This window comes from Balaenoptera acutorostrata, chromosome 7, assembly GCF_949987535.1.
Source record: "Balaenoptera acutorostrata chromosome 7, mBalAcu1.1, whole genome shotgun sequence".
Taxonomy (NCBI): Eukaryota; Metazoa; Chordata; class Mammalia; order Artiodactyla; family Balaenopteridae; genus Balaenoptera; species Balaenoptera acutorostrata.
Genome location: NC_080070.1, coordinates 62,025,946 through 62,170,124, shown reverse-complemented (window position 1 = coordinate 62,170,124; position 144,179 = coordinate 62,025,946). Strand labels below are relative to the sequence as shown.

At 38.0% G+C, this 144,179-nt stretch overlaps 1 protein-coding gene across 1 annotated transcript; it reads right to left on the bottom strand.

Moving 5' to 3' along the window:
* Nucleotides 1-37,365: 37,365 nt before the first annotated feature.
* Nucleotides 37,366-120,469, bottom strand: SDHAF3 (succinate dehydrogenase complex assembly factor 3). The gene is made up of 2 exons (XM_007164800.2): nucleotides 120,196-120,469; nucleotides 37,366-37,740 (listed from the first exon to the last, which is right to left on the bottom strand). Exons 1-2 carry the CDS (start codon nucleotides 120,367-120,369, stop codon nucleotides 37,537-37,539), a joined length of 378 nt encoding a protein of 125 aa, XP_007164862.1. The 5' UTR covers nucleotides 120,370-120,469; the 3' UTR covers nucleotides 37,366-37,536.
* Between the last annotated feature and the right edge of the window lie 23,710 nt (nucleotides 120,470-144,179).

The window sequence follows — 144,179 nt, the reverse complement described above, 5'->3', positions numbered from 1 at the left end:
ACTCTCAAAATATATACATTAAATTCTCTAACTATTGTTGTGCCTCAATCACCTTATCCTTGCAGATCTAATAGTGGTTGCTTTATACACTTAGCTGCTGCTTTATTTGGTGTGTAGATTCATCACTGTTAAATCATTTTCATAAACTACTTGTTATGATGCCATGGTGTCTGTGATTAATATAACTGCTCTTGTGTGGGGAGGCCATTGTTAAGTTTGAGGTCCCCAAATGCTATAATGAACATGGCTCTCCTATGGCATATCAACACAAACTATAAAACTTTTCATCTTCCCAGATGATGCATTCAATTTCTTCAGAGTAAACCTGTCACTTTTTTTGGCCTGGGGCTATACTTCTCCCTCACCTACCCTTCAGGAGCTTGGAGATAGGGCTGTACAGGAAGATACATTTATTGGTATATTGTTTTCTCATTAACATCACTTTTCACTCCCAACCTCTGTTACACCTGCTGAACCTAAACCAGAATCAGTCTGAGGTTCTGAAGGGCAGAGAGGAAGGGGGAGACAGAGGAGGAAAATCAGTCTAGAAAGTTCAATGTCTATTGTATTTTGGTATTCCTGGGGGCACAAGATTGGCAGAAGACAAATGGTGGGAAATGGAAAGTTTGACTGAAGAGCCAGGAAAATATACTTTCTCTCCACTGGTCCCTCCTAAGGCTTCCATGGAGGTTACTAATTGTCCCAACTCTTTCTATTTCCTGACAACATAGCTGTTCCTAGTGTGATATTAAGGCAGTCAACACTGAGATCTAAAGGCATCAAGTTGTAACAGTGGAAAGATGGATTCTTCTTATGGTTCCTTTATTGGCTATGGGTTCCTAATCAGAAATAGGACCTAGTGATTAAAGGCATGGGTTTCAATGTAGACTTCCTTGATTCAAATCCTGTTTCTATCATTTAGCAATTGTGTAATCTGGGCAAGTTACTTAATCTCTATAAATCTCCAGTCCTCAATTTACGGAGAAAGGCTATAATCGTTTCTATCTCAGGGTTAACATGAGGAGTAAATGATATAACGTGCTGCGTTTCATATAGCACCTGCCACCCAGGAACCTCTTAATAAGTAGTAGCTGCTGTTGCTGCTGTTATTAATACGGCTACCTAACATCATCATGCTCCTGTTTTCTCATTTTCAAATGCAGCGGGTGGGAGTTAAATTAATTGCTGTCTCCTTAGAAATGCGTGCATGTAGATTTTTCTCTGTCAGCCTTCCTGGCTTAGGTTTATTTAAATCTACTTTCATTGTTGAGGACGTAGAGTTCTTGTCGTCTGACCTGGTACCAGTTTCATCCCATTACCAGCTCCCTGCAGTGCCCGATGCTCAGCGCGTACAATTACCCACCTAACACTGAGAGCGCCATTCCCGGAGCTCTGCTCTCCCAGCAGCATTGACCTTGGCGGCATCACGTGGTCTGCTACACCTTTGAGTGAAGGGCTTAGATTGCACTTCTGGCCTCTGAGGCAGGGTGAGGTGCTGAAGGGGCCAAACTTTCCTTTTCTCTGAAACAAAATGAGAATTAAAAATGAACTCTGAACTTATACAAATCCCAAACAAGCACATTGGAAAGTTGATGGTCTTTTCAAAGGAGGTGGAAAATCGGATTTAATTATTGACAAGGGATGAACATGGGACATTTTAAATACTAACAGCAAGTTCTTCACTAAAGTTTGTGAAGGGAGAAAGGAATGAGATTCAAATAAGCTTAAGAAAAACTATAGCAAAACTTACAAGAGTAGGAAATTTGCAATATACTAATGCTATTTGTATTAACATGTCAGTTACTTTTTTTCTTTTAAAAAATGCTCATATGCATGTGGATAATACACATTTGCAGACTGATCCCCAAAATGTGCATGTCTAATCAAAGTTTATTGGAGAGGGAAATAGTCATCGGTCTTGTCTATGCTTTGCAGAGTCCAGGGTAAATGCCTCTATCACAGGGTAAAACCAGAGCCTCGTAGGAGTCCATGTGATGAAATACAGGAGATAGGCTTTGGTGTCAGGCTGGTTCTAAAATAGGACTCTATCACTTATTATCTTGGTGACTTTGGGCATGTTTATACTTCTTCTCTATAAAATATTACCAGTTACTTCATCTATAAAATATCATAATAGCTACTTTAAAATATTGCTGTAACAATTAGAAATCATTCTTGTAAATAGCCTGGAATATATAAGATGCTTAAACGTAGCTACTACAAAGAATGGCTTCATGTCAGTACTGATATGAGGTATATTTGAACTTTTATTTAGGTGTGTGTGTTGTAAAGAATTTAACCTTGCTCAAAGAGGTCTGGAGAGTATCCTACCTAATAAAAATGTCTTTGTTTACGTGGGGGTTTCGAGCCACAAAGAGAGTCTCACAATGGGATTTAGTGTAGGGGCTTTAGGTCATATGATATTAGCTCAGCCTCCGCAGGAGCCAGAGATTGAGGTCAGCCAATCATAGCCAACCAGGTCCATGTGACCAATAAAATCTCTGGACATCAAGGCTCTGGTGGGCTTCCTTGGTTGGCAATACTTCCTGTGTTTCATACATTGTTGCCAGGAATGGTAAAGCTATTCAAGACTCCACAAGACGGCAGTAGGAAGCTCTGAAAGTTCATGCTTTGAACTTTCCTGGACTCTGCCCCGGGCATCTCTTCCTTTGGCTGATTGTAATCTGTATCCTTTTACTGTAATAAACTGTAGCTGAGAGTAATTTCAGTGAGTTCTGTGACTCCTTCTAGTGAATATCAAAACTGAGGGTAGTCTTGGGGACCTCTGAGCTTGCAAATGGTATAAGAAGTGAGGGTGATTTTGTGGAATGTTCCCTAACTTTGCAAATCGCTTTGCAACTTCTCCATAAATCTAAAATCATTCCAAATAAAAACATTTATTTGAAAACAAAATGAAACAAACCAAAAAAAAAAAAAAAAACAGAATATACCAGAATATGCTTGGGAAGATAAAGCAGATATAGGATATTAAGTGAAGAATTCTTAAGGTTAAGGAGCAAAGCCTCAAATCACACCATCAAATTTCACAAACGCCAGGAACTTGACTGCAACCACTGGTAGCTCTTTCACCAGGGCTGCTTCTGCCTCAGAAACTCAAACTTGCAAACACTAGAAAAGCACAACTACTGCTGCTCCTGTCACCTGTACCAGCAAACATGGAAGCCCCATTTACAGTATCCTAATCAAATATACCTTAACTGCAAAGGAAGCTTGGAACTTGAATTCTGACATCTCCCTTGGGAAGGGATGAATTATTTTGTGGGAAAAATAAAAAAGAATAACTAAATGGATGACAGAAGAAATATACCAAAGAGAAAAAAAGAGATTGCAAGTCTAATTCACTCATGATTAGAAAGATATTCTTAACTCCATGGAGAGGCAGAATTGGCAAATATGATAGCAATAAAAGGTATCATTAGTTTAGCATCTATTATGTGCCAAGCACTATATATACACCATCTCTAAACTCTGTAAAAACCCTGTGTGGCAGGTATTACTATCCTCATGTTATAAGAAACAAAACTGGAGTCCGAGAAGTTAAACATGGCCAATGTCACACAGTGGCAGATCTGACTGACTCCTTACCCTCTCCATGCTGCTGCTTTCAGAATGTCACCAAACAAAGCACCTGAAATTAGGTTCACATTTCTATGTGAATAATTAGTAAATATATTAGAAGTTTGCTTACGTTCAGTTTTCTCAGAAGAATGGTTTTCGTTCTGAAATCCCAGTCAGTGCCATGTGCCCAGGTAACTGCTAGTGACCAAGAGCTCAGGAAAGGTGTCCACTCAGAGGTGGTCATAGAGTGGGCAATGTTGGACAGGTGACAATAGACATAGAGGATCAAGAGGCGCTCTCTGGCTTCAGGAACACTGTGGAGTTCACCTTCCTGGGGATGGGAAGGCTGGATCAGGCCATCACCCCACTGTTTAGCTCCTCACCTGGTGGAGCCTGCCAGAGGCCCTAATGATGACACACAGGAAAAAGAGCACTGCCTATTTTTTTAAACTTCCAACACGTGTATCATTAGAACATTGTATACGTTTTACCTTGTGCACTGCCATTCGGTTTTCTGCCAAAGACTTAAAAGACATTCTTCTTTGTCTTAGCTGAAATATTATTTGGGAAGGTTATGAATTCCCAATAGAAAATTCACACATGGGAGAATATGAAGGTGGCAGGTTAATACCTTTGTCTGACTTGCCACATTTAAATTTCTCTATCTAGTCATCCTTGGAGATTTCAATAATGTGGACTTGTTTTTGCATAATGTGTATGGTATAAATGGTTCAGTACCCATGAACAATGCTTTCTTTAGTATCAACATGAAAGCATACCAGAGTGATATATTTAACATGCAAATTGAATCGTGTGACTCTCTCCTTCAATGGCTTTCCTTTGCTTTTAGAATAAAATCCAAACTCTTTACCACAATAGAGAAGAAGAAAAAAAAAAAAGGATTTGCTTGCCTGTGTTATTTCTTTTGACCTTGGCTTTATAAGCCTGAATGGATCTATCTATCCAACTCAGCAGCAATGTAGCTTGTTACAAAGATCCAGGAAATATAGTTCAATTTAGTTAAATAATATTAAGTACCTATCATATGTCAAGTTCATGGTAGATGATGGGGGTATAAATGTATATAAAACATGGAGGAGGAGACATATATAAATCAATAGTTACAGAACTATTGCTTGTAACATGTAACAATGAGATACATGCAAAAAAAAAAAGTGCATTCAACATGGAGTGGTGGGGCAAAGCAGGGAATGGCTGTTGGGAAGTAGACAGCCAGAGAAGACTGCACAAAAGATAAGATGACTAAATTGGGGGTTGGAGGATGAAGTCAATAAAGCAGGGGAAAAAAAACAGTCCAGGGAGAGGAACCAGCGTGTTTAAAAAGCCCAAGAGTATGAAACAACACTGTAAGGGTTTTGTCATGTTAGGCCATAAAGCACGTGAGGGACAGGTCATAGGGGGGATGACAAGGCTGGGGATAGATCATGAGGGACTTGACTTGTTGATTGCTAGTCTTCAAGCCAATGGTTTCCAATAATTTGTGAGTCTATGGTAGAGATGTGAATGGGAAACAACATGGTGACACATCGTGTTTAAAAAATCTATGAAGATATACAGTATTGTGCGTGTGAATATATAAAGAAAACAAATGTTTATATTCTCGTAATAAGTACCGTAATTATTCAAAATCGTAATTGTAAATTAGCTTACATTTTAAAGTGAGGTTTGTCTCTAACTGAGGGCTTTTTCTGGTGGCAAAAACGCGTTCTTCAGCCTGCCAAAGGAAACTAAAAGTACCAGCCCAAAGAGCGCAGGAGTGCCCCGAGGCACCTCTCAAAGAGTGAAGGAAGGGTGTTAGTGAGGAAATACTGCTGCTTCCTTCAACCCTTAGAGAGATGGTTCTCAGGTTTCCCTCTGCTCTTTCTTGCAGAGGCCCCAGCCGACAGCCCAGGTGCCCACCGCAGTCACCGCGCATGAATGCACCCGAGTGGCTCTTTCCTTCCCCATCCCACTGCCCCCCCCCCCGCCTGCCATGCCTCCTCCCGCAACCTCCCCAATAAATCCTTGCCTCAGGGTCTACGATTTTCATGTATTCTGTGTATTTTAGAAATGTTAGGAGGAAAAGACTGTAAGCCTCATTTCATGTTCAGGAGAACTGTTTTTCCTTTTTCTCATCCATTACAAGAGTACAGGAGATTGTAAGAGTAAACTATCCCAATTTGCAGAGATTAGAACTACCAGACCATAACTCTGGTCATCCCTCAGCAATGTGCTGCCCTTTGGGTAGAACTGTTTATTGCTCCAACTCCTGAGCTTTCTTCCACACTCCCAAGACAAGGGAACTGCAGTTTCAGGAAACCCATGACCCTTCGTTTGTCCTGGCTTGATGTCAGCGTCACAGCAAGCTCTGCCCCAGTTACACTGAATTACGTGACACTCTCAGCTCCACATTCTCTCTGGTAGACCTCACCACGTGCCCTCAGCTGGAGCAAAAACTGATTTTACACATTGATCAAATCTTCACACTTTGAGCTATGAAGGACTGATGGTCCCAAGTGTACAATCACATCCTTGAATGGTTTTAAGCAAGGGAATGATATCTGAATTTTATTTTACAAAGAGCACTCTGGAAGCCAAAATGGAACATGGAATGAGTTAGGGTAAGAATCAAGATAATAAATGAGGAGACCATGTGTAATAAACCAGGTTACAAATTATTAAGGCCTAAACTCAGGGAATGAAGTTGAAGACCAGGCAATAGATTAAAGCAAAATCATAGTAGTAGAGTATTCTCAGAGCAGTGGCCACAAATGCAAATGCCTCTAGGCACCATAGACATTTGGTTACATCAGGATTTTGTTTTGCATTTGAGACTGAGTTCTACCAAAAAAAATAATAATAATAATAATACAGTATACAACATACAGGAGTCAACAGTTACCTCAGATGGTCTCTAGAGCTGGGACTTACCTTCTCAGGGAGTGCTGTGAACGAGTTTTACAGAATCCGGAAACTCCTGAAAATGTATATGTAATTGTGTGTACTTTTGTGGAGAGAGAGTTCATAGCTTCATAAATATTCAAATAGGTTCAAGACCCAAAAGAGAAAGCTTTAGCCTAAGAAAGGCAAAGAGAAATGCCATTCACTCGGGGGCTGGGGGGGGCGGGGGGGGGGCACGTAAGTCAACCCTGAGTGAATGGTAGGAAGCGCTTGTTGAGGATGAAGAATGAACCCTGAACACGTGAGGTACCGTGAAGAGTCTGGCCAGTGTAGAAAATGAGACCCGGATGTTAAGGCAGGAAAGTTTTCAGCAGTAACTGCTGGGGAAGCTTGACACAGAGCCGCAGCACAAAGCTTTTTCAAGTCTGTGTCCATACTTTTATCAGAGCTGACTGGGAAAATCAGCAAAGTCCCCAGGCTTTACAGAATGGATGGGGGTCAAAGGGGAGGTGTTTCCAAATAGGGGAAGTAATGGAGGAAGAAGCATTAGTGGTTCATGTGTCAAAAATGACCAGAGAAGATGCTAGTGGCTATGCTAAGTCCGCACAGGGCTTTATGAATTTTAGAAAGTGTCCCCCCTTCCTCCAAGGGGATGCCGTCTTGGTGGATGGTAAACCCCACACATGCCCTCAGCCAGCTGCCCTTGTGCATGGCCTCACCTGCACAACAGCCCTGCCCCTGGCATACATGGACACTAGGGACAGCACATCAACAGCCCTCCTGCCGCCTTCTTCCAACCTTCCCTAGTCGTCCCCTTCTCCACACACCAGTTGCCCCAGACCCCCAGTTCCTCTCCTGCCATTGTACCTTTCAGAGTCGCACTACATACTCTCCACACACTTCCCATCTTCTAGACAAAACGTTTGTTCACCCATCTTTCCCCTCGCTCTAACATGCTCCTTAGACAGAAAGCCTGGCGACATCTTCCCAGCCTTGCTGCCTGTTACATGTGCATTCTGTGTTCAGGGCATCCCTGATGGCTCATTAGGCCTTGCTGCTCTCCCTCGGGACACTTCTCTTCCCTTTTCTCATTCTATCTTCTTCTTCCCTTCACATCACCTTTCTCTCTTGCCCTATGCTCTTCATTTTTTTTTTTTTTTTTTGCTCCCTCAGGCCCTCTGGTTGATCTTTATTACTTGCTTTCTTTGTAAAATCAGGAACTTAAAGCCAGACAAGTCTGGAGGTAAAATAATGTCGCTGTGAATGTCACCACTCCACAGTCGTCTGGCTCTTCTCACAGTGTTTTGCAGAAACCTTAGAACTCAACGCTTTGTCTAATTTCTCTCAAATGGTCCTTAGACCTGAAGAGGGCATCTGATGCATATCATGTCAAGACCTCTGTGCTACCTATTGGCACTTGCCATTCACTTCCTCAGCTGTCCCAACTCAGCATGGTGGTGGTTTCTACCACTGCTGGGACCCCAGTGCCAGGGTCTGCAAGATGTCCCCACCGTTGCTCCTACCCAGGGTAAGGCTGCCAATTACTGAAGGTTAAAGGTGCTGAGGTCTGCCCAGGGTGCCACCTGCCATTGATTCCAACACCCACACTGCTAACATCTTAGACTTTTAACATCACAATGTCCTTTTCAGTATTCCCATGCTGTCCTCAAGAATTAATTCACCTGCTTTTCTCTTGTTATTTACTAAAGTTATTCAAATGTAAGCTGCCAACACTTTGATAAATCATCAAATATATTTTGGTTAGCATAAAATAACAGTGAATATTTATGATTCTAATATCTGGATCAGACTTGTGTAAAGAGCAATGGTATTTCATCCCTTTGACCATTATAAATTAATTTTCATTCATTTAACAAACTTTCTCTAACATTCAATTTCCACATGCTATTTATTAAAGCTGCCTGTGATCTTAATTCTAAATCAGAATTCACCTGTAAAAAGATGGTGTGGAAGGCACACACCATGCCTTCCATGGAATTTTCCATAAGATCCTTACTATCTGTTATGGGTTGAATTGTGTCCCCCCTCCAAAAGATACGTTGAAGTCCTATCCCTCTGGTACTTCACAATGTGACCTTATTTGGGAATGGGGTCGTTGCAGATGTAAGTAGTTAGGATGAGGGCGTGCTGGAGTACGGTGGGCTTTTAATCCAACATGACTTGTGTCCTTATAAGGACACAGAGGGAAGACAGCCATGTGAAGGCTCAAGCAAGTTGGAGTTTTGCTGTCACAAGCCAAGGAATATCTGGGGCTATCAGAAGCTGCAACAGGCAAGAATAGATACTCCCCTAGAGGTTTTGGAGCAAGTATGGCTCTAATGACATCTTGATTTCAGACTTAGCCTCCAGAACTGAGGCTAGAGTTTTTGTTGTTTTAAGCCACTCAATTTGTGTCACTTTAGTACAGTAGCCCTAACAAACTAGTACACCATCCAAGAAATAGCTCTGCTACTAATTCACTTAGTCAGCAAGTAGTTAGATGTCCACTACTGTCTCTCTATGCTGAGTGCTGGGAATTCAGAGATGAATTTCCAGGGCAGCAGGGTCGGGGGACACAGACACACCAACAACCAACACTGACCAGAGGGATACCTGGAATAAGACAGAGATAAGTACCAGAGACAATGAGAGCAAACACATGAGCTGCGCCCAAGGTAATTGAGGAAGGCTTCACAGAGAAGGGGCCTTTAGGCTAGATCGAAGGAACAAGCAGGAATTCTAAGGAAATGGAAGGAACAAGAACTTTTGAAACAGAAGGAATAGCATTAGGAAAGGACCCCACTGTGATATTTTACTGTTAGAGTTGAATCATTGTCCGTGTTCAAATCCACAGCAATGACCTCCTAGCCATTCAAACAAACCGTACACCCTCTGACCTCTGATATTATAGGGAGTTACCCTAAGGTATCCATTTGTTTGGCACTCAGAATAGATTACTCTATTGTCAAATAGAGTCATCTTTGAAAACACTGTTTTAAAATGTAGGTTTTATTATTCATGTGTGGTGAGGCCAGCAGATCAGGAGATGGTTGCCACTGAATACAAAGTTTGTTACGGTTCCCAGGAGGAGGGGCACACGACACCATGGGGGCCGCATGGGGAAGCACCGGGGTTGGTCAGGAGGATGAGGTAGGCGGAGAGGAACTTGGTTTCTTGGGGAAGGAACAGGAGAGGCAAGGTAAGCAGGCTCAAGGTTGGCTGGTTTGGATAATCTCAGGGGGCTCTGGGGTGTGAGGGCTGTCTCTAGTTGTCTGGTACCTGGCCCTGGGGTGATTAGGGTGGGTGGATAGTGGTCCAGAGTGTGAGAGCCAGATAGAGGAGATGTGGATGTGCGTGTTCTGGATTGGTTAGTTTGCATATGAAAGGCATGCTCCTGGGTTTACTGAGTTTACTGTGTCTAGGACTTGGCTAGCCCAGGGAGGGAGGGATAGACTCTCCAGGGTCAGCAAGGCATCAAGATGTCAAAGCATCTGAAAAGTAGAAGATAAAAAGACATGATTAATACAAACACCTTTCTTAATTATTGAGTCCAGATTAGATAAGGTGCAATTCTACTTCCTAAGTCGCCCACCTTAAAGAAATTATTTTAGCACTAAACACCTTTTTTGAAATGATAGGTTCCAAAACAAACACCAGTGCCAGGTTCCAGGTTCCAGCGCTGAGTCCCAATGTGTCTCACGGGACTATGTCTTCTAGGACTAGAAGAGGACCCCTTGTATTTCTTTCTGTATGAAAGGAAAGTCAGATGGAGTAGCTAGCAAGGAGTCATTTGGACTAAATGAGAGGTAAATGAGTTCATTTACATGGTGTCAATCTGTAGCAAATTGATTCGTTTGGTTTTTATGCCAAGCTCCAAAAGAACCAGGCCAATCATTTCCACAGATAGAAATGAATGATCCAGTTATCTGAGGATTGACTTTAGCATACTGATTCCTTTAAGAAATAAGACCTTTCTTCCTTTTTTCTTTTATTCACTTTCTTTCATCCTTCCTCAGGAAAAAAAGTGTCTTGGAAGTTAAAAGGGCAAAACTCTAACATAAGATGTTCAAATTCTTCCAAGGCATTTGCTACCATTGACATTATTAGCAATATCAATCCTTAACCTTCATTGACTATGTCTTTTGGTTGGTTGGTTTTTGGGGTTTTGTTTGTTTCTTTTTTGGTTTTTAAAAGTTTTTTTTTGCTAAGCACCATGCTAAGAGCTTTACAGGCATGACCTCATTTTATCCTCCTAATAACCCATTGAGATAGGTATTCTCACTCCCCTTGTGTTGGAAATTTAAAAACTGAGGCTTACAGACATTTAGGTAACCACAGGGTCCCCGTTAGAAGAAAGAGTGTGATAAATAGGGCTCAGAACCAAGGTCATCTGATACCGTAACCCATGTTTATGACCTCTATGCTAGTGCTTCTTATTGTGCCTAGAAATCACTCTAGGGTCTTGTTAATATGCAGATTTTGACTCCTCCCACTTCAGTAGGGGCCTGGGAGTCCTCATTTCTAATGAGCTCCAGGAGATGCTTCTCACCGGACCCCCTAGCAAGGCAAGGCTGTTTACTGGCATTCAGATCTATTCTTTTCAGGAAAGCAAGAATCCCATGTTTCCAAGTGCTAAAGGCCAAAATAAATGGTGAAATTACCTGTTCCATTTTAAATCTCCAGATAGTTTCTATTTTCACCTAAAGCTAATTTTTTTTTAATTCAGTGAATTTCAAAGTTTTTCTAGCTGCAAAACTCTTTAAAATTCATACACTTTACATTTTAGAACAGTTTCTGTTTACAGAAAAATTTCACATAGTACAGAGTCCCACATACACCCTCTCCCCACACAGGTAGCATTACCTATTATTAATATCTTGCACTTAGTATGGGACATTTGTTACAATTGATGAGCTAGGATTGATACATTATTATTAACTGAAGTCTGTAGGGTTCACTCTTTGTGTTGTACGTTCTATGGCTTTGGATTCTGCCCTCTTCAGACAAGACCCATATACATGCTGGAGATCCCGTGGATATGATTCTCACCATATCCTCCTGTCTCCCCAACATCTGCCGTTTATCGTGTGCTCTACTGTTTTTCTCATGAAAGAAAAACATTTTTGTTATGGACTCATGTCTATACCAAAAATGAGAAAATGAAAGACCAGAAAAAGCTTCACGTTTCCAGAAAGTAGATGAGAAGCATCACTTAGCTTCACACACATTTGTTGACTGCACAGTCCCAACTATTTTCTGAGTTTGAGATACTTGATAGACAGCTCCTTTCTCCTGCAGCTTTGTCCTTTACGCCTCCAGCCAGGTAGGATACCCACGATAGAGGAGGACGGGACACTTCAGGATTGCAGGAGACCTAGCATTTTCCCAGGGCACCCAAGTCTGGCCCCTCCTCTTGCCCCATTTCAGCTGCCATGGGGGCCGCATGGGGAAGCACCGGGGTTGGTCAGGAGGGTGAGGTAGGCGCTCCCTGCCGAAAATGGTACCACAGTGTCGGTTTCCGCCCTCTCAGTGCAGTCTCACGTCCACGCTCTCCTAGGGACTGTCTGGGGTTACTCTGGAATGAAAGGATGCCCAGTTAAATTTGAATTGAGTATATTCATTGGACTAATCATTTAGTGTGTCCATTGGGACTGACGAAAAATACTACACATACACAGAATTTTTTTTTCTTTGAAATTCATATTTAACTCTGTCCTGTTTTTGTTTCATTTTGTATGTGTTTCGTTTCGTATGTGTTGTCATGTATATGTGTTTGTTTCATTTTGCTATTGAATCCGGCAATGCTACCTCTAAGCTATCTTCCCACCCGCTCAAGTCTCCTCCCAGAGACCGTGTTTCATCTTTCGCTGGGACCTGCTTAGTGTTCCCTCCCAAATGAACCCACTCTCTTGAGTTACTGTCCCTATTTTCACTGTAACTTCAGAGCTGAAAAACGAAATGTCCTGTCACATCTTTCTGACATAATGGTAAGAGTAGACCTCTCTAATAATTTTCAGTCCTCTCTGTCTTTCCCCTGTTACCAAAGCAAACATTAGGACAATCCAGAAACAGAAATAAATTGGTAAAGGAAGGTTCTTCCTATGAATCCTTCCTTGGCAACACCATCTTCCCAGCAACGACCTCATATTTTCAGGCTGCACTTTAAAGTCTTTTCCCAGCTTTATTTATCTGGCATGTTTATGTGCTGCTGCTCACCCCCCCTTCTTTTCACTTGATCCAATTTTGAAATGCCCCCTTTCAGTTCTTTAATTCAGGAGGGACAAGATACTATGTGATTACAAACTTGCCATCTTTTATGTATTAGGATTATTTTTTTATTATTATAACTTATTTATTTACTTATTTATTTATGGCTGTATTGGGTCTTCGTTTCTGTGCGAGGGCTTTCTCTAGTTGCGGCAAGTGGGGGCCACTCTTCACCACGGTGCGCGGGCCTCTCACTATCGCGGCCTCTCTTGTGGCGGAGCACAGGCTCCAGACGCGCAGGCTCAGTAATTGTGGCTCACGGGCCTAGTTGCTCCGCGGCACGTGGGATCTTCCCAGACCAGGGCTCGAACCCGTGTCCCCTGCATTGGCAGGCAGATTCTCAACCACTGCACCACCAGGGAAGCCCTATTAGGATTATTTTGTGATAACAACATTTTTAGAGACAAAGATATAAAATATGAAATATTTGCTCAACTCTAGATTTAATGAAGCCATCACAGTTGGATCTCTTAGCACTTTCTGAGTGTAAAAGGGATAGATGTGTGGACCTCAGGAAGGTCTGGTGATTTGTTTTTATGTCACAGAGGTAGACAAATGAAGGGACTTGTTTTGTAGTTATTTCCCTCAGAGGTTGCTAAGCTTTCCAGTTGCTCTCCTGGGCTGCCCACACTCTCTCCATTCCCCAGTCACTAAAGGCTTTCAGACCTTTTCAGGTAAAAGCACATTCTGGTCTCTTCCATCATAGCCTTGCTCTAAAACTAAGAGGAAAAAATCAAAAGAGCTGGAGGTCATTTTGAGAGCTAAATAATTCAAAACCTATAACCTAGTCTATTAGTTTAAAAACTGAGAGGGTTGGGAATTAGGGCGGCACATGAAGAACTGTGAAAGCAAATGTCAGAACACAAAATCCTCCATGTATGAGCTTTATCAGCCGTGTGTCCAACTCCTCAACAGAACTGGTTTTCACCTGCACAGGAAATCAGCCTATCTATCATAACATTTTGTGTGATAAGCCTTGTGTACTGTCAGATGAATCCACTGTATTTACCGCACTTGACTATTTCCCAAAATCAATCGCACCCACAAAGGCAGAAGATAAACTGCCCCTGAGAAATACTCAAAAGAATTTGACGAGATACGTTAATGTTTTTAATCTCTTCTTAGTATCTCTATCATCTGGACTAAATGACTTGACACAATTAGGTTTCAGTCCATTAAACTTGTAAAACTAACCAACTTGAAGAGGGGGGTGGTTCAGTGACCATCGCAGTGAGGTGAATATCACTTTCAGTGAGAGGATTTTTCATTTCTAAATTAATTTATTCATAGCATCTCTCTCAGTTCTGCTTCTGTAATCATTATGCCCTTTCAATGTCTTTCTGAAGTTTATATCACTCTAAAAAGATAATGAAATAAATAGAGCTTGACCATCCCTATGGCAAGGACTTAAGAAGCAAATTTGTGAGGAAAGCTAAGCCAGAGAGAAAGATCCCAAGGTAGTAAATAAATGGTTACGTGTAGACATCATCAGTATTCAACCATTGATTGTTTTGTTTTGTGTTTGTATACAGAAGTGCCTGTAGGGATTTCAATTTAGAAGGTAACGATCTGACACTTCTCTTTACTATGAATTTAGGTTCCACTGAGGTAGTTTTGCTTTTGCCGCAAGAGCTGATGCCACCTGACACAATTTTTTTATGTAGTGCTATTTTGTTTATTAAAAAAAGATTACTTTTCCAAGAGCTAGAAAATGCCCACCCACCATAGAGCCTGTAAGTAACCCTTGCTCCAAACCTACCTGGCAAGTACAGCCATTGACCCACCCCAGCCCCTGCATGGTGGTGGTCCTGCACAGAAAAGAAGCCAGTTCAACAAAAAAAATGTCATTTTGACAGAGATGGAAACTGGATTACCCACCTGGACTCTCCCGGGGCCACACAGCCATTCAATCTGTGATGTAGTCAACAAATGTGCGTTAAAGTTACAGTGTGTTTCCCTATGTGCTGGGGACCCAGTAGGGAACAAAAGACTCTCCTGGGTCTCCAGGAGCCCACTAATCTAGAGCCGAGACAGACGAGTCACGGGCAAGTTCAACGCGGTGTGATCAGCCCCACGGGGGGGCGGGGTAAGGAGCAGCCTCCTGCGGCACCTGGAAGGTGCATCTAACTGGGTCTTGAGGGGTCAGGGAAGACTGTGCAGGGAAACTATCCCTCTCTGAGCCCACAGTGCTTCCCGTATCAATGGGGAAGTACGTGTAAAAGCGACCTTCCCCAGCAGTCAGCAGGAAGATGCTTCAGTTCTGTCATCCTCCAAGAATAGCAACAAAAATGCCTGAAGAGCATGCTGCAAGTTAAAAAAAAAAAAAGAAAGAAAATTATATATATATATTATTATATATATATACATATTATTATGTATTATATATATATAGTACTTTTCCAGAAATTAAATGTCCAAAATAATTTAAAATATACTTCGAGATTTTAAGCTTGTAAAATGGAATATTATGGATATGAATTAAAGCCAACTGATTTTTATACAAGTCCCACTACACAAGAGCAAGAAAATTATTTCACAAATCTGGAAATAGCAGGACAATACATGGAGCTAAGGTTCTGATATGGGATGGATTTTTGATTTAAAGGCATCAGTTACACACAGCCTGCCTATTTATGTGTCCTCTGTGGGGCTGAAGCTCAGTGAATTTGGAATAGAGTTGCCCCAAATTATGGAATTATACAATGTTACAGCTAGCCTAATCGCTAAAGCATACAGTCCAAATCTCTCTTGTGGCAAATGCGGAAGTTGACAACCAGAGTATGTGATTTGTCCAAAGTTACAACTTAGGGTAAATGGTTTCAGAGGCCTGTTGCCAGACTCCTGGACTAGGGATTTTTAGCCTTTAGCCAGTTAGACGGTGTGGTACTTCTGTGTTCTGGTCCACACACCATCTGTTCCAACTTCCTTCTTGTTTGGCTTCCTGGACCATAGATGCTGGAAAAGCTGCAAACTGCATTACCCAGACTTTCAGCCAGGATCATACAAGTGACCTGCTAAAAAGAAAGAATTAATAGCTGGACTGTAAATCTTACTGATGCTTGAGCACAGTTTAATCTTTGGTCAAACTTCTTGAAGTATCCACTGTGGTTAATTGAGGAATCCAAAGATGTTGCTAAGTACGCTGTACCTAGTTATCAGGATTGTTTATTGTATAACCTGTCATTTATGGACTGCGGCTGCAATAAAGAGTGGGAGCTCGTCACAGTGACTTTGGGAAGCTAACATGATTAGGAAAGTGTTGTGTTTTTTTTGTTTGTTTTTTTATTTTTATTTTTAAATTAATTAATTATTTATTTATTTTTGGCTGTGTTGGATCTTCGTTTCTGTGCGAGGGCTTTCTCTAGTTGCAGCAAGCGGGGGCCACTCTTCATCGTGATGCGCGGGCCTCTCACTATCGCGGCCTCTCTTGTTGCGGAGCACAGGCTCCAGACGCGCAGGCTCAGTAATTGTGGCTCACAGGCCTAGTTGCTCCACGGCATGTGGGATCTTCCCAGACCAGGGCTCGAACCCGTGTCCCCTGCATTAGCAGGCAGATTCTCAACCACTGTGCCACCAGGGAAGCCCCTAGGAAAGTGTTTAAGCTCAGGGATCCTAAACTCTGCGGTATCCCTTTGCTGATATGATCCACACTCACTTCAGTTTCTGTTCATTTCCTGTGACCAAAACATACCCAGTGCATGTGACTGGGGACATCAAAAGCTGCATCCAGGGCCTCTGGGACACTGTTGCTCTGGATGCTTTCTCTCCTGGATCCTTTCTTAAAGCTAAGTAACCACTGTGCTGGGCAAGGCTATTGTGCCTTGACGGTCTGAATAACCATCCAAACGGGAAACTCACTCTGGTGACCTGGCATTGAGGTTCTGTCAAGCGGATCCACCTGAGTGTGACTTGGAGGCCGAAGGGAGCACCAGGTGATGTGGCAAAGCCATCAAAGCTTTGAGCAGGTGCAAGGACAGAAGTATCTGTTTTTTTCTGGGGCATGCCAGTGTCTTTCCACTGTCCAGACTCTAGCATCATAGGTGCGAGTAGAAGGGATTTTTCCCTTATAACTAATTCAGTTTTGGTGGGATGCATCTCCTGACTCTTTGCTCCTGGCTGTGTAGATGCCATGGGCCAAACAAACCCTTTCAATATGCATCTTTCCACCAGGTGGAGGGGATTCTTTTTTTGCCACTAAGAACCCTCATCAGTGGAGTTAGGGTTTTCTTTTCTCCTTTGCATTGAAAGGATTGTTCTGAGCATTTTTACTCTAGTTTGGCTATAACTTCTGTTTAAAACCCTGATCTGAGTTAAGCCATCCCACCTACAGACCCTAAGGGGCAAGATCAGTTTCTGCTGGATTCTGCCTAAAGTTCAGGAGTGCCACACAGCTGCCTATGACTTGTTGTTGAATCACTGACCCACCACTTAGCTTTTCTGGTCAGTCAGTCAGACAGACAGACAACCACTTGAAGAGGAAGGGGAACTGGACTCGTGGTTAACTCTGCTTGGGTCTCCACGGCCAGGAGAGTTTGGGATAACTTGGGAGGCCTCTCTGGCCTCATGAACATTAAGACAAACAGCCAAGGAAAAGGAAGTTTGGGAACAAGATGCTTCACCAAGAGCCTGCTTTGCTCACACAACAGAAAAGGCAGGAAAACCAGTGCAATGGGGTGGTCCCCACCCACCTTGCCAAGGCAGCAATACTTCACTCCGACTCTTGTCAACCACCCATCACAGCAGCAAGGCCCGGGCTTCGATTGCCAATGGAACAATTAGCCAAAATATATGCATGGGGACTTCCTGGTGCTCCAGTGGCTAAGACTCCATGCTCCCAATGCAGGGGGCCCAGGTTCCCCGGTCAGGGAACTATATCCCACATGCTGCAACCAAGAGTCCGCATGCCACAACTAAATATCCCACATGCTACAACTAAGACCTGGCACAGCCAAATAAATAAATAAATATTTTTTAAAAAAATAGGTATTGAGACATTGTGAAAGCTGCAAAGAGAAAAAAAAATGAGAAAAACACAATTCTCTCTCACAGGGAGCTTATGTATTAGAAGAAAAATCCGTCTCTTTTGATGCATTTAAACCATGTTGGAGGAATTCTGGGGAAGGAGAGAGAGACCGGTGTGGAACCAGAGAGAAGGGAATAGGTTGGTCCAGGAAAGTTAGGGACCCTGAAGCTGGAGGTCTCTAAAAATGAAGAGGGGCAGCATTTGAGGGGAGAGGTAGAAGAGAGAAGACTTTCTAAGCAGGAAAGAAATGCATAGAACAAAGAAGAGAGGAAATAGGGACAAAGAACTGCCAGTGAGTGGACTTACTTGCTTAAAGGGAGATGATTACATGGACAAAGGAAAAAGAGTATGTTCCTTTAGGACAGAAAGAAAAGGGGCTTGAACAGTCTTGAATCTGAAGTTCCGCTATTGCCCCGCCTGTCCTCAAAAAGGAGAAAGGCAGTAAATCAGCAAGCTTAGGCTTCAGTTTGTTGTGCAGCTGCCTCCTGAATGTCTCAGAACTAGGACACACATTGTATGGCTACAGAAATATAAGCAGAAAGAAAACATGCCACGTTAATGGAACTGCATGAGGTTCATGAACTTCACCAGAAGGCTCAAGTTTGAAAGAGGAAAGGGTAAGACGAGGCTTTTACTCTTACCCATTTATCTAGTAACTCATATGACTGCCTCTTTTGAGTGGGGTCCAAAGCAATAGAAGGCTCTACAGCAAGTCAAGAATACAGGACACCTGCTCTTCCACTTGGGCCTTATGACAGGGGTTCCAATGAGACCCAAAATGTCTGTAACAAATGGGGCTGATGTATGAGCCTCTGGTGAGCGACATAAGGAGAATCACAGCCTAGAGCTAAAGGGTTTCAAAGCAAACTCACACCCTCTTCTGCAGAAAACTGTCCTTTTGAGAAACAGCTTTTGGCTTGCTATGAGGTACTGATAAAGATTAAATGCCTAACCATGAGATATCAAGTGACTATGTGACCTGAGCTGCCTATAACAAACTGGGTGCTGACTCACTAAACCGTAAATTGTGTTTACAGCAGCAATCCATCAGCAAGTTCTATGATGAGATGGCTCAGACTTCTTTGACACCTACTTTGCTTGCATTACCTCTTTTCCCTCAGTCCACATTGACGGCCCCTGTGAGTTCCTTTGACCAATTGATTGAGAAGGAAAAAACTCAGTCCTGGTTTACAGATGTTTCTGCACAACGTGCTAGCACCAACCAGAATGGCTGCAGCATTGCAATCCTGCACTGAAATTCAAGCAGTTTATTTGACTGTTCACTTTGCACCAGAAGATGGACAAAAGTATGTACCTACATTGATTTAGGGGCAATTGTTAACAGTTGAGCCAGATGATCAGGGACTTGGAAAAAACAATATTGGGAGACACCAGACAGGGAGGTCTGGGAAAGAAGTATGAAGATGAATCTCTCAGAAAGGGCACAGAGTGTGAAGATATTTGTATCCCATGTGACTGGTCATCAAAAAACATCCATTGCAGTGGAGGTTCTCAGTAATCAGGAGAACAAATTAACATGGCGTGTGGATGTCACTCGATCTGTCCCCAACCACCCCAGTGCTTACTCAATGGGCCCATGTACAACGTGGCCATGGTGGCCGGAATGGAGACTTCTCCTCACCAAAGCTGACCTGGCTTCCACTCTTGTTGAGTGCCTGATCTGCCAACATCAGAGATTAATGCTGAGCCCCCTGATGTGCAAGTATTCCCCAGAGGGACCAGACAGTTACCTGGTACAGATTGATTACATTGGTCTCTTCCCTACATGGAGGAGGCATGGGCTTATTCTCATTGAAATAAACTGTATCTGGACATGAATTGGTCTTTCCTATTTATAGTTCCCTGCCAGCACCCCAGTTTGTGAACCTCTGGAATGCTTTATTCATCATCATGGTATTATATAAATATTTCTCCTCATCAGGGACCTCATCTCAGAGCAAAAGTGCACAATGGCTCATTCCAGTGGAGTTCATTAGTCTTCCACTACCCATCACCCAGAAGCAGCTGACCTAGTAGAGTGGTGGAACAGCCTACTGAAGACGAGTTATGATGCCAGTCGGGAGATAATATCCTGAATGGATGGGGTTCTATTTTACAGGATGCAGTTGACATTTTTTAATCAGTGACCAATATATGGTACTGTTTCTCCCATAGTCGGAATACATGGGTCTGTTATTGAATGGGGGCCCCACTGCTCACCACTTACAAAATCAATTACGTACTCACAGATGTTGGTAGAATTGATCAGAATGTCAGCAACCTGGGGAGATGGTGGACTCAACATCCCCCAAAAATCACCTCCCCAGTTTCTGCTCGGCCATAAAACTTTTAAAGGGAAGGAGGGAAGTCATCTCAGTCAATCATTGAGATGGGGGTCGGAGTTGTCACCATCCCCCCACTGCGTGAAGGCTCATCAACTTCTTGTGATCTTCGTCTAGATGTTATCTTCATACAGTTTGGTCACAGTTTGTTTGGGAGGTTGCTGAATGGGAAGCTAAGGAAGAGATCTAGTCATCTGTTAATTACTTCTTCATTTCTACTTCTTTGATCTACGGAAAGAACTGACAAGTTAAGCAAGGTATTGTGTGATTAAAAGATTTGAAAGGTATGCTTGGGCTGGAGATGAATAGAACATGGGGGTGTCTGGTTTAAAAGTTAGTTTCAATAAAACTTTGCTAAAGTGACAAGAAAAGGGGCTTCTTGCTGAGGGCGATTTCTTGCAAAGAGCTGCTTACAGGTCCAGGAACCGACATATGGAATTCCATGTGGTTCCCCTCACTATTAATAATCCAAGTGCAGAATTTTTGATTCCTGTTCCCACAACCTTGGACTTTGCCAGTTTAGAAAGGAGAAATGTTTCCATCACTGCACACAATGATGGTTCTACTGAATTAGAAATTAAGACTGACACCTAGCTCCTCATGCTACTGATCTTATAGGTAAAGATGGGCTTAATCTACTGCTGATGACTGATCCTGATTACTAAAAGGAAATTGGATTGCTGCTCTACATTAGAGCAGGGAGGATTATTTGGAATCCAGGAATTTCTCCGCCCCCACCCCCCAAAAAAAGCAGGTCCACTGAAGATTCTGACCCTTCAGGAATGAAGGTTTAGAACATCCCACCAGGCACAAAACCTTGACCTTCTGAAGTTATGGCTGAGAGGCAAGGAAACGTGAGATGGGTAGTGGAAGAAGGAAGTTATAAACATATCCCTGTGACTAGTTGTAGAAACAATGACTAAATGACTATATATTATTTCTTCTTTGCATTTTGTATGAATGGGTGTATTTGTGTGTATTTGTAAATACAAATTTATTTTTCTTTCACATCCTTCCACGTACTATTTTATATATGTTTACCATTTAGTCTCTAGGTGACCAAATATTCAGATAGAACTGTGACTGAATTGGGGGAATTATTATGGCCCAGAGGTACATAGTGTGACTGCTAATGAAGGTGGATTCATTTACGGTTGAGACTGTGGGCCCCTCATTTTGAGAAAAGGGTGAGAATATCTTTATTTGAACAAAGGATAGTTGCATTTCTGCATAAAAACATAGAGTTGTTTTTGTCATTGTTTGGAAGACAAATAGGCATAGAAGTGATGTGTATGTGTGCTGAGCAGCCAAAGGGAGGAGTTTGTCAGTGATTAGGTTATGATCTCGCAGCTTCAAACCCACCGTCTGCTTTGTGAGGTTGGGGCTGCCACTCTGCAAATCACATTTCTGCTCCGCCGCAAGGCTTTGTTAAGCTCTGCCAATAGGGGGCGCTAGAGAAAAACTACTGGACAGGCGGGGGAGGAAGAGGCTTGCTCCCTCCTGTTACTTACTGTGTGCTGCTTATTTGCTCTTCATTTCTATCAGGGTCTGACCAGCCTCACTTCCCTTTAGAAGTGGCAGCTCATTCTCTGCCATTTGCAAACTGGCCTCAGAGACGTCTCAGAGACGCGACCACTAGCTGTCCCCTGCGCCCTCCTCAGAGGTCTGAGCTTCAGCTGCTCAAATCACCATCTCGAAGCTTCTGAAGCTTAATCATTTCAACCTCTCCCTTTATTCTCCCAGCCCTAAAATTGATAGCTGCTTTCTGGAATCTCTCTCTCTTTGATATCTTAGTGTCCTCTTTTTGCTTTATCAGTTCTTCAATAACTAGTTAACAATTCTTTATATTAAATTATCTCAGTGGAAGTGCCTGGTATGGTTTCTATCTCCTGAGTGGTACCCGATTCAAAAGACACGCAGACTGAATCATAAAGCATCATACAATACCTGGTAAGAATTTTGGACTTACCCTCAACAAGATGGTTGAAGGGTTTTTAAAGCAGGAAAGTGACATAGTTTTTCTCAAATTCAAATTGGATTATCCTGGCTGAATTCAGAAGAATAGGTTGGAGGGGCCAATACTAGAGGTGGTTTAGAAGGTGTGGCAGAAATCCAGACGAGATGCTGGCTTGAACCGAAGAAGCGAAAGTGTTGATAGAAAAAACTGAGTAAATGTAAGAGCTATTAAATATCGAATACTATTACAATCAACAGGAATTGGTGATGAATTGGTTAAAGGTAGGAAGGAGGGAAAGGAATTTATTTCACATGGAGGTGAGACAGGAAGCCATCAAGGATGATACGCAGCCTCATGTAATGACAGCTGGTGATTCAATTCAGAAAAAGAAGCCCAAACACTGAAGGGTAATCAGGGTTAGGGCAGTCACATCAATTCAGTTGTGAACTGTGGTCTTTGGGTCGTAGGACATCTAGGGGTGGTTGGATTCAGAGATATGGAACTCACAAGAAGTAGATTTGACCTGGAGATAGAGATTTGGGAGTCATGAAAATGCCTGGTAAGAGAGCAAAAGAAGTTGATGGAGTGTCCAGGGGGAGAAGGGAGTGAGAAGAGGTCTAAGGTCAAAACCCTAAAACACAATGTGAGGATGTTTGGTGTGGTTTTGGAGTAAACAGTTGTAGTTCCCTCCATTTCTGAATTTGAAAGGTACTATCAGCTCTGTTCAGATTTAGGGCCCATTTGTGGGACTTAAGGACTTCAGAAAGGAGCTTCACAATCTCCTCCTTTTGGGATAGTTGCTATGCTGTCGTCTAGCAGTCACTGCCATGCTAGTGTCTCCCTGCATAGGGGATTCTAGCGGAGACCGCCTTGTTCATTGGCATGACTCCTAGGTGGCCAGTGTGGGGCGCTCATCTCTGAGGAACTGATGCAGAGGTGCCAAAGGAATGCTGAGACCCTATGGGCAACACGAGACCTCTGAGTGAGTTAGACTACTGCAAAGCCGCGTCTAAAGGGCCGCTTGATAGGACATGACATATAGGTGCTGACCCAACAGGGGACCAATCTATTACCTTGACCAATTCAATTATATTTTCCTTTGAGGAGTATAATGGTGTAATGGTTAAAGGCACAGGTGATAGGCAAAGTAAAAGAGCTGATCCCAGCACCTTGCACTGAGCAGCTGTTTGACCTCCAGCAAGTGACCTCACTCCTCTAAGCTTCAGATTATTCATCGATGAAATTGTGAAAGTAATAGCAACCCCAATCACAGGGAAGTTGACGTTTAAATGAGAAAATCCTTATACATCCCAATGCCTGGTATATAATAAGCCTTCTCTGTGAGCTATCTGTGCTGGATATCAGTTTATTTAGGCTCCTCTCCAAAGTCAGCCTGCATTACCGGCTCTATGATACTGGAGATTTCAATATTTCTCCTTTGCAGTGAGCACAGCGTTAAGCTTTATCAATGGAGGGTTTTTGCAGGAGATGGGATTTCTCTCCCAGAGTATGGTACGCTGCCATTTTTGCTTCTTGCTCCTGCTGTGTGGCTGTCAGTGGCATGTGTGTTGGGATAGCCAGTGGCACTCTGCCCCCGCTGTGTGTAGCCTGGCCTGAACTGGTGATCACTTCACATGGCCCTCCCAACATGGATACTGAGCCTCCCAGGCCTTGTGGCACTCTGCCCGCAGACAGGCTTCTGATGCCCCAGCTCGCTCTGTGTGCCTGCCGTCAGCCTCAGCCTGCTGGCACTCCCTGAGTTGTTGCCCAAGGCCCTCCAGACATGCACACTGCACCCCCCAGGCTGCGCACTGCCCTGACAGTGAGCAGGATCCCAATACCCCAGCTTCCTCTGCAAGCCTGCCTGCCAGCCAGCCTGCGTCAGCGTACCTGCCGGAGGGTAATTTCCTGCTTGCCTGGAAAATAAAGACTAGCTCTAGCCTGGGCAACGCAGCAAACATCTCTGCTATTGTGTGGGCTGCAACCACACCTTCTCCAGTGAGCTCAGAATCCCAGCCTTGGGGAGGGTGCTTCATTCCAACTTTGTCCTTCCTTGGGTACCCTCCCTCAGCCCTAGGCTATTCTCTAGAGTTCCCTTTACATCTTTAGAGTTACTTCCCTATTATACTTAATACTTTTTTAATTTTTAACTTTTCATATTCAAATTAATGGCAGTTTCTGTCTCCAGAATGGACCCTCGTACACTATTTTTTTTTTAATTATTTATTTTTATTTATTTATGGCTGTGCTGGGTCTTCGTTTCTGCGCGAGGGCTCTCTCCAGTTGCGGCAAGTGGGGGCCACTCTTCATCGCGGTGCGCGGGCCTCTCACTATCACGGCTTCTCCTGTTGCGGAGCACAGGCTCCAGACGCGCAGGCTCAGTAATTGTGGCTCACGGGCCTAGTTGCTCTGCGGCACGTGGGATCTTCCCAGACCAGGGCTCGAACCTGCGTCCCCTGCATTGGCAGGCAGATTCTCAACCACTGCGCCACCAGGGAAGCCCCTCGTACGCTATTTTTAGATATTTTATGCAACAAATACTTACTGAATTCTTGCAATGTGGGCAGCACTGTTCTAAGTAGTAACAAAGCATCAGTGAACATGACAAAATTCCTGCCCTAAGAAAGTTGTATTCTCTATAGGAAGATTGGGGCATCGGAGTTAAATGATGTGAGATGTCTCTTAGGCTCTAGAATGCAAAAGGTGCCCCTCACATGTTTCATAAACCTAAGCTTTGAGATAAAACTCACATCTGCTCCCTACTTTAGAAAAGTTGGTTTAAAATACTGACTAATTCAAATCCAGTTCCTTCAAATGTTTCTACCACAATCTTTTTGTTTAATCATATTTTAAAGTCAAATTGCTTTTGAGTGATCTTGTCTTGTAAGTTCATTATGATATATATTTTAAATTTAAAATTTTACTATTCTTTACTATCCTGGTGCTTGGTACCGTTTCAGTCATCTAGGGTGAGTGGCAGTATTCATTAGATATGTCGTTACTATGCAGATATTCTTTCGAAGTTGCTTAGCAACAATTATTCGATATTCAGCTCTTAACCAGCTTTTGCACAAAGATGTTTTGAAACCCTGAAGAGGGTGTACTATTTCAGGTATCTAGCTTTGAACTCTTATTTCTTTGCTAAAATAGCACCAGTTAATCTTACAATTTGTACAAAAATGATACATTTATTAAAGCCCATAATAATTGCCAATTGAACCCAGCATTTCTACATGTTTCTGTCAAACTTAAGAGATATCCAAAACACAAAACTAGTTGGAATAAGTGAATTAGTGTTTCAAATTCACTAATCTTGAGTGTCAAAATGAATTTCTTAATCAAATAAATTCTGAAAATGAAAAGATGAAAAATGAGATTAGGCTAGATAAACTTACCATCTTCAAATTCAGTAATTTTATATGAATCTAATTGACATTACAAAGATCCTCTAGTCCCTTCTCTATCAGGTCTCTTACCAAAAGAGCAAAATTAGAAACCAAGAGAAAATGCAAACAACCCTCAAGTATTGTTCACTGCAAAGCCAAGTTTATTTGAAACACATCAACTAACTTGGTGCCAAGGGCTAGAAAGCAAAGACCTTCATAAAAGATGAATTAAAGCAACAAGGGCAGACACAAAAGTAACATTATCTTTATTTTCCCTTGCAAACAGGTATGTTCTTACATTACCATACTGACCAAGTTCATAAAATGTTATGAATACATCAAAATTGTGGAGAGTTTGTTTAGGCTAAAAGAAAGTGGGGAGCTAATTAAAAGAAAGAAAACTTGTTGTTGATCCTTAATTGAAACAAAATAATTATTTTCCTGTTTTATCTAATCACGGTGGTTGTTGTTTGAGTTCTACTGCTTTACTAAAAACAATCTCAGAAATTCGTCAAAATTTCCTACAGAGCTTTTAAAAACTGTCTAACCCTCTTAAGTGCCTAGGCCCTATCCCATATAGAATCTTCAGAGTGGGCACCCAGTAATTTGTATTTTTAAAAATCCAACATCATACACAATGGTAAAATGCTCTTTAAATAAGTCCCAATATGCCGTGTGTGGGGGCAGGGCAAGAGGTTGTTGATATCTTTTTCTTCCTATGATCTTAAGCAAGTGTCTCCAAAAGCCTTTCAGTCTATTTAGAGATTTTTATTTTATTATTTCTCTTTCCTTTGCTGTTAGTTTAAACAACAGCTATCTTTCCCACTCTCAAGGTTTTTACTAGTTTAAAAAATGAAACTCAATGAGGTATACCACATATACAGAAGAATGTATAAAACATACATGTATAATTGAAGAATAATGATAAACATTCACATAAACATCACCCAGTCAAAATATAAAACATAGCCACGCAGGACCGCAGAAAACCCTCATATGTCCATTACCAGTCACAACCTTGTTCACTCCCATGGAAATAACCATCCTTCCAATTTTTATGACTGTTATTTCCTTACGATTTTACCACTAATATCTGCATCTCTTACAATTTTGTTTCATTTTGACTGCTTTTGAACTTTGTACAAATGGATTCATACCATATGTATTTATTCGTATTTGACTTCTTTCAGTGAGTATTATGAGAAGCTATAGTCCATTGTTTCATTGCTATATGACTATGCATAACTTTTTATCCATTCTGTTGAAGGACATTAGGTTTGTTTCCAGTTGGCAGCTGCTAAAATAATTCTTACATGAACATTCTTGTATAGTATCCTAATCCTCCACAAGTGTACATATGTAGGAATGATTTTGTCAGTGGTAAAGTAATCTTAATAACGACAATACTAGCAAATAACAATGATAGCAAACACTTTATAGTGTTTATTTTCCAGGAATTGTTCTGAGCAGTTCATTTTCCAGGAACTGTTCTGAGCAGTTCAGCAAACACTTTATAGTGTTTAGTTTCCAGGAACTGTTCTGAGCATTAACTCATTTAATCCTCACAAGAGCAAAAATTGATTCTTGGAGGCAGGGTAGGAGGACAAAATCTTACTCTTTTCATGTATAAAGTCATATGCTTGAGATCACAGAACTAGAAAGATGGGCTTCAAATCCATATAGTTGGCAGCAGAGTCTGTACTCAACTACCGCATCATAATGTAATAGTATGTATAGGCTATAAACATCTTCAAATTTGTAAGAGAATGTTAAAATGTTTTCCAAAGAGGTTATACTAATTTATACTCCCACAAGTAGGATAAGAGAGTTTCCATTATTTCCTTTTACAACACTTGTTATTTGTCAAATTCCTTATTTTAATCTGGAGGTTGTGTAATACAATATCATTGTGATTTGCATTTGCATTCCTCTATTACAGATGAGGCAAAGGGTATTTTTTATGTTTACTGATCATGTGGGTTTCCTATTTGTGAATTTCTTGTTTAAGTTTTTTGCCTATTTTCTATTGGATTTTACATCTTTCTCATTGATATGTAGGAATTCTTTAGATGTTCTGAATACTATTTCTTTGGCCACTATACGTGGTGCAACCATTTCTTCACACTCTGAGGCTTGCATTTGCACACTTTACTCCTTTTAATGAAAAAAAGTAACATGTTAATATATTCAGATTTATTTACTTTTTTCCTTTACAGTTAGAACTGGTTGTGTCTTATTTTAAAAATCCTCTACCACCCCAACATTTTGAAGATATGCTCTGTATTATATTCTTACAGTGTTGTAATTTTGCCTTTAACATTTCAATTTTAAGAAACCTACAGCCAATTCTAGGCACCAAAAAAAGTTGTTTGTTTTTTTTTTTCCGCAAAAATACCCAATTGTCCAATAACCATTTATTGAAAGGGAGTCCTTTCTCCACCACCATTATGGCAATGGAAGTACCACCATTGCCATAAACCAAACTTCCATATAGTTAAATGCTACACTGTCTTAATAACTATAGTTACGTTACCGACTGGAGTTCTTCGAATCTTTAATCAATAGAAATTAGTAAGAGGCCAGACAAGAAATTCAGGCAAGGCTTTACTGGGACTCGTGCTGCAGCACAAGGGAGCGAAAGCAAGCAACAGTTTCCCTTGCTAGCTCTCTGGGGTGTGGGCGAGCTGGTCCCTTAAATGGGGTGAGGGTAGGGGCAGGTCCAGGGGTCGGACAGGAGGGGTGGCTTGGGTGGTCTGCCCACCCCTTTGGTGGTGCTGGGATCATGCGCAGTAGCCTGTTTTTGCTCCCAACACCTCAGAAGTGGCGGCTGGGTTTTGGTCTTTTTGTTTCTTGTTTTTCATAATTTGCCCCAAATGTACATGCACACAGTTACTTTTCAGTCCCTTGTAGTTTCTTTGTATTCTGCTGCTTGAGGAGACGTTTGTCCAGGTGCAAGCACTGCAGCAAAGGGTCCCAGGTCCCAGCCTGTCTCAGTTATGTTTGGATATCTCCCAGGCAGGGTAAATCCTATTACATTGTTCTTCTTAGAGTGTGCCTTGGCTATTCTTGGTCTTTGCATAACCATATGGATTCTAAAATGTGCTTGTCAATTAGAAAAAGATCATCTGGAATTTTGATGAAAATCGCAATGGAGCTGCAAACCATTTGGGGATACTTAAGATATTTACAATATTCAATCTTTAAATCTTTGAGCATGGAGTTCAACTTCATTTGTCTTCTTTTAGTGTCTTTAAGTAAAATTTCACAATTTTCTCCAGAGAGTTTTGAATATCTTTTGTGAAACTGCTTTCTAAGTATTTAATACTTGATATTATTTTAAGGATACTTTCATAAATTTTCATGTTGTTTGCTGCTATATAGGAATGCAATTGACTGTCATATAGAAATTTTTGCATCTAACAAACTTGCTAAATTCTCTTATTCATTCTAATGATTTATAGATTCCTTTAGATTTTCTACATATATGATAATGAGACTAACAGTTTTGACTTGAAGAGCAGTGATGACATTCTTGTCTTTTCCCCAGCCTCAAGGAGAAAGCTTTCAAGGATTCTTCATCATGTTTGCTGCCAATGTTTGGTAGAAACCATGTAATCAGATTGATGAAGTAACCTTTATACCTACTTTGTTAAGATAATTTCTATCATGAATTGATGTTGAATGTTAAGCAAATGCTTTTTCTACATCTAACAAGATGATCATGAGTAAATCTCCTTTAATTTGATTATGTGGCAGATCACAGTAATTGATTTTCTAACAACTTTGGATTTCTGGCATAAACCTGACCAGGTCATGATGAATACTTAGTTTAGGATTTTGCAACTATGTTCCTAAGTGAAATTGGCATGTAATTTTCCATTTTATCATTTGCTATCAGGAATTTGCCAGTCTGATATAAAGTTAGTTAGGGAGCAACCCTCTTTCTCTATTCTCTGTAAGGGCTTAAGTTCGGAATTATTTATTTATTGAATACTTGGCAGTACTCATGAAAGAAGTTATTTAGGCCTAGAATTTTCTTTCTAGGAATATTTATTAATTTAATAACTGTAAAACCATTCTTCTATTTTGGTAAGCTATATATTTCTAAAAATGTGTCCATTTCTTCTACATGATACAAATTTATTGGTTTTTAGTTGCTCATATCATATTTAAAAATCACAGAAATAGTTATGTCCTCTTATTCACTCCTGATATTATTTGTGCCCGCTCTTTTTTAACTTCACCAGACTTGTCACTGTTGTCTTTTTTCAAAGAATGAACTTTTGAAATTTAAAAATTTTCTGCCCCATCTTGATTTTCTTTTCTTTGAGATTATTTTATGCTGTTTTTCTAATTTATTGTTAGATGCTTCTGTCATTAATATTCAGCCTTTCTTTCTTTCTTTCTGCTAGACACATTTAAGGCTATTAATTTCCTTCAACTACTGCTTTGGCTACAACCCACATATTTTACTAAGTATTCCACTAGTGCTTAGTTTCACTTATATTCTAGGATCCATTAGGATTTCTTGATTAATTCATGGGTTATTTGGAACTGTTAGCTTCCTAGAATATGGGGCTGTTTAATCACTTACTTCCCAGGTAAATACCAATTTAAAATGATCCTCCTAGTAAATTGAACCTTTCATTTTATGAAGTTACTTCCTTTAGCAATCTCTCTGCCTTAAACAATTTTTTTCAAATATGTATGTATCTACATCAGCTTATTTCCGATTGGTATAACTTTTACCATCATTTTACTTTCAAACGTTCTGTATTTTATGCTTTATGGTCTCTTACCATAGCATATAATTGGTTTCTTTTAACCAGTTGAACAATCTGCCCTTAACTGGATAATATCATCCATTTACATTTAAGATAATTACTGACATTTGGAGTTATATCTCTCAGTTTTTATCTCTCTAGTTATCTCCTCTTCTATGTTTTTTCTCTTTCCTTATTTTATAATGATTATTTTTTCCTATTTCATTTTTCCCTTCTACTAGCTTGGAAGTTATATACTCATTTCTATGTAACAACCACTAACATGTTATATAGAAATGAGTTACACACTAGAAATCACATTTCCACTTAGTTAATCAGTACTTTTATTCTCTTCTCAGTCCATCCAAACTTAGAGCACTTATCCCAATCACTACCCTACCAACTTACATATTATTGTTTTTTAAATCCCTAATTTCTTAACCCCAGGAAACATCATTATTGTTCCATATGGTCAATGTTCCTTTAATCTATATTTACAACAATCTTGGTCCTTTATTCCTTCTTTCATCACTTTTCTACTATACAAAGCACATCCTTTAGAATTTCCTTTAGTAAGAACCTGCAGGTGGCAACTGTGCTCATGCTTTGTTGTCTGAAACTGTCTTTATTCCACTGTCATTCTTGAAATATATTTGCTAAGTACAGAGTTTTAAGTTGAAAGTTATTTTTTGCTCACGCATTACAGTTATCCAACTGGGTTCTGGCTTCCAAATCAGCTAAAGAAAAGTCTAGCTGACGTTGCTCTGAAGGTTATCCACGACTTCTGTTTTAGCTGCTTTTACAAGTTTTTGTCTTCAGCATTCCACTGTTTCACTGCAGTTTATCTAAGTGAGGATTTCATATTTATCCCACTTGGGATAAATCTGTGGACCGGTATTTTTCATTGATTTAAAAATTCTCAGCAATGATTTCTTCAAATATTGCTTGTGCCCCATCATCTATTTGAGACTATTATTAGCTATACATTAGACCCTTTGGATTTCTCCACTCATATTTCAAAGTTTCTCTTCTATGTTACATTCTGGATCATTTCTTCTATTTTGTACTCATTGATTCTCTTTTCAGGCCCATCTAATCTTGTGTTAAACCTCCACATTGGCTTATTTTTAATTTTAATTCTTCTATTTTCCATTTCCAGAATTTCTATTTGGTTCTTTTTTAAATATGCTAGGTCTGTTTTTATAATGCCTTGTTTCCTGTAGGTATTTTAAAACTTTTTATTTTTTAAACATATAAACATAGATGTTTTATATTATACATGTGCTAATTCCAAAGTTATTTTCTTGTATCTTTTCTGCCTTTCATTCATGATGCTAGTCTTCCTTATGGACTTTATTTAAACTTAAGGCATTCATTTCCTAGGAAAACTGTCTAGCATCCTCCAAAGATTTGTTTACATCATCTGCCAGGCATTCATTCTGGGGCCACTAAATTCATAGCTCAAGTTTTGTCTGTTTTAGCACCCAGATAACTTGAATTTGGGGTGACTTCACTTTGCACAAACACTGGAGCAGGTTTGCTTCTGGCTCACTCTTACCCTGATGGTGCAGTCCTTAGCGGCTGGCTTTCTCCACCTCTGGAGGGCTGTATGCTTTGTCCTCTGCCTACTGTTCCAAAGGACTATCAAAACCAAAGCTGAAATTCACCCTCGGAGCCAAAGAGGCTTCAGCAGTTTCACTTAGATATTGGCCTTGTAGTTACTTAATCTCTTAGAATACTGCCAACTCTAAATGCTTCTCAAAAATACTTTTATATTCTACCTAAAAGTTTTCATTTTCATGAGGAGAAATGCTCAGATTAACAAAGTCTGCCACATTACTGAAAAGGAAATCTAACGTCTTTGTGAAATGTTGTCTATTTCGTAGCATCCTTTTCGTGCTTATCAATGTCAAGTAATTTCCCATGTCGTTAAAAACCCTTTGTAAATCTAAATTTAAATTGTTTGACTATACATGTTATCACAACTCACTTAAACTTTCTGATGTTTGGGGAATTTTTGTTCTCAAATTTTGACTCTTTTAAACACCAATTCTAATAATATGTTTATATCAACAACTTTGTCCACATTTCTAATTTTTCCCCCCCCTTAGGGCAGAATTCTAGAAATAGAGTTAATGGGTCCAAGAGGTATGATAATTTTTAAAGTTCTCAATACACATTGCCAATTTCTATAAACTGTACTAGATTCCCCTCAACCACCACCACCAATGGTAAGTTGATAACTGAACCATCTCTATATCAAATTTGCATGTCAAGAAGGCGATGTTTACAGCCAAATGGAGAATAGTATATTAAGGAGTATGCCAAAGACAAGGAAGCCATATACAACTTACTAAAGAAAAAGAGAAAAATTCTAAGTCTGAAATATCAGACTAGGTAGAGAAAAAGTAATGATTCTGAAATAGTAAAGCAGTAGAGTGTATCAGTTTTAACTATATAACAAACCACCACAAAACATATAGTGACTTAAAAGGACTACCATTTATTTAACTTATAATTGGCAATTTGGGCTGGGATCAGCTGGGCAGTCCTTCTGGGCTTGGCTGGGCTTATTCATGTAACTGCAGTTGGCTGAGAGCTGGCTGGTCTAGGATGGCTTCATCTCTGCTCCACATTCTCCACAAGACCAAGTTTGTTCACATCGTAGCTGGGTAGGTTTCCAGTAGTGCAGGTGGAAGTGTACAAGGCTCTGAGGCCTACAGCCTGAGTTGGCATAATGTCATTACCCACATTCTTTTTAGCAAATCAAGAAACAAGGCCAGTTCCAGGTTTGGGGAATTCTAAAACGGATGGAATTCCTGACGGGAGGAACTGCAAAGTCACACTGCAATGGGCATGGGTACTAGGAGAGATAGAGAACTATGGCTGTTTTGCAGTCCACCACATGGAGTTGTCAGAATTGAATAATGAGAGGGAGGCCTCCAGGAAAATTGTGAAAATCTAGGCTAAATTACAGAATTCTGGACTGAGTATATGTTAATATCATTCATTCCCTGAGGAGGGAAGAAAAGTAATTTTAAATATGAGTTGGAAAATGCCAAACAGAATTTTAAACACAGATCTGAAGGTAAGAAATGAGATTTAGGTTGGTGTTACAGATTTAAGACTATAGCTAATATCTGAAGCAATGGATGTGTAAAGTAGGAGTCCTAAAGACGAAATCCCAGAGAACATCACTTTTTTAAAAACGAGAAAAATTATAACCTAAAGGAGAGTTAGGCAGTATACAAACCAAGCAGGAGTGAGTTAAAAGTAGGAGAGAGTAAATAATACTATCAAGCCTCACAGGATAACATATCAATCTTTTTTTTTTTTTTTTAATTTTTAATTTATTTTTGGCTGTGTTGGGTCTTCGTTGCTGTGTGCAGGCTTTCTCTAGTTGGGGTGAGCAGGAGCTACTCTTCGTTGCGGTGTGCAGGCTTCTCACTGCGGTGGCTTCTCTTGTTGCGGAGCATGGGCTCTAGGCGCACAGGCTTCAGTAGTTGTGGCGCACGGGCTCAGTAGTTGTGGCTTGTGGGCTCTGGAGCGCAGGCTCAGTATTTGTGACACACGGGCTTAGCTGCTCTGCAGCATGTGGGATCTTCCTGGACCAGGGCTCGAGTTCCCTGCATTGGCAGGTGGATTCTTAACCACTGTGCCACCAGGGAAGTCCTTAACATATCAATCTTATACTGATTAATACCCTATTAATTTTGGCAAGTGAGTGGTTACCTTGGTGACAGCAGCAGATGAGGTAAAAGGAAAAGGAGACAGTGACATTGAGGGTGGTATTGCTAAATGGCTGGATGAAGTGAAAGATCACAGAAACTAGGGCAGATTGGGATGGAAATGAAGGCAGTAAAGGAATGATACTGAACAAACTGAGTGGTCAAAAGACTAATGAGTTCACAGTTACAGACCACTCTCTGACATGCTGCTGCTTTCATCAGTTCCCACACTCTTAGTGTCTCAGTATTTACACAGCACACCTACAGCAAACAAAACAAAACCCCACAACAGTTTCACTACATAGTTCAAACAACTCAGTAGGTATTTAAGTACTAACAAACAAGTTAGCACCTACTGGACACTACACAGCTTCTCAAACACTGTAATCATACTGGACATTTTCTGTCACTAATTTTTGTGTGGTATTTGCTTTTCTCACAGCAATTGCTAAAGCCCAGGTTTACAAAGATATGTCATCCAAAAGAATGTTGCAATACAACAGTAAAACTGAAATACCTCAAGCTAGTAACTGTGTGGTGTCCAATAAATATGGCTGTGATTTCCTGAAAAATTTGAAATATCCTGCAGCACCGCTGTGGTTCTCTGTGGTGCCCTGGGGCATCTCAGTTCATATTTTGGGACCCACAGCTCTATCCCCTATCCTTGCTTTATTTCTTCATAGTTCTAACCACCCTACCTACTTTATGTATTTTGTTTCCCTCCTTTAGAATGTAAATTCCATAGGGATAGACATTTTGTCTTTGATAACTGCTGTATCCCAGTCTCTAAAATGATGCCTGGCATATGAAGGTTCTTTGGTATTTGTTGAAAGGATGACCAGGTGCAGAAGGAGTAAAAAACTAATCACATTAAGATGCAATGACAAAAGCATGGAATGTAGTAATTCATAATTTCAGAATTGGAGCTTATTCAGTTTTGAATAAAGTAGGTTTAAGTGCAGCCAAGAAAATGGGTGGTTGGATTAGTGAAAGTGAATAATGAACCATCAAAGAACCATCTGGCTACTAGGTAAGTCAACCACATAGATTAGTACTAATGTCACCAAAATGATGGCAAGACATGAGATGAAGAGGTATGAGCCAGGTACCAAAGAACAAGAAAATGTATAACCAAAAAGAAAGTACTACAAATGAAAGAATTCTTAAGTAAGGGTGACATAGTGATGGGTTGAAAGGGACAACAGGAGGGGGTTCTATGTTACAGTGAGTTCTAAAGGATCCCCAACTCCCACATCACAGAACACAGAGAAGCAGTGTCCTCGCAGGTGTTAGGTTTCTATTAACCAAGAAGATGAAAAAGATAGATAGTACTGTTAAGAGTTTAAGGACGTAACCTATTCGTTCATGATGAAACGGGGTTCCTGAATGCACAGTTAAGACTAACTTCAGGGCAAGGGCTTTATCTTATTCATTGTTTTATTCCTGGAGCCTGTTATAATGTAAAGACTAATTACTGATTGACTTACAAGAAAAGACTCACTGATCAGTCTATAGACTGATCAGAGAGGAATAGGAGAAAGGACTGAGGGACCCAGCAGCCATACACATAGAGAAAGCACAAGACAGAAAAAACAGAGCAAATATGAATTAATTTTTTAAAAAGCTGACATAAACACAATTGCATCTGAAAAATGATCACTTAAGAATCTCAGAGTACACGTACATAATTATATATGCAAGTTGTTTTAGTGTACAATATTTTTTTTAATTCATAATCCCAGTCACATTCTAAAATGCTTATTTTTTTTTCAGTGTATAAATCGACTTAAGTGTAAGAAAAAAATAATGAAAGTGTTTTTATCTCCCCATGAATTAGGCCATAAATGAGATTCTCAAGGTAACTACAAATTAATTTAAGGGGTCATCTGTTATTAACAAAAACACCAGAGAAATGTATTAAACATTGTAAAATCTAGTAGACAAATGGTAATATGTATAATACTGAATCCTAAAGCTTCTTTTTAACCTTTCATTGTAAATAATGACTCAGGGAGAAGGGACATTTAAAAGAATAATCATATGTATTATTAAAGCAGAAGTGATAAAATTTTCAGGGTAACGATGTATTTAAATAATAACCTTGCTGGACTTGAGCTCACCTCCTCTTGCAAAAACTCCAAAATCACAATCAGCTGATTTTTCAGCAGAAACTCTGCAGGCCAGAGGGAGTGGCACGATATAATTAAAGTGATGAAAGGAAAAAACCTACAATCAAGAATACTCTACCCAGCAAGGATCTCATTCAGATGTGATGGAGAAATCAAAAGCTTTACAGACAAGCAAAAGCTAAGAGAATTCAGCACCACCAAACTAGCTTCACAACAAATGCTAAAGGAACTTCTCTAGATGGAAAAGAAAAGGCCACAACTAGAAACAAGAAAATTATGAATGGGAAAGCTCACCAGTAAAGGCAAACGTACAGTAAAGGCAGGAAATCATCCACACACAAATATATCAAAACCAGCAATCATGAGGAGAGTTACTAATGCAGGATATTGGAAATGTATTTGAAATTGAGACCAGCAACTTAAAACAATCTTGTATACATATAGACTACTAAATCAAAACCTCATGGTAACTGCAAACCAAAACTACGATGCACACACAAAAAAGAAAAAGCAATCCAAACACAACACTAAAGATAATCATCAAATCACAAGAGAAGAGCACAACAGAGGAAGGGGGAGAAAAAAAAAAAAAAAAAGGCCTTCCTGGGTGGCAAAGTGGTTAAGAATCTGCCTGCCTAAGCAGGCAACACAGGTTCGATCCCTAGTCTGGGACATGCCGCAGAGCAACTGAGCCCATGTGCCACAACTACTAAGCCTGTGCTCTAGAGCCTGCATGACAAAACTACTGAGCCCACATGCCACAACTACTGAAGCCCACAAGCCTAGAGCCCGTGCTCTGCAACAAGAGAACTCACTGCAATGAGAAGCCCACACACTGCAACGAAGGGTAGCCCCCAGTCCCTGCAACTAGAGAAAGCCCACACACGGCAACAAAGACCCAACACAGCCAATAAATAAATAAATAAAATAAAAAGAAAATTTAAAAAAAGAGGAAAGGCAGACCTACAAAAACAAATCCAAAACAATTAACAAAATGGCAGTAAGAACATGCATATCGATAATTTCCTTAAATGTAAATGGATTAAATGCTCCAACCAAAAGATACAGACTGGCTGAATGGATATGAAAACAAGACTCCTATATATGCTGTCTACAAGAGACCCACTTCAGATCCAGGGACACATACAGACTGAAAGTGAGGGGATGGAAAAAGATATTCCATGCAAGTGGAAATTAAATAATAACCTCAGAATTCTACATCTATCAATCATTATCATAATATACTTATAAAGCTAAAGCCATGAAGCTAATGCTTGAACAAGAATAGCATTAAAACGAGTTTATACATAAAAAAATTTTTGGCAAAATTTCACAAGCTTGTCCATTTTAGAGCCATTCTTTAAGAATTCTTTATTCTTAAGAAATAAATTTTAAAAACCAATGATAGTTAAAATAAGGGGCTCTGAATTTGAAATGCTTTGTTAAACTTTATTGTATAGACTAAAATTTTGGTTTCCTGGACTCAGTAATACTAAACTGCCTATTGGGTTTAGTAGCTTCTTGCATCAGCTCCTGCAACTGTCCAATTTGTTCATCACGAAAGTCATTAAGTCTTTCTTCTGGTAGGAAGATTCCAAAACATGCTTTTTCAGTTGAATTGTGTCTGTTTTCATTAGCTTGTTGCTGTAGCACTGCTGCATATGCCTAGTAAAAAGAAAAAAATTGAAGGTTATAGATATTAAAATGAGATCTGTATTCATTTAATGTTGAAGAACTTAAAGAATTCTATCACTGAGTCTTGTGCATTTGGCAAATAAGACACGAACAATATAGAGCTGTGTCTTTACTATTCAGTGATAATTTCAAATACATATATCTATCTTATTTTTAGCATTTTAAGAGTTTTATTACCAAAGTCCTGAATCTGGAAATCTAGAAGGTTCAAGGCAGGTAGGAGTGGTCCATGAATGGCTTTGAGAGCATGCATGAACCACCCAAAAATCATACACAAAATTGTATGTACACAAACATGCACATAGTTCTGGGGCCATAACTTTCATCAGATTTTCAAAGGGGGGAGCCATGGGTCTTATAGGCTTAAAAGTGGGTCTCAAAATTCTTTAGGTTCATTCCCCTGTCTTCAATTTAAAAACGAATTTAAATCACACTTAGAAAAAATTTTCAAACCTTTAAGCTTTCAATATTTAACAACCATCTTTGCCAGAAAAAAATTCTACATTTTTCACACTGTAATTTTTCTCTCATTCAGTCTTCACTTTCAACTTAATATTCCAACTACCATTATCTAGCACAGATTAATTAAAAGCAGATTCTCACTCTAAAATCAATATTTTAATCAGGCAGGAAGTACCACTGTATTTCAGTTCATGAAGTTAAATTATGTGCACCCTCTGGGTAAGTAAACAAATTAGTTAACTCTGGATAATGCTGCTATTCTATCTGGTTTAAGATAATTAAATTGCTTATAACTAACTGTTAAATACCAGCATCACCAAAGAAACTTTAATTTCAGATATTCCAAACCTTTATTTGAATTGGAAATAATATCTTTGTCACATTTTACAGAAACCCATTTCATATAATACCAAAAAATTGCACACACCCTAGGGCTTTATAAATTCCACTTCTAAGTAATTGTATAATTTGGATAATACTTTGTAATAGGGTGGGTGGGAATCTGTTTCTGCATTGTAGGATGTTTAATAGTGTCCCTGGTCTCTACCCACTAGATGCCTGCAGCACCCCTCCTCTTAGTCTTGATAATCAAAAATGTCTCCAAAGACTGCCAAATGTTTCCTTGCAAGGAAAACTGCCCAGGTTGAGAACTACTGTCCTAAAGACACTTTCCAGCATGTGGACAAGAGGCATTCAAAGAATGTTCATTGTGGCATTCCTTATAAAAGCAAAACATTGTTTATTAATAAACAAAGTGTTTATTTAGACACTTCTTTATAATCCATTAAGTGAATTAAATGTCTGTATTAACATGAATAAATCTCTAAAATAATCAGAATCCAAAAAGCAAGTTAAAAAAATTTATTGATTTGTAGAAATAGAAAAACCAATACTCAAATTCGTATGAAAATGTGAGAGGCCTTGAAGAGCCAAAACAATCTTGAAAAAGAAAGTTGGAGCATACACAGTTCCCAATTTCAAAACGTAATTACTGGCTTTAGGGTAGATATATATAGACCAATGGAACAGAACTGAGCATCCAGAAATAAACCCTTACATATATGGCCAACTGACTTTTGACAATGGTGTCAAGTCCATCAATGGGGGAAAGAATATCTCTTCAACAGGTACTGCTGGGAAAATTGGATTTCCACATGCAAAAGAGTAAAGCTGCATCCCTACCTCCCACCATATACAGAAATTAACACAAAATGGATGAAAAACAAACATAAGAGCTAAAACCATAAAACTCCTGGAAGAAAACAGGGGTAAATTTTCATGACCTTGGATTTGGCAACGAGTCTAAGATATGACACCAAAAGCATAAGCAACAAAAGAAAAACTAGATAAATTGGATTGCATCAAAATTAAAAAATTAAAAACTTCTGTACATCAGAAGACAGAGTGAAACGAAACTGCAGAATGGGAAAAAATATTTGCAAACTATATGTCTGATAAGCATTTAATAACCAGAATATATCAAGAATTCCTACAACTCAACAATAAAAAGACAACTCAAAAAATGGGCAAAAGACTTGAATAGACATTTCTCCAAAGATATATAAACCATCAACAAGGACATGAAAAGATACTCAACATAATTAGTCATTAGAGAAATGAAAATCCAAATCACAATGAGATACCACTTAATACCCACTAGGATGACTATAATAATAGATAATAAATAAAAGGAAAATAACACATATGGGCAAGAATTTGAAGAAACTGGAAACTTGTACATTGCTAGTGGGAATATAAAATGGTATAGCCACTGTGGAAAACAGTTTGGCAGTTCCTCAAGATGTTAAAGAATTACCATATGATCCAGCAATTCCACTTACAGGTATATACCCTAAATAAATGAAAGCAGGAACTCAGATACTTGTACATCCATGTTCATAACAGCATTCATTATTCACAACAGCAAATATGTGGAAACATATCCATCAACAGATGGATAAATAAAATGTGGTATGGACATATAATGGAATATTATTCACACTTAAAAAGAATTCTGATACATTCTACAACACAGATGAAACTTGAAAACATTATGCTAAAACTGAAATAAGCCAGACACAAAAAAACAAATATTGCAGGATTCCACTCATGTGAAATATGTAGAATAGGCAAATTTATAGAGACAAAAGTGTAATAGAGGACACCAGGGGCTGGGGGAGAGGGAGTGGGGATGTACTGCTTTTGGGGCACAGAGTTTGTTTGGGTAAGAAAAAGTTTTGGGTATAGACAGTGGTAACCGATGAACAAGACTGTAAATGCAATTAATGCCTCTGAGTGGTACACTTAAAAATGGCTAAAGTGGTAAATTTTATGTTATATGTATTTTTACCACATTAAAAAAAAAGCTATGCAAGGAGTTCTACTCCCATTAATAGTGGAGTACCTTCTATCAGACCAACCCTCCTGCAGATAACAAAGTCTACACAAAATATAATCAAACAACAATCCAAGACACTGGAGAGCAACCAAATCAGAAAGTAGAAAGGAGATGACAGAATGGAGAATGGCAGGGAACACAGGGTTACACTGCCACTTTTATGGCATTTTTCCTGAAGGAAGATGCCAGTTGGTGCTGCAAGGTTACTGAGGACTCAGAGCACAGTGTGGGAGAACAGCAGCAGTTGGAAAGTAAGAAAGGGAAATCTCAGAAAAAGAACTACAAAAGGGGAACCCCAAATTCTGCAAATAAGCTCTGCCAAAATCTCTGGCTAACCCCTTAACTAAGCATGCTCATGACAGACTACAAGCCCAGCTAAGGCAAAAAGAACTAAATAGACACTTCTTGTCAAGGGGGACACAGAGTTTGGAATCTGAGTTCTGCCAAGTTAACTGCTTGATAAAACAAAAATCAATACACTTTGGAAGAACATAGTGGAATAATGTCTCTACAATGTATCTATCATTCACAATGTCCAGAAAAAAATCCAAAATTACAAGAAACATCAAGAAACAGAAAATGTGACCCATAATCAAGAGAAAAGGCAATGCCTGAAATGGTTCAGACATTGCCTGCAGCAAAAGATTTTGAAGCAGCTATTATTTATGTTCAAATACATAAAAGAAAATGTCATAATAAATTCATAGATGAGAAATCTCAGCAGAAAATGAGAAACTGTAAGAACCAAATGAGAACTCTAGAACTCTAAAATGCAGTTATCTGAAATTTAAAAATCCTCACTGAATGGGCTTAACAGCATACTAGAGATGAGAAAAGAAAGAGTCAATGAACTTGAAAGTATGTCAGTAGAAATTATCCAACCTGAAAGTGAAAAACTATTAAAAAATGAACTTAATCTATATTTCTGTTTTTGTGCCAGTACCATACTGTCTTGCTTTGTAGTATAGTCTGAAGTCAGGGAGCCTGATTCCTCCAGCTCCGTTTTTCTTGCTCAAGATTGCTTTGGCTATTCAGGGTCTTTTGTGTTTACATACAAATTGTGTGTTCTAGTTCTGTGAAAAATGCCAGTGGTAGTTTGATAGGGATTGCACTGAATCTGTAGATTGCTTTGGGTAGTAGAGTCATTTTCACAATGTTGATTCTTCCAATCCAAGAACATGGTATCTCTCTCCATCTATTTCTATCATCTTTAATTTCTTTCATCAGTGTCTTAAAATTTTCTGCATACAGGTCTTTTGTCTCCTTAGGTAGGTTTATTCCTAGATATTTTATTCTTTTTGTTGCAATGGTAAATGGGAATGTTTTCTTAATTTCACTTTCAGATTGTTCATCATTAGTGTATAGGAATGCAAGAGATTTCTGTGCATTAATTTTGTATCCTGCTACTTTACCAAATTCATTGATTAGCTCTAGGAGTTTTCTGGTAGCATCTTTAGGATTCTCTATGTAGAGTATCATGTCATCTGCAAACAGTGACAGTTTTACTTCTTCTTTTCTGATTTGGATTTCTTTTATTTCTTTTTCTTCTCTGATTGCTGTGGCTAAAACTTCCAAAACTATGTTGAATAATAGTGGTGAGAGTGGGCAACCTTGTCTTGTTCTTGATCTTAGTGGAAATGGTTTCAATTTTTCACCATTGAGGACAATGTTGGCTGTGTGTTTGTCATATATGGCCTTCATTATGTTGAGGAAAGTTCCCTCTATGCCTACTTTCTGGAGGGTTTTTATCATAAATGGGTGTTGAATTTTGTCGAAAGCTTTCTCTGCATCTATTGAGGTGATCATATGGTTTTTCTCCTTCAATTTGTTAAAATGGTGTATCACATTGATTGATCTGCATATATGGAAGAATCCTTGCATTCCTGGGATAAACCTGACTTGATCATGGTGTATGATCCTTTTAATGTGCTGTTGGATTCTGTTTGCTAGTATTTTGTTGAGGATTTTTGCATCTATGTTCATCAGTGATATAGTAATCAAGACAGTACTGTACTGGCACAAAAACAGAAATATAGATCAATGGAACAGGATAGAAAGCCCAGAGATAAACCCACACACATATCGTCACCTTATCTTTGATAAAGGAGGCAAGAATATACAGTGGAGAAAAGACAGCCTCTTCAATAAGTGGTGCTGGGAAAACTGGACAGCTACATATAAAAGAAGGAAATTAGAACACTCCCTAAAACCATACACAAAAATAAACTCAAAATGAATTAAAGACCAAAATGTAAGGCCAGACACCATAAAACTCTTAGAGGAAAACATAGGCAGAACACTCAATGACATAAATCACAGCAAGATCCTTTTTCACCCATCTCCTAGAGAAATGGAAATAAAAACAAAAATAAACAAATGGGACCTAATGAAACTTAAAAGCTTTTGCACAGCAAAGGAAACCATAAACAAGTCGAAAAGACAACCCTCAGAATGGGAGAAAATATTCGCAAATGAAGCAACTGACAAAGGATTAATCTCCAAAACATACAAGCAACTCATGCAGCTCAATATCAAAAAAACAAACAACTCAATCGAAAAATGGGCAGAAGACCTAAATAGACATTTCTCCAAAGAAGATATACAGATTGTCAACAAACACATGAAAGAATGCTCAACATCATTAATCATTAGAGAAATGCAAATCAAAACTACAATGAGATATCATCTCACACTGGTCAGAATGGCCATCATCAAAAAATCTACAAACTAAATGCTGGAGAGGGTGTGGAGAAAAGGGAACCCTCTTGCACTGTTGGTGGGAATGTAAATTGATACAGCCACTATGGAGAACAGTATGGAGGTTCCTTAAAAAACTAAAAATAGAACTACCATATGACCCAGCAATCCCACTACTGGGCATAGACCCTGAGAAAACCATAATTCAAAAAGAGTCATGTACCAAAATGTTCACTGCAGCTCTATTTACAATAGCCAGGACATGGAAGCAACCTAAGTGTCCATTGACAGATGAATGGATAAAGAAGATGTGGCACATATATACAATGGAATATTACTCAGCCATAAAAAGAAACGAAACTGAGTTATTTGTAGTGAGGTGGATGGACCTAGAGACTGTCATACAGAGTGAAGTAAGTCAGAAAGAGAAAAAGAAATACCATATGCTAACACATATATATGGAATCTAAAAAAAGAAAAAAAAATTGGTCAGAAGAACCTAGGGGCAGACAGGAATAAAGATGCAGACCTACTTGAGAATGGACTTGAGGATATGGGGAGGGGGAGGGGGAAGGGTAAGCTGGGATGAAGTGAGAGAGTGTCATGGACATATATACACTACCAAATGTAAAATAGATAGCTAGTGGAAAGCAGCCGCATAGCACAGGGAGATCAGCTTGGTGCTTTGTGACCACCTAGAGGGGTGGGACAGGGAGGGTGGGAGGGAGGGAGATGCAAGAGGGAAGAGATATGTGGACATACGCAGATGTATAACTGATTCACTTTTTTATAAAGCAGAAACTAACACACCATTGTAAAGCAATTATACTCCAATAAAGATGTTAAAAAAAAATGAACTTAAGATCAATTATCTGTGGGACAATGTCAAAACTGTGTTTAAATGGAATCCCAGAATAAAATGAGGCAAAAATTGTTTTTGAAAAATAAATGTACAGGTTCAAAAAGCTTAGCAAGCCCCAAGCAAGATAAAAACAAAATGAAGCCACACCTGGGCATACAGTAGTCAGATTGTTGAAAAGGACCCATAAGGTAAAAATCTTAAAAGAAACTTATATGGTATGACCATATGTATAGAAAATATATATTCTTTAGAGTTATATACATATGTTCAAACTGTATGAAAACAAGCATGGAAACAACAGACACCAATGTCAGGATACTGATTTCCCCTTTCCTTGTTTTTTGAGGCAAAGACTGGGGTAAAGTTTTAGCTGTACTTTTAGTATTCTATTTGCTTTTTAAAAGACTGACTTAAGCAAATACTGTAAAATGTCAGTATTTGTTAAATCTGGGTGGTGGATACATGAATGTATTTTATACAATTTTCTTCTTCCTATATTTTGGAAATTTTCATAATTTTACACTTATAAATTTAAGTATACAAAATTCTAGAACATTTCACTGGGGTATAATTTATAATAATTAAGGTAACAATCTAATGCTTATCTTAAATTCTTATGTTTCTTGAGAAAACTAGAAATGCATTTCACACAGAAGTGTGAGGAGGAGGTCCCAATTCAAGATGACAACAAAGAAGGCTCCTGAACTCTTCTCTTCCCACAAACACCAAATCTACAGCTATACATAGAACAATTTCCTCTGAAAAAAAATCCAGAAACTAGCTGCATGACTCTTACATATTGGGTAAATAAGAAAAAATCCACACTGAAAAAGGTAACAGAGGCTGAGACACAATCTCCCTATAAACCCCAACCCAGCACTGAGGATCTGCAAATAGGTGGGCACCATCCTGGCATGCTCCCATTGCCCTGCCACAGGTTGTCAGTATCTCTATGAAAGAAGCTTACGTAAGGCTGGTCTAATAGTGATGAACTCTTTCAGCTTTTGCTTCTCTGTCAATAGTAAGTCCATATCTATCAATAATTATTTTAAATGTCATGAACTAAATTATTCAATCAAAAGACACAGAGTAGCTGAATGGATTAAAAAAACAGACATAACTATATGCTGCCTACAGGAGACTCAATTCAGCTTTAAGGACACAAACAGACACATGGAAAAAGATATTCCATGCAAGTGGAAACCAAAGGAAAGCTGGGGTAGCTATACTTAACATCAGATAAAACAGACTAAGGATAAAACAGACTAAGACAAAGACTAAAAGAGAGACAAGGAAGGTCACTGTATAATGAAAAGGGGGTCCATCCAAAAAAGAATGACATTTTTAATATGCATGCAGCAAATATTAACAGATCTAACGAGAGAGACAGGAAATACAATAATAGTAGGGGGCTTTAGTACCATACTTTCATCAATGTACAAATAATCCAGACAGAAAATCAGTAAGAAAACATTCAAGTCCATCTGGTGTAACAAGCACTTTAACAAACATTTACAGAACATTTCATTCAAAAGCAGCATAGTACACATTCTTCTTAAGCACACATGACACATTTTGCAGGATAGATCTTATGTTAGGACACAGATTAAGAAGACTGTAATCATATCAAGCATCTCTTCCAACCACAATGGTATTATTATGCTAGAAATCAATTCCAAAAAGAAAACTGGAAAATTCACAAATATGTGGTGATTAAATACCATAAAATTGAACAACCAATGGGTCAAAGAAGAAATCAAAAAATATCTTGAGACAAACAAAAATGGAAATACAACACACCAAAATGTATAGGATGCAGCAAAAGCAGTTCTAAGAGGGAAGTTCATAGTGATAAATGACTACATTAAGAAAAAAGAAACACCTCAATAAAAAACCTAACTATATACCTGAAGGAATGAGAAAAAGAAAAACCTAAGCCTAAAGTTAGGAGAAGGAAGAAAATAACAAAGATCAGAGCAGAAATAAATAAAATAAAGACGAGAAAGGACAAAAGTTCAATGAAACTAAGCTGATTTTTTGAAAAGATAAACCAAGTACACATACCTTTAGCTAGATTCACTAAGGAAAGAAGAAGACTCAAATGATATTAGACATGAAAGAGGAGACAATACAACTGTTCCCACAGAAATGCAAAGGATCATCAGAGACTGCAATGTACAATTATCCATTAACAATTTAGACAACCTACAAGGAATGGATAAATTTCTAGAAACATAAAACCTACTAAATAAGACTGAATCATGAACAAGCAGAAAATCTGAACAGACCAATTAGAAATAAGGTGATGGAATCAGTAATCACAAACCTCCCAAAAAACGTAAGTCCAAATGGATTTACTGGTAAATTCAACCAAACATTTAAAGAATTAATACCAATCCTTTTCAAACCCTTCCAAAAGACAGAAGAGAACACTTCCAAACTCATTTTACGAGACCAGCACTATTACTCTGATACTGAAACTAGACAAAACAAACAAGAAAAGAAAATTACAGGCCAATATTCCTCATAAACATAAATGCAAAAATTCTCAACAAAATATTAGCAAGCCCAATATAACAATACACTAAAAGGATCATACACCATGATCAAATGTGATTTATCCCTGGGATGAGATGGTTCAACATCAGCAAAACAATCAATGTGATACACCACATTAACAAAACTAAGGATAAAAATCATATGATCATCTGAGTAGATGCTGAAAAAGCATTTGACAAAATTCAAATTCAATTATGACGAAAACTCTCAACAACTGGGTACAGAGGGAACATGCCTCAACATAATAAAGGCCATATATGACAAGCCCACAGTTAATATCATACTCAGTGATGAAAAACTGAAAGCTTGTCCTCTAAGATCAGCAATAATAGAAGGATGTCCACTCTTGCCACTTTTATTCAACATACTACTAGAAGTCCGAGCCAGAGCAATCAGAAAAAGAAAAAAAAAAAGAAAAGGCATCCAAATAAAAAAAAGTAGTAAAGCTGTCATTATTTGTAAATGACATACACAGAAAACCTTAAAGACTCCAAGAAAAAACCTTATACATGAATTTGGTAAAGTTGCAGGATACAAAATCCATATACAAAAATTAGCTGTATTTTTATACACTAGTAACAAACTATTAGAAAAATTAAGACAATCCCATTTACAACTGGATCAAAAAGAATAAAATACTTAGGAATAAATTTAACCAAGGAGCTGAAAGACTGGTATACTGAAAACTGTAAGACATGGATGAAAGAAATGGAAGAATGCACAAATGAAGAGATACTCCATGCTCACGGACTAGAATATTGTTAAAATCCATACTACCCAGAGCAATCTATGTATCCAATGCAACCCCTATCAAGATTCCAATGGCATTTTTTTTTCACAGAAATACAGTAAACAATACTAATATTTGTATGGAACCACAAAATACCCCAAATAGCCAAAGCAATCTTGAGAAAGAAGAACAAAGCAAGAGGCATAACACTTCCTGCTTTCAAACTATATTACATAGCTTTAGTAATCAAAACAGTATGGTATTGCAATAAAAAACAGAAACAGATCAATGGAACAGAAATAGCCCAGGAGTAAATCCATGCATATGTGGTCAACTAATTTATGACAAAAGAGCCACAACTATACAATGGAGAAAGGACAGTCTCTTCCTGGATAAAGAAAATGTGGTATATGTGATTTTATATACATAATACCATATATAATACGATATATATACACGCACACACACAAAGGAATATCATTAAGCTATTTGCAACAACATGGGGGCATTGTGCTAAGTGAAATAAGTCAGACAGAAAAACTCAGAGAACAAATTTGTAGTTACTAGAGGGAGGGAGCTGGGCAGAGAAAGGAGGAAATGGGTGAAGGTAGTCAAAAGGTACAAACTTCCAGTTATAAGATAAATAAGTCCTTGACATGTAATGTATACATGGTAACCATAGTTAACAATACTGTATTGTATATTTGAAAGTTGTTAAAGAGTAAATCATAAAAATTTTCGTCACTAGAAAAAATGTAAATGTGTGGTGATGGATGTTAACCAACTTATTCTGGTAGTCATTTCACAATATATACATACATTAAATCATTATGTTGTAGACCTAAAACTAATACAATGTTATACAATCATCCCTTGGTATCCACAGGGTATTGGTTGCAGGACCTGCTGTGGATACCAAAATCCAAGGATGCTCAAGTCCCTTATATAAAATGCTGTAGTACAGTTGGCCCTCTGTATTAGTAATTGCAGAACTCACAGATACAGAGGGCCAACTACATGTCAATTATATCTTGATTTTTAAAAATCTGATAATTCAAGCCCATATTGGTTTGATAAAATGCCAAAAAAAAAAAAAAGATCTAAGGGGAATGATCAGTGAACATTTTGAGTGTAAAGATTGTCACAGCAGGGAAAAAGAATACCCTTCCCCCCTGCTGTCACCCTCTATTGCCTACCAGTCTGCCCCATGCACTTTCAACATTCCTCTATTGACAGGATACAAGAAAAATGTAAAACAAACAAACAAAAACCCCAACAACTTTAAGACAATTTGTATGTGTCCAGATACAGGGAGAAGCAGCAATAAAATATTAATTTTCTGACTAGATCCCCTGCCAAGAAAACCTACCTAGAGGGAGAAAGACAGAATAGAAAAACATCTCATATGAGCTACAGCACCCTTTGGTTTCAAGCTTGTCATGCTAGCCTCTAAGAATAAAGCTATCCCAGAATTTTGCTAAAGTTAGAAGACTCCTATGATTTGATCTCTTGAACCAAAAAGAATGCACAGTGCTTCCTCAGGTAGCAGAAAGCCATCAAAGGAAGACTCTTTGAGTATGGTGAGAGAAGATGTAGTGGGTTGAATGGTGTCCTCCAAAGATAACAAGTCCTGATTCCTGAAACCTGTGTTACCTTATATGGTAAAGGGTTTGCAGATGTATTTAAATTACGAATCTTTGAGCTGAGGAGATTATCCTGGTGGGCTCTACATACCATCACAAATGTTCATAAAGGAGAGAGACTGAGAGAAATTAGACACACCAGAGGAGAAGGTATTGTGAAGATGGAGACAGTTTGGAATAACATGGCAACACGTCGAGGAATGCCTTCACCCACCAGAAGCTAGGAGAAGCAAAGCACAGTTTCTCCCTGAGAACCTCCAACATCTTGATTAGGACATACAGCCTCCAGAACAGTATGAGAATAAAATTCTGTTGTTTTAAGTCACCAAGTTGTGCTAATTTGTTACAGCAGCTCCAGGAAACGAATACAGCAGTAAACTACAGAAACATGATGTTAGGAAAGGCTTGTAACAGGAAAAACTACCCTTCATGCTATGGTAACAAATTGAAGTGTGGCTTGCTAATTCTCTTTCTCACTAGAGTTTTTAAAAAGGCAGAGAACCTAGAGTACCAGAGTACCTAGTCTTATCAGTGACAATAATTAGAAATATTTTAAGAGACTAGTTATGCCTTCACTGTACTTTTTTTTTTAAACATCTTTATTGAAGTATAATTGCCTTACAATGGTGTGTTAGCTTCTGCTTTATAACAAAGTGAATCAGTTATACATATACATTCACTGTACTTTCTTATTCTTTATGTATTAAACTTGTCTATAGTCTGAATCCAATTGATTACCATTAAATTACTGGTAACAAAGTAGATAGAATCTTTTATAACATGACTTTAACTTAAAAGATAAAAATAAACTGTCCATCTAATAAAATTACCTCTAAAGCAAAGTATTAGCAAAATGCAGGCAAAGACTTTTTTAAGAATAAAAATGAACTGTATTAGATTTTTTTTTAAACCAGCTTTGGGACTTAAAAAACTAAAGGAATAACTCAACAAGAGAAACAACCATATATTATGGGCCTCCTGATGGAAGTACTTAACACAGAAAATCTATCTGCACTGACTATCCTCTACATTTAACCCAATTTACAGAATATGTTAAATATCACTATGGAAATTCAATCAGCAGAATCCAGACTTTGAAAAGCTATAAAAACAAACAACCCCAGTCTTAGAGCTAATAAAGAAAAAATAACTTTACAGTGGAGAAACCTAGAAGACACCACATTAACCAAATGATCAAGATTAACATTACCAGTAATAAGTGATACTGAAAACATCATGGTGGATTAAGATGCTCCCTTTGTCTCTCCCCTTCAATCTGCAACCACTAAAACATCTGCCCTCAACAAAGGTACCTCTGCCCAACACCTCAGGATGCCAGAGATCCACACATCTGTACATCTAAAGGTGGGTAGACTGGAACACATAGAGAAGACAGAACCAGAAAAAGAGCAAAGGCAGTGCCTGCAATCCCAGCTACCTGGTTGTGGCAGCAGAGCCCACAGCCCCAGGGAGCCCAGTAACAGCAGAGGAGGTAGCACACATGACTCCAGACACCTGGCCACGTTGGCACTCCTGGCCATGGTAATTGGGCAGCAGCAGCAGAGGGGCCTATGACCACATTCCTCCAGCCACAGAGGCACTCACCACTCTGACCCCTTGCTCAGAGCAGTGGTGCCTGCAAACACATAACCCCAGACACAGCAGAGGCAACCTTGCCCCAGCTCCTCCCCATTCCCCTCCCCCCATCAGCAGAGCCTGTGGCTTGGGAGATCCTGGACACAGCAGAAGCGTTTAGAATCCCAGTGCCCCTGGTGGCAATGCCAGCAATACCACAGCAGCAAGGCACCAACAACCCTCGAGGCACAAGCAGCAACAAGGTCAACTGGCAACACCTATGACAGGTGGTAGAGGGTGCAAAGTGCCAACTCTCAAATATAACCAGAGACAGCTAAGGTAAGAAAAACAAAAAACTTGTGTCATAGTGTCACCCACTGGAAAACAAAAGAAAGGACTCTAATTTCTAACCTGTTGAATCATTAGAATTAAAAAACCAAAACTAAAACCAATAACTTTAAAGAAGAAAGATGTTTGCTATTTCAAATGCACCAGCAGAGGAACAAGTCATCAAGTACCATGAAGAACCATGGTAACACTATATCAGCAGTCCCCAACCTTTTTGGCATCAGGGACCAGTTTTGTGGAAGACAATTTTTCCATGGACCGGGGCTGGGTGGGAATGGGAATGGTTTCAGGATGATTCAAGCACATTACATTTATTGTGTACTTTATTTCTACTATTATTACATTGTAATATATAAAGAAATAATTTTACAACTCACCATAATGCAGAATCAGTGGGCGCCCTGAGCTTGTTTTCCTGCAACTAGAGGTCTTGCCTGGGGGTGATGGGAGACAGTGACACCTGAAGTGTGTTGCTTATTTCCAGTCTACTCCATAAGATGCAGCTTAATTGTCACTTGCCACTCACTGATAGGGTTTTGATATGAGTCTGCAAGCAATTGATTTATTATCGTCCCTGTGCAGTCAAACCTCTCTGCTAATGATGATCGGTATTTGCAGCCAGTCCCCAGCACTAGCATCACCGCCTCTGCTCAGATCATCAGGCATTAGATTCTCATAAGGAGCACACAACCTAGATCCCTCACATGCACAGTTCACAGTAGGGTTCACGCTCCTATGAGAATCTAATGCTGCTGCTGATCTGACAGGAGGCGGAGCTCAGGCAGTAAGGCGAGCAATGGGGAGCAGCTGTAAATACAGATGAAGCTTCGCTCCCTTGGCCAGCACTCACTTCCTGCTGTGCAGCCCAGTTCCTAACAGGCCGCGGACTGGTACCAGTCTGTGGCCTGGGGGTTGGGGACCCCTGCACTATATCACAAAAAGAGAATGACAATTCTCCAGAAACCAAACTTAAAGGCATGTAATATTGTGATCTAACTGATAGAAAAGTCAAAATAGCTGTCACGAAGAAACTAACAAGCTTCATGAAAACTCTGAAATGAGCTCAGGAATAAAATTAATGACAAGAAGGAATACTTCACCAAAAAGATTGAAAGGTAAAAGAACCAAACAAATTCTGGAGATGAGGAACTCAATAATCAAAATGAAGGCTGCATTAGAAAGCACTAAAAACAGAGCAGACCCCATGGAACAGAGAATTAGTAAGCCTGCAGATAGAAATCTATAAATAATATATGTGGGCTTCCCTGGTGGCGCAGTGGTTGAGAGTCTGCCTGCCAATGCAGGGCACACGGGTTCGATCCCTGGTCTGGGAAGATCCCACATGCCGCGGAGCAACTAGGCCCGTGAGCCACAATCACTGAGCCTGCGCGTCTGGAGCCTGTGCTCCGAAACAAGAGAGGCCGCGATAGTGAGAGGCCCGCGCACCACGATGAAGAGTGGTCCCTGCTTGCCACAACTCGAGAAAGCCCTCACACAGAAACGAAGACACAACACAGCCATAAATAAATAAATAAATAAAATTAAAAAATATATATATATATATGTAGAAGAAGAAAAAGAATGAAGATCCAAAAAAAATTGAAAAATAAAAAAGAAAGAATGCCATTTGCAATGACATGGATGGACCTAGAGATTGTCATACTAAGTGAAGTCAGACAGAGAAAGACAAATATCATATGGTATCACATATGTGGAATCTAAAAACATGGTACAAATGAACTTATTTACAGAACAGAAATAGAGTCACAGATGTAGAAAACAAACTTATGGTTATCAAGGGGGAAAGGGGGAAGGGACAGATAAATTGGGAGATTGGGACTGACATAAATACACTACTATATATAAAACAGATAACTAATAAGAACCTACTGTACAGCACAGGGAACTCTACTCAATACTCTGTAATAACCTATATGGGAAAAGAATCTAAAGAAGAGTGGATATGTGTATATGTATAACTGATTCACTTTGCTGTACAGCAGAAACTAACACAACACTGTAAATCAAATATTCTTCAATAAAAATTAATAATAAATATTTTTTAAAAAGAGGAAATTCTCTAAGAACTATCCAACTTTTTAGGAAAGGTAACATTAGGATAATGAGTATCCCAGAAGGAGAAGGGAGGGAGAAGGAAACAGAGAGTTTATCTAAAGAAATAATAGCTGAGAACTTCCCAATCCTGGGGAAGGAACTGGATATACAAGTCCATGAAGCTAAGAGAACACCTAATTACCTCAATGCAAAAAGACTTTCTCCAAGACATTCTATATTTAAACTGTCGAAAGTCAATGACAAAGAATTTTAGAGGCAGCTAGGGAAAAATGTATAACTGACAAAGTAACCACCACTAGGAAATGAGCAGATTTCTCACCAGAAATTCTACAGTCCAGGCGAGTATGAAATGACCACCTCAAAATTCTCAATGATAAACACTGTCAGCCAAGGACACTCTATCCAGCAACGTTATTCAGATATGAAGGAGAAATAAAGACTTTCCCATCTCTGAGGGAGCTCATCAACACTAGACCTGCCTTACAAGAAATGTTGAAAGGAGCTCTTCTACCAGAAACAAAAGGCAAGAGTACACAAAACTTTGCATAAAGTGATAAATCTGAACATTTCAACTCTACATCAGAATAGGTTTTTTAACACATTATAGAATAAAGGTTAAAGAGGAAAAAAAGCAGCAAAAATAACTATAGCTACTTAATTTGGTAACGAACTCACAATATAGAAAAGGATAATGTGAGACAAAAACAAAGGCAGCAGGGGAGAGGAAAAGGACAGAACCCATGTAGGCAAATGAAGACAAGATACTGTCATCACAAAAAGGACTATTTTACCTATGAGACATTTTATACAAACCTCACGTTAACCACAAAACACAAATCCAGAACATAGACACAAAATATAGAAAAAGAGGAAACTGAGAAAACATAGAAGACCACCAAAGGAAAATGGCAGACAGAAACATAAGGAAAAAGAAACAATGGAGATAGAGAGCAACCAGAAAACAAAGCATAAAATGGCAATACTAAGTTCTCCTTTATTAATAATCATCCTAAATGTAAATGGAATGAATTCCCCAATTCAGACACAGAGTGCACAGATGCATTATAAAACACGACCCAACTATATGCTATCTCCAAGAGACTCGGCTCTAAAGACAAACTTGGGCTCAAAAGTGAAGGGATAGAAGATGATACTACAAGCAAATGGCAGCCAAAAGAAAGCACACATAGCCATAATCACATCAGACAAAATAGACTTCAAGCCAAAAAAGGTAACAAGAGACAAAGATGGACATTAATAATGATAAAGGAGATAATTCATCAAGAAGACATAAGTTATTAATGTAAATGCACTGAACATAGGAGCACAAAATATATACAGCAATTATTAACAGACCTAACAGGAGAAATTGACAGGAACACAATAATAGTAAGGGACTTTAACACCCCACTTACATCAATAGATAAATCATCCAGACAGAAAGTCAAAAAGGAAACAGTGGCCTTAAGTGAAGCACTAGACCAGATTGATTTGCTATGTTTTTATAGAACATTCCATCCAAATGCAGCAGAATACACATTTCTCTCAAGTGGACATGCAACATACTTAAGGACAGACCATATGTTGGGATGCAAAACAAGCATCAATAAATTTAAGACTGAAATCATATCAAGCATCTTTACTGATCACAGTTGTATGAAATTAGAAATCAACTCTAAGAAGAAAACTGGTAAAATCAGAAATACGTGGAGACTGAACAACAGGCTACTGGAACAACTACTGGATCAATGAAAAACTCAAAGAAGAAATTAAAAAATACCTCAATAGAAATGAAAATGAAAATACAACATACCAAAATCTATGGGATGCAGCAAAAGCAGTGCTTAGAGGAACATTTACAGCAATATAGGGCTACCTCAAGTAACAAGAAAAAAATCTCAAATAAATAAACTTACACCTAAAGGAATGAGAAAAAGAACAAACAAATCCCAAAGTCAGTAGAAAGAAGAAAATAAAAGAGATCAGGGGAGAAATAAATGAAACTAAAAGGACAACAGAAAAGATCAATGAAACTAAGAGCTGGTTCTTTTAAAAGATAAAATCAACAAACCTTTAGCTAGACTCACTAAGAAAAAAGAGAAGGCTCTGATAAATCAGAGATGAAAGATAAGAAATAACAATGGATAGTACAGAAATACAAAGGATTATAAGAGAATATTATGAACAGCAATATGCCAACAAATTGGACAACCTAGAAGAAATGGACAAATTCTTAGAATCATACAACCTTCCAAGACTAAATACTGAATAAAACAAATCTGAATAGGCCAATCACTAGTTAAGAGATTGAAACACTAATCAAAATCTCCCAGCAAACAAAAGTCCAGGACCAGACAGCTTCACTGGTGAATTCTACCAAACATTCAAAGAAAATCTGATACCTATCCTTTTCAAACTCTTCCAAAAAACTGAAGAGGGAGGAATGCTTCCTAACTCACTTTACGAGGCCAACATTACTCTAATACCAAAACCAGACAAGGACAACACAAAAGAAAATTACAGGCCAATATCTCTGATGAACGTAGATGTAAAAATTCTCAACAAAATTATTAGCAAGCCCAATACAACAATACATTAAAAGGATAATACACCATGATCAGGTGGGATTTATTCCAGGTATGAAGGATGGTTCAACATCATCAAACCAATCAACTAACAAAATGAAGGATAAAAACCATATGATCATCTCAACAGATGCATAAAAATGATCTGAAAAGATTCAACACCTATTTATCATAAAGTCTCTCAATAAAATGGGTATAGAAGGAATATACCTCAACATAACAAAGGCCATATATGACAAACCCACAGCTAACATCATACTCAATGATAAAAAACTGAAAGTGATCCTTCTAAATTCATGAACAAGACAAGGATGCCCACTCCCAGCACTCTTATTCAACACAGTATTGGAAGTCCTAGCAAGAACAACTAGGCAAGAAAAAAATAAATAAAAGGCATCCAAACTGCAAAGAATGAAGCAAAACTGTCACTATTTGCAGATGACATTTTATTTAGAAAACCCGTAAGACTCCACCAAAGAACTATTATAAATAATAAATAAAGTAAAATTGCAGGATACAAAATCAACAAAAAAAATCTGTTGTGTTTCTAACACTAACAGTGAGTTAGCAGAGAGAGAAATTAAGAAAACAATCCCATAAAAATGTTATAGACGAAAGTTACATGTGCTTTTTCTTTACATTGTTAATTCATGGATTTATCATTTCATACTCTGCTCTTTATTAAATATTTCATAAAATTAATCCATATCATTAAAATTCATCACAAACTTAAAGAAAAAAGAAAATCCCACTTACAATCGCAATAAAAAGAATAAAATACCTAGAAATAAATTTAACCAAAGAGGTGAAAGACCTATACACTGAAAACTATAAGACACTGTTGAAAGAAATTGGTGAAGACACAAATAAATGGAAAGATAGTCAATGTTTATGGATTGAAAGAACTAACACTGTTAAAATGTCCACATTACCTAAAGCAATCTATGGGTTCAATGCAATATCTATCAAAATCCCAAGGACATTGTTCATAGAAATAGGACAAAAAATTCTAAAATACATATGGAACCACAAAAGACCCCAAATAGTCAAAGCAATTCTGAGAAAAAAGAACAAAGCTGGGGGTATCACACTCCCTGATTTCAAACTATATTACAAAGCTATAGTAATCAAAACAGCATGTTAGCAGAAAAACAAATATGCAGATCAATGGAACAGAATTGAGAGCCCAGAAATAAACCCCTTATATGTGGTCAACTAATTTATGACAAAGGAGCCAAAACTATACAATGGGGAAAGGACAGTCTCTTGGGAAAACTGGACAGTCACATGCAAAAGAATCCCTATCTTATACCATACACAAAATTAACTCAAGATGGATTGAATATCAGACCTGAAACCATAAAACTCCTAAACAAAAACTATAGGCAGTACACTCTTTGACATCAGTCTTAGTAATATCTTTCTGGATATGTCTCCTCAGGCAAGGGAAACAAAAGCAAAAATAAACAAATGGGACATCAAACTAAAAAGCTTCTGCACAGCAAAGGAAACCATCAACAAAATGAAAAGACAATCTATCAAATGGAAGAAGATATTTTCAAATCACATATTTGATAAGGAGTTAATATTCAAAATACATAAAGAAGGCATACAACTCAACAAACAACCTGATTAAAAAATGGGAGGAGGAACTGAAAAGACATTTTCCAAAGATGGCCAACAGACACATGAAAAGATGTTCAGCATCACTAATAATTAGAGATATGCAAATCAAACCCACAATGAAATATCACCTCTTGCCTGTTAGAATGGCTATTGTCAAAAACAAGTGTGGGCAAGGATCTGGAGAAAAGGGAACCCTCATACTGTACTAGCAGGAATGTAAATTGGTGCAGTCACTATGGAAAACAGTATGGAGATTCCTCAAAAAACAGAACTACCATATGATCCAGCTATTCCATTTCTGGGTATTTATCCAAAGAATATGAAAACACTAATTCAAAAAGAAATAAGCACCCCTAATATTAATGGCAGCATTATTTACAATAGCCAAATATGGAAATAACCTAAGTGCCCATTAACAGATGAATGGATAAAGAAGAAATGGTGTGTGTGTGTGTGTGTGTGTGTGTGTAACCATTCAGACATAAAAGAGATAAAATCTTGCCTTGTGACAACATGGATGGAACTTGAGGGTATTATGCTAAGTGAAATAAGTCAGACAGAGAAAGACAAATATATGACTTCACTCATATATGGAATATAAAAAACAAAATAAATGAACAAGCCAAACCAAACAAAAAACAGAAACAAACACATAGGTCAGAGAACAGATTAGTGGTTACCAGAGGGGAAAGGGTTGGCAGGGCAGGGTGAAATGGGTAAAGAGGATCAACTGTATGGTTACAGGTGGAAACTAAATTTTTGGTGGTGAGCACAATGTAGTGTATAGAGAAGTAGAAATATAATTTACACATGTTTAAAACACATATGAAGTTATAATCCAATGTTACTTCAATAAAGAAAAATAAAAAATAATACATGATATTAATATCATGACCCTCAGAAAATTACACACTGAGATGGGTATATAAGCTCTGTAATATTCGTCTCAGTAATATACAACCTCAATCTAATCATAAGAAAATATCAGACAAACCTCAATTAAGAGACACTCTAGAGGGACTTCCCTGGTGGCGCAGTGGTTAAGAATCCGCCTGCCAATGCAGGGGACACCACTTTGACCTCTGATCCAGGAAGATCCCACATGCCACGGAGCAACTAAACCCATGCGCCACAACTACTGAAGCCCACGCGCCTAGAGCCCATGCTTCACAATAAAGAGAAGCCACCGCAATGAGAGGCCAGCGCACCGCAACGAAGAGTAGCCTTCACTCGCCGCAACTAGAGAAAGCCTGCGCACAGCAACAAAGGCCCTATGCAGCCATAAATTAATTAATTAATTAATTAATTTTAAAAAAAGACACTCTAGAAAATAACAGACCAGGAATCTTCAAAAGCTTTAATGTCACAAAAGACAAGGAAAAACTAAGGAACTATCACACATTAGAGGAAACTAAGGCAGCATAACAACCAAATCCAATGTGTAATACTAGATTAGGCCCTAGAACAGAAAAAGAATATTAGTGTAAAAACTGGTGAAATTGAATACACTTAGTAACAAATATTGCACCAATGTTAATTGCTTACTTCTGATAATTGTACTATAACTCTGTATGAAGCTAAAAAAATAAGGAAAAAATATCTAAAAGAGATTTAATGGACATATCAACTAATCACAATGCATCAGTTTATTTGGATTCTTATTCAAACGAAAGTGCTATTAACAAATAGACAACTAGGAAATTTTAAAAACTGATTAGATGTTTGATGATACATGAATTAGGAATTATTTCTAATTTTGGAGGTATTATGGTCATTATTTTAAAGTCTCTTAAATATTGAAATATTTGTGAATAAGATTATATGCCTGTGATTTGCTTTAAAATAACCTAGGGGTGAGAGGAAAAGTAGGTGGGAGTACGGATGAAACAAGACTGGCCTTAAACTGATGTTAAAATGTTGGAAGCCAAGTGATAGGTACATGGTGGTTCCTTATATTCTCTCTATATTTGTATACATTTGAATTTTTTTCCATTAACTAAAAAAAAATGTACATACATATACACATATGCATATATAACATATAACTTAAACAGAATTAACTGTGTACAAATAGCATTAAACTAAAACTATTCCAATCACTTATAAATTTCAACTATGAGTATGAAATTTAACTTACCTCCAAAGCTTCCCAGACACTGAAACGCTACCTTTGGCCTCATCTAACCCCAAGCCTGCAACTCTAGAGAGTGCTCTCATGTTGCTTTAACTTTTCAAACCAAAAATCATAGCTCTCAATTCTTTTTGTTTCAATGAGTGAGAGATATTAGGTGTCTTCAATGTTAAATTTAAATTAATTTTTATGAATCAGCACAGAAAAAAGCAAACTTTTATTCAAATTCGAATATTATTTGTTCTTTGCCGTCTCAACTTGTAAAATACCCTTCGGGGTTTTTGTTTGTTTTTGTGGATTCAGCAGGGTTCAAATAAGAAAACTAGCTAGCTTTGAGGGTATCTTTTCTCTGTCCTGAGAACTTTGTTTCCAATGAGGTCATAATGATTACCTGGGTAACAAAGTTTCATCCCTTTTAGTTCTTGTTAATTAATCTTATTTGAGCCTTAGTCTCTCCTGCGCCAATTAACCATTTCCTTAGGTTTCTCCTTCTTCTCTATTAAGTGTTCATTAGAGAGCACACTAAGTTTCTTTAAAAAAAAATCCTACATTCATCATCCATTTTTCTTTTTTCTGTTTCTGACAATATTCTTAAACACCTTAGAATTACTATAATTTTTAAGACAGATACATTTTTAAAATCTAAGTAAAACATACCAAAATCATTTTTAAATAGGCTTCACAACAATTTCCTCACCAAAAGAATAGAATTTTGAATTGATACTTTAACACATGCTTGTGATTGTTGATTAAATTCACTTTGTGCACCACTTAATTACCATTTGTATTTATAATTAATGTGAATCACTGGATTTGTGCTACCTGCCCCACAGGCTAGCATCAAAGTAGAATAAAATTCCTTATACACCTGACACACAAAACTTGAGACTGATTGGTTCTTATAAACAAAGCTGGGCCACAATTTTTTAAGATGCCAATGAGAAACACAGTTGGCAAGAAGAGAAGAGAATGGGATTGAATATGAGATGGTGATAGAATCTCAGAAAGCCCAGAAGCTATAGATTTCAGAGAATTGAGACTTTAAGTGCAAGTAACAGGAACATGTGGGCAGAAAAGATACTGGACATATTCATATCTTTAAAAAATACATGTATATAGAAAAAAATATAAGGATTGGTCAAATTAACTATGGTACATCTATTCTATAGAATAGTATGCAACAGTTAAAAGGAATAAAGTAAAAAATGTACTGACATAAAGAGCTCCCCAAGACAAGTAAAAAAAGCAACTTGCAGAATATTATGTAAATACAATTTCATTTGCATATGTTTTTAAAATATGTACAAATTTATATATGTAATAGAATGTTTATATATTTATGTAAACACAGAAGCTGAAAGAATGCCCACAAAAGTTTGGGGGGATGTCTTTCACATTTTGTTCTGAACATCTCACCTCTGTACTGTTTTGATCTTTTATAATGAACATTATTTTAATAGTTAATATTATTTAAGTAGTTAAATGGGAGAGAAAGAAAGCAAAGAGAAGCTTACATGAGAAATTTTGGAATGGAGGAAGTTACAACTCTGCTTTTTCATGATTTATCCTAACAGCAGAGACCAAATCAATTTGCCTATTGTGCTTAATTAACTTGGCCATAAAGATTAACAAAAGAAAACTCAAATTCCATTATTTTGTTTAATCACATACCTACTACTTGTCCTTCTTTGTTCATTAAAACAAAATTACAACTAAATATCCCAAAAGCACAGTCAGAAACACTTTTGATTCTGTAAGAAACCATGACATATGACAATCCAAACCGTCAAACTCTGTAAATAAAAGGATTGCATCCCAAAAGGATATTCATACTTAGAAAAGCATTTATCATAGACCCCCTTTAATGAAACCAAATGGTTTAAGATATCTTTCTTCTGAACTATATAAATCATATTATTAATTCCATTACAAGATAGGCATATATGGTGCTGCCACGCCCACAATTTCCTGGAAAGCTAAAATGACAATAATTTTTCAGAGTTTTGGCAAACTAAATTATTTACACTCCTTCAGTGTAAGCTCACAAAGAGAAGGACAACTACTAGATCTAAAAGGAAAAAATCACCTTTCTGCCCAAATTACTGAATTATTTAAAAATTTTATTTAGCAACATTGAACCAATAAACTTAAGTTTGGAGCATTTAGTCAAGCTTTCCCCAGAGAACTGATTAAAAATGCCATGCCTCCTCCTCCTCAAGGAACAAAAACAACAAAAACAGCTGTTCTGTAAGAAACCTGAAAGTTACCCGAATTACAATGACTAAATTCAAAGACACCTTGGGGATTTGAAGCACAGCTGCCCAAGTCATTAATACAGAATACTTTATATTACAGAAAAAAGGAATCCATGTTGGCAATAATAATAAATTTGATTTCTTGGCTCTCTTTAATCAGGTTTTATGATTTTCAAGTCACTGATGACAGATTATCCCTTTTTATAGCACAAAAAATATCAAATAACCACCTATGCTATTTCTTAGCACCCAAACACTTTTATTACATCACACTGACTGACAGAATACAAACAAACAAGAATAGAAAGTAGCACCAGTGTCACCAATCAGTGTATTTCTCAGATGGCCATGAAGCTGGGCCTCCCTGGAATCAAGTTCCCCAGGTTCCTCTGCCCAGTGCAGTAAAGCAAACCCAGGTCTCACCTGTGACTCCAGGGATGAACAAAAAAAGGTATTAATTATGACCTAAAGCAGGAAAAAAAGACTGGAACAAGAACATGGAAGATTCTTGGTTAGGAAAATAGTAAGGAAATGTAGACAATCTGGTTCACAAATGCTCCTTACACTTGTTTACTATGAATTCCGTAGACACATACAAATCAAATATGTCATGATGGCAGAAATGAGACGTCAGTGCAAATAAATAAGCACATTCCTATTTATGAAATTCATTCAAAAGTTCCTAGAAGCCTAATAATAACAGATTGTACTTAAGGTAAATATTACATATCATTTTACTTAAAGGCAACTCTTCACCACCTAAAAATAGATTCACAAAAGTAATTTTAAATATACATTTTCCTGACCATTGAGAGAACTATGAAAGTAAATGGATATGTACATTTTATGCTTTATATAGTAACTTTATTCTTTTGTGATATAATTTGCCTAAGTCTTACAATACTTATGTTATAGATAATAGAACTAAGTCTATAATACTGTGACTCATTAACATGGGACACTGAAAAATGGTTTAAACAATGTTGTCAAACACTCCAATTAACTGGACATCATTATTAGACCTACGAAATGTGTACCGTACAAGATTATTGTGAGAATTAAATGACAAACAGTATTTTTAAAAGGTATCTGTACCCAGACTGTAAAGTACTGTAGAATTCTCTTGGTGGTTATGCACCTTTGGGGGTACTCTTGCCTGAAATGCTCTTCTTGTGGCTGCCTGCTGCTTCTCCCTCAGGTCACAGGCTTACACGTCACTTCCTTAGAAAGGGCTTCCTTACTCACCTATATAAACCTGTTACTCTCCTTCTCAGTACCCTAAATTTCCTGCTTGGCACTTACCCCACTCTGATATTATTTTACGTCACCCCTGGAATGAAAAATCCACACACACAAAAAAAGGGACACATCTATCTTTTTCACTACTGAATTCCCTTGATCTAGCGTGGTGCCTGGATCAACAAAAGTGCTCAGCAATGATCATCTTAATGATGAATAAATGAATGTTGTCCAAACATCTAACAGAAACCACTCTTCCAAGCACAATGTCAAATGCCTCATCTTCAAATACACCTATTTTTTAATCTAGTTTTTTTTAAAGAATTCATAATATAAGATTTTGATATTTTCACTTTATGGAAACAACCATACTCCCCTCAGTAACCTATTTCTTACTGATGACATTTTCAAAGATTATCTTCTCCGCTCAGTGGTTCTCAAACGTTTTGGTCTCAGAATACCTTTGTACTCTTTTAAAAAAACAAAGAATTTTTGTTATGTGGATTTTATCTATCAATATTTACCATATTAGAAATTAAAAGATTTTAAATTAATTAAAAATAATACAGGTATTAGCCATGACCTCATAAGCTTGACAAATAAACTCATAAAACAGCACATTTTTATAAAAAACTTCTCCAAAAACAAAAAAACCTCTTAGAAAAGTGGCACTGTTTTCTGGTTCTGCAAATCTAATGTCCGGCTAAAAGACAGATGGATTCTCATATCTGTTGTGATATATAATTGTGGTTGAAGTATATATGAAGAAAATCTACCCTCACACCGACATAACAGTTGGAAAAGGGAGTATAGTATTTTAATACTTTTTCTGATAACTATAGATATTATTCCTCGACACTACACCAAAACTGGACAAGTGGTAGTTTCTGAAATGTTAGTTGCAATATACCATATCAATGAACGTTTTTTACTCTATTACATAAAAATTCATTGCTGTATTTCACCTTTTGAATGAATTTTTTAATCCATACATAATTCTGTAATATCATGCATTGGTCATTTGAAAAACATTGGCTTATGCTGATCTCCCAAATGCTGACATTTTATTATAGTATATAATATATATATATATTTGTTAATATCACCACTGATAAAATGAGGGAAATCTTTAAGTGTTGGGAACTGTCAAGCTTACAGTGGTAGATATAACCTTTCCAAATCCTAATTTTTACTTGAAAGCTCAAATTTTATCTTTGGCAATAAATGTCAGTTATTTTCCATGAAGTGACAGGCTCATTCCAGTCATTTTTGAGAAAATGCAAATACCCAAGTCCGAATAATGATTATTTGTCCGTTGTTTTTTTAGATAAAAATGGTGTACAATTTAAAAAAGTGACTAACATGCAATTCAAATATATGCATAAACGCTTTTACTCATGACAATCATGATACTTTGATATGAAACCAAAGTGCTTCATAAGTGCTTCCCATTCTTCTTTATTAAAAAGACATGTACTCAAAGATCAAAATTTAATAAAATTAATAATCTTTACTGTTTTGTTAAGACCAGTATTAAAATCAGCATTAAAAAGCACAAGTGCAAGGCAGATGAATAGAATACTACCTGTGCCCTGACGCAATTGTGCTCAGGTGCCAGCAGTTTTACCCATCATTGGTTTTGCACCACCAGTTCCACTGTTAAGAGTGTTTCCCAAAGTATCTTTCATGGATCTCTAATCCCACTATATGCTCTTCCTTAGAAAAGAGAATTCTCTGTTTAGGGGTATTTGGAATATGCTGCACACCATGTGCCACCTTAGAGATTATTCATTAGTATATTAAGGGTTTGAAAAGTACCAAAATTAAAAAAAAAAAAAGGAAAACTATAAAACTGTTTAATATAATGTTCCCAAAACACGTCTATAGAACCTCTTCAATGAAGAGATTAAAAAGATCTCAAAGCACACACTTGAAAAAAACATTACTATGATCAGAAACTTTAAAATGAAGATTCCAACTTGCCTCAGAGAAGAGCCACTATTCTTTCCGATTTTGCATTTTTCTTTCATTTAAATGCTTACTTTAGTTGTCAATTATCTAACTGCTATAAGGATTTAACAAAAATAAAATCTAGGAGAGGACCTTCAACATGGCAGAGGAGTAAGATGTGGAGATCACCTTCCTTCCCACAAATACATCAAAAAGACATCTACATATGGCACAACTCCTACAGAACACCTACTGAATGCTGGCAGAAGACCTCAGACCTCCCAAAAGGCAAGAAACTCTCCACGTACCTGGGTAGGGCAAAAGAAAAAAGAAACAACAGAGACAAAAGAATAGGGACGGGACCTGCACCAGTGGGAGGGAGCTGTGAAGGAGGAAAGGTTTCCACATACTAGGAAGGCCCTTCGCGGGCGGAGACTGCGGGTGGCAGAAGGGGTAAGCTTCGGAGCCACAGAGGAGAGCGCAGCAACAGGGGTGCAGAGGGCAAAGCGGAGAGATTCCCGCACAGAGGCCAGGCGCCGACCAGCACTCACCAGCCCGAGAGGCTTGTCTGCTCACCCACCGGGGCGGGCGGGGGCTGGGAGCTGAGGCTTGGGCTTCGGTCGGATCGCAGGGAGAGGACTGGGGTTGGCGGCATGAACACAGCCTGAAGGGGTTAGTGCACCACAGCTAACCGGGAGGGAGTCCGGGAAAAGGTCTGGAGCTGCCGAACAGGCAAGAGACTTTTTCTTGCCTCTTTGTTTCCTGGTGCGCGAGGAGAGGGGATTCAGAGCGCCACTTAAAGGAGCCCCAGAGATGGGCGCGAGCTGCGGCTATCCGCGCGGACCCCAGAGACGGACATGAGACGCTAAGGCTGCTGCTGCAGCCACCAAGAAGCCTGTGTGCAGGCACAGGTCACTATCCACACCGCCCCTCCCGGGAGCCTGTGCAGCCCGCCACTGCCAGGGTCCCGTGATCCAGGGACAACTTCCCTGGGAGAACACACGGCCCGCCTCAGGCTGGTGCAACGTCACGCCGGCCTCTGCCAACGCAGGTTCGCCCCGCATCCGTACCCCTCCCTCCCCCCGGCCGGAGTGAGCCAGAGCCCCCGAAGCAGCTGCTCCTTTAACCCCCTCCTGTCTGAGCGAAGAACAGACGCCAGAGGGCGACCTACATGCAGAGGTCAGGCCAAATCCAAAGCTGAACCCAGGAGCTGTATGAACAAAGAGAAAGGGAAATGTCTCCATGCAGCCTCAGGAGCAGTGGATTAATTCCCCACAATCAACTTGATGTACCTGCATCTGAGGAATACCTGAATAGACAACGAATCATCCAAAAACTGAAGCGGACTTTGGGAGCAACTGTACACTTGGGGTGTGCTTTCTGCATATAATTTGTTTCTAGCTTTATGTTTATCTTAGTTTATGATCTAGAGCTTATTATCATTGGTAGATTTGTTTATTGATTTGGTGGCTCTCTCGCTTTTTTTAAAATACATATTAGATTTATATATATTACATTTATATATTTATATATTTTTTTCTTTTCGTGACTGTGTATGTGTATGCTTCTTTGTGTGATTTTGTCTGTATGGGTTTGCTTTTACCATTTGCTCTAAGGTTCTGTCTGTCCATGATTTTTTAGTACAGCTTTTAGCACTTGTTATCATTGGTGGATTTGTTTATTGGTTTGGCTGCTCACTTCCTTTTTTGTAAATTACTTTTTAATTTTTTATTTTAATAACTTCATTTTTTCTTTTCTTCCTTTTCTTCTGAGCTGTGTGGCCGGGTGTCTGGCCTGAGCCTCTGAGGTTGGAGAGCCAAGTTCAGGACATTGAAACACCAGAGACCTCCTCGCCCCTCGTAATATCAATAAGTGAGAGCTCCACTCAACGAACAGCAAGCTCCAGTGCTGGACACCTCATGCCAAACAACTAGCAAGACAGGAACACAACCCCACCCACTAGCAGAGAGGCTGCCTAAAATCATAATAAGGCCACAGACACCCCAAAACACACCACTGGACGCAGTCCTTCCCACCAGAAAGACAAGATTCAGTCTCATCCACCAGTACAGAGGCACCAGCGCCATCCACCAGGAAGCCTACACAACCCACTGAACCAACCTTACCGACTAGGGGCAGACACCAAAAACAATGGGAACTACGAACCTGCAGCCTGCAAAAAGGAGACCCCAAACACAGTTAAGTAAAATGAGAAGACAGAGAAACACAGCAGATGAAGGAGCAAGGTAAAAACCCACCAGACCAAACAAATGAAGAGGAAATAGGCAGTCTACCTGAAAAAGAATTCACAGTAATAATAAAGATGATCCAAAACCTTGGAAATAGAATGGAGAAAATACAAGAAACATTTTAGCAGGACCTAGAAGAACTAAAGAGCAAACAAACAATGATGAACAACACAATAAATGAAATTAAAAATTCTCTAGAAGGAATCATTAGCAGAATAACTGAGGCAGAAGAACAGATAAGTGACCTGGAAGATAAAAGAATGGAAATTACTATAGCAGAGCACAATACAGAAGAAAGGATGAAAAGAATTGAGGACAGTCTCAGAGACCTCTGGGACAACATTAAACACACCAACATTCGAATTATAGGGGTCCCAGCAGAATAACAGAAAAAGAAAGGGACTGAGAAAATATTTGAAGAGATTACACTTGAAAACTTCACTAACATGGAAAGGAAATAGTCAATCAAGTCCAGGAAGTACAGAGAGTCCCATACAGGATAAATCCAAGGAGAAACATGCCAAGACACATATTAATCAAACTATCAAAAATTAATTACAAAGAAAAAATATTAAAAGCAGCAAGGGAAAAGCAACAAATAATATACAAGGGAATCTCCATAAGGTTAACAGCTGATCTTTCAGCAGAAACTCTGCAAGACAGAAGGGTGTGGCAGGACATATTTAAAGTGATGAAAGGGAAAAACCTACAAGCAAGATTACTCTACCCAGCAAGGATCTCATTCAGATTTGATGGAGAAATTAAAACCTTTACAGACAAGCAAAAGTTAACAGAATTCAGCACCACTAAACCAGCTTTACAACAAATGCTGAAGGAACTTCTCTAGGCAGGAAACACAAGAGAAGGAAAAGACCTAGAATAACAAACCCAAAACAATTAAGAAAATGGTAATAGGAACGTACATATCAATAATTACCTTAAATGTAAATGGATTAAATGCTCCAACCAAAAGACATAGACTGGCTTAATGGATACAAAAACAAGACCCATCTATATGCTGTCTACAAGAGACCCACTTCAGACCTAGGGACACATACAGACTGAAAGTCAGGGGACGGAAAAAGACATTCCATGCAAATGTAAATCAAAAGAAAGCTGGAGTAGCTATTATCATCAGACAAAATAGACTTTAAAATAAAGCCTATTACAAGAGACAAAGAAGGACACTACATAATGATCAAGGGATCAATCCAAGAAGAAGATATCACAATTGTGAATATTTATGCACCCAACATAGGAGCACCTCAATACATAAGGCAAATGTTAACAGCCATAAAAGAGGAAATCGACAGTAACACAATCATAGCAGGGGACTTTAACACCCCACTTTTACCAATGAACAGATCATCCACAATGAAAATAAATAAGGAAACACAAGCTTTAAATGGCACATTAAACAAGATGGACTTAATTGATATTTATAGGACATTCCATCCAAAAACAACAGAATACACCTTTTTCAAGTGCTCATGGAACATTCTCCAGGATAGATCATATCTTGGCTCACAAATCAAGCCTTGGTAAATTTAAGAAGATTGAAATCGTATCAAGTGTCATTTCTGACCACAATGCTATGAGACTGGATATCAATTACAGGAAAAAATCTGTAAAAAATACAAACACATGGAGACTAAACAATACACTACTAAATAACCAAGAGATCACTGAAGAAATCGAAGAGGAAATCAAAAAATATCTAGAAACAAATGACAATGAAAACACGACGACCCAAAACCTATGGGATGCAGCAAAAGCAGTTCTAAGAGGAGAGTTTATAGCAATACAATCCTACCTCAAGAAACATCTCAAATAAACAACCTAACCTTACACCTAAAGCAATTAGCAAAAGAAGAACAAAAAAACCCCAAAGTTAGCAGAAGGAAAGAAATCATAAAGATCAGATCAGAAATACATGAAAAAGACATAAAGGAAACAATAGCAAAGATCAAAAAACTAAAAGCTGGTTCTTTGAGAAGATAAACAAAATTGATAAACCATTAGCCAGACTCATCAAGAAAAAAGGGAAAAGACTCAGATCAACAGAATTAGAAATGAAAAAGGATAAGTAACAACTGACACTGCAGAAATACAAAGGATCATGAGAGATTACTACAGTAACCATAGGCCAATAAAATGGACAACCTGGAAGAAAGGGACAAATTCTTAGAAAAGCACAAACTTCCAAGACTGAACCAGGAGGAAACAGAAAATATACACAGACCAATCACAACCACTGAAATTGAAACTGTGATTAAAAATCTTCCAACAAACAAAAGCCAAGGACCAGTTGACTTCACAGGCGAATTCCATTAAACATTTAGAGAAGAGCTAATACTTATCCTTCTCAAACTCTTCCAAAATACAGCAGAGGGAGGAACAGTCCCAAACTCATTCTACAAGGCCACCATCACCCTGATACCAAAACCAGACAAAGATGTCACAAAAAAAAAATACTACAGGCCAATATCACTGATGAACATAGATGCAAAAATCCTCAACAAAATACTAGCAAACAGAATCCAGCAGCATATTAAAAGCATCATGCACCATGATCAAGAATCCTTGCATTATCCCAGGAATGCAAGGATTCTTCAATATTTGCAAATCAATGTGATACACCATATTAACAAATTGAAGGATAAAAACCATATGATCATATCAATAGATGCAGAAAAAGTTTTCAACAAAATTGAATACCCATTTATGATAAAATTTAAAAAAAAAACCCTCCAGGGGGGCTTTCCTGGTGGCGCAGTGGTTCAGAGTCCGCCTGCCGGTGCAGGGGACACGGGTTCGGGCCCTGGTCTGGGAGGATCCCACGTGCCGTGGAGCGGCTGGGCCTGTGAGCCACAACTGCTGAGCCTGCGCGTCTGGAGCCTGTGCTCCGCAACGGGAGAGGCCGCGATAGTGAGAGGCCCGCGCACCGCGATGAAGAGTGGCCCCCACTTGCCACAACTGGAGAAAGCCCTCGCACGGAAACGAAGACCCAACACAGCCATAAATAAATAAATTAAATAAATAAATAAATAAATAAATAATTTTTTTAAAAAAAACCCTCCAAAAAGTAGGCATAGAGGGAACTTACCTCAACATAATAAAGGCCATATATGCAAACCCACAGCCAACATCGTTCTCAATGGTGAAAAACTGAAACCACTTCCACTAAGATCAGGAACAAGACAAGGTTGCCCACTCTCACCACTACTATTCAACAAAGTTTTGGAAGTTTTAGCCACAGCAATCAGAGAAGAAAAAGCAATAAAAGAAATCCAAATCAGAAAAGAAGTAAAGCTCTCACTGTTTGCAGATGACATGATATTATACATAGAGAATCCTAAAGATGCTACCAGAAAACTACTAGAGATAATCAATGAATTTGGTAAAGTAGCAGGATACAAAATTAATGTACAGAAATCTCTTGCATTCCTATACACTAATCATGAAAAATCTGAAAGAGAAATTAAGAAAACACTCCCATTTACCATTGCAACAAAAAGAATAAAATACCTAGGAATAAACCTACCTAAGGAGACAAAAGACCTGTATGCAGAAAACTATAAGACACTGATGAAAGAAATTAAAGATGATACAAACAGATGGAGAGATATACCATTTTCTTAGATTGGAAGAATCAACATTGTGAAAATGACTATACTACCCAAAGCAATCTACAGATTCAATGCAATTCCTATCAAACTACCAATGGCATTTTTCACAGCACTACCACAAAAAATTGCACAGTCTGTATGGAAACAGAAAAGACCCCAAAGCACCAAAGCAATCTTGAGAAAGAAAAATGGAGCTGGAGGAATCAGGCTCCCGGACTTCAGACTATTACTACAAAGCTACAGTAATCAAGACAGTATGGTACTGGCACAAAAACAGAAATATAGAGTAATGGAACAGGACAGAAATCCCAGAAATAAACCCACGCACATATGGTCACCTTATCTATGATAAAGGAGACAAGAATATACAATGGAGAAAAGACAGTCTCTTCAATAAGTAGTGCTGGGAAAACTGGACAGCTACATGTAAAAGAAGGAAATTAGAACACTCCCTAAAACCATACACAAAAAGAAACTCAAAATGGATCAAAGACCTAAATATAAGGCCAGACAGTATAAAACTCTTAGAGGAAAACATAGGCACAACACTCTATGACATAAATCACAGCAAGATCCTTTTTCACCCACCTCCTAGAGAAATGGAAATAAAAACAAAAATAAACAAATGGGACCTCATGAAACTTAAAAGATTTTGCACAGCAAAGGAAACCATAAACAAGATGAAAAGACAACACTCAGAATGGGAGAAAATATTTGCAAATGAAGCAACTGACAAAGGATTAATCTCCAAAATATACAAGCAGCTCATGCACCTCAATATCAAAAAAACAAACAACTCAATCGAAAAATGGGCAGACCTAAATGAACATTTTTCCAAAGAAGATATACAGATGGCCAACAAACACATGAAAGGATGCTCAACGTCACTAATCATTAGAGAAATGCAAATCAAAACCTCAATGACATATCACCTACACTGGTCAGAATGGCCATCATCAAAAAGTCCACACACAATAAATGCTTGAGAGGGTGTGCAAAAAAGAGAACACTCTTGCACTGTTGGTGGGAATGTAAACTGATACAGCCACTATGGGGAACAGTATGGAGCTTCCTTAAAAAACTAAAAGTATAACTACCATATGACCCACCAATCCCACTACTGGGCATATACCCTGAGAGAATCATAATTCAAAAAGAGTCATGTACCACAATGTTCACTGCAGCACTATTTACAACAGCCAGGACATGGAAGCATCCTAAGTGTCCATCAACAGATGAATGGGTAAAGAAGATGTGGCACATATATACAATGGAATATTATTCAGCCATGAAAAGAAACGAAATTGAGTTATTTGTAGCAAGGTAGATTGACATAGAGTCTGTCATACAGAGTGAAGTTAAGAAAGACAAAAACAAAAACAAATACCGTATACTAACACATATATATGGAATCTAAAAAAAAAAAAAAAAAAGGTTCTGATGAACCTAGGGGCAGGACAGGAATAAAGAAGTAGACGTAGAGAATGGACTTGCGGACACGGGGTGGGGGAAGGGTAAGCTGGGACAAAGTGAGAGAGTAACAGTGACATATATACACTACCAAATGTAAAACAGATAGGTAGTGGGAAGCAGCTGCATAGCACAGGGATGTCAGCTGGGTGCTTTGTGACCACCTAGAGGGGTGAGATAGGGAAAGTGGCAAGGAGACACAAGAGGGAGGGGATATGGGGATATATGTATATGTATAGTTGATTTACTTTGTTATACAGCAGAAACTAACACACCATTGTAAAGCAATTATACTCCAATAAAGATGTTAAAAAAATAAATAAAATCTATAGAAACAAAACAACTGAAGTCTTTTTGATTTCTATTTGGGAGAAAACATGAGATGTATGGGCAATACAGTAAGATATAAAATAAATGAGATAAAACTATTAGAAAAGAGGGAAAGTGATTTGTATATAACATAGTTATCAAGAAAACTTTAAAAAACTGACTAAAACCATTAGGATTAATACAGGCACTCAGGAAAAAGCAGTTAGTACCAAAATGAATAGCACCACACACACACACACACACACACAAAAAAAATCAAAGACATACTTGTGTCAATTCTCCCCAAACTGATTCACAGATTCAGTGTAATCCCAATCAAAATTACAGTAGGGTGTTTGTAGGAATTGACATGTTGACTCTAAAACACATATGGAAAGTCAAAGGAACTAGAAAAGTTCAGTTTTGAGAAGGAACAACAAAGTTGAAAGACTTGCTTACTTGATTTCAAGACTTCACTATGAAAGTACAATAATCCAGAGAGTGCGGTACTGGCAAAAAAGACAGACACAACGAACAACAGAATGAAATAAGGAACCCAGAAGTAGCCCCAACAGCCAAATGATTTTTTACATGGCACAAAGGAATTCAATGGAAAAAGGATCATCTTTTCAATAAAATATACTAGAACAACTGAACATTTATATGCAAAAAAGTGAAAACTCAATCCTTCCATCACACCATGAGCAAAAATTAAGTCAAAATTAATCATATACCCAAAAGTTAAAACCTCTAAAAAAAAAAACCAAGGAAACATTTTTGTGACCTTGGGGTCACAAAACTTTCTTATATACAACACTACAAACAATCCATAGAAGAAAAAATTGATAAACTGGGTTTGCTTTTCTAAAGGCACTGTTAGAAAAATGAAAAGGCAAGCCACAGATTGACGAATATGTTCATCAAAACATATCTGACAAAGGACTTGTATTTAGGACATTTAAAGAATTCTCATAATTCAGTAATAAAGAGACAACTCAATTTAAAAAGGAGGGTGCAGCTGAGAAAGGGTTAATTGCCCAAATATACAAACAGCTCATACAACTCAGTATCAAAAAAAAAAAAAAAACAACCCAATCAAAAAATGGGCAGAAGACCTAAATAGACATTTCTCCAAAAAAGACATACAGATGACCAACAGGCACATGAAAAGATGCTCAACATACCTAATTATTAGAGAAATGCAAATTAAAACCACAATGAGCAATCACCTCACACAGGTGAGAATGGCCATCATCGAAAAGTCTACAAATAATAAATGCTGGAGAGGGTGTAAAGAAAAGGGAACCCTCCTACACTGTTGGTGGGAATGTAAACTGGTGCAACCACTATGGAAAACAGTATGGAGATTCCTTAAAAAACTAAAAAAACCATATGATCCAGCAATCCCACTCCTGGGCATACATCCAGAAGAGACAAAAACTCTAATTTGAAAAGATACATACACCCCAATGTTCATAGCAGCAGTATTTACAACAGCCAAGACATGGAAGCAACCTAAGTGTCCATCAACAGATGAATGGATAAAGAAGATGTGGTACATATATACAATGGAATACTACTCATCCATAAAAAAGAATAAAATATTGCTATTTTCAGCAACATGGATGGACCTAGAGTATATCCTAAGTGAAGTAAGTCAGAGAAAGTATTATATGATATCACTTACATGTGAAATCTAAAAAATAATACAAATGAATCTATTTACAAAACAGAAACAGACTCACAGACAGAGAAAACCAACTTATGGTTACCAACAGGGATGGCAGGGAGGAATAAATTAGAAGTATGGGATTAACAGATACACACTACTATATACAAAATAGATAAGCAACAAGGATTTACTGTATACCACAGGGAATGAAGTTCAATATCTTGTAATAACCTATAATGGAAAATAATATGAAAAAGAATATATATAACTGAATCACTGTGCTATACACCTGAAACTAACACAATATGGTAAATCTACTATACTTCAATTTGAAAAGAGGGAAGGGGAAGGAGGCAAAAGATTTGAACAGATACTTCACTGAACATATAGGGATCGCAATAAGCACATGGAAAGATGCTCAAAATCATTAGTTATCAAGGAAATGCAAATTAAAGCCACACTGAGCTATAACTACACACACATCAGAATGGCTAAAATTAAAAGGACTAACCATACCAAGTGTTAGCAAGGATGCAGAACTTGAACTCTCAAACACTGCTGGGGGCGATGTAAAATGGTACAACCACTTTGGAGAACAGTAGGGTAGTTCCTTAAAGTGTGAAAAAAATGACCCAGCTATTTCAATCTTAGATATTTACCCAAGAGAAATAAAAGCATATGCCCAAAGACCTGTACACATACACTCACAGCAGCTTTGTTTATAATAACCAAAGCTGGAAACAACCCAAATTGTTCAACAAGGGGTGAATGAATAAACAAATTCTGTTATGGCCAATGTATTATTACTCAGCTACAACACTGATAAATCCCCAAAATAATTATGCTGAGTGAAAGCCAGACAAAAACAAGTACTTACTGTATGATACCATTTATATAAAATTTTAGAAAATATAAACTGATCTGTACTGACAAAAAACAAACAAACAAACCCAGTGCTGTCCTGGGCCCAAGGGGGAAGGTGGAGTGCAATAAAGAAAACAGAATAAAGTAAGGCACAAGGAATCTTTGTGGAGTTATTTTCTACATTTAAATATTATTTGAATGAACCAAATGAGGGAATGTAGAATTATCATTATGACAATTATGTTACATGAGTTACCCAGAATTTACATATCTATAACTAAACCAAAAAACAAAAATAACTCAATCACTAAAGGAGACTACATGATTAAGCATACAAAAAATGAACTTAGGATATTTATTCATAGGTTTAAAAAGACATAACAGGAAGAGGGAACAAAAATTAGTAATCTTTTGTTACTTTAGTAGTGGTGATGGCTTCATGGGTATATACATAGGCCAAAATTCATCCAATTATACAGTTTTAATATGTGCAGCTCACTGTACATAAATGGTACCACAGTAAAGCTGTTAAGAAAAAGGAACTAGCCAACCCGTCCTTAGCTACTCCCTATTCGCAACCTGATGCCACTGGAGGGGGGAGGGTCCAGAAAATTAGCAAGGAAATAAAATTAACTATAATAAAGATAGCAAGAATACAGTGAAATAAGAATGCATATACCCAATTGATGTAATAAATCATAGGGAACAGAAACAGCTAACATCGCTGATACACTGATCAAAGAAAATTTTAAAAAAGGAAGATAATAATATACAGAATTCAACATTATACTTTGGTTTTTCTTCTTAAATTGATACATTCCCCCCCCCCCCCAGTTATCTCATTTATACAAGGTAAAAAAAAAAAATCACAAAAACATACAAGAACTAAAATGATAAATTTTTATAACATTTCTATTTCACTCTACAGACACGTATTTTGTAAATAAAAAGCTGTATAAATTCTATATATTTTTCTAAAACTCAATTTTCTGCATTTACCAATAGAGGATTTTTTTTTACTATCCGTTTATCTATAATGCAGGATAATTCCATATTTTTAAAAAGGAATAAACAATTATATAAACTAAGAAAAATGATGCATTCAAATTATACTTTCGTGTAAACTTTTTAGAAAATCTTTGAGATTTTATCAAGAAAATAAAACGAGCAGTATGTTTTCTAACTAATTACTGCTTAATATTCTGGGTTGCATGAAAAAATCCATAGCAACCTACAAAATTCTCAGACACCCTCCAAAGCAATCTATTAAAAGATCCAGTGAGTTAGTCTATCGAGTTAAATAATGTATTTTAAAAATCACAGATGAAATTGACAGTAATTCCACACTTCAAGTTGGGGTTGTGTGCCATGATCCAAAGCACGCTATTATTACATTAAATACTACTTATTTCTGAAAGACAAATTTTAACAGAAAATTAAAATACACTATGTCTTAACAGTTATTTTCTTTTTTTTTTTTTTTTTTTTTTTAATGAGGATCTTGAATCAGATGCGTATGTTTGATTGATTGATTGATTGATTGATTTTGGCTGTGTTGGGTCTTCGTTTCTGTGCGAGGGCTTTCTCCAGTTGTGGCAAGCGGGGGCCACTCTTCATCGCGATGCGCGGGCCTCTCTCCTTGCGGAGCACAGGCTCCAGACGCGCAGGCTCAGCAGTTGTGGCTCACGGGCCCAGCCGCTCTGCGGCATGTGGGATCTTCCCAGGCCAGGGCTCGAACCCGTGTCCCCTGCATTAGCAGGCAGATTCTCAACCACTGCGCCACCAGGGAAGCCCTTAACAGTTATTTTCTACATTTAAATATTATTTGAATGAACCAAATGAGGGAGTGTAGCATTATCATTATGACAATTATGTTACATGAGTTACCCAGAATTTACGTCTATAACTAAGCCAAAAAACAAAAGAAAAAAACAAAAATAACTCAATCACTAAAGGAGACTACATGATTAAGCATACAAAAAATGAACTTAGGATATTTATACATAGGTCTAAAAAGAAAAATAACAGGAAGAGGGAACAAAAATTAGTTTATAGAGCAATGATTTTTAAAAAAGTAAAAGGCATGAGGAAAACACAAAGCCAAAGTGTAAATCCACCTGAACACATCCCTCTTTAACTGCTCTGGCATGAAAAAAGGCACTGAATATTGTAAAATGTTACCAAGTATTTTCAAGTGAGAGGGTGCCTAGATCAGCCAAATGAGTATTTTTATCCTTGAACACGACCTTCGAGTGGAAAAAGGTTTATCACTGTAAAAGCTTAATCATAAAACTCTTTTACATCGCTCTGAGTATGCTTAATGAATAACTTTCAGACATGCATTTGATTCCTCAAATTGCAAGGATGTTAACTATTATTTCTACTAATCTATAAGATCCTTCATCATCTGGCCCCTGCTGATGTCACCAGCCTCATTACAAACTGCCTATAGTTCCCAAATATATTCCTGCTCGTTCATGCATCAACATCCATGTATTCCCTCTATGTGGACTGTCCTTATTTATTTCATGGCATACAACTTCAAGGCTCAGCCCATCACTTTCTTCTCCATGATGTCTGTACCCTCACTCTAGGTTTGCCTTTAGTGCTCTGCCGGCACTCTGTACACATTTCCTATAACACACATCTTAAGGCAGTTCATATGTTATGTTTGTGTTAGACTTTGAAGGTTTCACAAAGGAAATTGCCAATTTAACACCACGGTCTAAATTACCACAAAAACACAGAGAACCTGACAAATCTGAACGAACTTGCAAATTTAAACATCAGATTTCAGACCCTGATTTATCCCAATAAAATGAGGATATTCAGTGAGGATTAATATAAACATGATTATTTGACAGTGGTTTTAATTTCTCCTTTATACTGTTTTACAAAATCTCCCCTAATATCACTTTATTTTTTAATCAAAAAATATTATTAAAGAGGCAGAAAGGTCTCTTTAATCCCACATTTGAAAGTCAAATGTTATTTTTCAAATAAATAAAATACTTAAAAAACTGCCTAACAGAATACTAAACAGTAACCAAAATGAAAGCGAAACAAGCAACAAAACAAACAGGAAAAAAGTTTCAGATACTCTAATTTGAAATCAAGAAATTTATTTTGCCAGTTTATAAATACAAGTGTAGTCTGATCTCTTAAAAATTCAACCTCAAAGCAGTTCTAAGCATGTCCATGCCTTCCTCTTCTCTTTTCTCTCTATACATGTAAAACCCGCATCACTAAAAATAATAGTCTCTGTAGTAAATAATTTATCACATCAGTTTCCTTTAGCTTTTACTTTTATCTAAAGGATAGTATCAATGTAGCCACTTTGTATATGTGTAAACTTTTTCAAATGATGATAAATCTAAAAGACTGCTTAACAGAAAACCATTGTTTTCAGAGGATGATTCTCATGGAGACACTGTCTCTTTGCTTTTCAGCCAGCTACAGTTTAATCTTTTAAAAAGTGAGTTACTCCACTGATCAAAGAACCCCAAGCTATTGCTTTCCATTAGAATTTCCTCATAGCCATGATACATCATTTTAAACTATGTTTCCTAATATATTTATTTTGCCATCTTCCTGTAGTTTAAGTTCACTATATAGTTATTTACACAATAATAATATATTGCTTCAGTATGCAGCAAATTGTAAGAAATTATGTTAGTCTGTCCTCCCTCCTTCCCCAAACTGGTAGACTAGTTTCACTCTAAAACTTCACCCCCAGTTATTCACTGTGAACAACTCAAAACAATTCATCAAGATGCCTGGTGGCCTGTCAGAGCTATATAAAAGAACCATGAATCGCCTTGTGTTTAGTTTGGAGGTAATTATTACCTTTCCACTATACATTCAGAAATAATGACATTAACACAGTCATTCTCTTATGTTAGAAACCACAATGGTGTCCTAGTTCCCACTGGATCAAATTTAAATTCTATCAACCAACCCCAGTTAACCAGTCCAAAATTATTTTCAACTTAAATTTAATTGGTATTCCCTACTCCCACAGTAATATATATATATATAACTCTCTCCAACTCTACTCTGGCATTTATTACAGTTTTATTAATTTTTTATTTATATACCTATCACAGCTACTGAACCTAAAGCTCCTCCTTGGAAGGGAAGATGTTTTATTCACATAATAGACAATGAACAATCAATGAATGAACTAATAAGCAAGCAAATACCAAATCACCTTTCTCATTAGATCCATCTCTGTATCTGCTTTATCCTGCTTCTAAACTTTTACTCCAGCTATTCTCTCCACCTGAAATGCCATCTCTTTCCTTGTTTATTAATCTAAAACCTTACAGGATGATAGGGAGACCAAGATTGAAACTGCAGCTATGAAAGCCCTTTATATTTTGGGATTCATACTTTAAAAAGAACAACAATACTAGACAGCTAATTAAATAAGGTATCAATGACATATATATTAAATCAAAATTATTTATTCAATCTATTTATTTGCATATTAGAAATTTTTATGCTTTCCCCTTTCCCTTTTCTGTACTTCAACCAGATGCTTACCAATTTTTCTTCGTTATAGGTAATATGCATACAGTAAAAAGGCATTTTTGTGTTTATATGTAATATCTATCAGCTGAACATCTAATTATGTGACTTAAAACTTAATAAAAAGTGATTGCCTCTGGGAAGCAAAAATGCAGGAATGGAGAAGGATAGGATAGGGTAATGATTTTTTTTTAATTATAAATGTTTTGGTACTACTTGACTTTTGAAACTATGTAAACTTAAAACTGAAAAAAATTTTAAAAGAACATGTGATGATATTGCCTTTCTGGCAGGTAGGGTAGGTGTTTGTGAACTAGAACCAATTTTTCCATAACCCTGTATCTAACTGCTTCTTAGATTTCCAATCTGCCTTCATTTTTTTTTTTTTTTTTTTTAAATTTATTATTATTTATTTTTTTTTTTTTTATTTATATTTATGACTGTGTTGAGTCTTCGTTTCTGTGCGAGGGCTTTCTCTAGTTGCGGCAAGTGGGGACCACTCTTCATTGCGGTGCGCGGGCCTCTCACCATCGCGGCCTCTCTTGTTGCGGAGCACAGGCTCCAGACGCGCAGGCTCAGTAATTGTGGCTCACGGGCCCAGTTGCTCCGTGGCATGTGGGATCTTCCCAGACCAGGGCTCGAACCCGTGTCCCCTGCATTGGCAGGCAGACTCTCAACCACTGCGCCACCAGGGAAGCCCCTGCCTTCATTTTTAAAGTGTAGTCTTCCTTCTGATTTTCCTGTCAGCCTTATCTGTCTTAAGTCTCTGAAACGGAACAGTCAGCGCCAGCATCACCTGGGAACTTGTTAAATATGCAAATAATCATGTCTCATCCCAGATCTTCAGAAGCAGAAACTTTAACTGGGATCCAGCAATCTGTGTTTAAGAAGCCCTCCACATGATCCTTATGTACATTAAAGTTTGAGAATGACTACTATAATGGTTCAACATTCTCTTTTCCTGACTCCTTCCTTCACCAAGGCTGCAATCTGTCAATTTCCACACAACCATGTATGTAAGTGCACAGCCCACACAGAAGATCAGTTCTGCTTAACATAAATACCTGGGGAGAAGGCACCAATTACGATAAACACTGCTCTTTATTCTGCCCTCTAATATCCAGGAACTGATAGGTGTTTAATGATAAATTTGAAATGTCATAAGCGTTTAATGAAAAGAAATAGTACGAAAAGGATGCCCTGGAGAACTTGTCACCAAATAAAAGTATCCTTTTTAACTGTAAGGTACAACAAAGACAACTACTGTAACAGTAAAAAACTGGGTGTACATAAAATACCACATTTTTGACCACTTTTACTTACCTTCTCTTAATTCTTACAATTAAATAAAACCACAAAACATGTCCTATAGCATATGTTCATAAATGCTAATAAACCAAAACATAGCTTCTAAGGATTATTTTTAAATTAAAATTTTAAAACTTTATAATAGCAAAGAAAGCTTAAATTTAATAAAGGATTCAAATAAAAATACTATTTTTTTCAATGTCACATCATAAAATGTGTTCAATACTTCACAATAATAAATATTTGGAAAAGTCAACTCCCATTGTAAAGATAAAAAGCTAATATGGACCCTGGAACATTACTGAAATCAACTGAATGTCTGTTGGAAAAGAAAGTAATATAGTTAAGTGGAGCTTAACTTAGTACCAAAGTAAATTTCAACAGAGGTACTGTGATCATAATTTGTTGGTAGTTTTAGTTTCTAAAAAATTATCAGTATAAAGTTAAAGTGACTCTAAAGGCCAGAGTCTTCTTACTTAGCAAGATTTCTTTGTAATTTTATTCTACTTTGGTATATCTTAAATTTCAAAAAATTTTAAACAAACACAAAAATATTAACATTCAGATGCTATCAAGGGCTTGGAGAAGGGTTGCTTTCTTAAATAAAGTCTTTATTCAATATGTTAAAATGGCAATTTAACATATTCAATATGATCTCAGGATGAAAATAACAGACGTATAATTCATTATTAACGTAAGAACAACATTCTACAATATACACATTTCTATATATCATATTTAGCACAGGAAAATTTCTGGGATATTCATGGATATAAACACGTTAGCCTAGATTTACTAGAAACTAAGAGGTGCATGTTACATTACATGTATCAAATAATCCCACCATTATTGAGTAAAAATTCTACACTTTAATCACAATAAAGAAAAACTGGACACATTTGCATGATGGTCAATCACTAAAATGACTCAAAACGAAAACCATGAAAAAATTTCTGATTATTTATAATGCATGCCCCTACTCAAGCTCAACTGTAAGTTCTGGCTTACTCCTCATAAATGTTATACCATACTGTAGTAAAAACAGCTTAAGAAAAATAATTCTCTCTTACAAAAGTGCCATTTCATATAGTCTTATCCATTCTTTTTAAAGAAAATAACTTCTCAAACAGAATTAGGAACCTATCTTTAAAAGCCTCTTAAATACAACTTAACTATAAAGTTTCAAAGTGTAAAAATTATTAACTTCCATAACAGCAATTCTTAATCATCAGAATAATGAAGAGACATACAGGTCACACAGGGTTAAATGTGATATACACTCCACCTAGGTGAACTGGACCTTAGGATCTTTATCCAAAGGCAGCCTGCCCTGCTAGACCACAATTTTAAACAAGTTGAGATCAGAGCCACTACAGCTACTAAAAATCTTAGTCCCTACAGGTTCCAAGAAGAATGAGACAATGACTGAGTAGGCTGGACCCGTCTCCCATGTTGCCAAGTGAGTAAAGGGGAACCCTGCCACCATGCTGTAATTGTCACCTTCCTCATTTCCCAGTTAAGCCCATATTAAGACAGTAGTAAGAATATGCAGAGAACTGGAGATGCTGCACTCCACAGGATTCCTGCCCCCATGTCCCTTAACAAGTTTCCCCATTTCACTGAGTTAAGCCCTGGGCTTATAATGAAACGAGCCTTCAAGGCGTGCACATATTCTCCAGTGCATACAGATAATGTAAGTTTTTATACTACTCATACAATAGAGTAAGAATACTTTAAAGAACACATATTCACAAAATTGAATATTCAACTCTAAACAAAATTTCCTTAAAACCTCTATACTTCATTAGTCAATATACAAATTAACATGTTCTAAACCAATATGCTAGGGGAAATGCTTTTGGTGTTTCTCCTTTCAACAACACAGTCTAGAGTACACTGTCCTATTCCAATTTTTTCTTAATGTTATTACTTTGGTAAAATACACATAGGGAGCAATTAAAACTTTCATGATCATATCCTTTCTTTTACAGTCTAATTACGGATTGATTTTTAAAAGACAAATAACTTACGAGTCACTAGAGAGTAATTATTTTGCAAGTCCCAAGAGGTTATGATTCAGTCTATATTTATGAACTACAATTTTGAAATTTAATGGGATTTTTGGCAGTTGCAAATAATTAAAGCCTCTGGTATTTCACCCTGGAAATTAGTGAAGTATATTGGAATTTTTAATAAATTTCATCTCATTGCCTTTTAATAAATGCCTATAAGCCTGTAATAAACAGCATTAAATATGAGAGAAGTAAAAACTGGAAGGCAAAGGAGAATGAGAACAAGTGGAAAACGGGGTAAGATTGGTTTGAATACTTGAAGGACTGGCTAGATAACAGAAAGTTAGTTTCACTAAATTGGTTGTTCAAGATGATTCAGCAGAGATTTTAAAACTCTGGTATTAATAGTAACTACAAGTAATCTACCTGAGTTTGAGGAGGGGTAAGAAATTGGGAAAGTAAAAGAAAGGTAACAAATCAGTGATTCTCTGATAAAAACTAAGCAGAGAAACACTACTATTGATATCATTCCTTCTTCCAATCCCAACCAATGGCAGCTAATTGTGAAGTAGAGTCCCAAAGACTCTATACACTAAATATCTTTTTCAGAAATGACAAAGAAACTGGCACAAGGAGAAATTAATGTGTTAGTTTACACCAAATTCCAAAAATAATTTTCCCATTTGAAAAAGTTCTACTGCACCACACCAATTTCAGTTTCATTTTACACAACTATAGACTGTTCTCCAAACCTAAGGCCTCAGAAGCCCTTTACTGTTCTTTCTACAAATTCACTTCTGAGTTCCAGAGGTTCAACATGACCAAATCCAAACTCTAATCTCAAACCCTGACACCTCTGCCTTTCACTACAGTTCCACATTTACAACTGCCTACAGCACATCTCCATTTGGGTACTTTTCCATTAGTATCAAATGGGTAACATCTCCTTGTCATTAACCTCTTCTTTCCCAATGTCCTCAGGATAGAACCATTCTTAAACATTAAAAATTGTAGAACCAGATGTCAGCAAAAATGGTGGAGTAGGGAACCCCCCAATGGTTAACTCCTCCACAAAAGCAACAAATACACTGGCAAAAATTGTCAAAACCAACTTTTTCAGAATTCTGGAAACGAATGGAAAGCTTGCAGTAACCAGGTAAATGTTTAGTCAAGGAAAAATAGCTGAATCTCAGTCAGAGAGCCTCGGGCTGGTCTTGAAGACAACAGCTCATGGTCCCAGAACGGGTACCCAGTATCAGAGAACAGACCTTATTCTCAAACAATTGGGATTATTTGTTGTGACCTGTTTGGTGACTCCCTGGAGGAGCAGCGTTCCTTTATCTCGTCCTACTCGGAAATCACCCAGTGCTGGGGGACCACCAAGGCACATTTGTCAAAAACATGTAAGGCAAATGTACACTGATACCTGGGGCAAGGGATAACAGTTGAGGCAAGCAACAGACTAACCAAAAACCCTAGAAGGAAAGGCTGAGGAATGAGATGCCTTTGGGGAGTAAGGGTTTTGAAAAACACCCACATATTTCTGAGAATTTAAAAGGTCATGCAAATGGCCACATGTCTAAAATGTTGACAGAGTTTATATTCCAGAGTCACTGCTTAGAGGAGATCCTTCTGGGAAAGCTGTCTGAATAGGAACATCTACACACACTTCTCAAGAGCAAGACATAAATTTTTATATTAAGCCACCGAGATTTGGGGATTATTTGTTACAGAAGTTGGTGTTAATTCTATGAGTAATACAGACCTAGAATCTAAAACACCTAGAATCTAGAAGATATGCATGCTATTTTGCTATAAAATAAAGAACTTGTTTAAAGAAAAATGAGTGACTTCTTTATACTATGTTCTTGTTTAATTAGGCTCTTAGCAAATATATTTTATTTATATTGTTGACTAACAAAAACATTAAAAGGAAAAAAATACCAAAAAATAGGCCGTTTAAATGTGTTTACAGATAGATATACTTTCCAATAAGTTACTTAGAGCAGTGTATGTTGGCCAGCCCAACCAAATCTTATATTTCATAATATAAGTCATTAGGTAAATGGAATTATATATGCTCAAATGTAACTTTGCTAGAATCTATCTTACAAGGTGAGTTTTATCTGAGTCAGAGTTTTAGTATTAACATCTGGGAGAAGTAACTGTGAAAATAATAACTATGACTAGTTTCAAGCTAAAATTGTAGAGTAACATTGTCAATACAAATCTATTCAACTCCATTCAATTACTCTTCTGAAAATGCTTTAGATGAGGAATATATGACAAGAGAATAGCTCTGAATAATAAAAAGAGAATCATTTGAAACAATGGGAAGGCAAAGTAACGAATGGAAAAATATGCAATTGTTAACAGTTTACCTGGAATGACCAAAACCTTCATTCATCTTGAATAAATATTTTTAAACAAAAAAATTAACAAGAGTTTCACAAAATTCACTAAAACATATACATAAAAAAAAATTCAGGAAGCAGTATCTCAAAAATGTCAAATAGACATAAAATACTAATAACTTCCTTGAGCATAATGCCATACGTCACACTTAAAAGTATCATGAATTTCTTCTCCTTACAGCAGCATCAAAATGCCAGTTACTGAATTTTGCAATTTACCTTTCATATTTAGAGACTTAGCCTTTAGTATTATATAGTTAATGTTAGTTTGGAATTTTCAGACTATTACATAGACCGTAAATGCTGAAATAAGTAAAAGTCACATAGAAATATTATATAATACTTGTAATACTGTATAAAATGGAATATATTATACTTATTTTCCTTAAAAAGATTATAGATACCCCCCAAGATCCCCCCCCAACAAAACATGTATCGTTAACTATTACACTTGTGAAGTATAATAATATATAGTAGCATAGCTTGCCCAAATATTGCTTTATATAGAATCCATTAACTGGAATCTCTTAACAACAGGAATCAGTCATATATGCCTCACTTTATAGTGGAAAATTCTGAAAAAGTTTCATGAGTCATATTTTGATAAGTTGAAATACATTAAATGAACTACAGAATGAAAGGGTTTCTTCCTAAATACTTTGTTAATGTTTAAAAATCCCTTCGGAGATAAAATAGTCCTAATTAATCATGATTTAGCTTTTTTTTTTTTTTTTAATTTTATTTATTTATTTATTTTTGGCTGTGTTAGGTCTTCGTTTCTGTGCGAGGGCTTTCTCTAGTTGCGGCAAGTGGGGGCCACTCTTCATCGCGGTGCACGGGCCTCTCACTATCGCGGCCTCTCTTGTTGCGGAGCACAGGCTCCAGACGCGCAGGCTCAGCAATTGTGGCTCACGGGCCCAGTTGCTCCGCGGCATGTGGGATCTTCCCAGACCAGGGCTCGAACCCGTGTCCCCTGCATTGGCAGGCGGATTCTCAACCACTGCGCCACCAGGGAAGCCCATGATTTAGCTTTATATGCTATACACTGGATTTCGTTAAAATGATCTTGGTCTATATTATTTTCTCATTTTTTTTCCAGTGTTACAGCACACGCATCTTCCCATTTCAAAGAATTACTCATAAACATTGGGAAAATAGGAAAGTGTTTATAAGATGAAAAGAAATGAAGACTTGTTTTGAAAAAAAGGCAGAAGAGTGAAAGCATTCATCTATATTCCTAGAGAATATAAATGTCAGCCTCCTAGAAGTACCCTCCTAATTAACCCACTCCCCAAAAGAAAATTTTTAAGACAAGTAATCTAGCAATGGCTGGGATTTCTATATGGATTCCCAGGTTCTAACTAACTGGAATGTAGTAATATGCATCCAGTCTTGTTATCAGAAAACAGAAGGAAATGTCATAACAAGGATACTGTGCACAAAGGAATAATAATGTGAGGAAGTCTGGATAATATAGAAAAGAATCAATTTAGGGAGGCAGTAAAATGATCTCTGAAATTCTTCCAGTAGATCATTCGTCTCCAGAGCAGATGTGAGCACCTCAGGGATACACGGATTACAGCAAGGCAATCCACTGGGGTAAGGGAAGAAAATATCAGAATTTCTATTTAAGTTTTTCATTCAAATATAAGAGAAATTTTATTTTATTGCCATTTAAATTACAGGCTGTCACTGGCATCCTCATAACCGTGTAATATAGTCAAGGTCATGCAGGATTCAGGCAAAGAGTAACATGAGGTTAGTTCTCCAGTTCCCCCATGTCACCAAACTGACAGAGACCTCTCCCTATAACCCATGCATCCGCTTCTGGTGTACAGTATTTGGATGTGCTCCAGTGTGATGGGTCAGTTAAAGAGATTTATAATTTATATTATCTAGTTTAATTAACTCTTATAAAATGAACAATGGCTTTAAGAGATGCCTATAGAGAAACTTCTCGTTGAAGACAATATTAATAATGCAAGCACAAGAAAAGAAGATAATGGAGAATGGACACTTTTCCAATGACGAGTACAAGCTCATCAGCCACATTAACAAGGTAAAAACAAAGGCAGTAATGTACCTTGATATGATGTGATGAGAATGGCATTTACTTCTTCTGTGGACTTCCCCCCAAAAACTGTAATTTCAGTCTATTCATGAGGAAAACATTAGATGAATCCCATTTGGAGGACATTCCACTAAATACTTGACTTATACTCCTCAAAACTGTTAAGGTCATCAAAAACAGGGAGAGCCTGAGAAACTATCCCAGTCTAGAAGAGGCTAAGGAGACATGTAATATGGTCTCCTGGATGGGATCCTAAATCAGAAAAAGGTCCTTAGGTAAAAATCTAAGCAAATATGAATAAAGAATGGACTTTAGTAAGCAACAGTGTACCAAGACTTGTTCATTTGTTGTGACAGAGGTACCATACTTTTTTAAAAAATGGAAATATAATCAGATCTAAAAAAAAATCAGCCACAAATTTTCAGAAGTATCAAGACTATTTGAAATACAAATTTATATCCACTGTTGTTAATGATGAATGCTCTACCCTAAGTTATAATATGATGCAGATATTAGCTAATCATAAGACATGTTCAGATTTTATAATAAATATATATACACATATGTAATACATGCTTCAAAAGCTGAGACCACAATTCTAGAAAATAAGTAAATTAACTAGATGTGATACTACTATTCATATCTCACCAATTATTTACTGAGCACACACTAAATGTGAAGTACTAGAGATACAAGGATAATCACACAATTTGATTCAAGGCAGCTTATAATTTAGTGATGAAGCAGACAAGTAAGAAAGGTAATTAGCATACAATGTAATAATGAAGAGGAATGAGTACATAATAATCGCCATAAACAGAAATTAACAGAGTTCAATGGGAGAACTTGGGCTGAGAAACGAGACATGGGGCAGAGAAGGTGTCTAGGACAAGGTGCCATCTAAGCTGAGTCTAAAAGAATAAGAAGTTGATTAAAGCTAAACAGGAAGAAGGTGTTCCAGAAACAGGGAACAGTAGGTATAGGAGTCTAGAGCTACACTGTCCAACAGAGTAGCACAAACCAACATGACTACTGAGTACTTGAAATATGATTACTGAGAATCTGAATTCTCAATTTTATTTCATTAAAATTTAAATTTAGGGGCTTCCATGGTGGCGCAGTGGTTGAGAATCTGCCTGCCAATGCAGGGGACACGCGTTTGAGCCCTGGTCTGGGAAGATCCCACATGCCGCGGAGCAACTAGGCCCGTGAGCCACAACTACTGAGCCTGCGCGTCTGGAGCCTGTGCTCCGCAACAAGAGAGGCCGCGATAGTGAGAGGCCCGCACACCGCGATGAAGAGTGGCCCCCACTTGCCACAACTAGAGAAAGCCCTCGCACAGAAACGAAGACCCAACACAGCCAAAAATAAAAATTAATTTTTAAAAAAAAGTTCTTTATATAAAATTTAAATTTAAAAACTGAAGCAGTTCAGCATGGTAAAGATGTCAATGTTCCCTAAGTTGATCTCCCCAAGTTTTAACACGATTCCTATCAAAATCCCAGAAATATTTTTTTTTTTAGACATAGACAAACTTATCCTAAAATGTATATGGAAAAGGAAGGGCCCTAGAATGGCCAAAACAGTTTTGAAAAAGAAAAAGTGACAGGAATCACACTTCCTGATGTTAGGGCTCACTATATCACCATAGCAAACAAGACAGTGTGGTGAAGCATAGACACAAAGATCAATGGAAAACAGAGAACCCAGAAACAGACTCACAGAAACATACCTAACTGATTTTTTAGGTGCAAAAGCAATTCAATGGAAGAGAAACAGCCTTCTCAAGAAACGGTGCTGAAGCAACTGGACATCCATAGGCCAAAAAATGAGCCTTGAGTTAAACCTCACACCATATGCAAAAGTTAATTCAAAACGAATCATTGCCTTAAATGTTAAATGTAAAACTATAAAGCTTTCATTAAAAAAAAATTGGAGCAAATCTTCAGGACCTGGGAGTAAATGAGGAGTTCTTAGACTTGACACCAAAAACATGATCCATAAAAGGAAAAAAAAACAGTAAGTTGGATTTCATCAAAATTTAAAACTTTTGCTCTGAAAAAGATCTTGTTAAGAGGATGAAATACAAACTATAGACTAGAAGAAATATGTACAAACCATGTAGTATTAGAATATATAAAGAATTCTCAAAACTCAAGAGAAAGAAAATCTAATTAGAAAATGCGCAAAGGCATGAACAGACATTTCACCAAAGACAACATACAGATGACAAATAAGCACATGAAAAGATGTTCACCATCTTAGTCTTTAGGAAAATGCAAATTAAAACACAATGAGATATCACTATACACGTATCAAAATGGCTAAAATTAAGAACAGTAACAATAAACACTGATGAGGATGTAGAGAAACTGGTCAATTATACATTACAGATAGGTATATAAAATGGCAGTCACTCTAGCATATAGCTTGGAAATTCCTTTCAAATGGACTTACCATATACCCCAGCAACTGTACTCTTGGGAATTAACCCAGAAAAATGAGGACATTTTATACAGGAGTTTATATACAAATGTTCATAACAGTTTTATTCATAATAGTCAAAAACTGCAAACTACCTAAATGTCCTTCAGTGGACAGTGGTTTAACAATGGTTAAACCAACTGTGGTACAACTACACCATGGAATATTACTCAGCAATAAAAAAGGAACTGTTGCTACACAAAGCAGTTTGGATGAACCTCAAGGAAATTGTGCTAAGGGAAAAGGCAAACCTCTAAAAGTTACATGATACCATTTATGTAACATTTCTGAATAACAAAATTATTAAAATGGAGACCAGATTAGTGGCCAGGGATTAGGAATGGGGTAAATGTGCCTACAAAGGGGTAGCACAAAAAAGCCTTCTAGTGATGGTACATATCTATTTTCATTGTGGTGGTGCTTACCTATCCATATAAAATTGCACAGATCTATAACACACACACACACACACACACACACACACAAAGTGCATTTATAACTAGAGGAATATGAATACGTTCTCTGGACTGTAAACAATGCCAATTGCTTGGTTTTGATATTATACTATAGTTATACACGATGTTAACACTGGGCAAAGATGGGTCAAGACCCCTGTACATTTCTTTGCAACCTCCTATGAATCTATAATGAATTCAAAATAAACTTAAAAAAAAAACAACTAGCATAAAATATCTTCCCAGTAAACACAACTTTCTTGTTTTGATTTCAGTTTAACAGTTGCTTTGTGTAAGATATTGTTACTGTATTATACTAAGGGAAGGGGAGTGCAAGCATTATTTCTAGTATTACACACAAGCATATTAACCAATCCAGTTAGTGTGAATGGATTGGTTCAGCTCAAGTGATGTTTTTATAGGCACCAAGGTAATGTGTATTAGAATACGTTATGCAAGACAGAATGATTTACAGTGATACCTATTAATTGGTAATTAAGTCAAAATACTTACTCTTAAAGTTAAAATATAATTAAATTTGTTTTTTAAGCCTAAAAATTTAGTATGGACTTTTTAAATTTAATAGAAAGGCATATTATTGATGCAGAATTGAGTAGATGCAAAAGCTAGTACGATGACAAAAACATTAAAAAAGAAAAGAAAAAAAAAAAAGGACTGGAAGAAGGTACTACAAATTTCATGATGAATGGCAACTGCAATTTACTAGAGCACAGCAAAATGAGAAGGCTGTTTGTTTTTGTGCTGGTTATTAATTTACAGCCACAGCTCCAAATTCGCTCAAAGCCTGCTCTGTGAAATGCATCTGGGCCCTTTAACTATTCTTCCTTTGCCAGTAGGCTGGATGTTAAGCTGTGTCAGGAGAAGGCATGGGAGAGTGCAGGAGGAAGGTTTTGCCTCCTTATTCCGGAGTGCTTAAGCGTGCACAGCTTTCTCCAGACCCGCTCCTGTAGCACTCGCATCTCCTGCAGTGCCTGGTAGCCAGCAACAACCAGCAGCCCACAGCGCCTCTGGTCACCCCCCTCAGAGGTCCCCAGTGAGACACCTCCCTGTAAACAGCTTTCCTCAGCACCCTTAGGTGCTAATTTCTGGCAAGTTCTGCCAAGAGCACACCACAGCAACTTCTCTGCCATCCAGACAGCTATTGCTGTGCCCTCTCCAACAAGGTCTGGCTCTCAGCTGGAGTGGGGGGACCCGGCTTTGTGCACTCTCCCTCAGCCCTGAGGGGAGTGGTTGCTCCTTTTATGTTACTCCTATTCTCTTCACTTCTTCCTAGCCAATCTCTTGTTATTCCAATCTCCTCTTATAATTACTAATTCTTTATATTACACTTTCCTATTCAAATTACTGTGTGGTTTCCCCTGCTGATTGGTCCCAGTCATGTAAAAAAGTATTTTTAAGATGAGACAATCTGAAGAGACATTTTTAGTAAACAGTGATTTTGATAAGTTTCCTTTCAAAAGTTAAAAAAGAACTGATAAAATTAGTTACCTAAAATCAGAATTACATGTCAAGTAAAGAAATTTTAAACAATTTTTAATAAGATCTGAGCCTGTAGCTTTGGCCAGCTATGAAACAAATAAAATCAAGTGCACTGAGGCACAGAGGGTCCAGAGATATAACTCCTTCTGGTTGGGAGTAGAACAGTCAAATAAGTTTTTGACTCTACTTCCCTTACCAGATACTTAGTCTACCAGGCAGTCTGCTCTGGTCTGTGCTTCACCCAAACACAAAGCTGCCATTCAGTAGGCTCAGCAGGAAACATGGGAAATTATAGGTTAGGTACATGTGAAATATGTAAGGGAGATAGAGTATATAGGGAAAAAAACAGAGTTTGAACCTACCAGAGTAGTTTCGTCATTTAACATACAGCACAAATCTACGACTATTTATGTATATTGTCTGGCAACGCTTTTTTATTTTGTCATCGACTCTTTTGGCACCAGTGTTAAAAAAAGGCATCTTGAATAAAAAATTAAGTACAGAATTTCCATTTCTTAAAAAAATTTGATAATAAATGTGCAACATGGACACTACTGCAGGCAGTATCACTGACCACATGAAAAGCAGCAGATACAAATTCACTGATTCAGCACCGGTATCTACTTTAAAGTTATAATGAAGTATTTTAAGAAGACTGTGCATGGAGACAACCTAACATGTGTAGCTATAGACACTATGTTTACACGTTACACTAGAAGCATTTTTTTCAATTAGATCAAATCCCTAATCATCTAAATTAATTTTACTCATTTCTACTCGATTAGCATATGCTTAAATAAAAAGCAATCATTGTTAAACTGTTTGCAAAAGAGTAACTTTGCAAAAAGTTAAATGATGTTAGCTTGGTATCAGTGATACCAGATGCTTCAAATAGAAAACCAATTAAATAATAGCTTGATTTCTTTATCCAATTCATGGAATCAAATAAAGCTATTAGAAATTCATTCTTAAAGGTGAAATATCTGACACTATTGAGCTACTATAAATTCTGTTTAAAAGCTCAACATGAAAGATAAAATTACTTGTTTTTACAGTGATAACATGAATATAACTTTTGGTAGAGCAAAACACCAAGAAAAAAAAAGTTATTATTAAATTTAGAGACCCTTAGAGAAGCAATGTACTTGGCATTGGTTGTGGTATGTACATAATTTATAACTATGCCCAAACTGTGATATTCTACTAATCAAAGCAGAATCTGTTGTCAAAACTGATACGTTTTTTTAAAAACTCTGTAGTTTATACAGAAAGAATAATCTACAAAATCTTTATAACAAGGTTGACAATGAATGCAACAATTCAGCATTGCTGTACGAACTTTCTTTGTGCTATCACGTACAAATTTTAGAAATATTGGAACTTTTAAAAACCTAATTTATAAATCAACTTAAGTGTCCTACAAAGATACTGAACTTTTTTGTAAAGGAGTTCCTTACATTTTGGTTGCATTTTGTTCAAATCAGTAGGAATTCTTCAAATATGAGACAAAGAAGCAAAAAGCTTAAGCTTTTAACTCTTAACAAGTGGCATTTTTTGAAAATAAAGCTTATAAACAGGAAGACTGAGATTTACTGCTACAAAAACAAGAAAGAAACAATAAATTAAAATTAAATTTTAAGAGCACAAATGGTATACAAGACTTAACTATGGGGCTTCCCTGGTGGCGCAGTGGTTGAGAATCCGCCTGCCAATGCAGGGGACACGGGTTCGAGCCCTGGTCTGGGAAGATCCCACATGCCACGGAGCAGCTGGGCCCGTGAGCCACAGCTGCTGAGCCCGCGCGTCTGGAGCTTGTGCTCCTCAACGGGGGAGGCCGCGACGGTGAGAGGCCCGCGCACCGCGATGAAGAGTGGCCCCCACTTGCCGCAACTTGAGAAAGCCCACGCACAGAAACGAAGACCCAACACAGCCAAAAATAAATAAATAAATAAATAATTAATTAAAAAAAAAAAAGTCCCATACTATTAAAAAAAAAAAAAAAGAGAAGGAGGAGAAAATGTTTTAAAAAAAAAAAAAAAAAAAAAGACTTAACTATGAAATTCTATCATTGCATACTTATCTCAACTTCTGGGAAAAAAAATTTTTTTTTTTAAGCAAGGTAACTTCTTTCGTTTTTTTTTTTTTTTTTTTTTTTTATTTTTGGCTGTGTTGGGTCTTAGTTGCTGCGTGCGGGCTTTTCCTAGTTGCGACGAGCAGGGGCTACTACTCTTTGTTGTGGTGCATGGGCTTCTCATTGCGGTGGCTTCTCTTGTTGCAGAGCATGGGTCTAGGCACGTAGGCTTCAGTAGTTGTGGCACGCGGGCTCAGTAGTTGTGGCTCGTGGGCTGTAGAGCTCAGGCTCAGCAGTTGTAGCGCACGGGCTTAGCTGTTCCACGGCATGTGGGATCTTCCCGGACCAGGACTCGAACCCATGTCCCCTGAACTGGCAGGCGGATTCTTAACCACTACACCAGGGAAGCCTCCTGGGAACAATCTTTTGAAGGATCTCCAATATTTATAGTTGGATGTATTTATATTCATACCAAAATGGATGAAAATTTAAAAGGCCTATGATTTTGGAGCATCTGAATCTGACAAAACATTCAAAATAATCAATAAATTAAGACAATTTATCTAACAAGTTTTGTCTTATAAAAATATTTGTTGGGACTTCCCCGGTGTCCAGTAGATAACACTGTGCACTTGGGGTGGGGGAGAAGTCAAGATGGCAGAATAGGAAGACGCGGAGTTCACGTTTCCTCACAACTAGGGCACGTACCAGGTGGGGGCTCGGACACCTAGAGGGACGGGAGAAATCCCCACACAACTGGGTAGGACACGGGAGGTGAAGGATGGGGGAAGTTAAAGTAGAGGCAGGTCATGACTGGCACCCCTGAGGGGCGGCTGGGGGAGGGGAGGGGTTCCCAAGATCAAAGAGGCCCACCCACAGAGCAGCAATCAGTGAGGACAGGGAGAGACCTTGAAGGAATCAGGGGATTGGAGGGGAACACGGCTAGTGACTCCCCCAACCGCTTGGGCCCCGGCAAGCCAGCTGGGGTCCTGGGCCTAAACCTCAGCCCTCCAGGGCCCCCCTCCGGCCAAGTGGGTCCTGGGGGCGTGGGAGTGAGGGAGAGGGGGAGGAAAAGTGGAGGTGTGAGGGGACCAGCACCCCTGAGGGGTGGTGGGGGGAGGCGTTCCCACACTGAGGGGCCCACCCACAGAGCGGGGATTCACAGGAATGACGAGACCATCCGGGGATCAGAGGGGAATGCAACCAGCGTTTCCCCTGTCCAGTCAGGCCCCCGCAAGCCTGCTGGGGTCCCAGGACTGAACCTCCACCCTTCAGGGCCCCCTGCATCTGTGCTAAGCCAAGGCCCCACCCCCCACCTAAGCCCCGCCCCCTGCCTGAGCACTCCCCCCCCAACCAAGGCCTTTTCTGGCCTTTGTGGCTCTTGTTTCATTTATATTTTTATTTTTTCTAACATTTTTTGTTTTTCTAATTTTATTTTATATTTTATTCTTTGTCATTTTTTTTTTTTTCCACATGGCTTGCGGGATCATAGTTCTCAGGCCAGGGGTCAAGCCTGAGCTCCTGTGGTGGGAGCGCTGAATCCGAATTGCTGCTAACAGAGAACCTCAGACGCCAGGGAATATTAATCGGTGTGAGGTCTCCTGGAGGTCCTCATCTCAGCACCAAAACCCAGCTCTACCCAACTGCCTGCAAACTCCAGCGCTGGACACCTCAGGCCAAACAACCAGTAAGACAGGAACACAGCCCCACCCATCAAAAAAAAAAAAAGAGATGACAAAAAAATGTTACAGGCAAAGGAGCAAGGTAAAAACCTACAAGATCAAAATCAAATAAATGAAGAGGAAACAGTCAACCTACCTGAAAAAGAATTCAGAGTAATGACAGTAAAGATAATCCAAAATCTCAGAAATAGAATGGAGGCACGGATCGAGAAAATACAAGAAGTGTTTAACAAGGACCTAGAAGAACTAAAGAACAAACAGTGATGAACAACACAATAACTGAAATGAAAAATACACTAGGAGGAATCAATAGCAGAATAACTGAAGCAGAAGAACGAATAAGGGAGCTGGAAGACAGAACGGTGGAAATAACTGCTGAGGAACAGAATAAAGAAAATAAACATAAAAAAAATGAGAACAATCTCAGAGACCTCTGGGACAACATTAAACACTAAAACATTTGAATTATAGGGGTCCCAGAAGAAGAAAAAGAGAAAGGGTCTGAGAAAATATTTGAAGAGATTATAGTCGAAAACTTCCTTAACATGGGAAAGGAAATAGCCACCCAAGTCCAGGAAGTGCAGAGAGTACCATACAGGATAAACCCAAGGAGAAACACACCAAGATACATACTAATCAAATTAACAAAAATTAAATTCAAAGAAAAAATATTAAAAGCAGGAAGGGAACAGCAACAAGTAACATACAAGGGAATCCCCATAAGGTTATCAGCTGATTTTTTCAGCAGAAACTCTGCAGGCCAGAAGGCAGTGGCAGGATATATTTAAAGTGATGAAAGGGAAAAAACTACAACCAAGATTACTCTATCCAGCAAGGACATCATTCAGATTCGATGGAGAAATCAAAAGCTTTACAGACAGGCAAAAGCTAAGAGAATTCAGTACCACCAAACCAGCTTTACAACAAATGCTAAAGGAACTTCTCTAGGCAGGAAACAAGAGAAGAAAAAGACCCAGAAAAACAAACCCAAAACAATTAAGAACATACATATCAATAATTACCTTGAATGTAAATGGATTAAATGCTCCAACCAAAAGACACAGTGGCTGAATGGATACAAAAATAAGACCCATATATATGCTTGTCTACAAGAGACCCACTTCAGACCTAGGGACACATACAGACTGAAAGTGAGGGGATGGAAAAAGATGTACCATGCAAATGGAAATCACAAGAAAGCTGGAGTAGCAATTCTCGTATCAGACAAAATGACTTTAAAATAAAGACTGTTATAAGAGATAAGGAAGTACACTACAGAATGATCAAGGAGTCAATCCAAGAAGAAGATATAACAATTACAAATATGTATGCAACCAACACAGGAGCATCTCAATACATACGGCAAGTGCTGCCAGCCATAAAAGGGGAAATCAACAGTAACAAAATAATAGTGGTGGACTTTAACACACCACTTACACCAACGGACAGATCATCCAGACAGAAAATAAATAAGGAAACACAAGCTTTAAATGACACAATAGACAAGATAGATTTAATTGATATTTATAGGACATTCCACCTGAAAGCAGCAGAATACACTTACTTCTCTAGGGCACACAAAACATTCTCCAGGATAAATCACATCTTGGGTCACAAAACAAGCCTTGGTAAATTTAAGAAAACTGAAATCACATCAAGCATATTTTCTGACCACAATGCTATGAGATTAGAAATCAATTACAGGAAAAAAACTGTAAAAAACACAAACACGTGGAGGCTAAACAATAAGCTACTAAATAGCCAAGAGATCACTGAAGAAATCAAAGAGGAAATCAAAAAACACCTAGAAACAAATGACAATGAAAACACAATGACCCAAAACCTATGGGACACAGCAAAAGCAGTTCTCAGAGGGAAGTTTATAGCAATTCAATCTCACCTCAAGAAACAAGAAAAACTCAAATAAACAACCTAAGCTTACACCTAAAGCAAACTAGAGAAAGAATAACAAAGAAAACCCAAAGTTAGTAGAAGGAAAGAAATCATAAAGATCAGAGCAGAAACAACTGAAATAGAAATGAAGAAAACAATAGCAGAGATCAATAAAACTAAAAGCTGGTTCTTTGAGAAAGAAAATTGATAAACCTTTAGCCAGACTCATCAAGAAAAAAAGGGAGAGGATTCAAATCAATAAAATTAGAAATGAAAAAGAAGTTACAACAGACACTGCAGAAATACAAAGCATCATAATAGACTACTACAAGCAACTCTGTGCCAATAAAATGGACAACCACAAAGAAATGGACAAATTCTTAGAAAGGTACAACTTTCCAAGACTGAACCAGGAAGAATTAGAAAATATAAACAGACCAATCACAAGTAATGAAATTGAACTGTAATCTAAACTCTTCCAGCAAATAAAAGTCCAGGACCAGATGGCTTCACAGGGGAATTCTATCAAACATTTAGAGAATAGTTAACACCTATCCTTCTCAAACTCTTCCAAAAAACTGCAGAGGGAACACTGCCAAACTCGTCCTATGAAGCGACCATCACCCTGATACCAAGACCAAAGATATCACCAAAAAAGAAAGTTACAAACCAATATCACTGATGAACACAGACACAAAAATCCTCAACAAATTTCTAGCAAACAGAATCCAACAACACATTAAAAGGGTAATACACCATGATCAAGTGGGATTTATCCCAGGGATACAAGGATTCTTCAATATGTGCAAATCAATGTGTTACACCATATTAACAAATTGAAAGAATAAAAACCACACGATCATCTCGATAGATGAAGAAAAAGCTTTGATAAGCTTTTGACTACCTCTTTTGACATAGAGGTAGGTTCCCTCTATGCCCACCACAGTGTTTGCTGTGGGCATAGAGGGAACCTACCTCAACATAATAAAGGCCATATATGACAAACCCACAACAAACATCCTTCTCAATGGTGAAAAACTGAAAGCATTTCCTCTAAGATCAGGAACAAGACAAGGATGTCCACTCTAGACACTATTATTCAATATAGTTTTGGAAGTCCTACCCATGGCAATCAGAGGAGAACAAGAAATAAAAAGAATACAAATTGGAAAAGAAGAAGTAAGACAGTCACTGTTTGTGGATGACGTGATACTATACATAGAGAATCCTAAAGATGCCACCAGAAAACTACTAGAGCTAATCAATGAATCTGGTAAAGCAGCAGGATACAAAATTAATGCACAGAAATCTCTTGCATTCCTATACACTAACAATGAAAGATCAGAAAGAGAAATTAAGGAAACAATCCCATTCACCACTGCAACAAAAAGAATAAAATACCGGAGGAAAACCACGGTGGGGTGGGGATGGTGGTGTGCTGAATTGGGCGACTGGGACTGACATGTATACACTGATGTGTATAAAACTGATGACTGATTAAAAAAAAAAAAAAGAATAAAATACCTACAAGTAAACCTACCTAAGGAGGCAAAAGGCCTGTAACTCAGAAAACTATAAGACACTGATGAAAGAAATCAAAGATGACATAGACAGATGGAGAAATATACCATGTTCTTGGATTGGAAGAATCAATATTGTGAAAATGACTATTCAACCCAAAGCAATCTACAGATTCAATGCAATCCCTATCAAATTACCAATGGCTTTTTTTTACAGAATTACAACAAAAAATCTTAAAATTTGTATGGAGACACAAAAGACCCCCAAGTAACCAGAGCAATCTTGAGGGAAAAAAACGGAGCTGGAGAAATCAGACTCCCTAACTTCAGACTATACTACAAAGCTACAGTAATCAAGACAATATGGTACTGGCACAAAAGCAGAAATATAGATCCATGGAACAGGATAGAAAGCCCAGAGATACACCCACGCACCTATGGTCAACTAATCTATGACAAAGGAGACAAGGATATATAATGGAGAAAAGACAGCCTCTTCAATAAGTGGTGCTGGGAAAACTGGACAGCTACATGTAAAAGATGAAATTAGAACACTCCCTAACACCAAACACAAAAATAAACTCAAAATGGATTAAAGACCTAAATGTAAGACCAGACACTATAAAACTCTTAGAGGAAAACATAGGAAGAACACTCTTTGACATAAATCACAGCAAGATCTTTTTTGACCCAACTCCTAAAGTAATGAAAATAAAAACAAAAATAAACAAATGGGACCTAATGAAACGTAAAAGCTTTTGCACAGCAAAGGAAACCATACACAAGACAAAAAGACAACTCTCAGAATGGGAGAAAATATTTGCAAAAGAATCAATGGACAAAGGATTAATCTCCAAAATATATAAACAGCTCATACAGCTCAATATTAAAAAAACAAACAACCCAATCAAAAAATGGGCAGAACACTCTCACCACTATTATTCAACATAGTTTTGGAAGTGTTAGCCACAGCAATCAGAGAAGAAAAAGAAATAAAAGGAATCCAAATCGGAAAAGAAGAAGTAAAGCTGTCACTATTTGCAGATGACATGATACTATACACAGAGAATCCTAAAGATGCTACCAGAAAACTCCTAGAGCTAATCAATGAATTTGGTAAAGTAGCAGGATACAAAATTAATGCACAGAAATCTCTTGCATTCCTATACACTAATGACGAAAAATCTGAAAGTGAAATTAAGAAAACACTCCCGTTTACCATTGCAACAAAAAGAATAAAATATCTAGGAATAAACCTACCTAAGGAGACAAAAGACCTGTATGCAGAAAATTATAAGACACTGATGAAAGAAACTAAAGATGATACAAATAGATGGAGAGATATACCATGTTCCTGGATTGGAAGAATCAACATTGTGAAAATGACTCTACTACCCAAAGCAATCTACAGATTCAATGCAATCCCTATCAAACTACCACTGGCATTTTTCACAGAAGTAGAACAAAAAATTTCACAATTTGTATGGAAACACAAAAGACCCCGAATAGCCAAAGCAATCTTGAGAACGAAAAATGGAGCTGGGGGAATCAGGCTCCCTGACTTCAGACTATATTACAAAGCTACAGTAATCAAGACAGTTTGGTACTGGCACAAAAACAGAAATATAAATCAATGGAACAGGATAGAAAGCCCAGAGATAAACCCACACACATATGGTCACCTTATCTTTGATAAAGGAGGCAAGCATATACAGTGGAGAAAAGACAGCCTCTTCAATAAGTGGTGCTGGGAAAATTGGACAGATACATGTAAAAGTATGAAATTAGAACACTCCCTGACACCATGCACAAAAATAAACTCAAAATGGATTAAAGACCTAAGTGTAAGGCCAGACACTATCAAACTCTTAGAGGAAAACATAGGCAGAACACTCTATGACATACATCACAGCAAGATTCTTTTTGACCCAGCTCCCAGAGAAATGGAAATAAGAACACAAATAAACACATGGGACCTAATGAAACTTAAAAGCTTTTGCACAGCAAAGGAAACCGTAAACAAGACCAAAAGACAACTCTCAGAATGGGAGAAAATATTTGCAAATGAAGCAACTGACAAAGGATTAATCTCCAAGATTTACAAGCAGCTCATGCAGCTCAATAACAAAAAAACGAACAACCCAATCCAAAAATGGGCAGAAGACCTAAATAGACATTTCTCCAAAGAAGATATACAGATGGCCTACAGACACATGAAAGAATGCTCAACATCATTAATCATTAGAGAAATGCAAATCAAAACTACAATGAGATACCATCTCACACCAGTCAGAATGGCCATCATCAAAAAATCTAGAAACAATAAATGCTGGAGAGGGTGTGGAGGAAAGGGAACACTCTTGCACTGTTGGTGGGAATGTAAATTGATACAGCCACTCTGGAGAACAGTATGGACGTTCATTAAAAAACTAAAAATAGAACTGCCATATGACCCAGCAATCCCACTACTGGGCATATACCCTGAGAAAACCATAATTCAAAAAGACACATGTACCCCAACGTTCACTGCAGCACTATTTCCAATAGCCGGGACCTGGAAACAACCTAAATGTCCAAAAACAGATGACCGGATAAAGATGTGGTACATATACACAATGAAATATTACTCAACCATAAAAAGGATGAAATTGGGTCATTTGTAGAGATGTGGATGGACACAGTCTGGCATACAGAGTGAAGTAAGTCAGAAAGAGAAAAACAAATATCGTGTATTAATGCATATATGTGGAATCTAGAAAAATGGTACAGATGAAGCTATCTGCAGGGCAGGAATAGAGATGCAGATATAGAAAACGGACATGTGGACACAGCGGGGGAAGCGGAGTGTGGGAAGAATTGGGAGATTAGGAGTGACATACATACACTACCATGTGTAAAACAGATAGCTAGTGGGAGCCTGCAGTATAGCACAGGGAGCTCAGTTTGGTGCTCTGTGATGACCTAGATGGGTGGGATAGGATGTGGAGTGGGAAGGAGGTCCAAGAGGGAGAGGATATATGTATACATATAGCTGATTCACTTCGTTGTACAGCAGAAACTTACACAACATTGTAAAGCAACTATACTCCAATAAAAAAAAAGTTTAAAAAAAAAAAAGACCCCACACTTCCACTGCAGCGGGCACAGGCTAGATCCCTGGGTGGGGAACTAAGATCCCGCATGCCGCGCGACATGGCCAAAAAAAAAAAATTTGTCAAAAAAAGCTACTATAAATGGAGATAAAAAGACAGTACCTGTTAAAATATTGTGGCTTAAATATTTATACAATTCCAATACAAAAAATATTGATTTGAAAATATCCTCCATCGAGCAGAATTTGCCCTGAGCTTCTTTGATGTCTCAACATTTATAGAAAGATAGTTTTCTCAATTAAAGAAGTCAACAATTCAAATGCATTAGTCATAAAATGTAACTTTGATAAAGTTTGTTGCAAGCAATTTTAAGAAAAAAATTTAAATAACAAAACCATATTGCAAAACCTATATTCTTCAGAAAAAATGACACGTTACAGACAACAACATCTAAAAAGAAAGTACTTTAATATATCCCAAGAGTAATTATTCTATTTATGTTCTTTTTGTAATGGTCATATAATCATCATAAAGGCCATTTTTTTTGGCCTTAAACAGATATATATAATTTTTACACTTTAAAAACAGTTTTCATAAAGAACTATTTTATAGCTCTATCAATATAATAAACCAAATTTATAAGTCAATAAATATACATTTCAGATGTGTATGTGTGTTTTATGATTTTATTTTAGAACTTCTAAACTTCCAAGTGTCCCAGTTTTAACAACAAATTATACAATCAAATTCAGACATAAGATAAAACTGCACATTGAAAAAGACCAGATCAACTATACTTCAATAAAAAATTTTAAGAAGCTTAATGAATATCAATATGTAAAAATAAAATAGCTTCTTGATACATATCATTAAAAAAAAAACGACAGAATGTTACTAGCCAAAACAAAAAATGCCATGTTATTCCCCCATCTCTTTTTTAACTAGATCATCTATCATCTAGTGGTCAAAAAACAAACAAACAAAATACCTTGGTCTATTTACATTTTCACAAAATTTCCAAATCTTTATATTGACGTTTTTCAGGTCATTGTTCATCTAACTCATGCTTTCCCAAGTAATCTACCATACCTATGTGAAAGCTGCATACTCTTTAAAATTTTATGCAAAGTATACTGCTTTATAAGAACCACAAACATTAACTCAAACACAATAATGTATTTGGTAGCTATCTGCCTTGTAAGACTGTGAACTCCAGCAAATGAAGATTACATCTGGTGAATTTTTTTTTTAACACTATGAATTATCAATGTTGAGGGCAGTATATGAAGCATGGTAAATATTTAACAAACATATACAGAATGAATGAATTTCTCTCTCTTTTTTTTCTTTTTTCTTTTTTTTTTTTTTGCCACACTGTGCAGCATGCAAGATCTTAGTTCCCCAACCAGGGATTGAACCCTAGCCCCCTACATTGGGAGCATGGAGTCTTAACCACTGGACCGCCAGGGAAGGCCCCAGAATGAATGAATTTCTTAAATTAAGACAGGGAAGATTACAGAGAAGACCTGACAGTGATAGAGAAGGGAGGCAAAAAACAAAACAGTCAAGAGAGCATGAGGTGGCCATTCACACAAAAGAATGTATGTTGAATCAATTCCTTAATTTCTAAAATAAAGTCGAATAAAAGTCCACATATTTGGTTTCACACATTTATCTATAAATAGTAAATAACAACTCAATCTCCACTAAACTGGCTTACTAAGAAAAAAGACATTTACCAAAACAAGTCTTTAAAACACTATTCAGGGGAAACCCATGAAACCTTCAAAAATGAATTTAAATTATATAAAAGAAATTGGGAAAAAAATTATTCTTTTTAAAATTTTAAAATGAGTGAAAACATTTAAAATGTTCTAAATAGCAATAACTATCTCTATCAGACAATACAAGCGTGAAAATTACTAGTAGAAATATGAAAAGACACTATTTCAGATAAAACTGAAATACAAAGTTTTCTGAATTTCATTCAATAACGTGTTTCCAGATATCTTCTGCCATCATGTGGAAATTTTTGAAATTACACTTACACAAAAAATTCCTGTATCTGACTGGAGTATTCCAGTCAATACTATAAGGAATGAATGAATCCAGTTGTAAAAAAGGTAAATATTCTTAGAAGAATTTAGTGAAAATGACCATGCACAGTTGCTCCTAGTTTCTCTCTTCTTCCGGAGAGAAGATGGTGCTCATTGTAGCTTAAGGAAACTGCATGACAGACACTCAACTTCTTTTTCTGTTTCCAAGATTCTTAGCAATTATGCCTGTCCCAGGACTCTCCCAGTTCATAATCTTAAATTTCCTAAATACTCTTTAATTATCTCTCTCCATTCTTAGGCACTTAAAACACTATATTAAATGGAAAAAGAAACAGATATTAAGCTACTTTAAATTGTCTTGAATCATTAGGAACCACAGATGCTTGATACAAGTTTTACACATAGAGAAAACTATATATATATATATAATATATATATTATATATATTATATATATAATATATATATTATATATATAATATATATATATATATATTATATATATATATAAAAAACTGAACCAGAACATCCCTGGTGGTGCAGTGGTTAAGAATCCGCCTGCCAATTCAGGGAACACGGGTTAGAGCCCTGGTCCGGGAAGATCCCACATGCCACAGAGCAACTAAGCCCATGTGCCACAACTAAGCCTGCACTCTAGAGCTCGCAAGCCACAACTACTGAGCCTGTGTGCCACAACTACTGAAGCCCACACACCTAGAGCCCATGCACCGCAACAACAGAAGCCACCACAATGAGAAGCCCGTGCACTGAAATGAAGAGTAGCCCCCACTTGCCGCAACTAGAGAAAGCCCGCGTGAAGCAACAAAGACCCAATGCAGCCAAAAATAAATTAATTAATTAAAAAACTGAACTAGGGGGGCTTCCCTGGTGGCGCAGTGGTTGAGAGTCTGCCTGCCAATGCAGGGGATACGGGTTCGAGCCCTGGTCTGGGAAGATCCCACATGCCACGGAGCAACTGGGCCCGTGAGCCACAATTACTGAGCCTGCGCATCTGGAGCCTGTGCTCCACAACAAGAGAGGCCGTGATGGTGAGAGGCCCGCGCACCGCGATGAAGAGTGGTCCCCACTTGCCACAACTAGAGAAAGCCCTCGCACAGAAACGAAGACCTAGTACAGTCATAAATAAATAAATAAATAAAAGAACGTGAATTTCTAAAAAAAAAAAAAAAACTGAACTAGCTATTCATGCATTCATATGCCTAGTGACTTGACAGCATATCTAGATAAAAACATGGATTAAAGTGCTTGGAATAAGCCTAGTACACTGTGAAATATAACACTGAATTCTCATTTATTTATGAAATATAATTTAAGAATTCCCATAATCAGGATAAAAGCCTTTGCTTAAACTATTAATCTTTATAAACTATAATTCACATATTTGGTTAACTTTTTATCCAACATGTTTGTCTTCATCTGAAAAATCACACATTTTTCTTTTGGAGGAAAAAACCAAGATTTACTGAGCATCTATCATAAGCAAAATACTGTCCTAGGAGCTTTAAAGTACACAAAGAGGGGCTTCCCTCGTGGCGCAGTGGTTAAGAATCCGCCTGCCAATGCAGGGGACACAGGTTGGAGCCCTGGTCTGGGAAGATCCCACATGCCGCGGAGCAACTAAGCCCATGCACCACAACTACTGAGCCGGCACTCTAGAGCCTGCAAGCCACAACTACTGAGCCTGCGTGCCACAACTACTGAACCCGCACGCCTAGAGCCTGTGCTCCGCAACAAGAGAAGCCACCATGAGAAGCCCACGCACCGCAACAAAGAGTAGCCCCTGCTCGCCCCAACTAGAGAAAGCCCATGTGCAGCAATGAAGACCCAATGCAGCCAAAAATAAATAAATAAAATTTAAAAAAAAAAAGTACATAAAGATACGTAAAACATAGTTTTCATCCTCAAGGAATTTACCCTCTACTAGCACCAAAAAGGATGTACACAAATAACTATAATACACTGTAGAAAGCATTAAGAAAACAAAAATACAAAATAATGTTTTAGGAAATTAGAAGACAGAGTTTTGCTTTTTACTGGGAGAATTAAGAAAGAGTTGATAGCAAAGGATTGATTGGAGCTGTTATGAAAGACATTTTAGGATTTGGCTATACAGAATAAGACAGGAAAACATTTAGGGCAAATGACTAGTGAGGCCAAGACAACTTAAGGCCACATTCAGTGAACAATGCTCAGTTGAACATGACTGGAACTTAGGAAACTTGACAAAGAATATTGAGATGTAAGGTAGGAAAAACATATTCAAGTCAGATTTTGCATAGTGTTGAACTCGGGTTAAAGAAAGGTCAATGGGAAAACAGTGATGGCTTTTGACGAGGGCAATAATATGATCAAAGTTGTGTTTTATAAGCTGACATTTAAAAGGGACTAAAGGCAAGATTATTTATGAAATTACTACAAACATCCAGAGGCAATGAGAATGGAGACAACAGGTCAGAGTTCTGATATGGTAAAAGGAATCAACCAGATTTGGCAACTAACTGGATATGGAAGATAGGAAAGAAGGAAGAACTAAGAATAATGAAATTACAAAATTTGTTTTCAGTACCTTCAAAACTCCTTCCTATCAAATCTCCTTCCTACCACACGCTACAGCTAAAATAGTTAACATTGAGAACTTACCATGTACAAGGCAACTATTGTGCATATATTGTCTAATTTAATCCTTAACCTTTGAAGTAAGTACTGTTGGTATTCCCATTTCACTGATGAGGAAACTGAGGCTTGGAGTGGTTAATCAAATTATCCAAGTTCACACAGTAAGTAGCTGGATGTTAATCAATGTCATTGTTAATCATTAAAGTGTTAGCTGCCAATAATTTAAAATGGAATCTCTTATAGGGTAATTATATTTTAAAAAGAAACTCAAAGATAAAAAGATCTTCAAAATCCAACAGAACAGGGCTTCCCTGGTGGCGCAGTGGTTGAGAATCTGCCTGCCAATGTAGGGGACGCGGGTTCGAGCCCTGGTCTGGGAAGATCCCACATGCCGCGGAGCAACTAGGCCGGTGAGCCACAATTACTGAGCCTGCGCGTCTGGAGCCTGTGCGCCGCAACAAGAGAGGCCGCGATAATGAGAGGCCCGCGCACCGCGATGAAGAGTGGCCCCCACTTGCCACAACTAGAGAAAGCCCTCGCACAGAAACGAAGACCCAACACAGCCATAAATAAATAAATAATAAATAAATAAATAAATAAAAATTTAAAAAAAGAAAAAAAATCCAACAGAACAGAGTCAGATTAAGGAACAGCAAGTGACAGGGTAGATATACTGGGTAGAGAACTGCCTAACAATCATAAATTGAATGGCTAAGGGAAAGAGAAGTTTCCTCCTGTAATCACACCACTCTTTGTTTGCCCTGCTGCCAGAAGACCAACATTCTCAACTACTATTCTTTAGAGTACAATGAGTCTTCTATCTTATACAGACTTGTACCAGACTTATAAACTCCTTACGGATACTGACCATTAATCTCTGTATCCCCTGAAAAATAGTAGGCATTGAATCAATCAGTGAACAAATAAACTCAGTTGGGCTCCTTCTGTCTAGTCCTCCCTAGTAGTGTGACCAACAGCCTCATACAATTCAAGACCTACATCTGAAGCAATTTCTCCATGTCCCATCTTGAACTTGTTATTGAAACCTCTCCTCCTGATTCTTTGCTTTCTTTCCAGTTTTTGTCCTTAATAATGTCTTCTAGATTATCCCTGACACTCAATTTGTTAAGGCCATGAACAAACAAATGGCTGGCTTTATTTATATTAGAAGACGTGTCTCTACTAGAGCCTAGGACGTTTCCAAGGGTTCTCTAACCCACTGACTTCTTCCTCAGTTACGAGGAAAGGCTTTACTTTCCATGGAATCAAACAGTACCCATGTTAAATCATGAGAGGCTTCTCCTTTGACTGACTATCCAACAGGTTGTGCAGCTGGCCTAAGAGATGGGGCCAAGTTCCCAATGCTCTAGACTTAAATTTGTATATACTTTCCCAGAGAAACAGTATAACAAATAGTAGTTAGGCTCCCAGACAGCCCTGCAGAAAAAGTCTATTTCACCACAGTACAGTTAAAATACTACACAATGGCAATTACATTTTTATTTTTTCATCATAAATATACCATATTTATGCTATATTGTGGACTAAATAGCTGTTTATGGTTAATGCTGGTTAACAAGATTTCAGTACCCAAACTAAAAGAAGGATGAGTTATCATCCAAGTATTAAGCAGAGGAGTAAACTGCTGGGTATCACCAAACTACAGTTAAGTAGAAAGCTAACAAACATAATTAAAAGCAACATATACATCTACCTCTATAAGTACAGACTAAGATAAAGCAAAATTTTTAAAGAAAAAAATCATTAAGATTTGAGATTCCAGGTATACTTTTAAGAAAGAAAAGATAAAACTACTAAATAACTTTTTAAACTTTATATAACTTCACACTAGCTCTATTACTATTTAAGAAAATATAGTTTAAGAATTTACTGCAGGGCTTCCCTGGTGGCGCAGTGGTTGAGAGTCCGCCTGCCAATGCAGGGGACACGGGTTCGAGCCCTGGTCTGGGAAGATCCCACATGCCGCGGAGCAACTAGGCCCGTGAGCCACAATTACTGAGCCTGTGCATCTGGAGCCTGTGCTCCGCAACAAGAGAGGCCACGATAGTGAGAGGCCCGCACACCGCGATGAAGAGTGGCCCCCGCTTGCCACAACTGGAGAAAGCCCTTGCACAGAAACGAAGACCCAACACAGCCATAAATAAATAAATAAATAAATATTTAAAAAAAAAAAAAAAAAAAAAGAATTTACTGCAGTTCAATCTTAATATATGAACTTCTTGCCACCCCTTAATTAAAGGTGTAGAGCATATTTTGATAGCAAAATGCTATCTAAAATATGCTTTAGTTGAAAAGAATAGAACTAAAATAATCTGGTATGTCTTACTTCTCAAAAGTGCCAAATCTGAATTTGTTCTTCACAAACAGAAATTAAATTTTCTTCTTTTTAGACACATGCATCGACATTTGTAGACAAACCCTATTTAAAACAAATTTCATGTATGCAAATGCAGGTTTACACAAAGAAGGAAATTATGAGCTGATTATTCATTTTACAAAAGGATTAACAAAAGAATTTGTTTAAATAGTTAATCTGCCAGTATACTTAAAATACAGTTAAAATTTAAAAAAATCAACTTATAAACAACTTTTCAGAAATGCACTCATAGCATAAAAGCAGTTACAAAAGTATCAAGCTTCCAAAACGTTATTATTACAATCTTTGTCCCAATCCCTTGACTAACCTAGCAGGTGACACAAAAAGATTAAATACAATAGCTGAAAATGGCACAGAAAAGCAAATTTTATATAGTTCTTAACTCTATATACATGTATGTCTCTCATAATCATTAATACTGGTTTCTTGTTAACTGTTTCTTTACTGCGTGCAGTAAAATTGCACACAGAGGCTAGCAAACAATGAATCAATATGGCTGAAGGTGACCTAAGAAACCACAGAGCAAAGGGTCTTCTCTGCCTTCATTGTGCAGGCAAGCCAGAGGTACAAAAGAAGAAAAATCCAAGAGATCCCATCAGCGTTGCAGCTTGTTTTTGATTTTTCCTTTGCAGTTTTCTAAGTGCTCTGAGATATAGAAGACAATGTCTGGGAAAAGGAAATCCAAATCTGATGATCCAGAAATGGGGCATTTTGGAACAACTAAGGGAAGCAGAAAGGATCCTAATGCTCCCAAGTAGCCACTACTGGGAGTGTTCTGTTCAGAGTTCCACCCTGAGATCAAATCCACAAACCCTGGCATCTCCACTGAAGACCAAACAGATGTGGAGTAATCTGATAGCAAAAAAAGCAGCCTTACAATAATAAGGTAGTGAGGCTGAAGGAGAAATAGGAAAAAGATTTGGCCAACGCAGGAAAATCTGATGGTGCAAAGGAGACAGATGTTACCTAAAAAAAGGAAGATGAAGAGGATGACAGGAGGAAGTAAAGAAGAAGGGGGTTGAGAAAGAGGAGGATAGAGAAATAAACTTGAGTATCTAACTCCACATGAATTCCAGAGTAGGGAAAAACACAATAAACTTCTTGGAGATGGCTCTGCCCTCATTAGATTTAATTACAAAATTCGAATATAATCATATTGCAGTTTCTAAAAGTGCACTAGAAATTTTAAGTAATTTACATGAAGTAGCCAAGAGTGTTATTAGTACCCTGAAAGTGTATCAAAGTTGTATATATTTCCAAATATTTTAAAATAAGACGTTTTTCTCACTCTGTGCATCTTGCTTAGCCTAGTAAAAGCATTTAAATATATTCATGGTGGTTTTTAAGTGGTGTTAACTATGGTTATTGGCTAGAAATCCTGCATTATCAACTGTACATATCTATACCTTATAGAATGAATAAGTAGGCAGCCAGGCTGGGAAGTGTGAGGCAGTGAACAAGGTACCTTTTGGAGGGGTTAGAGCTTTGGGTCTGTGCTGTGAGGCTGGACCCACTGATGCTGCATGCTGATGTTATTATACTTGTTTGTCTGTTTATAAATTTATTTATTTATTTATTTATTTTTGGCTGCATTGGGTCTTCATTGCTGTGCGCGGGCTTTCTTTTTAGTTGCAGCAATCCAGGGCTACTCTTCGTTGCAGTGCACTGGCCTCTCATTAAGATGGCTTCTCTTGTTGCAGAGCACGGGCTCTAGGTGCGTGGGCTCAGCAGTTGTGGCATGCGGGCTCTACAGCACAGACTCAATAGTTGTGGCACACGGGCTTAGTTGCTCCGCGGCATGTGGGATCTTCCCCAGACCAGGGCTCGAAGCCATGTCCCCTGCATTGGCAGGCGGATTCTTAACCACTGCGCCACCAGGGAAGCCCTATAGTTGTTTTTATATATACGTATTTGCCATGCCATCAGCTGCCATTCTTAGTTTGGAAAGGGGAAAGTTCCTATGAGAAGTGTGTGATTTTTTTTTATTCAATGGGATAGTTTTAAACAAACTAGACAACTTCATCTTCAGCAAAGTGAAGAGTCACTGCAGCAAAGTCCAGAAAGCTTTGCTACTTAAACATACAATATACAACATTCTGCTATTTTTTTGTTTATAATGATGAAATGTTTTTTGAAAAAAAAATAGACCATGTATATGTTTAAAATTATTCAAATAAAGCATAAATATTTTAGTGTTTGAAAGCTTAGAAGTCAAAATTCAATTTATTTTAGAAATGCTTCAAGTTCTACTAATTTAGGATTAGGGAAGACCAAAAACTTCTAAATAAGAGAAATATGATCCTCCCTTGGGAACTGAGCTAAAAAAAATCAACACACAATGGGAAACATCTGAATTCTCTCAAGCCCAGAAGACCAATTAGGTAGCTTAATCTATCAACACACTGATAATAATAATAATGCTTTGGCAGAAAAAAAAGTGCTTAAAATAAAAATAAAGTATCAAGAGGGGGCAAACTTCCTAATGTGTGTTCAGCACTGTCCAAGAAAAAAGGGCAGTGAAGCATGAGCACCCACAGTGTTTTCTACTGTAAACTAAACGGATGTTTTCTACTACAAGGCTTGATGAAAAATCTCTCATGCCTACCCAGTTCCCATTATTTTAATTCCATGTTTACCAACCATGGCAACCTTCTAAGCATTAATTCAGTTTCCTAGAAAGCTTAATAGAGGTCCACAATCCCTTACTTGCAATTCTGAAGTCAAAGAAGTTTCAAAAAACAAAAGCTCTTTCAGAACTCATCTGGTAGCAAATCCGGACCTAAATGGACATGAAGCGTTTATTTACTCTGCTTAATATGAACAGTCAAATGCTTTACTGCAGAAATATTAATGTACTTGATTACAGGGTACTACTCCAGATCCCACAGGGGTGTGTCTTAAAATTCAATCATACTCCTTCTTACCTTTCTAAAATCTAAAAAATTCTAAATTCTGAGACACCTCTGAAAGAAGTGTCCCTGGATCTAAATATGAATATTCTGACTCCTGGAAAAGGAGAGCCCTCTTCATCAGCCCCCACTCCCCAACCCAGAGAAATCAGCATTCTAGCTTATACTTCAGTATTATATAAATTTAGTTAGTGTGAATCTGAAGTCAATATTTGATCATCTCTGGGTATGCTGATAAAGTCCAATTCCAAATGTACAAGATCAATTACCAGGACTTACAATGACAATCTTGGGTGGCACAAACCTACCTAGAATCTCCTTCCTAAGCCTACTGGTTTCCAAGCCACCTTCCATCCTCTCTGTCTGACCTGCCAGAAGACAAACCAACAGTTAACCAATTTCCTCTGCCAGTCCTAATACACTGTCAGCCTTCATGCAACCTTCTACAATACTTAGAAAAAGAAAAGGTAAAAAATGAAAATAGATTTCTAACAGTTATTAAGTAGCAACTTAATTTTGATTAAATTAAGTTACTGGAGAATTATGACTATTTAAGTATGATCTCTAAGAAATTAACGTGAGAAGATTCTTCACGTTGCTTAAAAAGACTTAAAACTATACCAGATAGATGGCCCTGATGACTCTTTTCTGACCTCAGTTTAGACCCCTAAAGATTCTAAATTCTAAATATGTCTTCTAGTGGTTAAGGAAAAAAGAGTAACTAGATAAAGTTTAATTTTTAATCTATACATGTTTATTCTCTCCCAGCAATGCTTTGTAGTTTTCAGTGCAGAGGTCTGTACATCCTTTGTCTGAATTTTCCCTAAGCATTTCATATTTTTTGATGGTAAGTGATATTTAAAAAGTTTAATTTCCAAGTTTTCACTGCTAGTATATAAAAGTACAGTTAATTTTTATATATTGATCATGTATCATACAACCTTGCTAAAACTGACTTATTAAATTCCAGAAGTTTTTTAGTAGATTACATCGTCTACATAATCATATCTCCTGTGAATAAAGGCAGTTTTATTTCTTCTTTTCAATCTGGATGCCTTTTATTTCTTCTCTTATTTCAGTGGCCATTTACAATACCGAATAAAAAGTCTACACATTTAGATTGTTTTAATTTTACAAAACTCAGCAAGAAATAATTAAAATATATAGCTGACATTATTTATTAAACATGAAGAAGTCTAAGTTTAACCTACAAAATTTAAAGGGCAAAATTAGGAACTATATTTATAAGGTGCTAGTTGACTCAATGTATGTGTTTTCCTGTGCTTTGTGACACAAGACTGGTAACAAAAATGCTGAGTATATCCAACTGCATTGTTTAAAATCACATTTATTGGCTTTCTTATAATTACTAAAGTAGCACATGATCTGGAATTTTGAGGTACAAGGAAGAAAATTATAATCATCCTTAATCCCAGCACCCAAAGATAAACACTGTTTATTTTTAATTGTATCATGAGCAGTTTTCTATACCATTAATTCTTCTGAAACACCATTACTAAGAGCTGCATACTAACCCATCCATCATATGGCTATGTTATAATTTCATTCTTCTGCCATCACTGGACATCTATACTGATTTAAATTTTTCACTATTACCATATACATTCAACACAGCAGTTAAATTCATATATAAATCAGAGAATGACCTCTTATTAGAGTCCCTTTTGCCCATTCCTGTATTAAAGCTGTTAAGTGTTTTCCCAGTCCAAGCTAAGTTCTTTTTATACTAATGCTATCAATCATCTATCACATTAATCCCAAACACATTCCATTTGCCTTTTTATTTTAACTATTTTTTAATTCAGGAATTATTAATTTTATGTTAATGGTAAGTATTACAAAGAGAAATAAAATGTACTGTATTTTTATTGTCCGTGGTATCACTATGGTAACACATAACCCTAAAACTAAAAGAAAAGATTAAAGAGAAAAATCAGTGGTGCCAATGAAAAGTGTAAAGTGGGTTAAGCCGTTTGATATAGTTTTAACTCATCTCCTAATATAATCATATCTTGGAGGTAAAAGAGAACTTTTTGGTCCATCTGTGATTTCAAGGGTAAAATATTATTTCCCTTACTAAGACAACTGAAGCCAAAAATCACACAGGAAATATATGTGCCTGACTAGCACAATAGTTCAACAGCTACATTGCAGCAACTTCTAGTCTCATGTCATTAACGAAAAAAATCTTTGAGAAAGAAATGTGTCGCAATTAGCATCTTGGGCTATTAACATACAAATAAATCATTACCTAAACAATACCTAAACATTTCCTAATTATGCTAGAGGTGTATTAGATAGAAACATGATTTAAAAAATCTTCCCTATCCCTTAGGAAAAATACCAAAAATGGAAAACAAACCAAATATACAAATAAACTGTAATAAGCAAACAAGCAAAATTCAAAGAAAAAAATATATAATCATTTTACATTAAACAAAAGTTGAATAGTCTTTTGGAAACATTAATTTCCAAAATCTTAACTGATTTTCATGAGGTGAGAGCACAAGATTTTCATCGTACCTAGTTGTGTGGCACCAAACAAGTCATTTTACTTCTACAGGCCTTAGTTTCTTCATCTTTAAAATGAAAAAACTGAGAATCCCCAGTCTGAGATGGCAGATTGGAGAAATCACAGAAGCTTATTTCTTATTTCTTCTCCCTTCCAAAACTCCACTGAACTGATAATAGAAAAACTTTTAAAGGAGCGATCCATAATGACTAAGAAAGAAGCCATTAGAAGCCAAGAGATTTCAATAAGGTGCTCAAGATGGAAAGCAGGTGGAGAAGTTTAACTAATAAAACAGCCTAAATAGAAGCAGCCACAGCTTAGAGAACAAAACAGAGAATAACAGCTGAAGATAAAGCCAAACTGCCAGAACCAACTGAACACAAACACCAGGGAGGTAAAGAAAATGAGGAGCAAGAAGCAAATCCAAGGGAGATTTACTGAAACTCTGTAATCCTAAAAGTCATTTTCTAATCAACAAGCCTACCTATATGCAGAGTTCTCAGTTTCTTATTGCTTTACTTGTAAATTTGGACAGATAACCAAATTCACAAGATACCTGAAACCTGAAAGATACCAAAATAAAATGAAAAATGTCCCCAGAACAGATAAATTAAGGAATAGTAAAGAATATATTGCTCTTTATTATAAGCCCTCCCACACTAATTTTTTTTAACCACATACATACATTACTTTGGTTTTTCAAAAAAGCTTAAGAGCATTAACCGAAAAAACAAGTTTACTGAAGCAATGTGAAGCCCCTTTCAATCAATTCTAATACTCCCTATGTAAAACTTAAGACATTTGTTCTTATTAAGCAACCGTAAAATAATTTATCTCATAAAATAATAAGTAAACCAGTAAAATCAATATTATGCATATATATATAATCCTTTTTTAAATTCTATGCAAAAACTTACTTCAAATTCTTAAGTCTGTGTGGTATATAGACATACACACACCCCTACACACACACAGATCTGTTTTAGAACCATAACTACTAGCATATTAATATTATCATGCTATTACCATTATTTTAAATCTATAAATTCCAATAACTTTAAAATCACTTAAATAAAAGGATGTACCTCTATGTTCCAGTAATATAGTATAAAGTCAATAATATATGCAATGTTGATCAAACTATGATTTTTTAAAACATCTTAATTTACTTTATAACATAAGCACTGTTAAAACACATCTGACACCAATAAAAGTTAAGTATTTCTAAACAAAAAATACCGTAAAAGCTTCCAAATACTTCAGAAATGAAAAAAAAAAATTTTTATGTTCCAAGGATATACTATTTCAAATCCTCACCTTCACCCCTTTTTCAACCATTAGTTAAGGACCAGAGTATGGCTAAAATTTTTTAAATAGTAAAGCTTAATGTAGAAAAAACACATGTGTGACATATCACCATTCAATAAACCATCACCATCCAATAAACCATCACAAAAACACTACACTGAGTAACATGTAGAATAAACAGTACAACTAAGAGGTTCCCAGATGACTCCCTCATACTTGGTAGATGATCCCCCACACATACAATCCATCTATTGAACAGAGAGGTAATTCATTCCTTTTCTCCCACAAACTAAAATACAAAGTTCAAATCAGGATGTTCAAAAGCAACAAAATGAGGTCCTCAAATTAGGCAAGAGAGATGTACAATTATAAAAACTGCAAAATACCCATCCAACCCTAATTATATTAAGTTAAGGAAACTCTAAATATAGATGACATGCAACGTAATCATACATTTTTTAATCTGATGATCCACTTCAAAGTCATAAGATATCCCACATGAGTTACACATGGACAGTTACATGAAATTTGAAGCATTTCCTCCTCTCTAAAATGAATACAACAAAATAAAACAAAAAAGCAAATATTATGATAAAGACTATCATACAAATCTAAAGACTTAAACATAATCAGGAAGGGTAAAAGTATGTTCTTTTGCAGAAGTAGCTTAGGAACAATTGAGTACAGAAAAAGAAAACAACAGAACAGTTCCAGCACTACACTACTACCTTCATTCTCTTTAACTCCTAAATGTTAGTGGTCTATCTTTGACCACTATCTATCTAGCTTCCCCTGTTACACCCAGCCTGGGCACTTTAATTCACAACTTTGGACCATCAATTACAAATAATGAATTCCAAATCTCTATCTCCAGCCACAATCTGTCTCCTGAGTATCAGAGTAAATATATCTCAGAACATCTCCACCTGACTGTCCCACCAGAATTTTTAACACAAAAATGTACCATACTGAACTCATCCCCCACCTGCTCCTATATATTTATTCTGGTTATTGGTATCGTATTCCAAAACTTGAGAGTTATCCATTCTATGGCCTCCCCTCTAATTAATCCTGTATCAGTCACCAAGTCAAATCCCATTCTACCTTAAAAAGGGTAACACAAAAACCCATACTCTCCATCCTCAGCACCTCTGTCTTGGTTCAGGCACATACATATTTGGGATTACTACATCTCTCCTAACAGTTCTCCCTACCTTCAATCTGTCTCATTCTTCAATCATTCCTTTCTATTGCTGTTAAAGTGATCTTTCTAGAATATAATTTGAATCATTTCACCACTGCTTAAAATCTTTCAATGATTCAAAATAAAGACCTAAAATCCTTAGCAGAATATCCTGTCTCTTGTCACCTCTTTAGCTTTCTCTCTTCCTTATCACCCGTGTAATACACTAAATTCTAAACACATCACTGCAGATCCTGGAAAAAGTCATACTGTTTCTTACCTCAATACCTCTGCATAGGTTATTCCCTCTTTCTAGAGTCTTTTTCTTGACAAGGTAACTCTGACCTGCTCAAACCTCAGCTCAGACATTACATGTGGCCTCAGCTTCCTCCATTCCCTCCTTGCCCCTACAGCACTTCAGAGACACCCTTTCATACTATAATCGTCTATTATACTCTAAACATGGACACCATAAAAGTAAAATACACATATTATTCATTGTGTGTCCTACAATGCCTAGCACTTTGCCTGGCAATAAGTGATCAATAACTATTTAAAGAGTGTTTAAGCATTTTGCTTTTTCCAGAAACTTCCACTATAAACCTCCCCCAAGAGACACAGAGCAAAGCAGCTACTTAAGGAAAACAATGGAAACCAGGCAAGAAAGCAACAGACATAAATAAATGGGGCAAAAAAATGAAAAATTAAACACACGGAGTCTTTTCAAAGTGGCTCCTAAGGAGCTGTTTTTTGTCTCACATTCTAACACAAACGTCTTTTACTTGCTATTTAATTTTCAACATTTATTCTAATTTCCCAGAAAATAGTGGTAAGAAGTTCTTCTCTCCACAACTGGGTCGGCACAGAAAGAAAAATGGAAAGCATTACCTAAAACAGCTATTCTTCAAAACTGAGCATAGTCAGAACTTTGAAAGTGCCATAATAAGTAAGACCCCCTGATCTACCCAGCCCCAATTCCACTTTTAACAGTTGTCCCCGAAAAGGCTTGGGAATAAGATTACAAGGGGTATTTTACTAACCAGTTATCAAACATCTCTCCCTGAACTTAACATTCTTTCTCTATGGTAAGGAATTACATAAATTCACTATTTACTCTGTAAATATGCATTTACATTTTTATCCTTAAGATAAAATGAAATACTTTCCTCTTACCTTCCCCCAAAGGTCCTTGAACAGAAATTTCCCGAGATGAATTTGCTCTAATATTTGCCACAGTTTTCTGTGATCACAGATGAAGGGAATAGAGAACTCTCCTCCCAATACTAAGTCCTCTCATATTGCTGAACCTTCCCCTTTCTCTTCTCCAGTGGTATCCATACCCAACTTTGCCTTTTAAAGTAAAGCAAATTCAAGTTCATAAGTAATTTTAGAAGTGTGTGAAAGAATCCCAGAGACCAAATGCCACATAGCACTAGGAGAGTTTTTTGTGGGTTTGTTTTTTTTTTTAAGCTGAATTCCTGACACCAAATCTCCTCGGTTGATCAACACATTTTTTTTTTTAAACGAGTTTTTTTTTTAATGTCTCTTTCCTCTAGCCTATTATCAATTTATTCTGGGTTCCTACTCTTTCCCTAAAAAGCTTCCCAGTTCTTAGGACCTCCCAAAGTGCCCTTATTTCTTCCCAACATAGAGCTAGACTTCTTCCTGTCCTGCCACAAACTGACTTGGCTTAAAAGATGTCACTTACATTTACATACACTAATTTAGAGGTGCATATTGTAAATACTGTTATGATTTTACAGATAAGAAAATAAGACTAGGAAAAGTGATCTGACACTTATTTATTAAAATAAATGCCGGTACCTGAATTTGAATCCAGTTCTTCTGGCTTCAAGAGCAAGTTACCATATTAAAAGAAAGCAGTCTGCAGCAGTCTGCATTTTAAAAGAGTCAGCTTCCCTGGCTCTAGGCAGCCTCACTACATCTAATACACATGATTTTTAGGCAAGTTCTAAATTTCACCATTGTCCTAAATGTCCCTCTTGCAAGCATCAATGAGTCTACAATAAAAATTCTGCAATTCAGTGAAAAAGTTCGGTGTTCACCCTAATGTTCACCCTGTGTTCACTCTTTATGATTTTTTTTAAAAAACAGACTTCAATAATCTCTGTAGCCATCAACTTTTTAGGCTGAAGAATTGCTTACCTCAGTTCTTAAACCAACAGTGCTTCATGCTTTCAAATACCTGTCGCTCTAACTGCCAATTTCATTCATTTCTTGATATTTGCAAATAACTAGGGGCAGTGCTGCATGGCTCCCAACCCCACGAAATACTCTAAATGAAATACTCTGAATATCATTTGACCTCACTCAAAAAAGGGAGGGAAAGTCAAAGGGTTAATCCCTAATGCATGTGTCTGCTTAAGATTTAGTGCAATGATGCAGAGCAATTCAACAGAATAACGTGACTTGAGACTACGAAGAAACCGACTTTCACCTGACTTACCTCTGACCAGCATTTTTGCCCACCGCTTGTAATTACCCCCAGTCTTATCCAATTTCTGTATCAGTCAACTGAGAATATTAAGACCCAACAAAGAGCACTAGGATTTTAAAAACAGTAATTACAGAAACAAGCCTCCAGAACTCTGAAAACTAGTAACGAGAAAACCATTAATTTATCAATAGGCGCTCGCTACGTGCAAGGCATTGGAGGAGACAAAAAAGCTGCCAAACGGTAAGCTCTTTAAGCACTTGACAGTGACATTCAATTTTGTAACCTCCATCCTCACCCCTCCAGCGCTTGGCAAAACTTGAACTGAATTGGACACGCTGTTGTAACGGGATGTGCTCCAGCGAGGAACTCGTGGGATAAACAGACCAGCTTGGGACTAACTTTGGGAAGTAGTGTTTGAACGGCTTTACGCTGTTTAATTCAAACGGAACAGGCTGCCGCTGTGTTCGAGCTCGTGCGGCCCGGGGAAACCAGCCGGGTCAGGCGGTCTCTCCCAGAGACAAACCGGGACACCGCTGAGGGACCTCAAAGGTCTGGGGCGAAGAAAAGGGGGCAGTTACTTGCCTCCCATTCCTGCAAGAATCGCTCGGCCTCGTCAGAACCAACGGTCTTATGTCTCCTAAATTCGTCCTTCACGTACTGGTCACCAAGGGCTTTGAGGTCTGGGGGCAGAACCCGGTGCAGCAGCAAAATGCGCCGATACAAGGCCCGCACACGCGAGACGTGCCGAACAGACATAACTCCGTGCGTGGACCACAGGTCGCGCCTGCGCAGAGAGACCGCGCGCGCCTGTCCTCCTTACAAGCCGAGTATAAGTAACCCAAACACAAGCGGAAGAGGGAGCGCGGCTTTCATCCGGTTTGGTCCGGCCTAATATCAGGACCTTCCGGAAACGCGAGCGGCAGCGGCGGGCAGAAATGGGCCGGTCCTTCTCTGAAAGGGGCGTAGCTTTAGTGGAGCGCCAGCGCAGCGACCACTTAGGGGCTGCGTCTGGGGCGGAGGGGTCGTCACGCTTGCACGTCAAGCAGCCCACGCTTGTCACCCCTCAGTTACACCCCATCATCTTTACCATTCATCTTACCTCTTTCCCTCCTGATAAAGGCTTAAGAAAGGCTTCGTCAAAATCGGGCTCCTCCAGGAAGCCTTCCATGGTTGGCTAAAGACACTTCAGATGTCTTTGCAGTCTTCCTGCGTTCTGCGAGAGGGATCGGAATGGGATTAATCTCTCCATTCACGAGCCCACACACCCACGTACCTTGCACAGGGCTGGGCTCCTAATTTGTACCCTGAAGGCGTGGCCTGTTTCATGTAACTCAAGTGAGACCTGAGCCAGCAGGTTTCAATCCTTAGCTCAAGTCAAGTTGGCTTTAGAAGAATAATTAGAGAACATTTTAAATGTATTGTGTCCAAGGCCACGATCCAGGAGATTCTGATTAAATAGTCTGAGATGAAAACGTAGAATCAGAACGTTCACAAATCTTCATCTTTTACAACAGCGATACTGAGAGTGTGACCAATCAAAGCTGGCAGCAGTTTGGCCTCGTTCTTTCTGTCCCATCACACATTTGGACCTTCAACAAATCCTGATGGCTCCACCAACAAAATGTATGCAGAATTCGATCATTTCTCACTACTCCCTATTCCACAATCGTCTCTCTTTACCGGATGCTGTAGTCACTTTTTGTGTTTCTGCTTCTGCCATGATCAACGTTGATCGTGATCCACCGAAACTGTAACAGCCTCCGCTACTGGTAGTATCTGGATGCCTTATAAATCCTTGCTGGTTCCCATCACTCTGACCATACCTTTTTACATAGCTTTTTATTAAATTATTAATAGGTTAAAAAAAAAAAAAAAACCATGTCACTACTCTGCTCGCCAAAAATCCTCCAGTGGCTTCTCATTAGAGTAAAACGCAAAGACTCTCCACTTCTTAGCTCTCTAAATTTTCTCCTACTGCTCTCTCCCTAGTTGGCCGATTCCAGCCACACTGGTCTTCAAAGCCCCTAATTCATCTTTGAACAGGCCAGGCACTCTCCCAACTGAGGGCCTTGGTATTTTCTCTTCCATCTGCTTGGAATGTTCTGCTTCAGGTATCTTCTTGGCTAACACCTTTATTTCGCTCAGGTCATTACTTCAGGTCTCTTTCTGATTAAGATCCTCCCTGGCAAGCATATTTGATATTGCTACAACATCATGCTAAGAACTCCCTAAGCCCCCTTCTGCTTTATTTTTCTCCGTAACACGTACATATTTTACTTGTTTGCTTATTGCCTGCCCCCCCTTGCCCCCACTAGATTACAAATTCCAGGAGGGCAGGGATTTTGTGATTTTAAGGGTGTCAAGTGATTTATATGACCTGCTGGTGATGAAAGGGCAAGAATGTGGGAAAATTTATGTGATTCCCTCAGAGATCCCAGATTTTTGTTTATGCAAAGACTTTTTGAAAGACAAAAAGACACACACCCCTCTACCAAGGGCAGGGACTTACTCATTTTAGTATTCTTTTCAGGGTCCACCACAGTGCCTTACAAGTAGTAAGCACTCTATTATTTATTACCTTGAATGGACTTTTTTCCTTTTGCTTAAATTTTAGAAAAATATTTGGTTAAAAGAACACAGAACATTTTTTTTAATGGATTTAATTTGGTTTTTTGACAAACCACATTCATGGCAAGGATTGAATGGCAGCATGGTTATTTTACTTCAGGAAATTTTTTTCTAACCATACTTCATCTCTTAATATCCCTGTAAATTAAAAATTAATTTCTTGTTCCAGTTTACTTTTTTTCTGGTTTCCTTTGGGGTTAAAGTACATGTATAATAAATGCTTCTTTTAGAGCCAAAGCTCTTATAAAAATGTGGGGAAAAATTCTGCCAGTAAATTAACAAAACATAACAATAAAAGAATTAATTCAGCATAAAGGGAGCAGAAAAGGTCCATAAAGCTTTGGGTAATCAATGCTCAAAAATGACAAATGATGGGTAAGAGAAAAGCCAAGACATAATGGTGTGGTTAGGCCTTGAGGAGAAGAATCAAGAATAACAGTGAGAAGAATGGTAGATGACCTTTATTTTTTTACAGCGGGCTGGACAATGAGTTATGTTTTGAGGATAAAATTTTCTGTTTCTTTGACCTTCCAATTTAGGCTGACCAGTTTTCCTCTTGTGGTCAAAATAGCCATGAACTGAAAATAAGATCTGAGTTCTATTCCTGGCCACTAATCCAGATCAGTACACTTCATGCAGGCCTTTCCTTTATCCTTCCTCCATGTAATTCGTTTTCCTGTGTGTTATTCAGCAAGTCACTCAACCAATCTGCGCCTCGATTTTCTCATGTGTCAAATAAATTGGGTTAGGTAATTCTCAGTACCTTTCAACTCTACTAGTCTAATCATGATTTCTCCCCAATCCCCTCCAAAATTTTTTGTAAAAGGAGAAGCAGATATGTACCCACTCTGAAATAACTGCTTTGAAAAGATTTTGGTTTAAGAAGGGGAAACTCCTCAAAACTTGAATCAAAGAGGTCTCCATGTTTTCCTTTATGGAAGTGCAATTGACAAAGAAAAATCAGGAGGGAAAATTGCTTTTGGAAATGCGTTTCACTTTAGTCATATTGAGTTTGCAGGGACAGTCTATGTTAAATGATGCATTGAACAAGTTGCCTAATAGTAAAAGTGCCGTTGGTCTAAGTCAGTGGTTTTCAACTTTGGCTGTATATTATAATCACCTGGGAAACTGGTTTAAAAAAACTGATAAGGCCCACTCCAAACCACTTGAATCAGCATCTTTGCGAGTGGGGTGAGGCATGGCTATTGCTTAGAAACCCCTCCAAGTGATTCTAATGTGCAGCCAGGATTGATAACCAATGGTCTAAGTTTCCAACTTGGAAACACCTGGGTTCCAGGAATAGTACCCAAGTTATTGACACTGTTAAAAACTGATTACTAAATATCCAGTCCTTCAATATTAAAGTGTTCCTGCAACAATGGGGATAAAGATTTTGATATAGCTAAAAATATTTTAAACATAAAAGTAAAATGGGGGGGATAAATTGGGAGATTGGGATTGAAATATACACACTACTATACATAAAATAAGTAACTAATAAGGACCTACTGTATAGCACAGGGAACTCTACTCAGTACTCTGTAATGACCTGTATGGGAAAAGAACCTAAAAAAGAGTGGATATATGTATATGTGTAACTGATTCACTTTGCTGTACACCTGAAACTAACACAGCATTGTAAATTAACTACACTGCAATAAAAATTTTAAAAAGCATAATCAAAAAGAAAGAAAAACAAAGTAAAACATCTCAAGAAAGAGAATGTAAGAGTGAAAAGTAAATTATATAACTCTGGGCTATATGCACATTTATCAACAGGAGGTGATCAATAACTTAAGGTCTATCTGAAGCGCTCACTCCAGAATCATCCCACTTCCCACATGCCACATCCACAGCACCACCGTGTCTCCCAGAGGACATGGTTTAAGCTTTCCAAATAAGTAATGAACATTCAGAACACAGCTTACTTATGCAAAGTTGGCACTCAATAAAAATCCACAAAATCTCTATCATCTGTACTCTCCTCCAACCCAAGCCTTCCACTAGAGCTCTTGATTGTATCCCAACTCTTCTGAGAGGTAGCTTCATAATTATCCCCTCATTCTTTCTCTCACTGGCATCTTCAATTATTCTCTTCATAAGACTAGTCCATTCAGCTCATAAACATTCACAAGAACACTTCACATTCAAAAAAAAATCCCTCCATCTATTCTACCTCCCCCTCAAACTACCATCCTATCACCCTGCTTCCTTCATTGGCAAACTTGAAACAAATATTTCTCCATTTCCATTCTCATTCCCTGCTTAATCCCTTTTAATCTATTATTGTCCCCACTGCTCCTCTAAAATCACTTTCTTCAAATTCCCTAGTTACTTGCTTCTGTTCACACATCTACTCTCCCCTGACCTTCTAAAAATCTTTCCATCTTTCGGCTTCCATATGTTTGTACTGTCCAGGTGGTCCACCTCTAGGGCCCCATTGTCTCTGTGTCCTTAGCTAGCTGCAGTTCTTCCTGCCTCCAAATGAGAATGCATCAGTCCAAACATCAGCGTCAGTGCCCTTGTCCTGGCCAGCCGTCCTCAGCAATTGGTGATGCTCTGCTGCCCCCACCTGGCCAACCCCATTCTAACCATTTTGGAGGCCCTCTCTGGACCCTTACCTGGAAAGGGTAAGGACATCTTAACCAACTCTCACACCCACCCCGACCTCTCTACAGTTTCAACCTTCCTTGCTAAGCACTGGATAAATTCAAATTGGATATCCTGTCATTCCTTCAGAGTCTATGTCCCAAATTAAACTCATCATTTTTCTCCAAAGACCTTTCTCTCGCCACCGTTCTTAAATTTACCTAGGCTCAAGACTTAGGGTTCTATAACATCTTTCACCCTCTTCATGTATCTTGTTATTGAGGAACCCTTGTTGAGACTTCTTTTGTAAATCAGTCACTTTTTTCCGATGTCATTGACCCACCTGCCTTGACTCCATATCCCTCGTTTAAATGACTACAACAGTCTTCTGATTGGATTCCCTTTCTTCAAAATTCGAAAGATATTCCACTGTCTTCAGGGAGAAGTATGTGCCCCCAGAATATAAAATTGTATTTAAAAAATCACATTGCAACCAAAGGCAAGACTTGAAGCTGAGCTATTATTGATCTACTTTTTCATTATATTATACATGTATAAAATTATATTTTCATTATAATATACAACTATACATTATACAATTTTCTTAAAATTGAAGGAAAAATTCTAAATAACTTCAGACAGAGATTTCAGTTTTATAATGCCATTACACTTTTAACCTGCAGAAAGCAGAAGTATGTAAATAGATAAACAAATGCAAAAAGTAATTGTCTTACAAGAGAAGGCATTCCTCTCCCCACTCCCCAAATTAGAATAAGTTCACAGTATGTGTTCTTCCTGCTCACAAATTTAAAGTGACTAAATTATATTCATATACCATTGGGTTCCAGCTTTACCATTTCTTAACTATGTGATCTTGGACTAGTTGTTTAAGCTTTCTGGGTCGCAAGTTTCCTTCTCTTAAACTGAGAATAATATTATGTACCTAAAAAGCTTCCTGTGTGTTTTAATGATTTGATATGTAAAAGGGATTTAGACTAGTTTGTTTGCAGCACATAGAAACTGCACATAGTATTAGCAATGATGATGATGACATAAAATGATGGCCAGGGGACTTCCCTGGTGGTCCAGTGGTAAAGAATCCGCCTTACAATACAGGGAACTAAGATCCCACATGCCACGGGGCAACTAAGCCCACGCACCACAACTACTGAGCTCACGAGCCTCAACTAGAGCCTACGTGCTGCAAACTACAGAGCCCATGCGCTCTGGAACCCGCCCGCCACAACTGCAGAGCCCACATGCCCTGGAGCCTGCGCACCACAACTAGAGAGAGAAAACCCGCACACCACAACTAAAGAGAAGCCCACGCACCACAATGAAGAGCCCGCATGCCACAACTGAGACCCGACGCAGCCAAAAATAAATAAATAATAAATAAATCTTTTTTAAAAATTAAAAAAAATAAAACGATAGCCAGTAAAAACTGTGAATCTTAGTTTAAGGTTTTTTAAAACTGTTTCCCGCTTCAGAATACAACTATCTTAGAGGTATGAAACTTTAACTGAAATGATATAATGCAATTACACTGTGACACCTAAAATTTTAAACCAACATTTGTGCCTGAGCCCTTACTATACACAAGCATGATGGCTTTCCTTTGAGCAACAGGAACAGTTGCTCTTGAGGTGAGAATCTCCTGTAAATCTGGACTGTGTTTATTGATTCAAGATAAATCCCGCAGTATCTAACAGGCCCTCAGCATCAACAATGGGAACGGAACTTTTCAGTCTTGGGCTTGTGTTGTGAAATCACTTGAATTGCTATTACTCATGATGGCTGGGAATGATTAACAAATTAAAGGAAAATTAGTGTTTAGTCTCTGTCTACGATACTGTAGCCATGAGGATGAGGAAGGAGGATCTTTTATCTACAGAATAAAGAGTGGGGGCTGGATAATTCTTGAAACTACATAATTCTGAACCAGTAACTTCTTTAAAATTAATTTCAAGATTGCATTAAGAGTGTTTAAACAGGGGCTCCCCTGGTGGCGCAGTGGTTGAGAATCTGCCTGCCAACTCAGGGGACACGGGTTCGAGCCCCGGTCTGGGAAGATCCCACATGCCGCAGAACAACTGGGCCCGTGAGCCACGACTACTGAGCCTGCGCGTCTAGAGCCTGCGCTCCGCAACAAGAGAGGCCGCGATAGTGAGAGGCCCGCCCACCGCGATGAAGAGTAGCCCCCGCTTGCCACAACTAGAGAAAGCCCTCGCACAGAAACGAAGACCCAACACAGCCAAAAATAAATAAATAAATAAAAGAGTGTTTAAACAAAGAAGCATTTGTTCTTCCTTCATTAGACAAGACTTTGGCAACAAAAGATTACAGTATTTCTTTAAAAATATAACAGCAAATATCATATACATCTTAAATTCAGCTCAAGTTTTAGAACAAATCATAAATTTATTTTAATTACTTTGTTTAATCGAACCCCAAATGGCCTTTCAGATAGTACAATAATGTTCTTAAGCAGATGAGATTATTTTTGAATTGTTACATTCTTTCTCAAGAATGTGACAACACATGCGGCCAGTGATGAAATACGCATTTCAGTTAGATCAAATAGGGTCTATATTAACGAAAAATTTAAAAAGAAGAACATAACTCTAGTGTTCCTTTATGGATATATGATGTGATTATAGCCTTTTTCAAAAGCTGTGGCAGAATAAACATTCTATAGAGAAGCTACTTTGCCACATATAGGTATATAATATTAAAGAACATTTTTTGTTCACAAGTACCCAATTTAAATGTATTCATAAACGAATAGTAAATCAATTTTTAATGTACTAATTATAGTCCAGAACCATTATAAATTAAATTCAGACATAATTAAAGGGGAGACTTAAAACCCTGTGCAGTGATTCTTCATTTTTATTCTATGTAGCAGACTTCTAATGAGTCCATAAAAAGGCCATTCAAGATGCCTAAGGAAGAATCTAACCTGAGCATACAGAACGTTTTTCCTACTGGAGAACCTACATAATGTCTCACGGAGATGAGTCTGAGGGAAGTGGTGCTTCTCCAACTGTAATGTACTCACTAATCATCTGGGTATCTTATTAACATGCAGATTCCAGTTCAGTTGGCCTGGGGATGGCCCCGAGAGTCTATAGCTCCAACAAGCTCCCAGGTGATGCTAATGCTGCTGGACCACTCGCTTTAAGAAGTGAGGTCCTAAAACATAATACATATCAGAAGCAAACAGAGAATGACATTTTAGTTCCCCAAACTTCACCTTCTTGTTTAGATATATATCGAATGTGGATATTTTGGCTGATTTGTAAACATTGAAAATTTCTCCAAATTGAAGTCCTATTTAAAATATTTGCATTGCCCTCAAAAAGAAGTGGTATGAGAAGCAAAGAGAAAGGAGAGTTATTCTTTGTTAAATAAATATATCATCTGAAAGGATAACATAAATCATTGAGAGCAGAGAAGAGCAAAAATAAGGCTCAAATATGATAACCTTGAGTTAAAGAACCAAGGCAGGAGAGAAAGGAGACTACAAAGGGAAGATGAATCAGTCCAGCCTCAGATGTATTGCCTTCAGGGGTGGGGCTCGCCCAGCCTCAGTGGATAACCTTGGTATGGGGTATGGGGGAGATTAAGTCTTAAGTACTTAAGGCTCAAAGTATTCACGAAGACCTACAGTTGCCTAATCAAATTGCTTTTATGACTTTGGATCAGCGTTACATTACCCCACAGGGAACTTAAACACAACATAAACATGTATTTAAATGAACTTAAAAGAAAGCTTGTTGTCCCGTCTCCCCGTTTTAATTAGATATGTCTTATATAAATGCAGACTCTGTGGTTTCCCTGGCAAGGCTACAGCACTAAGTAAATCCACTATAGCATTATTTTGTTTGCTTTTTTCCCCTTAATTAAGTTTTTAAAGTTTCCTTAGCTCTCTGTGTGGCTGCTTCAGCTTAGGCAGCCGGGTTTGTGGTGAAGGGTTGGGAGAGCACATACCAGCCACCTCATACCCCTCCTGGGCGCCTTATCCTACCTCCTGTGTGGCTAGATAGAAAAGCAGGAGGAGAAGGAGGGCAAAACACCCCAACTGCACAAGTAAAGGCCCTGCATGGAAACCCCCTTATATCATACCTAAGAAAAGCCCATTATCTTCCTAGCATATTGACAGAGTGGGGATACTCAAAACCCTTAACATCAAGTACATGGACAGCCTTCCAAGGCTCATGGAAAACAAGGATACTGTCCAATTTTATAGTGCCAATGTATTAAAATATTTTGCTGGCTCCTGTGCTATCTTCACCATAGATCTCTGGCCTGGAGGCCCCCTCTACAAGCCAATTTCAGAGGCTGTAATCATGTCTTAGCAAAATAACCAACAAGGGGGCAATCAACACACAAGCCTCTAACGTCTTTTGTGCAAGCCTTAGTGAGGAAGGCAAGGTCTGACTAATGGTCACACGCTGAACAGCTGCCTAATTAGAAGGCTGAATGGCCTCAAAACGTTGTGAGTTTTTGCCTGCCTTTTTGTTTTGGATTTTGTTTTTAGTTTAATATTAATTCGACTTTAAATGAATGCTGCTAAAATCGAGAGCAAAAAGGAGCACATGTATAATATGACGTGTGTGTGTTGATACAGCAGGCTTCAAATGTGTGATTAAGCTAATGGTGACTCATAAAATATAGGTATATATTTACATATCTTTTTTATGTTTTCAGACTACAGCAGAGAAGACAATAAATCCATATATATTCTTTAATTTATGCTTCTGTTCTTCAGGTTATATACTTGGTTTAAATAAATTACAATTTATATATGAACAAAGATATACATAGGAAAAAGACTGGAAGAAATAGACCTACATGTTGAAAGTGATTACCTTTGAAAAGTGAAATGAGAGGTGATTCTTTTTATTTTTTATGTGTTTCTTCTCCCCTCCCCCACCCCAAATTTCTGAGCTGTTTAAAACAAAAGCAAACAAACAAAGAAGACTATACTACAAGCAGAAACATAATTAATGATTCTTCTTATTGATACTTGTTTCCACAGCTGTTTTACATAGGTTACTTAATTCAGTCATTCAACGCAATTTATTAAGAATCTCCTATGTCCCAGACACTGTGCTTGGTACTGCAATGCACTAACATACATACATTACATGTGTTTATCAAACAAATATTAGCCAAATCCTCTTCATTGACCTATGGAAGGGTGCTAGAAATGCAGGCTCCAAGTTACACCTGATCCTTACTCTCCACCTTTTCTTAACGTCGCTGAGAGTAGACTTACTCTGACTAAGCAAACTTTTTTTAATCACTTTGTTTTGAGCTTTAGTGAAAGTAATGTCACTTGATGTTAGCAGCGGAACCGTCTTCAGCCCTGAAGGCACAAGTGCGCAGGCCTCACGTCTGCCTTTTTGTGGCTCTGTGCTAAGAACAGCAATGGCAGCAGCTCCCACCCCCGCCTCGAGGCAGAGGCAGGCTTGGGGAGACGTCTGTGAACCCCTGCTCCTCTCCCTTCTGAAGACACTCCTATTTAGGGAGCCCCGAAGAAAGCTCTGCGAGAGCAGGCTCACCAAACAGAATAAACAAAAACTGATTAAACACTCAAAGACCAAAGTCTGGAAAAGATGCTTAGCTAGTTAAATATAGATCTCTTCAAAACGGAACTTTTGTGGATGCCCCCCAGGTTCCAGAAGAAACCACTGTGATTAACAACTTCCAGCTAACATTTAAATTCCGATGTAGCTAAGTGGTGTGCCTGCACTGTCTAGGTGTAGCGTGTTATTTAAAAACATCTGTTGCCAAGCCCAGCCTGTTGCTTTCCACAACAGACAGCATATTAGAAAGATTTCTTGACTGGGCATTCACGGTCCTTCATACACTGACCCCAGCCCTTGTTCCTCACACTCTGTGTCTGCATGACCTTTCACTCCAGTCAACTGTCATAACTAGCTAGTCCTAGAACATGCCTCTCATTTTCCCTTTTTTGTCTCTTTATCTCAAAAGACTTCCTTTCTTTTCTCTATTTTATCCATTCTCCAAGTGACATTTACTTCTTCAGGAAACTTCTTAAGAGGACTTCAACCTTCAGAAGGCCCTCTATCCTTGGACTCCATTGTGCTTCTCTCTACAGAACTCATTAGGCCATGAGTGGGACTAAGGGGGCAGATGGTTGCGATTGGGTGCGGCTGTCGATCCCCAGTCTACACACTCTTAGAGCATCTTCTCTCTCCAGCTCCTTACCACTCAGTACTGTTGTTTTGGTTTTCTTGTCTTTGGCCTGCATAAGACAGCCCATCGAATAGCGAGCTTAGATGGATCTTCAATGGGCCATAGGGTTCTTTTGTGTTACAGAGCACACGAAGAGTAACCAAAGAAATGTTAAATCATCATTTTATAACATCATTTTATAATCATCATTTTATAACACGAAGAGTAACCAAAGAAATGTTAAATCATCATTTTATAACCTCGTGGCTCTTTAACTTTTCAAGATTGAGTCTACGCAAGTAGACTTCATTCTTTGGAGACAAGTATCATCTCATACTCCTTTTATCTCTCAGGTTCCCAAGGCAATGCTCTGCATTATCTTTGGTGCTCAACAGGTTAGTGTTTCTTTGTTTTTATTCAATACTATCAATGACAAAGTGGTCCCCTAGAAATACCACAAAGCAAAACACCCATGACATTTTTCACAGAACTAGAACAAATAACCCTAAAATTTATATGGAACCATAAGAGACTCAGAATTGCCAAAGCAATCCTGAGGAAAAAGAACAAAGCTGGAGTCATAATCCTCCCAGACTTCAGCCAATACTACAAAGCTACAGTAATCAAAACAGTGTGGTACTGGCACAAAAATAGACAAAAGGACCAATGGAACAGAATAGAGAGACCAGAAATAAACACACCTATGGACAATTAATCTTTGACAAAAGAGGCAAGAATATAAAATGGGGAAAAGACAGCCTCTTCAGCAAGTGGGGTTGGGAAAGTTGGACAGCTGCATGTAAATCAAGGAAGTTAGAACACACCCTCACACCATACACAAAAATAAACTCAAAATGGCTCAAAGACTTAAATATAAGACAAGACACCATAAAACTCCTAGAAGAAAACATAGGCAAAACATTCTCTGACGTAAATCATAGCAATATTTTCTTAGGTCAGTCTCCCAAGGCAAAAATAAACAATTGTGACTCAATCAAACGTATACGCTTTTGCACAGCAAAGGAAACCTGAAACAAAATGAAAAGGCAACCTACAGACTGGGAAAAGATGCTCATCATGACTAATTATTAGAGAAATGCAAATCAAAACTACGATGAGGTACTACCTCACACCAGTCAGAATGTCCATCATTAAAACATCTACAAACAATAAATGTTGCAGAGGGTGTGGAGGAAAGGGAGCCCTCTCACACTGTTGGTGGGAATGTAAATTGGTACAGCCACTATGGAGAACAGTATGGAGGTTCCTAAAAAAACTAAAAATAGAGTTGCCATATGATCCAGCAATCCTACTCCTGGGCATATATCCAGACAAAACTATAATTCTAAAAGATACATTACCCCAATGTTTATAGCAGCACTATTTACAATAGCCAAGACATGGAAACAACCTAAATGTCCATTGACAGATGAATGGATAGAGAAGGTGTGGTACATATATACAACGGAATATTACCCAGCCATTAAAAAGAATAAAATAATGCCATTTGCAGCAACATGGATGGACCTAGAGATTATCATACTAAGTGAAGTAAGTCAGAAAGAGAAAGACAAATACCATATGATATCACTTATATGTAGAATCTGAAACATCTACAAAACAAAAACAGACTCAAAGATATAGAGAACAGACTTGTGGTTGCCAAGGGGGTGGAAGGGAGGGCAAGGGAAGCATTGGGAGTTTGGGATTAGCAGATGCAAACTATTATACATAGAATGGATAAACAACAAGGTCCTACTGTACAGCACAGGGAACTATATTCAATATCCTGTGATAAACTGTAATGGAAAAGAATATTTAAAAGAATATATAGGGCTTCCCTGGTGGCGCAGTGGTTGAGAATCTGCCTGCCAATGCAGGGGACACGGGTTCGAGCCCTGGTCTGGGAAGATCCCACATGCCGTGGAGCAACTAGGCCCGTGAGCCACAACTACTGAGCCTGCGTGTCTGGAGCCTGTGCTCTGCAACAAGAGAGGCCACAACAGTGAGAGGCCCGCGTACCGCGATGAAGAGTGGCCCCCGCGCGCCACAACTAGAGAAAGCCCTCGCACAGAAACGAAGACCCAACACAGCCAAAAATAAATAAATTAATTAATTAATTAAAAAAAAAAAGAATATATATATGTTTAACTGAGTCACTTTGCTGTACAGCAGAAATTAACACAACATTGTATATCAACTATACTTCAATAAAATTTAAAAAAAGAAATACCACAAAGTAAAAAATGTCCCTTGTAAATCTGGAGCTGATCAGCTATCTGGCTCCATTCCCTTTGGACCCTCAGTCAGACCCCTTTTATAATCTGGATATTCTGCAAATATACTCAGACTAGATATGGTTGCAGTGGCTCAGACGAGAGTGAAGAGGGCACAATATCATCATTGTAATCATACCTTCTACCAGCATTTCTATGTGGACTCTGTAACTCCATGATAATTTTGTGGCAGAGACTATTTATTGTCCCTGATACTATCCTCACGTCTCCCTTTTAGAAATAGAAATCTCACATTTTAACTGAACCCATGACTGCCAAGCTGGCATCATACTGTCTAGTTCTCCTTGTACCTAGGGAGAGGCATATGACTAAATTCCAGCCAGGATACAATCTCAGATATAGCTCCCACCCAGTTTGCTGAAACACTTGTGTTGAAGCTCTGAGATGCCATGTTAAGAAGTTCTACCTTTCAGCTGCCATGCGGTGAGGAAGCCCCAACTAAACCTACACAGAGAGTCCACAAGGAAAGGCCTCTAGGACTATAGGAAGAGAGAGATGACTGGCCAGCTTCCAGATGTTCTAGTCGTCTACTATTCCAGCTCCAACCACTGTCTAACTATAATTAGATGAGAGATTCTGAGACAGAACTACCTAGCTGAGCCCTTCTTGAATTGCTGTCTCATAAAAACCACAAAATATTATAAAATATGCTGTTATTTTAAGCCACCAAGTTTTGGGGTAGTTTGTTACATGGCACAGATAACTAGAACAGTCACCAAAAGTACAGAGCTCACTACCCAGTTTTGCTGGGGCCATGAGGGAAAAGGAGTTTTTCTGGCCAGAGGCCTTGCTGCCTGAGAATTTTAGCATACAGACCACAGGGTTTGGAGGTAAGAGTCTTAGTCTTTCCCCTTTGCTCCAACTTGCATAAAAAGGATGAGTTTAAGCAATTCACCTGAGTTTTTGTATTCCACAGACTCTTGTACAAAGAGCCTATGTGGCTTTTAGGAAGGCTGTGAGGGTCAACAGGACACAGGAGGAACAATCCTCCCAAGGCAAGTGTTCAGTAACTGTCACCTGTGGCTTGATATCCTCATGCCTGCTCATCTTCATGAAAATCTATGAAGAAGCTGAAGCTGCATGAAATAGATAACAATCTAATGAGCAGACTTCCTCTAATGCATCAGTAGAGCCAATGGACTCCAGTTCAATGTCAGTTACCTTCTGACTCGTTAAATGACAGATGAAAGGCACTAGCCCTTCCATGACTTGCAGAGGGGAAAGCTGCTTCCCATCCTAAATCCCTCTTCCGTAACTCCACAGGGGCAGGCCCCATTGTTTTTCAATGGGAGGAACAGTAGAAAAAGTCTGCTCTAAATGGCCTCTTTTTCTGGGCTTTGCTCTCTGTGAGATCTCAGAGAACACATGTGGTCAGGATCATTTCTTCCAGCACCACAGCTCTTTTTCAAAATTCCTCCTTGGGCAGCCAACACGTCTCTTATAATCCCCCTGGAAATAGCTTTTCCCTGAGAATAATCGCCCCGGCAATGAGGCAGGGAAGAACACATTACAGTGTCCCAGGAAAGCCCTGTCTAAGGCCATCATTTAATGGCAATCCTAGCATGGTATGGTGACCACTGAAGGAAAATAACGCTTTACTACAGAAATCAGGCTCTGTGGCTTCTCAGCATGGGTGGCCAGCCAACCAGGTGGGCAGCAACTGCGGGGACAGTCCTCAACCTGGGATACTTCTAATGTTCAATGGTTAAAGGAAAATACTGAAAATTAATTACTTTTACTATTTATTTCAGTATTTATCCTGCCTGCAACCAGACAGAAGCAGAACCAGAAATAGCTGCTACCCTAAAAGCTAAAATTGAGACTATTTTCTGAAAAATATATGTCTATACTTCTACACATATGCAGAATGAATTGTTTAATCATTGTAATTTTTGAGTGAAACTCTTGAGCAAGCTACTAATTAATAGTAAGGTGAGCCAAGCTCAATATTTTTGAAAAAAGAAAGATGGCCACAGGTCATTGATACTGCACTACTTAGGCTTCTGGAAAGGTAACTAAATACTTATGTTGAAATGGATTTTGATTGCATCAGTATAACTGATAACATCCCATAGAAAGGTATAAATTTAGAAGAACAGGCTGTATTTCATAGGCTATGTTTTGGGTAATATTTTTCTCATCTTTCGATCTGTTCCCACAACCCCATTTTTGCCAGAGCAGGAACACAAAGAAATTCTGTTTCTGGCTTCAATTTTTAAAAAATCTAAAGTGAAGCAAAACTCAATTCTGAAGGCTACTTTGCCTCTCACTTTTAAAAATATTAAAAATACTAATTATTGGACATATGAAAAGATATATGCTTTTGAAAAGATTAATAGATTCAAAGCAATTTTTAAATCAGTCCTTTTCCTACTATTATAATTTTTAAGTGTTTCAGGCTTTTTAATGGAAGCTTTCAGAGCTGTATCCTGAGTCATTTAATTTCTGTTAACAGATCTGTCCTGGCTTCTCATTGGCATTTATTCCTGTGCCACCCACGTAGAACTCCAAATGTGGATCCAACGACTGCTGAGCTGTGAACACTCTATTTGTGTAATTCTGCCAATGACCACCCTTAAACCTCAGAAGAATCAAAGGAAAGCAAAGATATGCTGAAATGTTAAACACACACACACACACACACACACACACCAATTTTGAGGACACAAACAAGAATGTGAGTTCTTCTATACTGCACCCTGTCAAATAGGGCTCCTAAGGGTCAGGACCACCAATGTACAGTTTTTAGCTGTGAAGGGTATGATCTGTGGCAAAGCTGTATATGCATCTGTACGAGCCTGCCCAGTGCTCCACACAGAAACCAAGACTAACCACAGCTGAAAAAGGAAACCCTCATTTGGTGCAAAGAATAGGTGAATTGTGAGCCCTGGGTCAAAATACCTTCTTTTACCTTCCTCTGTCCTTAAATAGGATTTGTGTCTGTGTGTGTGTGTGCACGTGTGTGTGTGCGCACGCACGCACATGCTTTGTACCTTAAATCACAATAAAAAGACATCACACAGTAAAGCTCAGCAACTATGGATTGGGCAAAAGCTAAACAAAAAGAATCTATAGTAGTCATTTGAACCTTAACTACCAACTTTCTTGCCAACATCACTAACACTAAAACCTTTGTTTCATTTTGATTTCAATTTGTAACTTCAGTTTTATTCAGTGCTCTAAATTAAAGTGAGGGTAACATCAGTTAATTATAAGTTAATTTTGGCATAATCTGGAATAAATTAGAAGATTGCTTAGTTCCCATAAATATATTGTAATCGTAAGTTGAGACTTTAGACTCTGAAGGGCGCTTTGAAATTATTTCCTGTCTAAACCTCTCATTTTAGAGATAAAAAAAAAATATGGAGATCCATTGTGATTCAGTGATGTGCCCAAGGTCATACAGCTAATTAAAAGTTGAGCAAGAACTAGATTCCATGTCTCCAGCTTCCCCATCTGCTGTTAGTTTTTTCTATTACACCTCAACTTTTGATTAGTCATAGTAAGAGGTAGCAGTGAGCTGGATTAAACAAAATAGCAAATAAACTCGGTGCCCCCTTTCCTTGTTCCTGGGCTCCTTGAAAATGGGGTTGTTTTGATTTGTTTGTTTAATTATTTTTATATCCTCCATAGTATCTAACACAGTATAGGTTTTCAGCAAAAACGTGTTGCGTTAAATGCACTGAATAATTGGGGGAAATCGACTGAGATATCTTTCGAGGAGCAGCAAATTAAGGTTAACATTAGCATTATAGATGGTGAAGGAAGTCTGCCAGAGAGATGGAGAATGATGGGGTAAGCTGGTCTGGAATTTACATTTTCCATTTCTATACCACAAAGAATACACTTCATGGAGGTAGCAGAGATTTAACAGGAAAATACAAATAGCAGTATTATTTATATTATGTGAATAAGCCATTCCTTTTCCTCATTATCCTCAATTACTAATGAATCATATTCTAACACGTATAACTCTCACAGTTTGTTCTTATTTCTCAGATATAACTTAAGTCATCTCCCCATTGTGTATAGTACCACTAGCTCTGAGCTTATGAAGATTCAAAGTAGGTTGCTAATTTAACTTGTAGCAGAAGGGGTATCATACATTATAAAGAGCATTTGAGCTGGAATTTGGAGACGTGGTTTCTAGTCCTGAACCTGTCAATAATAAGCTGTGTTACTCTAGACCAGTGGTGCAAACCCACTTCTCCCATCTTCCTTCCAGCTTTAAAATCATAGGACTCAATATCCCTTCTTAATGAATCATAAATATTTATCTAAGACTAGGTATGTGTTTATTGCTCTAAATAAGGTAACTACACCTCATTTGGAGAGAGCAAACTTTACCACCACCATACACAGAAGACTCAAGTCATATGTTAGGCAATGACGAGGCGATGATGAGGGGCAAGGGGATTAAAGACGTATAACACAGGGTCTCTGTCCTCCAAGGCATTAACAAGCCAGCTGAGGAGACAGACTTTCACGTAAGAAAATAAATAGATAATGTTCACATTGGTCTTGTCCACGCTACGGGTCTAATTGGTGTCCAGGTAGGGCAATGCTTTTTTTTTTTTTTTTTTTTTATTTTTATTTTTATTTTTATTTATTTATTTATTTATGGCTGTGTTGGGTCTTCGTTTCTGTGCGAGGGCTTTCTCCAGTTGCGGCAAGCGGGGACCACTCTTCATCGCGGTGCGCGGGCCTCTCACCATCGCGGCCTCCCTTGTAGCGGAGCACAGGCTCCAGACGCACAGGCTCAGCAATTGTAGCTCACGGGCCTAGTTGCTCCGCGGCATGTGGGATCTTCCCAGACCAGGGCTCGAACCCGTGTCCCCTGCATTGGCAGGCAGGTTCTCAACCACTGCGCCACCAGGGAAGCCCCGGCAATGCTTTTTAATAAGTACTAAATTAGGTTATATAATCTTAAATGCCATATGCATACAGAGAGACAGAAACGTGACCTAGACTGGAACCACATACCCTGAAACTGGAAGACTGCGGCAAGATTAACTAGCCCAGGTGCCTCCCACAAAAAGACAGGGCCGTGAAACCAGCGCAGTCACACAGGGCCAAGTGCTGGAAGGGTCCCGCAATTGGGGTTTAATGCTCTGTTGTTGCCGTCTTGACATTCGTAATGATGTTACCTTTGGATCTGGATTTTGTGAGCGAAGTCCAACGAGGCAATGGAGCATGCGCCAGGATCTTAGCGCCTCAGCTCTAGCGTGATCCCGCCTACCTCCATCTTCCTGGGACTGGTTCTCAACGGCCTTCTCCCCACACACGCCCACACCCCACACACTAGGCAGTCCGACCTCCCCCTTCCCGCCCCAGGACTGCTAACGCCCTCTCCGCTGGCAGGAGCCCGGGCGCAGTGTGGGGACGGAAGGGATGAGTGGTGGCCATTGCTCGCCCTTGGCAGACAGCAGCATCTGCTGGGCAACCGGCCGGAGGCTGCGTCTGGGCGTGGGCGAGCCTCTTCCCTACCTTCATCCAGATCTGGAGCACCTGCAGGCCCTGAGGTTTAAAGATCTCAGGGGGTCATCCATCTTGCTGTGGCCTCAATTTCCCTAGACCCTGCCCCCAGCCGAGGCACCTTGCCTGGGTTGACAGCTGCCAGAAGCAGAAGCTGGTAACTGTCAAGCCCAAGCACACACGACCTTGGGCAGCTGTGAGGGGCTGCACTCACCCCACAAGTACCCCCAGCTCCTGTCTTGGGGGGGCCCTCTATTCCTCCTTCCTCCTGTCTGAGTACCGCTGGTATTTGCTCTTCTGGTCCCCGAGAGCCAGGAAATATTTCCACTCCATTTTTATACTGTGCTCTGATATTTATTAAAATTGACATTGCACAATATAAAGATAAGTGGGAATACTCATTTAATATCTAATTTTTATTTAATACCTAATTTTTTCTTTACTTAGAATGACATTATATAGCAAATTTAAAAAAAAAACAAAACACCATGGCAAGGTCAAGAGAGAGAGGATGGCAAAAAGGAAAAAGCTTCTCATATACCTTCTTTTATAAAAATAAATTTATTTATTTATGACTGTGTTGGGTCTTCATTGCCGAGCACGGGCTTTCTCTAGCTGCGGCGAGCAGGGGCTACTCTTTGTTGCAGCGCACCAGCTTCTCATTGCGGTGCCTTCTCTTATTGCGGAGCACGGGCTTTAGGCGCACAGCCTTCAGTAGTTGTGGTACATGGGCTTAGTTGCTCCGCAGCATGTGGGATCTTCCTGGACCAGGGCTCGATCCTGTGTCCCCTGCATTGGCAGGCGGATTCTTAACCACTGTGCCACCAGGGAAGTGCCTCATATACCTTTCCTTTTCCACCTGCTTTCTAAACAAGGGCTCCACATTTTTCTTTTTATCTTGCAAATTATGTAGTCAGAAAGAGTTTTTATTATGTAGTGTATTATGTATGTATTATGTAGAGATTTTTTGTTTTTATTATGTATTACAAATTACATAGCCAGAAAGAGTTATTTTCTCACAGAGAGAGGAATTCTGTCCTAAAAATGTTTACTCACTTGTAGTGATGTGTATATACTTTTGAAAGGTTGAAGGATTTCCACCAACCCCTAATTTCCTGATCCTCTTTATTTTATTTTACTTTTATTTATTTATTATTGCCTCTGCCATTTCCTTGAAGACTCCTCAAGCTTCCAGAAAACTTGAGTTTTAACATCTGATGCTTGGAAACAGTTGCTCCACTCCTAGTTGCACACATTTTGTCAACGATTTTGAGGCAAAACTATTCCCTAAGTGCAAACTAAATGGCAGGAAGAGAGACCCTGGAAGAATAAACAGCATCCACTGCACAATATACTGAATGTGGGCAAGCTGAAGCTAAAGGCCTGATAGAGTCCACTAGGTACCACTGTCTGAGACAGCACATTAGCACTTGGAATATGGGGGAAAAGATATTTAAAGTGACAATAGTGAGTGTTTAATATATATTATAAAGGAAAGTATCATAGAGACAAATCATATTTATAACAAATCAATTATAATTATAATATAAATGGCATTTAGGGATTATGAGTTTACAATTTTTTATTCTTTCTTCACTTGACTTCAAAATGTCAAATGTATCTGCTATAATTTATTTAATATTTTCTTGTCTTTGGACATTAGTTGTTTCTGGTTTTGTGTCCCAAACTCTTCTGTATTTAGAGTTATTTCTTTAGAATAGGTTCCCAGTTATTGGGACAAAGAATATGATACTGACAAAGAATATTGATAAGTATTTTCAATTGCTTTCAAAAAACATTACAGACAGCCACTATGGAAAAGAGTATATGTTTCAGCAATTCCACTCCTGGGTATTTAACCAAAGAAAATGAAAACACTAATCTGAAAAGATATATGCACCCTATGTTCATTGCAGCATTATTTACAATGGCCAAGATAGGGAAGCAACATAAGGTTTCATCAACAGATGAATGGATAAAGAAGATGCTTTATATATGTGTGTGTGTGCGTATATATATATATGTATATATACGCACACACACAATGGAATATTACTCAACCATAAAAAAGAATGGAATCCTGCCATTTGTGACAACACAGATGGACCTAGAGGGTATTACGTTAAGTGAAATAAGTCATAGAAAGAGGTACTGTATGATTTCACTTATATGTGGAATCTAAAAAACAAAACAAATGAACAGACATAACTAAACAGAAACAGAGTCATAGGTACAGAGAACAAACAGATGGTTGTCAGAGGGGAGGGAGCTGGGGAGGGGAACGAAAGAGGTACAAACTTTCAGTTACAAAATAAATTAGTCCTGGGTATGAAAAAAATTACAGAAATTTCTACCCTACAAACTTATGTCTTTTTACAAAAATGAATAGACTATGATGGCAAAGATGGGCAATATTAGCTTTAGGCTTACATCCTACTAGCATAGCAGTGCCAGCAAAAAGAGCCTCTCTTTCCCAAACTGACTGTCACTGCCTGGATAGGATAACACACACACACACACACACACACACACACACACACACACCACTGAACCAGTCACCACAGGTAAGGGATAGAGTGGGACCTTCATCAGTGAGGCCTGGGCCATGTGCCAACCATAATGCCAGGGGATGGAGTCAACCCAGTTGAACTGGGAGCAACAAACATCACAGCCCTGAGCCGGACTAAGGAAAACTACACACTCCCCAACTTTAGACATCATGGCATATGGCTTAAGTGTATTTCCATGCCTTCAACTGGGGTAAATGCTCCCAGGCTAAAGGGAATTGAGGAACAAATAATCACAAAGTGATCATCTGTAAAAGGCAAAATATACTTGCAAATGATCAATTACCAAGTACTTTACTGCACACAGACAAAAACTAACACTCTATTTTAGAACTAGGCATCTGCTAAAAGCAAGCACTGAACTAGATCTATTGCGCACAGTATTTTATGAAAACATCAAGTTGTATCCTTAATGCACGCCCAAACAAACTTCCTTTGACACATCAGTCATTATTATCTTTTCTTCTGAGTGAAACTTGTCAGGCATGAAATAGAACAATAAAAACCTTTGCAAAAAATAATAATGGAACAATAAAAACCTTTGCAAAAAATAATAATGGAAAAGTATCTCTTAAAAAGAGATACACTTTCAGCTTATGGGGTTCAGATAGATATAAACCAAGAGAAGCTGATTGAAATGAATTTTGAAATCTTGAAGTTCAACAATGCAGGGAAGTATATAATAAAAGAGTCCTCTGAAAGTGTAAATAAAGGGACCATGTTACATAAGATGACTTCTTAATCACACTCTTTTCTTTTTGGATCACAAAGAGACAATGTATCACGCAGCATCAACTCAGATTTACTTATGTTGGCCCTGAAATGTATGTTAGTATCATATTCTTCCCCTCTATTTTTCACTTCCCCTTTCATTGCTGGGGGAAAAAGTGGGAGAGGGGTACACAAAGAAGCTAAGTAACTTGTCTGAAGTCACACAGACATCACTAACATAGCCAGAAACCAAAACCCCATTTCCTTTAGTCTAATCCACTAAATCCTTCCAACAAGCATCACAACCTCAGCAACTGGATTTTTCGGGGTGTGTGTTCCAATGGCTAGAAATGGTGCAAACTGTAAATGCCACCAGCAAGTGCTAAATACAAACTTGTGAGCACCCAGAGCTGAACCCAAATCCCTACTCTAAACACTCCATAGTCAACCCATTTTTCACATATTTCCCTGAGTTCTCCTGGATATTATTACAGCTCTGTAAAGAAAGTTGGTTGGAAAACTTGGCATTAACTGTGCAAATAAAATGAAATGAATAAGTTTTTCTTTAAAGAGAGTTTGTTTCTTCAAAACATCAGCTCAGAAGCTGTGGAAGCAGCCGTATTTAATTAAACAAATGCTAAGAAACCTCATGTTTTCAGTAGAGCAGACATGGTTTTTGCCATCTGTCTTTTTGCAATTGTAGAGTCTCCACATAGTAGATGTGGTAAAAAGAAATCATGATGGGTTTCTTCCCTAACAAACATTTTTCATGAAAATTGTCATCATCTTAACTTCTGTCAGAACGAACAAAATATGACAAAACAGATATAAGAGGAGAATTTCCGAGCAGGTTTTTGAAAAGGTCCTGATTTCTGTGATATGTTGTCCGTTTCCTCATTGAAAATGTATATACAATTGTCTTCCATTCCAAAATGAACAACATAAAAAAAAATGGAGGCTTTTAGACAGATGGATGAACACGTCTTGATTTTGAAGGTAGCAAGGTAACTGAAAGTGCCTTGAAAACCTATAGTTAAGAAAAATGCAGAAGGGCTTCCCTGGTGGCGCAGTGGTTGAGAATCTGCCTGCTAATGCGGAGGACACGGGTTCGAGCCCTGGTCCGGGAAGATCCCACATGCCACGGAGCAGCTGGGCCCGTGAGCCACAATTGCTGAGCCTGCGCGTCTGGAGCCTGTGCCCCGCGACGGGAGGGGCCGCGATAGAGAAAGGCCCGCGCACCGCGATGAAGAGCGGTCCCCGCACCGCGATGAAGAGTGGCCCCCGCTTGCCGCAACTGGAGAAAGCCCTCGCACGAACCGAAGACCCAACACAGCCAAAAATAAATAAATAAATAAATAAATAAATAAATAAATAAGAAAAAAAAAAAAAAGAAAAATGCAGAAAAATGAGATACCACATGTGCTATAACACAATATAAAACAAGTTGACAATATAAAAGAAGGTGACAGGATTCCATTTTCATCTTGTATAATGCTCTAAATATGTGCAGGTCTTCTTTTTGTATTTGCAGAGTTGTAGTAATAATAATGTTACTCATACTCAGAGGAACATTTTATAGTACTGGGTAAGAGGATTTTAAAAGCAAATACTTCATAGTATTATTACAGTCATTTCAGATTCTCACTTCTAAAATTATTTACAATGTAGAATCCTATAAATCCCACTTCCAATATATCTCTTGAATATACATATTTGTCTTCATCTCGATCATCATAACCCTAATTTAAAATGACTTGGGGACTTCCCTGGTGACACAGTGGTTAAGAATCTGCCTGCCAATGCAGGGGACACGGGTTCGAGCCCTGGTCCAGGAAGATCCCACATGCCGCGGAGCAACTAAGCCCGTGCACCACAACTGCTGACCCTGCGCTCTAGAACCCACGAGCCACAACTACTGAGGCTGCATGCCACAGCTACCGAAGCCCACGTGCCTAGAGCCCATGCTCCACAACAAGAGAAGCCACTGCAATGAGAAGCTCACGCAATGCAGCGAAGAGTAGCCCCTGCTCACCGCAACTAGAGAAAGCTCGCACGCAGCAACGAAGACCCAACGCAGGTAAAAATAAATAAA

Bases quoted from the DNA above. Each gene is read 5' to 3' on its own strand.
- SDHAF3 (XM_007164800.2), bottom strand. From the start codon at position 120,369: ATGTCTGTTCGGCACGTCTCGCGTGTGCGGGCCTTGTATCGGCGCATT. The intron at 37,741-120,195 runs GCAAGTAACTGC...TCTTTTTACTAG, and splicing joins GATTCTTGCAGGAATGGGAG to GCATATGCAGCAGTGCTACA.